Source organism: Eutrigla gurnardus (assembly GCF_963514095.1).
Source record: "Eutrigla gurnardus genome assembly, chromosome: 15".
In the NCBI taxonomy this organism is placed as follows: Eukaryota; Metazoa; Chordata; class Actinopteri; order Perciformes; family Triglidae; genus Eutrigla; species Eutrigla gurnardus.
The window spans coordinates 16,012,399-16,115,512 of record NC_139938.1 but is presented as its reverse complement, the minus strand read 5'-3'; the positions used below and the strand labels follow the sequence as shown (position 1 = coordinate 16,115,512).

General features: G+C 42.9%; 8 protein-coding genes and 1 long non-coding RNA gene across 16 annotated transcripts in view; 5 read left to right on the top strand and 4 right to left on the bottom strand.

Annotated features, from left to right (window-relative positions):
• LOC311026259 overlaps positions 1-60 on the bottom strand; it is a 1,897-nt gene extending 1,837 nt beyond the window's left edge. Inside the window, exon 1 of the long non-coding RNA XR_014598465.1 lies at positions 1-60. This exon is cut by the window's left edge and continues 141 nt beyond it. This is a non-coding gene — a long non-coding RNA (uncharacterized lncRNA).
• Positions 1-1,971, top strand: part of rabep1 (rabaptin, RAB GTPase binding effector protein 1) — a 14,266-nt gene extending 12,295 nt beyond the window's left edge. For all 3 annotated transcript variants that reach the window (XM_084029664.1, XM_084029663.1, XM_084029662.1), the window contains 4 exons: positions 70-125; positions 533-631; positions 770-886; positions 1,136-1,971. In XM_084029664.1, coding sequence (XP_083885790.1) covers positions 70-125; positions 533-631; positions 770-886; positions 1,136-1,237 — 374 coding nt within the window. In that variant the 3' untranslated portion in view covers positions 1,238-1,971. The remainder of the gene's footprint in view (positions 1-69; positions 126-532; positions 632-769; positions 887-1,135) is intronic.
• Positions 1,972-4,654: 2,683 nt separating this feature from the next.
• mpzl1l (myelin protein zero-like 1 like) lies at positions 4,655-17,642 on the top strand. Its single transcript, XM_084029288.1, has 6 exons — positions 4,655-4,786; positions 7,217-7,398; positions 9,522-9,732; positions 11,507-11,636; positions 13,613-13,718; positions 14,317-17,642. The coding sequence occupies exons 1-6, from the start codon at positions 4,714-4,716 to the stop codon at positions 14,410-14,412; spliced, it is 798 nt and encodes a 265-aa protein (XP_083885414.1). The 5' UTR covers positions 4,655-4,713; the 3' UTR covers positions 14,413-17,642.
• A 2,667-nt stretch (positions 17,643-20,309) lies between these two features.
• Positions 20,310-28,310, top strand: lrrc32 (leucine rich repeat containing 32). The gene is made up of 3 exons (XM_084029887.1): positions 20,310-20,518; positions 22,778-22,874; positions 24,330-28,310. The coding sequence occupies exons 1-3, from the start codon at positions 20,493-20,495 to the stop codon at positions 26,169-26,171; spliced, it is 1,965 nt and encodes a 654-aa protein (XP_083886013.1). The 5' UTR covers positions 20,310-20,492; the 3' UTR covers positions 26,172-28,310.
• Positions 28,311-37,601: 9,291 nt separating this feature from the next.
• emsy (EMSY transcriptional repressor, BRCA2 interacting) lies at positions 37,602-50,703 on the bottom strand. Of its 6 annotated transcripts, none has more exons than XM_084029448.1 (21): positions 50,470-50,703; positions 49,203-49,311; positions 49,023-49,122; positions 48,822-48,896; positions 48,446-48,621; positions 47,853-48,008; positions 47,211-47,470; positions 46,911-47,139; positions 46,113-46,328; positions 45,930-45,965; positions 45,676-45,825; positions 45,422-45,595; positions 45,193-45,329; positions 44,499-44,672; positions 42,608-42,800; positions 42,268-42,435; positions 41,519-41,674; positions 41,261-41,430; positions 39,902-40,459; positions 38,846-39,250; positions 37,602-38,598 (listed from the first exon to the last, which is right to left on the bottom strand). In XM_084029448.1, the coding sequence occupies exons 1-21, from the start codon at positions 50,470-50,472 to the stop codon at positions 38,416-38,418; spliced, it is 3,828 nt and encodes a 1,275-aa protein (XP_083885574.1). In that variant the 5' UTR covers positions 50,473-50,703; the 3' UTR covers positions 37,602-38,415. The 6 variants fall into 6 exon arrangements, with proteins under 6 accessions (XP_083885574.1, XP_083885576.1, XP_083885575.1 ...); XM_084029450.1 differs by having other exon boundaries at positions 37,602-38,586; XM_084029449.1 differs by having other exon boundaries at positions 38,846-39,247.
• A 650-nt stretch (positions 50,704-51,353) lies between these two features.
• arhgef12b (Rho guanine nucleotide exchange factor (GEF) 12b) lies at positions 51,354-76,003 on the top strand. The gene is made up of 36 exons (XM_084028790.1): positions 51,354-51,984; positions 60,044-60,135; positions 61,043-61,141; positions 61,322-61,371; positions 61,530-61,587; positions 62,836-63,053; positions 63,651-63,728; positions 64,239-64,346; positions 64,944-65,069; positions 65,391-65,489; positions 65,599-65,709; positions 65,961-66,059; positions 66,144-66,186; positions 66,273-66,378; positions 66,484-66,621; positions 66,729-66,761; positions 67,052-67,166; positions 67,278-67,386; positions 67,473-67,712; positions 68,268-68,418; positions 68,970-69,136; positions 69,224-69,370; positions 69,480-69,565; positions 69,956-70,081; positions 70,370-70,484; positions 70,590-70,690; positions 71,484-71,561; positions 71,638-71,713; positions 71,866-72,033; positions 72,323-72,410; positions 72,491-72,574; positions 72,655-72,749; positions 72,834-73,133; positions 73,234-73,443; positions 74,119-74,318; positions 74,561-76,003. Exons 1-36 carry the CDS (start codon positions 51,953-51,955, stop codon positions 74,645-74,647), a joined length of 4,233 nt encoding a protein of 1,410 aa, XP_083884916.1. The 5' UTR covers positions 51,354-51,952; the 3' UTR covers positions 74,648-76,003.
• tlcd5b (TLC domain containing 5b) lies at positions 74,556-78,125 on the bottom strand. Its single transcript, XM_084028791.1, has 2 exons — positions 77,838-78,125; positions 74,556-77,483 (listed from the first exon to the last, which is right to left on the bottom strand). The coding sequence occupies exons 1-2, from the start codon at positions 78,025-78,027 to the stop codon at positions 76,963-76,965; spliced, it is 711 nt and encodes a 236-aa protein (XP_083884917.1). The 5' UTR covers positions 78,028-78,125; the 3' UTR covers positions 74,556-76,962.
• Positions 78,126-79,815: 1,690 nt separating this feature from the next.
• Positions 79,816-85,682, top strand: rcc1l (RCC1 like). The gene is made up of 12 exons (XM_084028994.1): positions 79,816-79,993; positions 80,443-80,728; positions 80,886-81,015; positions 81,113-81,241; positions 81,656-81,722; positions 81,851-81,902; positions 81,995-82,079; positions 82,400-82,581; positions 82,684-82,771; positions 83,309-83,482; positions 83,972-84,057; positions 84,210-85,682. Exons 2-12 carry the CDS (start codon positions 80,444-80,446, stop codon positions 84,285-84,287), a joined length of 1,356 nt encoding a protein of 451 aa, XP_083885120.1. The 5' UTR covers positions 79,816-79,993; position 80,443; the 3' UTR covers positions 84,288-85,682.
• Positions 85,683-88,055: 2,373 nt separating this feature from the next.
• On the bottom strand, positions 88,056-101,743 carry castor2 (cytosolic arginine sensor for mTORC1 subunit 2). The gene is made up of 9 exons (XM_084029859.1): positions 101,418-101,743; positions 96,005-96,075; positions 94,277-94,470; positions 92,219-92,351; positions 91,374-91,497; positions 91,193-91,303; positions 90,344-90,426; positions 90,168-90,262; positions 88,056-89,588 (listed from the first exon to the last, which is right to left on the bottom strand). Exons 1-9 carry the CDS (start codon positions 101,528-101,530, stop codon positions 89,526-89,528), a joined length of 987 nt encoding a protein of 328 aa, XP_083885985.1. The 5' UTR covers positions 101,531-101,743; the 3' UTR covers positions 88,056-89,525.
• Positions 101,744-103,114: the final 1,371 nt, after the last annotated feature.

The window sequence follows — 103,114 nt, the reverse complement described above, 5'->3', positions numbered from 1 at the left end:
CAGAGAGACTCAGATCTTCTGAGCTGAGTCCTCCTGACTAATGATGATAACGATGTCTCCCTCCCACAGCTTCGTTCTCCAGTTTGAAGACGGAGCTGGAGCGAATAAAGGCGGAGAAGGAACAGGTATTTACTCTGTAGCCTTTTTCACACATGCGACCCTGAACTTATCTAGCTGTGGACCAGGACGCAAATGTGAAAGTACAGCTTTGTTTTAAAATGTAGGGATTTAAATAAAAAAAAAAAAGAATACTCAAACAAAGTACAGATATCTGAAAATAACAGTCACAAAGTATTTGTATCGCCTCTGAAATTCAGCCACAGTGTCATTTTGACACGACCACTGGGGGGCAGTAGAGTCGGAGAATTCAGAATCCTGCAACTAAAAGCCTTTTTGTAGGAAAAACCAAATGTTAATCTCTTCTGATCCTGCAGAGCGGTTCATCCCCTAACTGCAGAAACACTCCCACTTCAGGTGTGGACAGATATCTGCAGTACTTCTGTGCGTCACTGACTGACGGTCTGTTGTTTAGTTGCAGAGCCGTCTAGTAGAGAAAACCACGACACTGGAGGGCATCCAGGGTCTGAGGATCAGCCTGGAGCACAAGCTCAGAGAGCTCACCGCTGCAAAGGTCAGTTTCATTTACACCAAACGCCACTCGAAACGTGACTCATTTCATTTATGTTTCAGTCTAATATTTATCTCACTTCCTCTGTAGTGACGTTTGAACATTTGTAATTGTGTGTGTGTGTGTGTGTTTTCCCTGCAGAGTGCACTAGAGAGTCAGGCCTTTGATGAGAAAGACAAAGCTCAGCGGCTGCAGACGGAGCTGGATGTCAGTGAGCAGGTTCAGAAGGACTTTGTCAAGCTTTCTCAGACCCTTCAGGTAAGGATGCCGGATCATCTCTCCCAGCCCACGTTGTTAAAAGCTACAGAGACGGAATGGGATGCCATTGCTATTAATTGGAATTTGGGTTTTCATTGATAACGGGTCAGATACTTTATCATACAGAAATAATTAGACAGATATCTACAGATATATTTAGAGTAAAAGTAACGTACAAAAACGTGATTTTGTTTTGTTTTTTTTTGCATTTAAATGAATTAGCTGTTGAAATGTCCGATGTCTTTGCAGGTCCAGCTGGAGCGAATACGACAGGCGGACTCGTTGGACCGAATCAAAGGCATCCTGAACGACACCAACTTAACTGACATCAACCAGCTTCCAGACACATGATGCCACTGAACGAACACAGTTTCCTTCTTTCTCTCATCACTGGCCACAATAACGTTATTGATCCGACCCTCCCCCTCCTCCTCCCCCATAACCTCCATGGAAGAAGACTTTGGATGGGACGGATGTGGCACAAGGACCCTTTTTGTGTACATTTAAGAGTCTCAGAAACACACACACACACACACACAGATAGAATAATGAAGAAGAACACTACTTAAAACGTGTAAATAACTAAATGTGTGAGTGTGGACGGAGAGAGTCCATCTTCCTGTGGGTCTGTCTTGTTTCTACTGTAGATATGTCTGTATTAGCTCAACCAAAAAGGTTTTGTCGTCTTCTCGAAGCACTTTTCATCTGCAACTTCTCTTTCCAGGTAATTATAAAAAAAAAACAATTGGATGCATAACTTTTTAGCCACCTTGTTCTCAAAGCGGTTGATACTCGCTTCCCTGTTCCACTTGCTTGTTCTTTCCCACCTTTCTGGTTTTTTTCTGACGTTTTCCACCTTGTTCTGGTCATTTTACCCCTGTGAAAAAGACGACGAAGGAGACTCGTGGATAATACTTGCACATGACTAAACTGAGATCTATACATACACATACAAAAAAGAAACACAATTTGAGCAATACCCTCCATTTCTTAAACATCCTCTACTGTATCTTGCTTTGTTTTTTGTTCTTAATGTCTGACACTTTTTAAAGCTGCAGAAATACAATGAAGAAACATTCACGGCACGTTTCAAAGATTTTTTTTCCCGCTTGTTTGTTGATTGTTTAAAGGGATAGTTCGGGTGTTTTTGAAGAGTGTTTGTAATCTGCGGGAGTGGCAGCGTGGGTGCACTTAAATGACACCTAAAAACCCCTTATGTGACTCGGTTATGTGACTGTGTTATCGGTGCTCTTCAAAGCCACCAGACTCCATTCACAAAAGCACAAATTTTACCTGGCAGAACACAGGAGTTGCTGATCTACCACTGCTGAGTTGTTTGTGTTGTTGTGTGACTTTGGTGTTTTAGTTCTATCTCACCGAAGTCATGCAATAACACAAACTAACATAATGAAAAATGCAGCAGAAGATCCGCAGCACCTGTGTTCTGCCAGGTAAAAATTTGTGTTTTTGTGAATGAGGTCTGGTGGGTTTGACGAGAGCGTAGAACAGAACAGAACGGCTTCTGTTCCCTGTCAGAAAGGGCAAACTTGCAGTTGGGTCGCAGGATATTTTAAATAATTTAAAAACATTTCTTGCATATTCTTTTCTTTTAAAATTTACGTCTGCTTCACACCTTTTGAAGAGAAGCCTGTTGTAAAAAAAAACTGCTATCTTTTCTACTAAAGAAGTTTATTCAAATGCCTCAATATGCTTCAACACACACCGGGTTGTATGAGTCACCTGACCACGACTGAAGGCACCTCCGCACACCTGACCCAAACATCACAACTTGCGTGGCAGGATTTTTGTAAAGTTGCAAAAGAATTACAGCAGACACGGATTGAAAGTTTTCCTTTGAATCACACAAAAGGCGAAAATGAACAATTGCGCTTTTTGATACTCTGGGACCAACTAATCCAGTCTGATTCAGGGGGTTCTAAAAACACAGGATTACACAGGTGGCGTTCATGGAGCAGAGTATTTTAAACCTTTTATCTGATTGGATAGTAAATATGAGAATATTAAAAGGATGTTGTTTGGGTCTAAGTTAGTGGCTTTGTGTCAGGATTTATTACATATTTGACCAACCGGCAATTCAAATTCAGGCTGATTTTAAGTAAATTGAAAAACACAAAACTACTGGCACCAATAACAGCAAAAACAAGAGTCACTTATTTCATTACTTTCTAACATCCAGACAGAAAATGATCCGACTTTCAGACCCCAGTTAATCTTCTCTGTGATTTTCCAGCAGTTGACTCTCCTTGAATGAATGAATTTAATAGGAAATATGAAACATGTATTCATGGACACATGGATTCTCTTTGCATTGCAATTAAAATGGTATATATGTGTATGGAGGTAAACGTGCATCCAGCAGCTTTGTGTGGCTTGGAGGACGCGTTGATCACGTTGTTTATGCTTTTTGACGTGTGCACGTGTTAAAGGTCCTTATGTTGCATATCCATACAGGAGATGTCCTGGTATTTATGATGTTCCTGCAGTGTGTTGTGAGGTCATGTGGGCAAAGCCAGTCTGAAGTTGCACTATACAGGAAAAATGATTTGGCTTGTGTGATTGTGGGCTGAGAACGAGAGACATTTTTTACACCGTGAGATGTTATTTTTCTCTGCAGGGCCTTATTGTGTTACAGCTCGGTGTGTTTTTAATTTAATTTTAATATGTGACATTTAACGTCCCTCTAATTTAATGTCTTGCTGTTAACGGTTAAGCGTTTTTACTCCCGGCCCATGTGGCATTAATATGAAGATTATCCTGTCATCATTATCATCATTCACCTAGTCATCATGTTTTAGACTTATTGAATCATTTTTGGGCTAACACTGTTGAATTATTGGGAGAAAAAAAAAATCCCAAACAGATAATATGTTAAAACTGAGAAGTATGTTTGGATTTACGTTCTGGTGGAAGTCTGAGATCTGAAAGCTCACACAGTGTACCACCTACTGCTTAGTTAAAAATAAAGCGTGTTCACAGCCTCAATATGAGCTATATTATAATGACCTTTGGGGAAAATCTGCTTTTGGGAATTTCCGTAACCCCATGTAATAAGTCACTACACAACCTTAAAATATTTGATTAATCTTTAACACAGAGTCGGTTCTTGCATCATAAACATTGACAATAAATTATATATTTTTTAAAAGTGGTTTTCAATCAAACACAATACTAAGAATTCAATTGCAAAAAGAGCAACATGTGGATTTGACCTTTATATATATTTATATATATACATAAAAATATATATATATATATATATATATATATATATAGTTTTTGCACTTTTCAGGCACAGTTTGAGCTTTCAGATGCAGCTTTTCACGTTCCATTTAAAGCATTGTTATCATATACTGTCTGTGTTTTACATTATAACATGTGTACAAGGGTTAGACTGATATTCTCGTTTGCTGACAAATTAAATGGCATCCAGTTTGAAATAAACACTCCAGATCCAGTTTCCCTTTATTCTTTTCCTCTTTTTTTTCTTCTTCAAATTAACAATAAAACAGCTACAGGTTACTGGAGTTGCAATCTCAAATAACTTTATTGAAGCATGGGCTCCAGCAGAGATGAGAACAACAAGAATAAGACCCTCTAAAGTCTTGAATACTTGGTGATTTTTAAAGGATTTTATGACTTAAAAAATGTGCAACGCAGGGCCGTTGTTGCACCTATAGACCAGTAGGGGCAGCAGTCGCACTCAGAACAGCGCAACTGCCGCTGATTTTCCCCACGAAGAAGAAAGGGCTCGTACGGTAGAGGGTGGGAAAAAAAGCAGAGGTACTACTCCTGTTTACAACAACATAATGGAGCCGAAATGGTCAAATATCATGTCCAAACGTGTTTTATTGACTGGATTTACGCTGTGTGTCTTATTAGGTGAGTACTGGAGCGCAGTTTGTTCACATTTCAATTTGGAAATGTTTGATTCTGAGGTCATAATTTAAGGTGGGGACATCAGGTTAGCTAGCTAGCGACGTTACCATCGCATCTCTGTGTACGGGCAGACACCTAACTCCCCCCCCCCCCCCCCTAACCTCGGTTTACAATCTCGCTAATTAACGTACCTTTTGTTCGCCGCTAGTTAGCTAGTGCCGTGATTTATCCTCCTCGCCGAAAAACGCTTAGCTTGGGGAGTGCTAGCTAGACCCATCCTTGCGCACGTTATGTCGACATAACGTTGCGGACGGTTTATATAAGTATATCTGAATTCACTAAAAACTGAATATAGTTTGGTACGGAGCGGTGGCTGCCGCCCTTCGGTGCGTTTGCTCCGCGGAAGGTGACGGTCGGACCACAGCGTTAAAGGGGAAAGCTAAGCTAAAGCACAGATTTAGCTGGAATACGTGTTGTTGGGTGTGTTTTGATGTATGCCGAATTGAAAAGCGGCTTCATTAAAACACACGCGGTTTAACAGTGTGCCCTATCGCGGAGGCGTACCCGGTGATAAACAAAGCCGCGATAAAATGCCAGATTTGTGGTTAACGCTGTGGTTTCCAGGGCGGCTCTCTACGCGAACTACGTGTCGCCGAGGCTCGTTTACGAAGCTGACGTTGGCCGGAAGCGATCGACACGTTCAGGTGCGATCTATAGCGCCATGTACGTATTTAGTTGGCCTCAGTCGATCCTAAACTTTAGCTTGACTAGTTTAGCGTCCAGGTTGACATCTCATGTCCTGCTGCCACTACACTGCTAATGGCTGGCTATCAAACCGCACCAAGCCCTCCTTGCGCAAACATGAATTGAATAATCTAAAAATCACGCCGAATAATCACTCAGATGCTGTAGATTTAGCAGGAATTAAGCTGGCAGCCCTAATTTAAGAAGGATGTGTGAAATTCGATGCACCACTTAATTCCCTTAGACAGCTGGACGGCAGCATCCTGGATATGGAGAATCTCAGACTAACAACATCTGACTGGAGGAAACGCTTCCTCCCTTTTTAATACTGTGGAGTTATCTGTTTTCGGAGTCTTAGACCAAATGTTGTTATCGTTGTACAAGCTAAGTGCAGGAGACAGAAACCATCCATGTTCCTGTTTTATTTACACCAAGGTTATTAGATCCTTCTTGAGAACAAGTGTGAAACCGTACGTCTTTGTTTGCCAAGGTTGTGACTTGGTTTTTCCAAAGATGTTTGCAGTACTCTGTGAAGGTACACATTCAGGCTGTCAAACATCCCCCATCCTTTCCTCTACAAGTTACTAATCAGTAAGCAGCTAACAATTATAAACCCAGTCCTGTAGGAGTTCTGTTGTGGTCACTTGACGACAATATACATGTTGATTTGAGCTTCTAAAAATGTCTTTTAATTTGCAAAAAAGGAATATAATACATAACCCATTTCTTGAAATAACAAAAACAACATGTACAATAAGAGAGTTTAGAAGGGACAAACGGAACAAACGCAGTATATTAAACATTAATAATTCAATAATTTGCGGGCAACTCCACTCTAACATATACCTGTAACCCTTGTTTTTACTGACTCAATAAATTCATGCTTTTTATTTGAGGGAATTAATTAAGTAATTTAAGGACAACTACTTTGTGTGTCCAGGCGACCAGATAACATTTCCGGGATGTGAATTATTAATATCCTCGATGCTGCAGGACACCGCAAGACTCAGAAAGCTGTCGTTTCACCTGAAAGTTTGAGCTTCCCCGTCTGCTTCTAAATTAATATTAGGTTCTTTGTTTTAAATTGGTGCTTATATTGGTAATTAACACTGACAACACATTCCTGGAAATCAACATATAGGCCGACCATGATGTGAAGAAACACTGGAAACGCAAGTAAAAAAAGACAAAACAAAACCCACCATCAATTTGAAAATGTCTCTGGGAAACTTTTCACAATAAACCTACAAAAATAATGAATTAGCAGATCAGTCTAATGGTAAAACGACGCATTGTCGTCCAGCGAAAGATAAACCAGGCGTCAGCTGCTTCTGCAATAAGACATCATCTGGCAGATCACGTGTAGATCACATCGTGACGCGAACGAACGCTGCGTTTCTACGCTTTACCTGGTAATTGTTGTAATATTCTGCCAGTGAGCGTTGCAAACCTTGTTTTGTCATCTGTGAAGCCTTCAAAGTCTTGCACCTGTTTGTCAAACTGGACTTCCTGGACTGGTTCATTGTCCTGCTGGTACCTGAAACAACATGACACATCCTCTCACATGCTGAGGCTGAGCTTGAGTCGTGTTGCCTTCCGTTATAACGCCGCCACATCGTGATGCATTCAAACGTCTAAGCAAATAAGGAACTTATTTTCATCTCCCTTTTTTTATTTTTTTATTAACAGTGACGAAACCTTCATCGGCGGTCGACATACACGCCGACGCCGAAGTGATGATGCAGAACGGCACCACGGGAAACCTTCGATGCACCTTCAAGTCCAATGAGGTGGTGAGCACCTCCACCTCGGTGACCTGGAGCTTTCAGTCCAACCAGCCCGACTCTCAGTTCTCCAAAGCACCATGGGTGGTGAGTCCTTCATGCCGACTCGAAACATGAAGTGATGCCTCTTGAGTCAAAAGCTGACTGTTATGGCATGTTTTATATTTTAAAACTGCAGTTTTCACTTCAACCTCAGTGCCAGGCATTTCTTTATACTGCATGTTTATTTTATTCATGTATTTTTATGGTTACTTCTGCTTCCACCTTGTGTCACTTGTGTCTCTATCTCGTTTGAGCATCATAATTAAATCCCACAGAGAAAGTCTCGTTCTTGTAACACAAATTTTCTGGTTTTACTGAGGAGAGCTGCAGGCTTTTATTTTTTTTAAATTGCAAAATGATTCATGAAGCCAGCGATTACCGCAGATGTCACGATCAAACAGTCAAGATTTATGATCGAGTGCTAAAACTGTGTTCGTCCACCTCAGTGAATGTAATGAATCACTCCTGTGATTGGGATTCTATTAGTGTTTGCTAATCCGAGACACTGCAGCACCTGTAAAAAATGACGGCGCGTGTACAATAACAGTCGATTTGAGTCAGAAACTGGGCTTAAATCACATTGGATGACATTTGTGTTGTACTCGGAGCAGAGGGTGAGCGGCATATCCGAGGTCTGCTGTAATTGATTTGCGGGGTGGGGGAGGATGGTGGATCATGTCTCCTTCTCACAGGTTACAGATCAGTCAGGCTGGGTGGGGTCTCCTACTCTCTGCTGTAATCGCATGCAAACATAATGACACAGTCAGAGGTTCCTTAGGTCGCAGAGGAGTCGTGCCAGAACACATTGGTGCAGTCAAAATGTATTTAAATGTGTAAATGCATCTTTTTTTCCCCCTCAGTCCAGACAAAAACACTTCTCTCCCACAACAACAGTGTATAAATCTGAAAACACATTCACTATTTATTTCAGATGCATTAAGAGCATGTGAGTGTCGGCACTTGTGCTTCATGTTAGAAAACGCTTCAGGATCTAGTTAATTCACCATCAAGCCAAACCACACGAGCAGACATTTTCAAATGTCCATCAAGGGTGTTTTTCCTTTCAATTAGAATGTTTGGATTATTTGTGATTTGTTCAGTTCGTGAGAGGAGCCACGTTGACGCTGTCGATGTCGCAACCAGAAGTCCTGATTTTGGTCAACTCCTCACCAGATGTTGGCTGCGATGCTTCAGATTTTTTGTTTGCCAACTGACAGGAGGAAAAAGATGATGACATTTTGAGGCGTTTCACTGCACAGAACGTTCTACATACCAGGCCTCAGTCAAGCTCAACAAATATGGATGTTTGATCGTGACACGGTCTTATTATTCTGCAACGTGATATCATATTTGTCCTCCGACTACAGGAAACAATTAATTATCACTTTCTAAAGCTTTGTGTACACAGCTGAAAGAAAAACAACATGGCTCCATATAAAAACCCTCCATGTGTGAGCCAGATTAGACACGCACCCCTAAAATGTTTTTTATTTTTTCATCTTTGAAGTGGTGACTGTGATAATGTATCACGGTTAATGAGGGAACAGGAAGACAATAGATGCTCTCCTCCTCTTAATAATTAACAACCGGCTGTGATGATTTCAGCGCTGCTCATAAACATCTGTATGTGGTTGTGTCTTGCAGCTGTAGTCCTTTTTAAAAAAGTGTTACTACATGCCACCATGTTTACCGACATTGCTTCATTTTTAAGATATTGTCAGATAGTTTGCTTGTTTTATGTTTTAGGCTGGGATGCAGCCGAGGGAACATCTGTTCCTTGTGCAGGAAGTAAAGAAGAGTGTGTGCTTGTTATTGAGGTTAAATGACACCGGTTAGCTCCACCCGGGTCACTTCGGTAACCTGGAAGCAGCCGGACATTAAAAACAAGTGAACCCAGAACCTGCTTCTCGCTTCGGACGCAGACGTGATTTGATACCAATGGATTTAATGGCTTTTATTAGAGTAATACAGTAATTTAAGATAAAATAAACAATGATGTCGCACACATTAAATTAATTTGTCATTATGAATTGCTGAGTCAAACTACAGGAATCAATCAGTTAATAATATCAATTGTTCTTCTTCCCTTTAGAGCTCCGTTTACAGAGCTGACATGAATTCTGAATCGTTGAACGTTAATGTATTTAATCTTCCCCCCTGTTCTCCAGATTTTCTACTTTGCCAGCGGTCGAGAATACCCGGGAATAGAAGAGTTCAGAAACCGAGTGCAGTTTACTGGAGACATAAATAAGAGGGACGTCTCGATACAGCTGAGTCCGGCTCTGTTCAGCGACAACGGGACCTTCCTGTGTGACGTGAGGAACCCGCCGGACGTGACGGGGACGCCGGCTCGGACGGAGCTCAGGGTCGTTCTGAAAGGTGACCGCTCGCACCTCTTCTAACTGAAATCAAATAAATGCCAGTTACAATTCACTGTAAAGAAGTTCTTTATGTGAAAAATCATCTTTGACTCAGTGCAGGAATACTGCAAGATTGCATAAACATACCTGCGTTATTGTTTGCTGTATGAGGAGGAGGGTGGCCTTGACCGGACACTTGTGTTCACCCACTCGCCGACTCTCTCTGCTGATTGGACGCTGTGTGAAAACGCTGTCGGCCTCGCTGTGCTGAATCTCTCATGTTTCCAAGCAATGAGAATCTTTGTAAATGTGTCTTTTTATCCGCAACAAGGGTGCCGTTTTTCACCGCCACCTGGAATTAAATAAACCTCAATTAAATAAACCTCAATTAAATAACGGTTAATGTAAATCCTGCTGCACCGAGTTTGAATCTAGTTTTAAGCCAAATATGATCAGCTTTAAAGCTCACCTTTAAACCCAGATCAACAGGCGTGTGAAAATAATCCCTGGATCTTCCTGGTTGGGAAATTTAGGATGACGTGATTACTGCACGCACGCACTGACTTCCCGTGCAATAGGATGGTGTTGGGTAATGGGAGGCCTCGCTTGTAGAACCGGTTGTCTGTGGGACATTATTTGTCTCATCAGCTCTTTGTGGCTGTTTCTTCTTGCACCACTCCTGTCTGCAATATTTCAAACGGGCCCAACACAAATCAAAGTGCTTGTTGTTTGTATAAATTATGACAGGACAGAATTGTATTCACCCGAGGGTGTTGTTGTTCAGCTTGTGTGCAGATCTATAATCTCACTGTGAAGATGCATTCAGTGCAGACCTCCGTTCGGTGTGTGCAACGTCTGCTGGATCGAGTGAATACGACCCTGTCGGCTACATTATTTTGAGGAATACTGGTGACAGTTGAATAACCGTGTTGGTGGTGGTTATATAGATATACTCCTTTATACTGGTCATCTTTAGGAGTACAGACACCTGTGTCATAGCCGTGCGTTAAAATAATCCACACCCTCCCAGAGATCACGGTGCAGCTCGGATTCATCATGAATTAATCTGCAGCTCTCGCAGTAAATGTCTGGTTAAACATGGAAATCCTGGCTGTGAGATCTGGTCTAACCGACCAATGCTGTTCCATCAGGTGCATTCTGGTTGTTTCCAGCTGCGTGAAGCCCACATGTATATTTGTTGGCTTGTTATCTCTCAGCTCGGCAGCGTTGCCACACCCTCAAGGTGGGAGATCTCTATCCGCTTCGGATCCAGGAATGTCGAGCCCAAATACAAAACGTCTCTGTGTGTTTATTGAAATCTGTATTTGTTTCTAAGCTCTTAAGAAGAGTTGAACTAGTCTTTTTCCTGAACACGTGGATGTTTCGTTGGGGCTGAGAGGCTCCGTATCGGTGGCACTCCCGGCTCTGAAGCTGACCATGTTTTCTGTTCGGTGACACAAGTGTGTCGACACGACGAGTCATGTAGAGACAAGCTGAGAAACCACCTGAAAGTGCTGAGGTGGGGCTTTCAAGCAGGATTCCATTCATATAGACACACAGACCACGGAAACACACACTTTAAAACTTTACAGTGATCATTTACAATAGTGGGGTGTTTACTTTCAAGGAAATGTAGTTTTAAGTCGTCCTTAAGTGTGTAAGTCCATAGTGTTATGACAGTAAAGGTGGCCACGGCATTGGCTGCTCACGTTACCACCGTCTTGGTTGCTCTATAAATATATAAATATATATATATATTATATAAACTTTGTCTCGTTGTGGCGTTTGTCCAGAATCTCTTCCTCAGAGCAACACCCCCATCATCGTGGGAGCAGTCTGCGGCGCTTTGCTGCTGCTCGTCCTCATCGCCGTGGCGGCCTGCGTGGTCATGAGGGTGCTTCACAGCCGCCATGAATATGAAGGGTGAGTGATGTCACAGCAGCGCCACCGATGCAGCAACGCCACACAATATATATAATATATTCACCACTTTACTTTTACCCCCTTTTTAAGCATTTATTAGCAGCATATACATTTAAAATGAACGGTTTGTACCACGTTATAATGGAGCTGGAAGCAGATAAACATGTTTATTAATGTACAACAATCATAGACTCATATATGAGATCATATATGAAAATATAGTAAAGTGAAGAAGAAGTCCACCAGGGCATAAAACAGGGACTATAACAGTAAGATACATTTAGTAAAAATAATTATACCACAATAGAAAAAATAATAAGTAATATTGCACAAGATATTGAGACGTGAAGTGTTTTATATGCATTCATATGTAAATGTATGGAAAGGTGTATATATAAATCAGGGCAAGGGACTTTAAAAATATTTGTTCCACTGTTAATTCTGCGTTCGTTTTTCGTACCTTTTAAAAACAAACATCTTGAAGTGAATCATATATTCTCAGTGTTGTTGTTGTTGTTGTTGACATGTCAGGTGAGTTCCTCAGACGTGTCTTGAGTCCGTTTGTTTCCAGTAACAATCCTTTAACTCGCTGCATGGGGGCAGGTTCACCTTTCAACCGCTTTGCCATGGACTTCTTCTTCCTTTCGGTGGTCGGTCGTTGTCACTAATTATTAACGTGTTTGTTAAAGCTGATAGACATTCCCTCGTGTGCTCCAGTAGTTGGACTACGTCTGCCTTGCATGCAGCTACGCTCTGAAATCCACACATAAACACACATATGATGAAATCAGCATGAACTCTTCTTCTAAAACGAGGGACCGGATCCTGATTTGCTGTTTGAGCCAGCGATTCTTTAAGGGTTTCTTTTTCCCCACTGGTGCCAGTCTCTCTCCCTCCATGACTTTCTGGTAACATCATTAATCAGCTGATGTCGGCATGTTGTCTCGTCATTGATCGTTCGTCCACTAACGCACCAAACTAACCGCTGTCTTCTTCATGTCTGTCGATTCATCACCACACCTTTTCCCCTAAATGTCACCATAAATGTTTCACGTTGACGTTTATTTTGAAATGATTGCAACTTATTCTGAAGTTCATGTCGCAGAAGTTGACTGCTTGTCTTACTGAACACATTATGAACCATTATCTGGACTAGAGGTGCACTGAAAACTTGTTTTATTAATAATAAATAAGTCCACGAACGCGTGGAAGAAGTATTCAGATACTTGACTTCAGTGAAAGTACTCCACTACAAGTACAAGCCCTGCGTTCAAGGTTACCTAAATCTCATCTCATATTAATAAGAAAAAATGATCGATAATGAGTAACGATCCTGTTTTGAAAATATCGAAAGTACAGATACTTGTTTTAAAATGTAGGGAGAAAAGTTGTCAGAAAAATCAACACTCAAGTGAAGTAGAGATACCTGAAAATTCTACTTGAGTACCATAACAAAGTATGTGTACTTTTACTTAATTACACATCTTTACATCAGGTTAATTGTAATAATTATTATTATATTTGCAAAGAACCTTTTCAAAGAGCTTAAAGGGCTTTTAGTGAACGCAGACATCAGGAAAGAGGCAACACCAATCATGAAAATAGTTAAGTATATAACCATCAATAAGGTAGAAAACAATCCAATCATTATACCAGTCCAGAACATAAATCAAACGAGTTAAAATAAAAACATCTAGTGTTCAGTGAAGAAGTAATAAACTGTAGTTTTCAGGCCTATTTAACCGGTGAAACAGGATGTGATCAATACATTTAACTGTGTTTCACCCCAGGAAAGCGTTTACATTGTGCATCATGATGGATCGTATCCAGTCTGGTGTTGCGTGTGCTCATCTCTCATCTGCTTGGTTTTTGTCTCGTGTCCGTTCTATTTCTTTATTTCTTTGTTGTTTGTCTCCATTCGACTGTGCACCAACGATCGCTCCACACCACGGCAAACGTAAAAACCCTAAAAATAGATGCACGTCCTTGGAAAGCGTGAGCTCTCAGGCTCCGAAACCACGAAAGAAGGTGGAGTCCAGCCAGGAGGGCTCCAGGGGGACCAGTCCCTCGGGTCCACTACAGGTAGGAGCTGGGGGACGGACACAGCCACTGCTGGCCATTTCACTTGGACATTATGGGTCTTTATTTCCCGTCTGCTGATTCTTCAGATCATAAGATCATTCATGTGACGACAACATTTAAGGATCAGCTGTGAGGAATACAGTAACGCACCTCTAGAAATAAAGCAAAAAGCAAGTAAATGCCTTAAAAGGAAGTTCGTTTCCACATTATTTAATACCAGTAAACGAACAAAAAAGGATGCCAAAATAACATCATGACACCAATTTGTAGAGTGTGAATTCATGTCTTCTCAGGCCTTTCAGCCTGATGACACGTGAACTACTGTTAAAACACTTGTTTTCTGTATGGAGTCTGGCTGGATGGGTGCTAGGCTAGGCTAACATTGTAGCTGCTCCATCAACACTCAGAATAACGTCATCTAGGCATACGACCGTGTCCATTCAGCTCTCTATTGATCAGGTCTTACTTGATTGAGTTTCTAGATGTTTCACCAAGTGTATGAGTTTAAAACTGATCCTCATCGACGCTCCTCTGTGTGATTTATCTGGATCTAGTTGTCTTTTCCCTGATGTTCTGCCCTTTCTCCCTCCCGTCTCAGGGCCCGGTGATATACGCCCAGCTGGATCACTCAGGCAGCAAAAACTCATTCCACAAGATGGAGCCAGTCGTCTACGCCGACATCCGTAAAAACTGAAGAGGACCAAAAGAAAACCTAGAATAAAAACACAGTAATGTAACAGACCTCTCTATCAGCTGCTCTCGGGAAGGGTGGGAATATTTCGACAGGGACAGAAATTGGTGCAGTTTCTTTTTTCTTTCTTTCTTTTCATCTTCTGTCCTCTGAAAGCACGATCAAGCTTTGTGAAGACGAAAACAAAATACACTCTTAACGGACACATGACTCCATCAGCCTTGAAATCGCTCTCGGTAAAGAAACAAGCGAATGCCTTCATATCATTCCACGTGTTGAGATGTTTTTATTTGAATCTTTGTGCCTCCGGAAGGTCTGCAGACTGTTGCACCAGCTGAACATAAAAAGTCTTAACTCAACCGTCACGGCTTCAACCACATCCATATCCCGACAAAGTTGAAGTATTGTTGCAGAAATGTTACTTTACTTAGGAGCGAAGGAAAAGTCTGACTGCATGAGAAGAACGCTCTAATCCGCCTCATTATTCATCAGTTTATTGACTAAGCTGGTAAAAAGGGTGACACGTCATAATCATGAATATAAAGGGATCCTTCACATACAATTTAAATATCACGTTATAAATGTCATTAATCAGTTAATCAGGACTAAAGCTGGGCAAACACTTTATTTTAATTTATCGATCTTTTCGCATTTTGATCTGCTTTTCTGTTCTGGAAAAAAAGCATTTTTTATTAAAAAAAAAGTGATTTAAAAAAGAAAAAGGGAAAGGCAGTGTAACTTGGTGCAGTTATATTAAAATGTAAAAAAGATGCTTCTGTCATTTGACAGCGGACCGCTGAGCTGCCCAATCAAACGTTTCTGGCTAGAAAATCGTCTGACAGCCAGATTTAAAAGAAAAAGAAAAAAGGATTCCAGCTTTTCGTTCCTTCTCTGTTCCACATCCATAGTTTTAATATAGCGGCAAACAATCAACCTGGGCTCTGCCGTCACTGTTATCTGCTAGCCGCTGGCTCAGCCGGCGCCATGCAGAGCCGATCCAACAGTCTGCCCCACCCAGCCCGTTGCATTGTGGGTACCGTAGGCACGACGAGGCAGAAGAAAGCACCCTGTAGTGCTCTCCATCGGCACAGTGTCCGCCCAGCTTCAGATTTAAAGTTACGTCTAAACTCTGTTTCCGAACTAATCGTTTCTACGAAGTTCCTCTTAAACGACATTCCAGCCGAGCGACGTTTGGATTTCCACAAAGCTGGTGCAACAGACGTCTGCAGCCACCGTTGGGCCGTTCCATTGGGTTTTATAGGGAGGGGGGGGGGGGGGGGGGGGTCATGTAGTATTAGATTGTGCTTCGGTAACTTTGCATGCGGTTCTAACGACATCGACACTAAACTCGGCACTCTTCGGACGGAAGGAGCCGCTGACGTTGTATTACTGTGAATGCTTCCAGTTTCCTGTAGAGTCCTGGCATGTTGTTGTGGTTCCTTCAAAACACTCCTCACCTCAGTGGTACATCAAGCTTCGGTTTTCTTTAAAAGTGCATGAACAAACAGGAAGTGCAATCCAAGTTAAGATATTTTCTTCCTTCCGAAAAAAAAAATTACAAAAAGAAATCTGGACTTTTTTTGAGTGGTTTTTAAGTATGCATGTTAAAGTAAAAATGTTCAACTGAGCTGAAAATTTCTCTTATCTATGAAAACCAGGAGCTCTCATAATGGACAAAACAATGATAAATACACTGTTTGCATGCAATTTACTAACATAACAATCATTATTATGAAAATATCCATCCTTTTTGTCATTTATGTATTGTGTAAAGCTCATTTTTTATTGGAACTTATGGGCCAAATATCTAATATGAACACTAATATTAGGGACCTTCTTTTCAGATGCTTTTAAGCTTTAAAATGCATTCCAAATTTGTGTGTTTTGTTATTTTATTTAGTTTGCAGCATTTAAAAAAAGCCAAATTTCTGTCATGATTGTGTTCGTTAACAGTGTGGTTACCATGACAACGATGTCTGTGCTGCAACCCGTCTAGATGCCTTCAGCTTCAGCTTGTGATTCCAAATGCAGTAAATGTCCACGTCGACCAGTATTTGTATATATTCCTTGCTCGTGTAAGATGATAGTGCTGTTTACTGTAACTCGTTCGGTGTGTGTGGCTGCCGATGTCTCTCCGGAGAAGGAAGTAGTTGTGCTGTAACGGTCTAGAGAGTCGGTTGGCATGCTTCGTGTTTCCTTTCTGCCCGCCAACACTCAACGTGTGCAGCGCCTGCAGGAAGGGTTGCGTCCTTTCAGCTCGTTTATATCCAATCCAAAAGATCCTTCACGTCATAATCATTAGTGTCTTTGCTCGTCTGTGACCGTCGACTGAATATCCAGGAAGACGTCAACACGTTTTTGACATTTAGAACCAAAAACGGGTCAATCGACCATGAAAATTTAAGTTAGCTGCAGCAATAATCGGTCAGTAATTCAGCTGTTTATTTGAGATACAAGTTTTCACGATCATCGGACCAAACATCGTGACCTCACGTGACTACGTTATTTTGAATTAAACCTGAAGAAAATCTTAAATGGCTCTTTTTTTTGGCTGCGACACCAAACCATGCAGGCGCTGTCGTCTTCCAGGTGTTTTTGTGTTTTTTACCTGTTAATGTTTTCTGTTTTGTTTTTCACCAAATCATTAAAACCAACCAACCTGTCCGATGCCGACAAACTTCTCCTGCCGGTCGCTCTGCTCCTGATCGTGACTCGTCGCGGTGTTCAGTGCTGTTGTAGAAATTGTGATGTAAACTATAAATTATGAAAGATTTCCGATCTGTGTCCGAGTTCGTAACAAACCCTCTGGGCGTGTTCGGCGTCGTGAGGTTCGCTCGGCTCGCCACGAGTCTTAAAGCGCTCTTTCTCGTTTTCGATGGTAAATAGTTGTTGTGTTATTGAGAATTGTTTGCTATGTTATGTTGTGAAAATCTGCACTATGTCTTGCAAATCAAAGACAACAAATTCCCTGTGATTTTTGTTTGTTCTGTTTTCTTCCTCGTTCACCTCCGAGCGACCTTGGCCTCTCTCTGTTTAACGTCTTTAAAACTGGAATGTTGTACATTTAGTGCCTTTTACATTTCATCAGCTAACTTGAACACCTGCTCAAAGTAGATAATAAAAAAAAGATTCATTTATTTTCCTTTTATTGTATGTATTTTTTTATACACATAATATCGCTTCTGTATCCACTGTTCAAATTTTATATAAAACCTTATTCCTGGCCAATTCAATGTTTGTGTGTTTTGTTCTGATTGGTTACATTTTCACCAAACGAATTAAAAGGGGAATCAAAGAAAGCATCCATGAACGTTTCATTCCATTAAATGGTGACGCTTGGGTTTGAGTGAGAAAAATAATGTACGATAATGGGATGTATTTATACTTTCTCGTACCACGTTGACAAACTGAAGACAGAAAGTTAAACGTGTGAGATATTTTTCTGAATGTGGGTGATTATATAACAGCTTAGTCGTAAGGAAACCTTATGATGAAGGAGACCGTGGTCTCTTTTTACCAGGTCACACACATTTAGGCTATTTTATAAGCATATAAATTATTTATTTGTTTGGTACAGATCCACAAAAAAAACTACAATAATTATTCATATATATTTCAATAATGTACAAATGATCATTCATTTTAATGTCTCCAAAAATATCTCAGATATTTTTTTTCTCAAAATCACTCAGACCTACTTTGCTTTGTCACTATTTGACTTCTTTTTTAATCATTTTATATTATATACTTGTAACTTTTGACGTTTTAAGCTCATTTTGTTGATAAAACCTGAGTGGTTTTTTTGCATTGTCACTGTATTTACTTGATTAAAACATCTAAAAAATGTCATCCATGAAAATATTTATACATCAACCTGCAAGAGAAGAATATGAAAAATGTTTTTAATCACCTCTCCACTGTCATTGCTGCACCATCACACCTCAGTTTTGAAGATGAACTAAATTCATTATAATTGAGTTATGTCAAGTCGAGATCCTGCTTTCATTTTATTCTTCCACTCAGGGTCGCTGCTGTACTTTGTGAGTGTGACCAGCAGGGGGCAGGATTGGTCTGAGTGAGCCAGCCATCCCTTTTCTCCCTGCAGCCATCTCTGTCATCTTGTTACTGATTGATGAGCTGTAGACTCTTCCCACTGATTTCACTGTGTCCCTGCAGGAAAATAAAAAAAAACCTCCGGATGGCCGTCGGTGACGCTGAGCTGCCGGGAGAGACAAACAAAACAAATACAGCCTGGGAATCCCGGGGAATAACCCCCCTCCCCCCTGAGGAAGGTGTGCATCATATGATTACTGTTTGTAATATGAGTGTGTGTGTGTGTGTGTGTGTGTGTGTGTGTGTGTGTGTGTGTGTGTGTGTGTGTGTGTGTGTGTGAGAGAGAGAGAGCGAGAGATAAAACATAATATAGGATGACAGGATGGTGAATGTGAAACTGATCCTGACACGACATGGCAGAACAAGAGAGCAGGTAAGACTCTGTTTTATTCCTGTTTTTTATGTGCATGAGCAAGTAAGCATACTTGATTCTTGAAAGTAACTAAGTACATGCGCTCTTTAAGTAGTATACTACTTAAAGGGCCAGTTCACCCCAAAATCAGAAGCACATATTGAACATCGGTCTGCGTTTATGGACCTGCTTCCTGTCTGGACTTCTACTGTGGTGCCCAAAGCTCCAAGAAATACATTTGAAACAACATATATGAGTCACTACGATGGCAAATTAGGGCCATTGTAGGTATAAAAACAGAGGGGGGGGGGGGGGCAGTATTCCAAGAAATAACTCTGAATTTTCAAGATTAAATGTACGAGAAAAAACCTTGTATATTCTCTGGGATTCTAAAGTCATAAACTCCAACCTCCTACGACCTCATCCAGATCACTACGTTGTTTTCTCCTGAATTCACCACGATGTTTCTTCAAAGTCCAGATGCTGATGATGATGATGGTGATTCAGAGCTAAAATCTCCAGATTTAGTAATGCAAAGTATAATTTGATTAGGTCATCGCCTGCAGGCGTCATTGCACGGCAATTCATGACTGTAATCTCTGAGAAGTTTTTTCTCACAAATGTACCAGTTAAAGAGTTTTTTTTTCTCTTGTCAATGAACAACTTAAATCTCAAGTTTTTCTCTGAATATTATCAGTAAAGTGTGAAACTCTCTGTCTTCGGCGTGAAATGATCCGTCAACGGGATTTCTTTAATAACTTATTAAACAGATTTTACTTTCAGAGCAGAGTCCTCTCTGCCAAAATAGAAGGGGATTTATTTGCTTGGAATACTCAAATTCATGCAGAGCAGGCCAACGTGCAGCACCTTGCTCAAGAGCACTTAGGCAGCCATCCCCACACTAGGAGCGTTGACTCTCCCAGCAGTCTTTAAAGTCGGCTCGTTGTAATCACAGTGTTTGTTTACAGTTTGGTCGATCAGAGAGAGAGATATCACATGACAAACAGACCTGATGAGGATGTGATCTTTCAACACACCCACACGTGTTGATGGCCCGATTCCTATAAAACCATCAATAACTGCTGCTGATATGTTCCTCTCTGTCTCTCTCTCTCTCTCTCTCTCTCTCTCTCTCTCTCTCTCTCTCTCTCTCTCTCTCCCTCTCCACATTCTTTCTTGTCAAACATTTATCCATAAAAAGGTTGCTTCAGTGAAACATAATAAACACATGGAGTGCTTTTAAAATACCCCAAATTCCAAATGGGGATTGGTGTGTGAGAACATTCAGACTGTTCAAACTGGAATAGGATTAATAAAGGGTATATTTGGGAGGGGAGGGGAGGGGGGGGGGGGGGGGTTGTGTCTCCTTGAAGTGAAGCATAAAACCCAACTTCCCAACCCCCTTATAAGGCATTTCCCTGGGAACAGTGGGAGGGGGAGAGGGCCGAGCGATGCAGGATATTCTCACAGGATGTGATGGCTGGACAGCAGCCGGAGCTGCGATGTGGAGCGTCAGCTGAGAGCAGCTTCTTCGGCCTGCGGTGTTTGCCTGGTGACCGTCGATCTCGAGTGGGTGGGTGGGCGTGCTGAGGATGTGAAATCAACACAAGATACCGAGATGACTAGTTATCAGCTGAAAGTGAGGTAAATGTTCAGCTCTCTGGAAGGAAAAAGCCTTCAGGCATGTTGTTGTTTGTGTTGCTGTAGTTGCCGTAGTTGTGTTGTTGCTGTATGGTTTGGTTGCTGGCAGGACTTAACCGTGGGAGCAGATGTGTGCATGAAGAAGAAGTACTCAGATCATTTTAATACAAGTAACAATACAACAATGTAAAAATGCTATTAAATCCTGCATTTAACTCCAAATTAAAAATGAAGTAACTAGTTTACAGAAAAGGTTTTACACTTAAACCATATGAGGCAAAGTACATATTTCAATATTTTACATAGTTTTATTATTACTTTTAAATACTTTTCAATTTGAACTAGGCAGGAAAACTGTTAGTTTCCTGTTTCCACCTGTTGATGTGGAAACAGGATCGTGGTACGTCCAAAGTAGAATACTCCATATAATATTACTATCCATGTGATATTGGTGATAAGAGGTGACTTTCAAACTGCATTGTGAATTACATTTTGAGGTAAACTATTATTTAGTTACGGATGATGTTCTCTCTTGACGTATAAGAAATGACTTTCAAATTAGTCAACGGAAGTCTGCAAGAGGAAGAGGGAAGGGTGGTGGACTTTCACCCAGGAGACTGTGCGTGTGTCCTGTGGGAAACCAGCAACACGCTGCCTACACATGGAAACTGACTTTTATTGTGTTCTTGTTTTATTCGGTTTCCATTTCAAAGTCATTTTAAGCCAAACCAAGTAATTGTGTTGCCTTAACCCAACTTTTTTAGTTTTGTAGCATTTTTGTTTTTACATTAAATTGAATTTCAAACCATAAATTGGGGAGAAAATATATTTCCCTCGAAATGTCCCATCCACTGAGTATCTGTGATATTGGTGACCTTATTTTGTCATGGATTATGTTCGCACTTATCAGAAATTGGTTTCAATCTGTCAGTCTGTATGTGTGTGTGTGTGTAGTGGAGAAGATGGTCAAAAAGCACATGACTTTCACCCAGGAGACTGCTGTCTGTGTCCTGTGTAAACCAAGTACTTTCTTGTGTTTGTTTCAATTAGTTGTGTCGTTTTGTTTTGTTTTAATTTACAATGTTGACCACTTTTTCAAGCTGTTTTAAATCAAGGAGAAAATCCATTTCCCTTGAAACGTCCAACCTGCCGAGCATTCAGCCATATTGGTGATAAGAGGTGCCCGCGAAGACCTCAGGATATTAAGAGTCACAGTCTGTCCACCTCGCCGCCGTCTGGCGAGAGTTACAGCTTCTTTCCTCGGGCCAAGAGTCTCCAAAACTCATCTCCACATGTGTTAGGGTTTGGATCTTTTCATGCGTTGTTCTTCTTTGCTGCATCTCATTACACAACGCTGCTGCTGTGACAGCGAGTGAACCGTGAGTTGAAAGTGCAGTTTAGTGGAGACCGTAAACAACATGATTCACTTTAGCTGTCAAATAAATGTAGTGGCGGTAAAAAACACGATTTAAAAGTGTTGATCTTTCTGGCTGATTAACGACCACAATGCTTTTTTTACTTTTAGTAAGTTTCAACAAATGACCAACAAATCCAAAGGGTTTTCAGTCGCAGCAACTCAGTGGTCACGTGGAGGTCTGACATGGACGTGTTGGGAAGATTTCAACTGAACATTTATCATTTTTAACACTGAAATTAACAACATATTAATAATAGATTAAGAGTAAGGGAGGTTTAGAGCAACGATCTAAATCTCAAACCCCGACGTTGATTTGAGTGCTATCTGCAGATAATATGGTAGATGGTGCGTGTTTTGGGTACTTACCATCACTGTGATAATAATTACTCCCACATTCTTTACCCTGCTAGCTCACGCTTTTTCGTTTCGTTTGGGGCAAATTGATCAGGAAATATTTTTTGCAAGTTTCCACGAGAAATAACGAGGCCCAGAACGTATCTCGTATACGGTGACTCACCGAAGGCCTGTCAACAACAAAAAACTCAAACAATAACCTCCAGTGCAGAATTGCCTTTAAGTCACGGAAACACTTCAGCGTGTTGTCTTAGTCATCCGTTCTCAGTTCTGCAGCTGAAACACGGCGCCGTACGGCGTAAAAAGAGAAATGTCACTATACAAGTGACAAAAAGCCCCTTTTGTGTCTCATAAATAGCCCTGTCATTGTCATCATGTCAGAGTGGAGGTAGGCTACCTCCCTCTTCCTTCCCTTTTCGAGTCGTATCACCTCCAGCATGCTTCCTGCATTCATGTGTTTCTGACTCTGTGTTCTGGACTTTGTGCTGCAGCGCCATGGCCACCGCCTTCCCGCTGTTCTTCCCGCTGCTGGTCAGCAGCGTGGCGGCATCCACACATCCTCCCCGCCACCTCCCTGCATGCAAAGTTGTAAGTGAAACACACACACCACACACACATGTGTCTTCTAGTCGAGGTTCACCCTTTTGACTGTTAAATTCTCAATTTTTTGACGTCTTTCATCACATTTTCAGTCAAATAAATACTGAGTATGTGTTCATGTGTTTTTAGTTTATGTCTGACAGGAGATGAGGCACCTCATCCATCAGGCGCTTGAGGTATTTTCAGATTATCTACAAGCAGGCGGCTTATTTGGAAGCTTCTGACCGGAGCAGATCTGGTTTATTAGTTTAAGCCGCGCTGCCGTCAGACCTTCAGGACAGAAACATGATTTGTCTTCCCTGGAAGGGAAACTGTGTTTTCGTGTGCCGCGCTGCAGAGGTCACCCGTCAGTGACATCTTTTCCACTGAACTGTGTTTTTAGCTCTTTGCTTCTCATGCAAACTGCCAGAAAATCTAGTTCTAACTATGTGACAAACTGGAAATGTGCCACTTCCTGCAGGCTGGAGAATTTTCTTTTACAATGAAAGACCAGCAAATACGTAGAAGAGCTTCAATGAAGTTGAGTTGAATCACATTCAGTGTCCGTCATGTCTGTGCTGTTGCTGATTAGTAAAGCTTAATAATAATAATGATAAGAAATAATGAGAATAATAAGAAAGAATAATAAGACTCCCATAAAACTATGGGAAGATTTAGGATTATAGGATTTTATCGCTGATCTGGATAAAAAAGATCTCACACTAAGTTGATGCATTTCATTGAGAAAAGAAGTTAAAGAGGAGTAAAAAAATATAGCCTGATTTTAAATCCAGAACTAACAGAGCAGAACTTTTTTTAATTTGATTTATAGTATGTATAGTATGTTTTTTCTGCTGTTTTATGAATATTTATATTTTAATATGTCATCATTGACAGAGGAGAGAGCTTTTATCTGACGATGCGTTCTGTAAAATCTGCCAGATTTGTTCCTCTATCAAACAGACACGAGATGTTTTTGTTTACGGCTGGAAAGCAGTGAGGATCCCACAAACATGCCAAGAAGCTCCATGTACTCGCCCGGAGAGAAAGCACAGAGCGAGACAGTTTTATGAGCTGTTTTTGGACTGGAGGGGTCTCTGGCCATATGGCTTCAATTATGAACTACACTTAATAACTTGAATCTATGAAGGGGAAGACATGAAGACTGTTGGGTTGGCAATAAAGGCGCGAGGTGTGTGTTGTCTTTAAAAATCTGTCTATTTAAGCTGTTTCGCTGGTTGAAAAAGTAAATGGCAGTGGATTTATTTAAAGAGAAAAAGCCTTTTTTTTCTTTTCATTAGATCATAAATCTCAGAGGACTTTGTTGCTGCCAAGAACAAGCTGCAGATACATTGCCTCATAAATCGACCCTCCACGTATACGTAGCCTGGGTTGTGTCATGGTCAGGCGATCTGGCAGCGTGCCGACGTAATCAGACGTGTGTTTTGTCTTTTCTGTTCGCAGATCCAGATGGATGCGTTTTGCAGCGACCTCAGCCTCAGGAGTGCCCCAGTCAACCTGCCTCATGGCGTCCAAACGCTGGACCTCTCTCACAACCAGCTGCAGAATCTCAGCCGGGAAACTCTGGCGTACCACACCGGCTTCCACCGTCTGAATCTCCGCTCAAACAAGATCCACTTCATCCAGCCGGGGCTCTTCAAAGACATGACTGACCTCAAGGTCTTGGATCTGTCCAGAAATCATCTGAATGTTTTCGCTCGCTCCAAAACCAACATCGGGCCTCTCACTGCCGTGGAGTCACTCGACCTTTCGAGCAACGGGCTGTACACCGGGATGTCGGACTACTTCCTGGCTGATTCTCCGTTGTTGGAGAACCTCTCCATGAACGGCAACAGCATCACCAAAATAGCTCAAAACACCTTCAGTGGATCCTCGTCGTTGAGGAAAATCAGCCTCCACAACAACGTCATCCTGGAGATCGAAGACGGCGCTTTCGACTCCTTGGGTCACCTGGCTGAACTCGATCTGTCCAAGAACTCAATCACGTGCATCACCGACTTCAATCTGTGTAATTTGAAAGTGCTCAATCTCTGCAAGAACAGCATGGAGCTTTTCCAAAGCATGAGATCAGAAGATTTCTATAAACTTCTCCACCTTGATCTGAGTGAAAACAAAATGCTTTACTTTCCTCTTCTCCCGGGAAACAACGTGCTTGAATACCTGGACCTTTCACGAAACCGACTCCAGAGTGTCAACGTCACAGGAAGTCCTGACGAAAACACCAGGGTTTTTTTTAATCACCTGAGATACCTGGACATGAGTTACAACCAACTCAAAAGCATGCCAGAGTCCTTTTTTTACTGTATGGGGTCACTGGAGATCCTGAATGTGAGCAATAACTGTATAAACTCGTTTTCCATCACTACCGAAGGCCTTCTGCAGACTGTGAAGATTATTAATCTCAGCTATAATTCGCTGCAGACTCTGGTATTTGGGGAAAACACTCTGCGATCGCTGGAGAAGCTCTTCTTGAATGGGAACGACCTCACTACACTGGGCCATCAAATATTTCAAAGGCTTCCCAGCATCAGACACTTGCAGCTGCAGCAGAATAATCTGAAAATCTGCTCCTCGAACCAAAGCCACCCGGATCCTCCAGACTGTGTCTCCTTTTCTTCCATACCGAACTTGCAGTTCCTGGACTTGTCCGAAAACGACCTGGAGACTCTGCCTGCCAACGCGTTTGCAAACACCCCTCTTACGTTGCTGGACTTGTCCCTGAACCTGGGGTTAGACATGGACAAAGACTCCCTCTGTGGTCTGGAGCACACCCTGGTCCACCTCCTCCTGAGGGAAAACAACATTTCCAGTCTAAACACAGACTTGTCGTCGCTGACGGGTCTCAAGCACATAGACCTGTCCACCAACCAGCTGACCACCCTACCTATGTGGAGCAAAGACTCTTCCATAGAGTCGCTAAACCTGCAGAACAACAACCTGGTCACCCTGGACTACAGAACCATGCTGGCCTTGGAGCACTCACTAAAAACCCTCTACATGGGCTCCAACCCTCTGAGCTGCTGCAGCAACCTGGAATTCCTCCACATGGTCCAGCACTCGGCCGTGGTCGTCCCCGACATCGAGACTGTGACCTGCGTCCACGAGGAGTACTCGGAGCCGGTCAACATCGAGAAGGTGACCCAGGAAATGTGTCACAGAACGGCCGTCCAGAGCTACATCATCCCTGTCGTCGTGGTGATGATAGTCGCGGCGGTCGTGTTAGGGCTGGTGGGTAAATGTTGCCACTTGAGGAAACAAAAGCACGATCGAGGCTTTAACGCTTAACACGAAGCCATGAAGGAGCTTCATATTTGGGACTTGGTTGGCAGTTTTAACTAGAGACAGTAGAAAGACATGAATGTAGCGTCTGCGATGTCACTCAAAGTCTCTTTAAGGGACCATTTATACTTTTGATTTGGGGTTACCGCGACCATCTCGGCCAACGAGAGTGAATAAATCTAAATTTGTTCAAAGGGGAATGAAGCCTCTATGAAGCTGAAATGGGACACCCAAGAAGCAACCACAATGGCTGCCTGATAGGCTGAGACACCTGTCAATCAAGAAAACATGTCTCCTTAATGAAAACAATTACCTTAATGAAGAAATTACTCCCAAAACCTGGAGATGACTCAGCATTTTTGCACTTCTGGTTCCCTTCTGAAGCTTTTGCGTGGTCGCTAACAAGCGGCCGAAGAAAGCTACAACACGTCATCACACAGAACGTGGTGTAGTTCCAGCTAATTTCCTACAAAAGGCGACAATCCATTTGTTTTTGTCAAGGGAACCAGGGCGATGCTAACTCCTGGGTTGGCCTACAAAAATATGTCATCCCTGCAGCGCTCTATGGAAAAAAAACATTTTTATAGTTTGGACTTTTCTAGAATTTAACCGTTTCTTTGCAGTCAGCATCTAGTGGTCATTTCAGGAACTGCAATTTTACAGTTTTAAGGCTAAAGCAGGAGTGTTTCCTGTTTGTTTAACAAGCCACATGCTAACCAGCAATATGTTTATTGAATGTATGAGGATTAAATCCACACTAAAACCCTTCAACACTGTTGACCCTGCCAGAAAACCTAAAGCTAATAGTTTGAATTTTTGGAAAAATATGCTTATTCGCTTTCTTGCAATCAGACCGAGCTTGTTAGCTTAGCTTAGCATGAATACTGGAAACGGGGGAAAAAACTAACTCCTCTAAAGATGACTAATAAACATGTCATATCTTCCTTATTTTTAACTTGTACACAGATTAAAAATATGAGATGTGATGTGTTGATTAGAGAGTTTTTGAGGTGCTGGTAGCAGAGCTAAAGCTAGCTGTTTTCAGGATTTAACTTAAGCTCAGCTAACTGCCAGCTAGCTGTAGCTTCATATTTTCACAGTGGGATCATTGAACTTTTGCAAGAAACCAAATATGAGCATATTTTCTAGCTTAATATTGAACTATTTAAGTGTTGAATGAAGGGATCTTTAAAATGAGTGAGCGAGAAAAACGAATCAGACAAGCAGAGTGTCGACACAAATCAGATGTCTTCACTTAGTAAGAGAGTCAGAGAGGAATTTTCCTTCAAGCTAAAAATGTAGGGCAACACAAACACTACAAAATGTCAGGAAAACAAAATGCTCTCCTCGTGGATGAAGATGTACGATTAAATGAAGTATAAAGAAAAGTCAAAAATAGTTTTTTATGAAGCCGTCCAAGCTGTCGCTTTTACCCAGATTGCACTTTAAATGTTCCTCTTGTGTGTCTTGTTCTGTCAACACTAAGAATAATTTTGTTGTTATAAAAACTAAGCTGGACATTTTTAAAGAGTGTGTTCTCTCTATTGATCCCAGGCCTGCAGTGGAATACACACAATATCTATGAATTTGATGTGAGAAGTTGAAAGCTGGGCTAAGCACTGACATTCATGACTGTGATACTCCGATGTAGAAGTATATACATACTGTATATTTTTAGGTAAATGTATATGAAATCCATCACTGTATTGTAGTGGGCTACACTGGGTCCACAGTTTCATACAATTTTAATGTGCTTGATCACATCAAGCTGTTTCTTTGCTCATGATGTCATTTTGTAATGTAATGTAAGAAATATTTTGTGCAAAATGAAGGCCATTTTCTACACTTGCTGTGTGGGATGTTATTTGTGTCAACCTCTAGTCGTAGTATTCACAACAGCCCTTTTCTTTTCTCCTCATTATTCAGCCAGTATCTAATACGATACCTGAAAGAGAATAATCGTATTTTACTAACTACACTGTAAGTGCCAGTCTGCAAAGGATTTAACAGGGTTCATGAGAAAAAAGCACTTAATGATAGAAAATTAAACTGCATGTCATTTTAAATATTTCTCTTCATTATTGACTTATTCAACTTTTGTCTGCCAGTTAACATTCATATTCTATAAATTATTTATATTCTGTATTCTTTGATGTTTAAAAAAAATATATATTTTTTTTTTTATTTTTTTGAAAAAACAAAATGGCCTTTCCAATTTGAAAAACAATTAAATTTGAATGGAAGCTGTTCCAGATCTCCGCCTCCTCATTGAATTATCAGTCAATTAATTGTTTGTCTAATGACAGATAATTAATCAGCAGCTATTTAAAAAATATATTGTTTACGCTATTTTTCATAGAACAAAAATCTCAGTAATAAAAGGTGCATATTTGCAGGCCTAGCCAATGAAGTAAGGGTATTTTTAAACGACTGTAAATATGATTTGTGTTCTAAGCGCGTCACTCGTATTTTCTGACCAATTAAAAGCCTGGCGTACCCGTGTGGGTGGGGCTGACCTTTGACCGTTGCGCCTTATGAAGTTTGTGTGCGCAGTGCAGTTAGCAAGGAGGCTCGTTAAACTGACTAAATCACAGCGTCCAAGTTATATAATGATCGAGTACCGAGTTATAAACACGTTAAGGTACATATACACAGTAATATATTTAAAGAAACCGCGTTCAGAAGAGCAAGAAGTACCGGAAACAACGAGCTAGCTTAAATGAAGCTAACACTCGGAGGAACTGCCGGTTTGACTTCGCCCGTGAGCCCGCAACTTCCCGGGGCAAGCTCGGCTTCACGGCCGCCGGCACGTCGGTGTCAGACCGGTTCTTCTCCGTGGATGTACGTGACCCAAAACGCGGTTTTATTAGAATATGAGTTAGTCGGTGACTTCGCGACTAAGGAGAGACGTTTTCTACAACAGCGGGATTTAAACCAGCACCCCGCCGAACAACGCGGCTTCACAGGCGGATTCATTGATGACGTCGCACCCGCAAGACACCGGCGGCGAGACACCGGCGGACCGGCGGCGAGACACCGACGGACCGACGGTAAGACAAAACGCTTATGTTCGTTTTAAATGCCGTACTGTAGGTGGTACCACTTTTAGTAGATTTGGAGTAGTGGGATAAGCGTAATAATAATAAACAAAATATTAGTATTTTCAGAGTTGGAGACCATTCCATAGTATTATTTAGTAAATCTCACATTTTGAGCCAGAATGTACAGTACTGTGTTTGAGCTTCAGTTCCACGTCGTTCTGGCTGTATTTCACGTAACCCATCAAACGATGTCTGTATTGCAATGCTGGGCGTGTTAGTGGACGAATGACGGAAACTACGGTAGTTTCACTTTGTAAACATTTGGTCAAAAGTTGGCACCCAGGTTTATGAGTGGTGATGTTTCACTTTCATAACGTGCTATCCACCAGGTTAATTATATCTATTCCAGGTAATTATGTGAATGTAGCTTCTCCTTGTCGCTGTCATGTGACCACTCACAATGCAAACTGGTAAATACAGCTAAAAATAGTTAGACAGACGTTGGGAAATAAGACTTTTGACAAAAGGAAGAAAATTCACAATTTCATGAATTGAACCTTTAAATTAAACCTTATTTATAACACTACCTATCTGCTACACAACTAAAAACAGTCAAATAAAATAGGTCTAAACCAACAACAACAAAGAAAATGATGAATAAAATAGATAAGTGGATCCTTTTTCATTGTTCATCGCCTCTTCTACGTCAGCTCCCGCCTTCCCCCTGTGTTTACATTTGGATTAAGGCTTTGAGATTGAGAAAGTGCTGTTCAGCATGAGAAGCTGGACTGTCTAATGAAAGCCTTTGCCCTCTGACTCAGATCCTCCTTTCCCATCTCCCCCAGGAGGCCAAACACGCATGCTGAAGCTAATTCACAGTCAAGGGTGGTACAGGAAGTTGTCCGGGACCGTCTGCTGCTTTACGTCAAAGGCTTTACGTCAAAAAACTCGGATCGTAGCACTGTTACTCTTGAAGTACTACTTTACTCAGATGAGGACCTAGCACTTGTTCTATTTTTAGCTCTTACTGCATCGGCAATGATACGTCGTGGTTTCTTTGTTTCCTTCTTTTGACAAATGTACTTATTGTAAGTCGCTTTGGACAAAAGCGTCTGCTAAATGACCTAAATGTAAATGACCTAAATGTAAAGGCCTTTATCACTTTCAAACAGACATGAGAATTTCACCAATGCTTAGTTTGAAATAATAATAATAAATTCCAGTGACAATGAAGCAATGCGTTGGTTTGCACTTAACTGTCTAGCATTGCGCTAACATCAACATGCCGCTGGGTGTTTGTGTTTGATTTCCATACTGCCTTGAGTCAAACCGTGAAGTGTTTAAAAGAAACAGACGTGTTTAAACTTGAACTTTGAAGAAGCTCCTCCATGTTGTGGAGCATGTATTTGCTTTAGAAAATAGGGTTTTGTCTGTCTGTATATCTTTTGAGGATGTATTATAGGCTGGCGCATAGTGAAAAATGTATTTTTTAAGCATGAAAAATCTTTTCCAGTAATCGCAGCGCTGATTCATTCAAAGACGCGACACCAGCTCCTGTTTTAGTGGATCGACTATAATCTTTCCGGCTGGATATATAATTGAATATTTGCTTGTTTAACTCTCGGTCTGCATACGGCGACGGGAAACACCAGAAGTAATCTACAAATGTTTTTATCTAGTATCTGGGACTGTCTAGACTGTGTTTGTGTGGGTGAGAGTCGGCCTGTTTGTTCAGTCACAGACCGAATTAACGAGTGCAGCCCTTCGGCTTCCAAGTTACATAACCCATGTGAAGTGGACTTCAGTCAAACCATTTTTGTTGGAGGCCTTCCATGACAAAGCTGTATTCGAACATTTACATCTTGATCCTCATACTGACCTTAATGTATTTTAGTGAGATTTGTCTTGGTCTTCTCAAACAGAGGAATGGCAGAAGTTAACAATTGTGGAATGTTTCAGTATAGTTGTCCAACTGAGGTTCAACCTTCAGATTCTTCGTATATTTACAATCAAGCTATATTTTTGTCATCCTGACTGTCCATACTGTAGCTCTAGTGTGTTGCTCTATTGTCTTGTCCTGGGATAGGAATCCCTCCTCAAATGCTCTTCCTGAGGTTTCTTCTTCTTTCGTTTTTGGGGGGAGTTTTCCCTTATCTGGAAAAACGGTCCAAAGACTGAAAATCCCCTTGAGTCAAATTTGTGCTGTGTAAATAAAGTTGACCTGACTATTAGATTATGGCATCTTGTGAGAAGACTTGAAGGCTGATGGATGTCCAAAATGGAAAAGTGTGCATCCCCTTGGGAGCATGACTGTGCTCTGCAAAGTTCAGTACAATCTACCAGAGAAGTTAGAGCACATTTTTCCAGACACAAATCTATTTATGGTCGTCCTCTCAAGAAAACGGCAGCATCGAGCATTTCATGAAATGCTTAAAAAGTGACATGTGGATGTGTATGTTGCACCACTCGGAGTAAAAACTCCACTTCATCGTCAGTGTGTTATCTCCGTGTGTTATCTCTGCGTGCACGCCGCTGTCGGCTATTTCTGATAGTGAGAATGTGATTTTTACAATTCAATTCATATTCGATTCCCAAAGTTCATTCCAACAGCCTTATTGCATACTACAGTATATTAGATTCTGAACTTTTTTGGCAGTAGGGCTATCTGGTATCAGATACCATTCATTACATTTATATATGTTTTTGTTACATTTTGTATTTCTTAAGTCAAGCCTGGTATTGCCTTCCATATATAATAATGAGCCCAGTCTGTTCCACACGGTATGGCCGGTGTATCGGCCAACACACATGCCCAGGTATCAATACCAGTATCGGCCTTGGGACTGAGAAAATCAGACCGGTGCCTCTCCAATAAATTACTAAATTGGTTCCAGGGAGATCTTCTGCTAGATCAAAGTAGACGACTACACTCTAATGTAGAAAGACATTTAAATAGACAGGAGGGAGAGGTTCTTTGGCCTCCGAAGGGAAACTGTGTTCCTCCCAGTTCAAAGCTAGGAAGTCTACATGTATGCACGTCCTTCATGACCCAAAGACAAAAGAACTCTTACCAACCAGTGCCCCGCAGCTGAAAGGCATCATTTCCTCCTCCTTGTTTATGTGATGAGCAGAGATACAATCAGAGGAGGCCTACGGGAAATATTTCTGTTTCCTTAATTGGAAGCAGACCCCAGTCACTTTTCCCTCTCTGACCGGGCGTTGAGTCAGTAATGAATACTATTAACCTGTGTTTATCATACTTTAGTCATGCTGAGATAAAAAACAAAAAAACACCCACTGTTTTACAAGAGGAGGCTTGAGCAAATAGGAGCACTTTGGAAATAAAGTGAGAAGAAGACAAAATAAGTGCATTTTGTCTGAACATCTGCTAAAAACAAAGAAAAAATGAATATTTTCTCAATTGACAACATATGTACATCACTGTTGACAGGTGAAACTATTTTCATTTCTTTCGTTTTAAACACAACTGAATGGCCAGGTGTTGTCTTTTTAAAGCTTTGAAAACCCCATTCAGTCATAGAAGAGATGGCGATCAATGTTTGATATAGGCTACTAATACACAGGTATACAGAGGTATTTCAGGTATTTGGTCATAAACAGGCAGGGTATGCTTTAGGGTGTGGCTTCCTTGGGATTGACAGGTTAGACTACATCCTCTGGGGACCATGAATATCTGGACAAAATGTCATTGTAATCCATCCAATATTGCAGAGATATTTCAATCTGGACCAAAATGGGGGATTAACTTTGACTTTCATCCCTAGATGCTAGCATGGTTAAAAGAAGAGAATATTCAAGAAGTAAGGCAGAAAATACATGTTTTTTTTGTGTGTGTTTGTAATTGAAATCCCTTTAAGATTTGTCAGCATTTCGGTTGTTGAAGTGCAGAGCGGACTTGTTATCCACTTGCCTTGAGGGTAATCAAAGCCTCATGTGAAACAATAAATGTGCATGTGCATGGACAATAAAACAGGAAATATGGCATGATATTGTGTTTACCTCAGTTTACAGCCATATGCCCCAAGATCTAGTCCTGCCCGTAAAAAACAGCCCGACTCTAAACTGAATCAACCTGGACTCTCAAACACTATGTTCTTGGAAAAACCTCAAAGCAGGTCGAATAAATGCCTTTTTGCAGCAGCAGCAGATGTACGATGTTTAATACCATTGTGCTGAGTGTCCTGTTTGCGTTTTGTCTGCTGCCCTCCTCAATGTTTCAACAGTCACTTAAAGAACAACAGCTGTTTAGTTTCACTCGAGATGCAACAACAACTGAAAGTTTAATGTAAAATATACACACACTTCAAATTCACCTCTGACCTTTCCCGTGGTCCCTGGTGATAAATCGGGATAGCGGATGAATAATAGGACGCGGTGCTCAGTTTGCCAGTCAGTGAGGCTGGAGATCACGGAGCTAGGCACGGCCCAACGCACGCAAAGGTCAGCATGCACATCCATCTCCGAGTTACTCCCAAAGACTGGTCCTTGACTTGAAACAGATGGAAAGAGGACTGAATCATCATTCCTCACACATTTGCATGAGCATCGTCTGGTACGACTTATGAATGCTGAGCCCACTGTCTCGTTGCCAGAGGTGGTACTCTGAAGTTTGCTGAAAATGATCAACATCAATTTGATGGGTTCTCTTGAACTTTTGTGAGGACATTCACGTTCCCCAGACGAGGACTCTTAGTGACTTTAGTGATTGGTACCCCGACTTTTCCCTGAGGTCGACATTATGTGGTTTTGAATGTAATAGCTCAACAACTATTGGATGGATTGCCCTTAAATTTAAACATTTGAACAAACATTAAGTAGTTCTCTCAGGAAATCCCTTCTTTATATTTTAGTGCGATCTCCAGTTCAAAACTTAAACTCTAAAACGTGATTAAATAATTTTTGGATTTTGGTTTTTCAGGTAGACATTTCTTACTTGCTTCCATCTTTACACTGAATTTCATATAGAGAACCTTTAAAGATCTATTAAAAGGACACCAAAATTACACAAAAATCATAATCTGATAACCGATAGGGCACTAATAGTATGTGCCGTTCTTGTAAAGTTTAGTTTTGTACCGAACTGAACACAACAGCTTGAACCAGGACAGAATCTGTGCTGAACATCTGTGATGCGTTCACTTACTGTTGTACATACTGAAGTGCATTTTGGCAACTATGAAGTCAGTGACTATGAACGCAGGTTTACATGATAACTCACTCAAGACTGGACTCAAGTTGCTGAGGTCCAACAATGAAGCTCTTTCCAACTGATACACTCAGACATTTCTTCAAAGCTTAAGGTTGTAGTCTAAACCACAATGTGTCACAGAACTCTCAGGTTTCTTACAAACACATGGGAATACAATAAAAAACCTTTGTGGCTTTCGAAAAACCCAGTGAAACATTATACATATGTGTTAGCAAGTATACGTAACTTCCTGTGGAGAAGCATTTCCTGGTTATTTTAAAACAGTCATTGTTTTGTTGAGTACAAGCTACTCTTTGGACAACAACACCCTAGACAAGAGGAACCAGTGTCTGAAATGAGCTTTCAAGGTAGGACTGAAGGCCTGACATAAGAGCAAACAAAGGAGAAATCAAGTAAAGTCGAGCTGGAGGCATGCTGCTCTGGCCTCCATGATCAATGACAGACACGTTGGGAGGAAACCCCTACCTCAAATTATAATCTTTCCCACAAGGCTCAACTGACTTTTAATTGTTAACAATACAAACGGACCACAAAACAGACTGTTTTTCTATGCACAGGCTTAGTCATTTATTAAATGACTTCTCTCTCTGTAAAAAGCAGCTGGACTTACATGGATGTTTCAAGACTTATCCATCAGATGAAATGAGTAGCTTGTGTCCACATGGTGCTGCTTTCCTGGCAGAAAAGTGCCTGCAGGGTGCTGGGGAGCACTTCATCCCTGCAGTTCAGTAAAAAAAACAACTTTCTTGACTATATCATCACTCTAACCATGATAGTAGATGTAGTATTGCCCCATTGCTTTTATTATGTATGTAGGCTACTATCTCTTTGTTATAACAGCCATAATGTTGTCCGAGACAACATCAAGTGATTAAAAAAAAACTCACCAGCAACGTCCGTCCGGTCGATCTGCTCCGACCAAAGGGCTTTTCTTCTGTTTTGACAAAACACGTTTCCATTTTCTATACTGAAAAGTTCCCAGTTTTATTTAGCGGGAAGCGTTTGGAGCGATTGAACCAAAATGATGAAGCGTTCAGAAAAAAGACCCTGGGTTTTTGTCTAGGTGGCCTCATACGCTGCACACCGAGGAGATCATTTATAAAGTGAGTACGTACAACGACTACAACATTATACTGCAAACTCTACATGTAAAGCACCCAGTAATAACGGGGACTAGGATGGACGATGCATGTTTGATAAAAGTCTAACAAATGCATTAATGTTTTGTGCGTTTTTTCTGTGTGTTTATCAGACACAAATGACAATTCTTCCTCAGCATTGAGCAGCTGAATGGCAAAGCATGCAGTCATGTTGGGTGCCTTCTTGCTTCTTTCTAGGATGCCTTGTTTGTCCCTTGCATTTTGGAAATGCCTGAGCAGTTCCTCTCGTAGTTCACGTGCCGTCATATAGTGGGCGAGGTTGTCGGATTGTAGATTTGGACAGTAATTAAAATTGTTGGATTCTGACATCTGGGGTTTGTTTTCGATGCTGTTTGATGATTTCGACATCAACAAACACAACGCCTTTAGTGTTAGATGCCAACACCACATGATCTCCACATAAATAGAGATATGGCTGTTAACTTGCTATTGACTAAGTGCTGCCAAAAGGTGAAATGTGGACCTGTGTTGGGTGGCACTATACAAACATATTACATTAATAGAATTCAATAATTCATTGCAATGTAATGGGAGTAATTGAGGTATTTTTTCACCGTAAAAACAAAGTTTGACTCTAGTTTTCTTCTCGAGAAAACAGGGGTGATATACGGTTCATTATAGTTGTTTCTTAGTCAGGTGAGTCAGCAGAGCAGGGTAAACTGTGTTATCCGGTGGGACTTTGGCAACTTTATCCAAGCAGGAGTGCAAGGGTGCAGGGTGGAGGGACGGTAACTCAGCATGCTCCTAAACGAAGCCACATGTCTTCAGGTTGGGGCCAACCAATCAGACTCTGCAGGCTGGATATGAGCCCCCAGAAGCCCCTTGGATCACTTTCAACATGAGCAGGAAAAGCTCCAGTGTGGAGCTGGACACTGCCAGGGAGTGTGCATTAAGGCTTTAACAAGTGTGCAGAGCCAATAGAAAGAAACTTAAATACCACCGCACAGCGTCCAATAAACATTCAACTTGGCTCTGATGGCCATTGTAATGAAATAAATGTGACTTTATATTCACCAGTAGGAGTCACAATAAATTCCAGAAACACTTTTTGGCTGTCTGATGCAATTTCAGACTAAGTGTAAGTTGATAATGTAATGGTTGTACATGACCCAAATTGGTTCGTAACACTTAATAAAAACCAGTTTAAAAAAAAATGGGAATGTGTTGTAGTTGAAGAATTTGGCAGCAGTGTAACCTGTAAAGTGGGAAAAATCACAGGTTCGGTCCCAACAACAGCAAAGACTCCTGTCAGACCGACACTTGGCGTACATTAAGAATCCGTCACATAACCTATACATCTGCACTTTGATTAATGCTCTGAAATATGAATGTAGCACCTTTTATGTCAAACACAACCATCTCACCCGTTAAAAACAAGAACCAAAGTGGAGGCAACACCAGAGCGCTCTGACACAACCTTCTCCACGAGAGGAAGCTCCTAGAGTTTCAGTGTCAAAGTGCTTCTTTGTGTTATAGGAAGTCCCTCTTAAAAGGAATTTCTCCACGCATAAATGTGCTCGGCATATAGTTACTTGGATGTTTGACCTCCTCTGTGGAGAATGATGTATGTGCAGTTTGACACCTTGTGGATCCAGAAGGTATGGGACCTCTATCAGGTGGACCACGACCCTCCTGTCCAACTCCTTTACACCTCCTATATATGCTCATCTCCCAGGGTGGCCTGAATATTGTCTACTGTATATCTGCTATTATTTGAACATAATGTGTACTTGTATATACTGTATGGTGGGTGATGGGAAAAAACAAATACTTGCCTATTCATAAATTCTGAATGTGGAGGAGTCAATGTCATTTTAAGATATTTTAACTACGTACTTTAACTTTTTTGTGGGGAAAAATATCAGACACAATTTATTATTCAAAGCAGAGTATTTTTTAGAAACGCTTGTATCACACTGAATAACGTGAACGCAGCGTTTCACTGTTTATCCCTAGTTGTGTTTGTCCGCATCCAATAGTTTGCAACCAATAAAACTGTATGAACTGAAATGTTCGACTCAGCAGATTTATTGTGCAGATTAAATGATTTCAACTAGTCATCTAGTTTGAAAAGGTATGAAAGAAATGCATAGTTCAAACACACTATGCAGAAGCCAATGCATACTCACAGCAACTTTTTGAACTCCAGAATATATCTTACAAAAAAAAGGTACATTGCTTTATGCTTTTTTTTCCTTTTTACATTACATTATGTTACAATGAACAGTCACACATGTTATCCTTCCTCCAGGACTGTTCTGGTTTATGTTCCTTCCACGGAGCAATTTCATTCCTCTCCAGCTTCGCTCTCTCTTCTGGAAACATAAATCCCCTTAGCATTTTAGGAGATTTTACTGTTAAAAAGCTGCACCTAGGTCAAGGATTTATTGTTCATCTGGTGGTAAAAACGTCAGATGTCCATCAACAGGAGAGTGCGTTGAACAAAAATTGGGGAACATATATTTGAAATACTCAATCGCGTAAATGAAGGGCCGCAGTGGTTTTATCCGGCTGTGTGTTACTGAAACATTTCCATGCCAGAACTTCTAAATAATCAATTTCATGGCTGTGTAACTGTCCTGGAAAGTTTGTTTGGAGAGGCTGCTTTCCAACTGGGGCTGCACTAAAACTAATCCTTTCACCTCGCTCCCACATTTTAGATACAGCGCTCCTCACTGGCGATGAAAAACAAAAAACACATGCGCCATTAACAAAACAACTTATTAACAAAATTATATTTTACACAAAATCAGAGAGAATCTTTTGCTCTTGCGCTATAATAATAATAAAAAACAGTCAAAAAACAGCCAGAAAGAGTTTCACGGTTGGTCGGGGGGGCTGACGGCTGTGGCTTCATCGTTGCTGCTGTCCACCTCCTGCTCCATGGGGCTGTCGTCCTCCAACTGCTGGCTGGTGTAGTTGGTGATCTCCAGGAAGCCGCTGGGCTCCACCACCACGTTGGATTGGCTGGAGTCTGGCAGGATGGAGTACTGAGGAATCACCTGCATGCGTTAGTCACATTTGGGTTTCAGTCAATTTACAATAAGATAATAGACCCATCCTGTCCCATTCAAATACATTTAAAAAAGAACACATTTTATTAAAAATAACCAAATTTGCCCTCTATATTATCGTTTTTTAAACTGTCTTGATAAAGGTGGTTTATATGTGACAGGTGTACTGACAAACCTCTCCGTAGCTGGAGCTTTGTGATTTATTACATACATTATTGTGTAATAAGTATCTCACCTCAATAACCTCCAGGTCTTCCTTGCTCCTCTGTGCCGTGAGACCCGGCATGCAGCTGAACTGCTGGGGCTTTGTGTGGGAATGATGCATGGAGGTCCCAGAGCTGCTTATGAACTGGCCTGAGTCCAGTGTGCCTGACACGGCCTGGACCTCCAGGGCTTTCCCTAGAGGGCCGCAGTCGCTGGAGGAATCCACCACCATGGGCTCTGTACTGGGATCGATCTCCGCCTCCATCATGGAGATCTTCAGGATGTCTGACACCGAGGACTTGTCCCCCGAGGGCCTGGGGCTGGGCTCGGGGATTAGTTTGGCGGTGGCCTCGCCACTGCTGAAGACCTGCGTCGAATGATGGGAGCTGCCGAAGGTGATCTTGGTCACAGTGGCGCTCTGTGTGATGATTGGCTGCTGTAGTGAAGATATTTGAATGGGGGGGGAAATGAGTTATTGTTAACAGGAGGAAATACATTGGCTATATTTTTACTTCAGTTATTTGACAACTTTCGTTTCTCATAACCCAAGAACAATTTTGAAACTTAACACTCTGTGGTATTAAAACTTACTATAGGGTCATTCCGTGCCAACAAAAATGCCAACAAATGAAATGCGAAATTCCAATGTGTCAAAAAGGGGTGTGGCACTTGAAATTCAAATGGACGCCACGGGCAAACCATTTAAGATATTGACCTGAAACTTCGGATTCCTTTGTTTGGTAACATAAGGCATATTTTCACCGCTTTTCAGCAAAATCTGAGAGGTGTCATGTACACGATACCCCAATTTTGGCTGTTTTCACATGGAATGACCCTATAGTAAAATATCCGAGTATTTCTGCCAGCACTGATATATTTCATACTGTGTGTCATGAAGCAGACTGGAGAGGCGTAACTGACAGAAGTTGCTCCAAGAATTTCTTCCTCAGGACATTTTATTTTCAAATTTAATGAGTTGCATGAAAGTCTTGACTAAAAACGCCTTTGTGCTAAAAACCAAACCAACAATTGCCCCAAGTGGTTAATTTCTCACTCCTGGCAGTGTTGGGCGTGTACAACCACTCACCTGGCCGGAGGACGTCTTTTCAGTGCTGACAGGGTGGTGCGCCTGCAGCGGGGGAGGGTGGGACATGGGTGTGTGCAGGGGTCTGTGGTGGGATGTGGGTGCTTGCTGGAGCTTCGGGAGCTGCGGCGTCAACAAGGGCTTGGTTGGCGTGCCCGGGGTAACGACCTTTGCCCCGGCTTGCACTGGTGCTGTCAGTGGTCTGTCTTTGGCGCTCTGGGTTAAGACCTGGGGTTTGGCCTGACTCTGCTCTCGTAGTTTTGGCAGCTTCTTGGTCAGAGTAAGAGTGGAGGGTAAGGCAGTGGAGGAAGAAGAAGGCTGGCTGATTTGAGGTTTGCTGTGCAGTTGTGGCGGCAGCTGGGTGGTGCTGTGCCGGCTCTGCTCGGCCTCTGCTTGGCTGGAGGCGGGCGGCTGAGCGGCTGCAGGGTGGATGCTTTGCTTCGTGGGATCCGTAGCTGGTTGGCTGGAGCGGTAAAACAAGCCTGTCTGGGGGTCCAAGGTGTCACCTTCCAGCTCGCCCACCTCCAACACAGTCTCTGCTTTGCCATGGCTGTCAGAGGGCTGGAACACAGTCGGAAATAAGACTACTGAGAGATGTTATCAAGAGGGGGATGGCATTTCATCCATCCTCATGGAGTTGTAACATACCATGACTATGCATGGTATGAAGATGAAACAAGCAGTTGAACTAGTCAGTGTTGAGGGCCATTTCTGGATTCTTAAGGGCCAGTATGACTAAATGATAAACAGACTTCATGTAATAATATGGTTATTTAAGAACTTTGGAGTGAAACCTTATTAGAATAGTTAATATGACTAGAAATTAAGCCTTAATTGTGTATTATAGATGCTTCATTTTGCGGTTGAATATCTTTATACATCTTTTAATTTGCAATATCACAAGATCAATAACACTTTGCAGCAGGTTTCTGTTCAGTCATGCCAATGAATTAGACGGGCTAGTTTTTTTTAAAGGGTAATTTTCACCTAAACTCTTCTCATTCAGTGACTATTCCACAAATTTCTTTGTGACCAGTTTACGTTGAAACTACAGTACGTTCTACTGAAGAAATCCTATGAAAACTGTTTACATTGTTCTCTCGATTACACAGAGTGAATTGTTTAAGGTCATGAGTGCCACAAATAAAATTCCAATCACCTCTTTTGTGGCAAGTTGGAAGCAGAAGTCTAAAAACCTGGGAACCGAAATCCCAGAACTTGTTAAATACCACTAATGATTAATTTAAACTAATTTTCCCATACCTACACTCTCCTGTATTTGACCACTTATTTACCAACACCCCTTCCTAAAACCACTTAAAATCCACTTTAGTTTCAGGAGTCTCAGACCAGCGTGCTCACCATGTGACTGACGTGTGAGGCTGCGGCGGCTGCAGAGGAGGCGGTGGCAGCCGGTTTGGTTACCACGGTAATCTGGCTGCTGATTTTGTAAGGCTTCCCCAGCTGCTGGTTGGAGGACATGACCACATTATCACCCTCCGAGGGAACTCCCACTCTACCGCTGATTTTACCTGGCAGGGGAATCACAGTGGTGCTGTCAGAGGGGCATTATGGCAAAATAAGACACACAGTACTTCAGACTGCAGAGGCGAGGCGTACCTGCTGTGACATACTCAGTGCTGGGTTCAGCCTCTGAGGTGGAAGGCCGGGGGGACTCCGGGCAGGGCTTCTTCTCCTGGGCCAGCTGGATGGGAACGGCCATCTGGCTCAGATCGATGGTGTGCTGTCTGGGTTTGGACTCTGCTTTCTCCTTCACTGCCAGGAGGGGTTTAGAGTAGGCAATAAGTGAGAGACAACAACGGCATCATGACAGCAGAGCATTTGTTGTACTGATGGAACGAGTGTTGTAGCGATGGAATCAGTATGAACTTAATTTACGTTAATACGGAAGAAATGTTAACTTTGCGTTAACAGCTAATTAAAACAGGAGCAGATGCTGAAATGGGGAGGCCTGTCACCAGAATGTGATCAAATATACTCGATACTCAATATTCAACTGGTTGTCTTTGCAGTTGAGGTAAATAAAGGCGGCCACATGAGGTGGATCTGGAATTTAATGTGGGCTTTTTGGTTTCTCTCCATTATTAGCACAACCCAAAAAGCACCAGCATTTGTTTGATTGGAGACTTTCCATAAAACTTCTGCATTGCTAAAACTGTAAAGGGGGTGATTTTAATTGTTTGGCTGCTGTATTTGATGCAGGTGTTGAACCCCCAAGAGCATAACTATAGCTGTTAGTTCTTACAGCTTACTGCTCTTACAGTGGTTTAGGGATTTCCAATGAATCTAAAATGATCAGTTCAAGTGTCAGACCGTCTTTCAGAGGGATATGCTCTGTAAAAGCTCACCTGTTGTCTGCTGCAGCTCCAGTAGGGCTTTGATAGTCGAAGTGGCCGACTGGGATTCCCCACCAGACACCTCCTGGTAGATAATAGTGGGGCCGGATTCCACAGACACTTCCTGCTCCGTCCAATCATGCTCTCTGGAGGACACCACGTGCACTACAGGCTGAGGCTCTGCGGATGGATGGAAACAATGTGGGGAAATTATCATTTTTAAGGCGACAAGCATTGCATTTACGATTATTTTCACATTTGCAAAAACACATGCAGAAGAGCTACGCAGGAGCAGCTGATTCATGTGACCATATTGTCTTCTGCCTCTATGCTGTGGAAAAAGGAAGTATACCTTGAGCAGCGCTGTGGTAGGATTCCACGGCTATGCTGCCGGAGTCGTCCTTGGCGGACCCGTCGTGGCCCGAGGCCTGACTCTGCATGATTTCTGCTGAGCGGGTCACCTGCTGCAGCGCCTCAGTGACCAGCTGCCTGGTCTGTTCGCTCACCACCGCCGTCTGGAAGACTGGCTTTGGCTTGATGAGAACCTGGAAAGAAACCAAAGGAACAAAGTGTTCCCACCCCAGTGGATAAAATACACTGGAATTGTTTGGTTATCATAGTCCCACCACTTGGAGTGGCAGACGTATGTTTCAGTCATTACTTTTAGGCATTTATTTAACTTTTCCGCTCTCTTGCTGACTAGTTTCCACACAGTCTTAATGGCAGCAGGTGTTACTGACTGGTTGGTGGGAGGGGATTCTTGAGCATCGGGTTGTCGTAGCTTATCATTTCTTGGGTATTGTTTGCATGATGACCTTAATAAAGTTTTCCGATTTAGTGAACGTCAATAACCCAATCTACTAATTTCCATCTACTTTGTTGTGCGCTGAGTAAGCAGGTCATAAATGTTAACGAGTTTAAAGTTTTGGTACCGTTATCGTCACTGGAAAGTGTTTTATAACTAATACGTTTTATACTACAGTAACTAACTTGTGGTTTCACTGAAATTGCTCAGCAGCTCGTCACTGTAGGTGTTGAATACACTGTATGTGCATACTGTACTGCATAGTGGGCTGACTGACCTCAATTTCCCCTTTGATGACTCAAAACCGAAAGTGAATTCAGGCTATATTTAGATTAAAGTGATGACTTTGATATTGAATCAACTGCACAATGCACACAAAGAAGAATCAGCAGTATATGTTATACTATTTACCTTAAACCCTCACTGCATCAACCGTACGAAGGAACTAAAAAAGCCAAAATAACCTGGAAATTAACATGACGGGATTTACCCAGTCACAATCTGACACCTGTGTGTTAAATTCCCCCAAAAGAGTTTTGTTGGGGTAGTCGGACATCCCTTTAGTTCTCACTTCTCAGTGGGTGCTTCTTTTTAAGTCACTGTACATTTCACAATATACTTTCAAATCCTACATGAGGCATTTTTGGTACTTGGCAGAAATATTCATTTCTTGAGAACTATTCCTGTTTTAAGTTTTTAAACGGGGAGAGAAAAAATCTGCAGGAACCGAAAATAATTTCTACCGTGGTTGCTGGTTTCATTGTACAGCCGGGTATACAGAAGCTTCTGGTGGGGGGGCAGATAGATGACATAATTTTACCAATCTGCACTTTTTTGGAGGAGCATTAATAAATGCGTTCAGCCTCTCACCAGTGATGTCTTCAGCCAAAAAGCTCTGATAAACCCACTTTACGGACCACACGGCCGTTAAGAAACACATTTTGTACTTTGTGAAAATGTAACAGGCTACAGCTTTAGTTCAAAACTGATTTCTTTCCCTGAACAAGGGAAGTAAATGGAGGAAGAGGAAAGGTCAGTGTCAAAGCCCCGGTATTTATTGAACTGGGGATTTTTGTCTTCTGTTGAACTGATGCAGGCAATGTTTGCTTTAATGACTAGCTGTGACTTCTCCAGAAAATAATGACAAAGATGAGAGAAGTAGTCTCCTTCTTAGGAAATAAGTTGACTTATTTTAGTGCAATTCTGAGTTAAACATGCTCAGCTGACGTCAAAACTCAATGTTGGTCAGCATGTCATATGATATCCACTTAATGTTCGTCATATGATCCACTCCCTGGCCTGTGGTTAACCAGGACCTGATGATGAATTTCAAGCCTCAAAGCCACTATGAGTGTAACCTCAGTGGTTGATGGAATACTTCCGAGTTGTACATTATTTGGAAAGATTGTGAATAGTTGATTCGCTGGTGGCGCCTCACCTGTGTCTTGCCCTGCTGGCCGTAGACAATCTTGGTTGGGATGATCTTGGTGGCGGTGGACTGGGATCCAGCACCCATGCCTTTGGGCTGGGTGACGATCATCTTGGTAATGGGTCTGGAGGCGGTGATGATCGCTGGTTTGGTCCCCTGTACGGCCTGCAGGCCTTTCTCACCCTGAAGCACACAGTTTATTACAACAAATCTGACTACAAACAGCAGAAAAGCTTAAATCTCTAACTTCTTACAGTAGATAGTTTGTTAAATCGATTTCAGTGAGTAATATTTTAAAAAGTATCTGATTCCAGCTTCAGAAATGTAAATATGTTATAGACCAGACAACTAGATATCTAACTTTACACCAGAAAGCAAATAGTAATATTTCCAAAAATGTTGAATTATTCCTTTAAAAACAGAAATGATAACCTTGAATTCAGGAAATTTAAAGGACCTTTAGGATGTGAAGTTTTTTTTTACTTTGTCGACACCTAGTGGTTGTATCAAATGGGCTGAAATCAACACAAACACAAAAATGTCTACCAACAATTTGAAACCTTACTTGATTAAGTTATGCCTATTTCCACTATGAATCTAGTGATTATTTCTCAGAATTCATTGATTTGGATAATTGTTTGGTCTCATCCTAGAGCCTGTGTTGGTGGTATCAATAAATCCAATCCGATAAATTCAAACTGACCCCAGCATTCAAAAGTGTGGTGACCACATTCTTGCCAGGAAGTCCTTGAATGGTCGCTCCTTTTCCTGTGGTTTTCTGAACCACAATGACGTTTGGCTTGGAGGTCATGGGGATTGTGGTGATCTTTGTCGTTGTGCCTGTAGAAGAGGGATACCATTATTTTGTTTTTGATCAAAACTGCACAGATTCTTATTAACACAGCAATATTAGTCCCTGCTCATTGACTCACCAGAGACGATGCTACTACTGATGATCTTCCCGCCCAGAGTGGCCAGAGACTTGGGTACCACTGTAATGATGCTGCCGCTGGTGGTCTTGACATAGGTGGCCCCACCACCGGCGGCTGATATTCTGGCACCGAGGCTGGGGCTAACCGTCGGCCTAGTATAGGTGGCCTGGGTAGCTGCATATAAAAATAGAGCATCACTATTTAAAAATAGGCTCAGTACCTTGTTGAGTACAGGTGAGTTATGCATCACTCACCTGTGGACTGAGTGACCAGTTTGGTGGTCATGATGGCTCCGTTGCTACTGACAACCATGATGGGGGATGAGCTGCTACTGGACAAACCAACCGATGAGGGCTTTGGCAGGATTTTGCTGGGCTGAACGTGCTGAGTGATTATCTTGACACCTGTAAACAAACCATACATTCACTTGGTACAAAGAAAGAAACACTCTTATATGCTGCATGATGATCACATTATAAGTTATTTTTCTTTTAAAAGAGGGTGGTACGTTGAGGGTCCCTGGTGGTCTTAATGTTCCAGAAAACTGAAATAAAAAAAATATAGAAATATAAAAATAAAAAATGATTTGGCCAAAAAAACATCCTTCAATGTATTACATGTTTGTTTCTGTTCTATAGAGGAAAGAGATTAAGAGAGAGACCAAAAAGAGAGAAAAAACAAAGCAGCTTACCGGACTCTTGTTTGATCTGAATGGTGGGCTTGGAGCCCGGTGATGCGGTGGTCTGGGTCTGGCTGACGCTACAAATTCCCATTGACGAGCCCTGCTGCAGCTGTTTGGGGGACTGCTGTTTGGGGAACTGGGCCAGGATCTGAGCCGGTGACCCCACCATGGTCTTGGGTGAAGGAAGTCTGGCCGAAGCCACCTTCACTCCACCTGAACTGGCACCTACAACAGTGAACTCAATGCTCATTCCGGATTTGTGCTACTGTGGCAGGGCACCTATACAGTCTCTCATAAACACCAGGTCACTTATTTGTCCATCAGTCTGCAGCTCTCTGCAAGCTCAGAAAACCATCTTCAGTGGAAGCTACAAGTATAAATGAGGCATAATTGTTGGCAACAGAAATTTAGAGGTCAAAGTGGCACAAAAAGAGCAAATCTGATAAAAGTATATTTACATTAATCAGCTGTAAAAAGTAAAACATTTTTGATCATAAAGCAAATATAATGTGATATACCAAGTACAATTAGTCACATAAAATGCCCAAAATATGATGGTTCTAGCCTCCGAAATATGAGAATGGGCTGCTTTTTATTATCTTACATTGTTGTAAACAGATTATTTTGGATTGTTGGTGAGTGAAAAAAACTGTGCTTTACAAAGATAAATTTGGGCTCTGGGAAATTGTGATGACATCCCTTCCCACCAACAATCAGGCTATCCTGTAATTTACTCATTCTGAATGGACGATTAAAAGTTCCACACATGGTTCACATCACTTATGGCGGTGCACGGGAAGGACCTACTTGTTGTCGACATGACCACTGAAGGAGTAGAGGAGACCACTGTGGTCACTGCGACGGTGGTGGAGGAAGGGCTGGCGGTGGCCGGGAACACCACTGTCTGTTTCTGGGAAGGAGCAGTCAGGATGGAGGTGGACACCAGCTTGGACAGAGCGGCGTTGTTGTGAGCATGAGACTTGGACAGGATGTTGGGCACAAAATTGGAGCTGGGAGATGTTGTCACGATGATCACCTGAATGAAAAAAGGTGTTTAAAAAAACTCCAGCATTGTGTATGGAGATGTTTCAAACCAGCATCACTCACCTTCTGTGTGGTGGTGTTGGTGGTCTGGATGGTGGGCTTCGTGAAAGTGATCTTGACGGGGGAGAGGTGCGGCGGCAGCGAATTGGCGATGCTCTGCATGATGTTGCTCATCTTGGGGCTGCCACTCACCGGCAGCGTGATGTTCTTGGATACCGGCGGGGACACCTTGGTGACCTCCTTAAGCATCACCGGCGACGAGCTAGACGAGTTTGTCCGCCTTCGCTTGCGAGGCTTCTCGTCCTCGTCCGAACAGCTCACACCTGCGGGTGAAATGGAGGAAGGAAAGTCAGGATATTGTAGGCATGATTGTACTTCCGTTTTGGGTTAAGTGATTACTCTGGATATTAAATTTAAAACATAACGAACAAACAATACAAACGATAAAACATAAAGAAAATGTTTAAATCACAGCCAGTATGGCGTCTGGATTGTGGAGAGAATTTGTGAATAATTTGTCAAACCCGAGTCGCTGCAAAAATGATGAGTTTCCACGAAGGGAAGGCATATGGTTTGTTCTGCTTCTCCTTGGCACAAAAATGATGTAAACAAGCCATGTAGTGCCCCCTTCAGGCTGATAAGTACATTTGCTACAAATGCCTGAGCAGAGCAAGTTCAAACTGATTCAATGGCATTGGCACCTACTTTTTACATAGACAGTGCTCCCGCTGGGCAGCACCACCACGTTGGATGATGGACTGGGCGGTCGTGGTGATTTCACAGCAGCTCCTATGGTGCCGATGGTAGCTGTAGCGCTGGTGGAGGTGCCGGTGGTGCTCGTGTAGGAGTAACATACAACCACTGCAGGGAGGAAATTATTTGTGATAATATAATATGTATAAACGGCCCTTTATATGTTGCATTCATAGGGTATCAGGCAGACGGCAAAACGGGTATCATTGTAGTGGATGACAGAAGGACAGTTCAATTAGTTGAATAACACCAACTATATTAACCTTTTATGACAAATTAAAACCGTTACTTAGCTCCCTCACAGAAGAACAACATTGTTAAGTTTGCAGTAATATGTAAAGAGAGAGCTGCATTTTATAGCTACATGCATTACTAAATTAATTACATGCAATAGTAAACACAAAACAAATATTTAATGATTCATTCCATCACCATAGCGGCATACCGTCATGCATGTTTGTTTGACCAATGCCATGCAGAAGGCGTTGTCCATCTGATTCCATGTGAATGCAGCTTAACTTGAATACAAAGTGACTCTGGCCCACCTTCTTTGTTTCCCGTTTCAGCTGGCAACAGAAGGGAGGCATTCTGATTGGCCGTGGCACTCGCCACGGCATTAGCAGTCACAGTAAAGGCCGTCTGAGGGACCAGCCTCGGCATCAAGGGAACAAGCCGGCGTCCTTCAATGGACCATTCAGATGAGCTGTTAGGACCTGACATACTGGGAAAAATGGCATGCGACGGTCAGTAATTAGACATTCGTTTTTAAAACAACAAATCCCTGTTTACACTGGTGAGCACATGGAAAACAACCTCACATCAATAAATATACCTTGCCTGCTTAGTTTTAAGGAAAGGTAGTGACACACATTTACAGTAAAAAGATCTGCATGTTTCCATCATAAATGGTTCCACACTTACTGATATGCAATGGTGGTGAGGCGTTCATCGTTGACGGCCCTGCGGACTTCTGCGCGGTGGCGCTCTGTTGAGATACTGGGAGGATGGGGGGGGCAATGATGCAACACATTTTAAATAAAACCACGTTGAAGTTTGTGTGCAAAAGTTGGAAACGGTGTTTCTCTCAGTCATTAAGCTTTAGAACATGGAGGAAACAATTACCCAAGGATTTTAGTGAGTTCTCCCAGCAAGTCCTTCTTGTCCTTTGTCAGGTCTCCTTGGGCTCGCAGGGCACTGATCACCCCGGCATAAGCCTCCAGCTCTGGGAGACAGACATCAGTGTGAGTTCAGCCAGGTAACTGATGGTCCTCCCATATTTATTTTGTACTCCCATGACCTTACCAAGTTTACGCAGAATTCTTTTGCACTCATCCCTGCCCAGGTCTAGAATGGTGGGCCATACCACGGGCATGGCACCAGCCAACACCGGTTTCTCCAGCTGAATCATGGGCTGAGTGGAGCGTAAACAATATAAGATTAGACAACATTCCAGGTATTGTTTGTTTTAAAGAGCTTAAACAAAGTCATAATTACGAGTGGGGGAACTCTGAGATCATTTTGATGCCTGAGTTCCCACGTTGGGGTGACCAGAAGCTTTCAACATGGAAGTTGAGAAGAGGACAGATTCAGTAATGAATTGTACATAATTCATTATTTTTTAACAGTGCGACAAGTATGATTTGTTGCGTGTGTATATCACTTTAAATCTGAGATCTATCTACACTCAACTTGATACAGAACAACGCTGTTTACTGTTAATATAACAAAACATAACAAATTAATTATTAGTAGAACATGACATTCTCGTTCAAGTGGGAGGTAGGATTTTCCGAGTAGCACGTGAAGGCAGCATTAACATGGACTTTGATGACAATAAGAAACAGAATGTCACCAGACATATACGACGCCAAACTCCACATAAAAATACAGCAATTTGATTCCAGCTTGTTTACTTATGGAGCGTTTGTTACATAATATAATTGTGCAGGCTCAGGCTCCCGTATACTGAAATAAAGTCTTAATTGTATCTGTTCCCACTGACCAGCACCGCCCACCACTGGGCATCTCGGTAACTACCAAACACTATGGGCGTTCAAGGCCCACACAAAACGGGAGACTTTGTTTTCATCACCCGTGGATTTTTATATGCGATCCCGAACAAACTTGAGCGTTTGTCCCGACATTTCAGGACACACGGGAAACACTTATAGTCGGGATATATTTCTGGTTCAAATTCTGTCAACACAACGGTAAACGGGGCCGTACTGGGTCTACGCTTTCAACAAAATGCCCCACGCAAAAAAACAACAACGTGCAATAACGTTAAAATAAACTCGCAAAGTTATAGAGAGCAAGGCGTAAGACCTTGACGGGGCAAACCTGCAACAAATATTATGTTTCAGTGTAATGCCGATGGAAAACCTTTGCAATGGACGTTAGCTTAGCTAGTTAGCTTTGTGTGATTGTTATGTTGCGATTGTATTGTCTGTGTTGTTGGTTTGTTTTGTTAAGTCCTCTGGGCTGCATGTGTGCATTACATATGCTGTACACTGATTGTTATAATAATAATCATTATTATTATGAGCTATGAGCCAAATCAATGTCTTACCATCCGTTAGCAGGACAGCTTCGTTAGGCCTCGGTTATGCCGAGATCCAAACAAACATGGCTCCTCGTAAGCTTTTTAGTAAAACCACCACATCGTGTAGTTTTTCTCCAATAAACTGCGGATCGAAAGCGAAAGCTGAACCGCTGAAATGTCCCAATCGAGCCGAATACGTCCCAGTGTTTACGTTGTCTGTTGCTAGCTAGCTGCCGCTGGTCTCTGGATTAGAGCGATGGGTTTCTTCTTCGTGTGATAAATGAGGACACGGGATGCACTTCGCCTCGGCCGGCGTAGTGCTGCCACCTACAGGTAGATGGACTACTTGATTAATGCCAAATCAAACCTGAGAATCGCAACATAAGAAAAAAAACGTTATAGAAACATGAATAAATGAAACCATATTTAGGAACTGAACTCGGATCATCAAAATAGCAGTTTATCACACCGTGTAGAATACTCTCTATAAGTAAAAGTGACACAAGTACACAAGTGATTAGCATGGAATGTTCAAATATATTATATTATTGGATTATAATAGCTGATGTATTAATGTGTACATAGTATCCACGTTGAGTAGCTTAATCTGTAAAAATGCACCATCATTTATTAGATTTAAACTTTGTATTAATAAAAAATAATCTTCCCTCTGAAATGTGTCCGAGTATAAAGTAAATGGAAAAATGGAAGAATTTAAGTTAAGTGACAAGTAGCTAATTATTTGCTGTTCGATCACTGCTGTTGAATGGTGATTACGTTGCTTTTAAATCTGACAGTTTAGTGACGTACGAGGTGCTCTTGAACGCAACGGGATGGAAGGTGGGTTTTTCTCCTCTTTTTTGACTCTTTTGGGGAGGAAGGCGGGGGGGCAAAGCATTTCCTTTTTCCATTTTGCATCATCACTGTCTGTGGATCTAAAAGGCCAGACAGACGTGGAGCTTTTAGTCGGATTAACGCGAACAGGGCTGGAGGAGGATGCTACAGCAAAACTTCGGGCGTTCATTTTGGATTTAGCAGCCAGAAGTTTGACGTGATTGTGTTCCCGTGGTGATCGGGGGGGATCGGCTTCGGTGTCAGCGTGGAAGTATTTCCTGAGGGGAAAGAGAGATCCTCAACTTGGACATGGAAGCGAAGTGAGGAAGTTGGGGGGAAACCATTCAACGCGAGTTGTGAGGAGGAGTTGCGACGGTTTTCCCAGATGTCTCCACCGATGCAGTCAGCGGCTGTCTAATCAAACACCTCCACACCCCGAAAGTCTATTTTATGTCTCACTACTCCGTGGAATACTACAACTGCATGCCTCGTTCTAAACTCGGATTCCCCCCAGCCAGCATTAGAATAACGGGATTTAAAATGAAATGACTCGTCGACGGTTCTGGATGTGGACGATCACTGAGGAGACCAGATAAAAGGAGCCGTTTGAAACGCATAGGAGTCGGGCGTTATCGTGACAATGTTATTTGGCTGAAGTCTTCGGAAAACTCCCCCAATGAGCCTCACACAGTCAACGCTCACTGACAGGTAGGCTACATGCTTTTATCCATCCACCTCTCCGATGCTTTATTATAGCCTACTATGCTATGCTTGTTTTGAGTAGTTTTATGAATGGAAACACAACTAACTGCACTCCGCCGAACTCCATTTTGAAAACACCTAATTTAAGCGTTTCTTAATTGTTGCATGTATGAGCATGCATAATAGGCAGACCGTAATATAAGACTTTTAAAATATATATATATATTTTAGTATTTTTGGAAAATTCTGCAATCAAATGACGTAAAAGTATTTACTATTTAAATGGCCCTCTTCACATTGCACCGTGTAAGGATAGGAGGGTCCCTGGGATTGATTGGGAATATCCTTTTAAAGTTGAGGTGCTTTATATATACTGGATACCCGCCGACCTGGATACAAGTCTTCAGCAATGCCGTGAGCTTTTAATTATGTTTTAACTTCAGTGTCTCGTCTGGTAAATAGTCTCAGCGTAGTTCGTGAAAGTGTTCCGTCTCTTCATTGAAAACAAAACGGAACACAACGGGCTCGACTTTCCTCTTTCCCAACCCTGGGATGACGAGCTCCCCTTCCCAGCCAACAGGGGGCGTTTTCCCCGCAGTGACTCTTGACTTTTTTCGCCTGAAATTTTATAAAATATTTAAAGGTTCTGCACATTTTTTTTCCTGTTTATAAGCTCCAAGACAAGTGCACAACCGGAAAGACAATTTCCTTGTTGACAGCCTGGACTGAAGTCGATCTGACAGCAGTGAAACAGACCCACAGAGGTTCACACTGGCATGATTGCTGCTTTCTCACGCAACAGTCGGAACATCCTACTTCCCAGAAGTACGAGAATGTTATGTTCAAGTGCTTTGTTGTTGGGGCTATTGGAAAAAAACTTATAGCAGACTATATTCCATGGGCATTCATGTGTCCCAGTCTGCAACTCGTATTTACCACAATTCTGATGTGAAGGAAACGTGTTATCTGTGATTGTAAACAGGGTTAATCCACGAGCCCGTCTTTGCAACAAACTGCAGGGTTGTGCACATAGAAACCCATGCGTGTCCATACAAATTGATTATGTGATCACATGACTGATTGATCACAGAAAAAAACACAGGCTGACGTAAGGGAGGAAAAGCAAGCATTTGTGTGCTATTTCCGTCTGGTTCTTGTCAGAGAAATGAGTCCCTGATAAAGTTTGTTGGGACCAACCTGAAACGTTTTCTTTGGAACGACCATATGAGGTGAAATGTTTTTAAAACGTTAATGGTTCACTAAGAGCTTCACGGATTCCACCCCACACAAGTCACTTGTGTATTTTTACACTCGGCAATCAGGAGTTTCCTCTGAGGAAATGCCAAAACAAAGGCACACATGACTGCCTCGGAAAGTCAAACAAAAGTCATTTGATTTCTTGACCTTCAGCCTGCAGAGAGGACTGAGGTGTTCTTCTGCTTCGCTGCTGCTTAACCAGCCTGGGCCTCTTTTTTCTGTCCTTTTTTGATTCTCTGTAATGTTTCCATCACAACTTCCTCATAAAGACCATGTACAGTTAAAACAGACGGTGAAGTGGAAAGCATGACACACGCCAATGAAGGGACTTTAAAGGGAAAAAATCGACCCTGAAATGGATTTCACAGATACTTCTGCAGCGTTGTACAGCTCAGGTTAGATTTGCGAGGTTCAGCAGCTAATGAAGTGTTACCTAGTTATTTTCTATGGGACAGGAGGTTTTCTGGTCTAGAAACACATTTATTTTTTGCAGTGTAGCTGGTTGAAAACATCACATTCAGTTTGTGACTCCTTTTCGTCTGTAATAATAAATGTAAAAAAACGTACCAAGTAAATGCAAAGAAACTCCAGCTGTCAAATACATGTAGTGGAGTAAAAAGTACACTATTTGCCTCTGAAATACAGAGGAGTAGAAGTGTAATGTAGTATAAAGGTGAAATACTCAAGTAAAAGTACCTCCATAGTGCACCTAAGTGTACAGTACTTCCTAGTTAGTGTCCAGCCCTGCAGAAGTCTGGGGTTCAGTTGCCTGGCAACATGTGTGCCAACTCCAGCAGTGGTTTGGTCACTTCTTGGACGTTGTTCAAGGGTTTCTCGGTGAGAAGAATTCAGTCTGAGCAGCCTGCTAGGCTTCTCCTAACATTGGTGATATTTTACTTGTCTGGAGGTGACGACCCCCAGCGTGCGACTGGTCCTCCTGGATGGACTAAACCAACCCTGGCTCTTATAGACTGCTGTGGAGGGCTTGTTAGGCCCACAGTACTTTCACCAGCAGAAGGAACTTGAAGCACGCCACCTTGCCCTGGAGGTTTTGGTGGAAGCAGTCCACTTTTAGGCGTTTAAAGGAAAACTACAGTTTATTACAACTCAGGTTTTATTTGAGCAGATGTGGCCATTGCTTTTGTACATTGTACTCCAAAATAATTGCTGAGATCTGGGAACATTGCTCAAAGAACATAAAATAAACAAGCAGTGAGGCAATCAAAATAAAAGCAGTGATTAAACCACTGTCTGTTCTCCATCATAGTTCATAGAGCCGCACTCTTGGCATCGTTTGTTAGCACCACATTTCGGGTGAGCTCGCCTTTCGGTTTCATCTTCAAATGAGGTGGTTTGGATCAGCTGGTCAGTTAGTTTACAACCTCTGATCACGATTCCCCCGTGGACGTGTGTTTTTTTATCGGTGTCCTGATTTCAGTGATTTTACTTTTAGAAACTTTTAGGCACAGACAACTGTGCCATTTTTTTCATTTTGCTGCATTAAAAATGATCATTTGCAGTTGGGAAGGGTAATATATTGCATTGTATGACATTGAAACATCATAAGGTCGTATTGTGACTTAAATTTGTGATGATATTGCATCGTGGTTCTCTTGTGATTCCCACCGCTAATGTCCCAGCCATCGCACATCTAAGGGCGTATTCGGACCTAGCTGACGAAGCAAACAACAGTTTGCAAGCGCGTGGCGCAACATGTGTATAGAGATTTCTCCTTGAATCAGAACAAAGCAAAAACAAAACTACAGGTCTGAATATTTGTTTGTTTTTTGTGGAAAAGAATGAAACGGAGTTCAGGCAGGTGGAAGCGTGATGCTTGAATCATTGTGTGTGCGATGGAGCTGAACGCCAGACGGCTGTGGACCAGCTCCGTGCTCTTTGTCACACAGTTACGCTGATCTGTGTGTTTTCACCCCCATCGCTACACCCCCCTATCGCTACACCCCCTCCACCGGACCACGGCCTTTGACGGGAAGTGGTGACATCACTGTTAAACAATGTCTGTCGGCCCAGCAGACCACCGGCCCTTCCTGACTGACGCTGCTGCTGGCGACACATCAGTGCAGGATGGCTGCAGCACCGACCAGACGGCTTATACACTACAACAATCCACACTTCAATGTGCTGATCTTTCACTTTCAGATGAATTAGTTGACAATAATACATTTTAATACAAAATATCCCATTTTTATTTGAACATTTTCTCACAGTACTCCGGTGCATTTGCGTGCTCCTCCCAGACAGTGTTTGACAGTAAATGGTAGACAGATGCATTCATACACCCAAAGCAAATGTGGGTAACGGGCCACAATCTGAGTCTTGTCATCTTCATCATTTCTTCCACAGCCTGTGAAAGTACAGCAGCTGGCAGGGCATAAAAAATATGCAACAATCGGCATCATTCATGAACAACTTTCCAGAGACGCAACTTACTGTTGGCCTCTCGCTCTTTCTCCCATCAAATTATAATCTGAGATGAGAGTTATTTATGTAACTGCCATTCTATGAATCCTAAATGAGCACCAGAGATGTTCCATAAAAGCTGGACTTCCACTGTCTCCGGTAAAAAGACTCCACAAGTCTTTTATTTGGATTCTTCTATGTCACGATTGTGCCTCTAAGAGGTGACGTGCCGTACATCGTGACTGATCATGGGATCGATTTGGTGGTCGTTGCTCTCTAGTGTCTTGCACTCATGTATTTTTGATACCAACACGTGTCATTAAATCTTAAAAAATTAACAGTAAGAGCAGGATTATGTATGAGAGGGAGACATCGTGTTAAAGCACAATTCATTGGTATTATTTTTTTTCAAGTTTATTCATAAAGCACATTACAGCAACAAGGTCATTTAAAGCACTTTACAGACAAGTGCTTATGAAACATATTATAAAAGGACATTTAAATGCATTCAAAACAGTCATTAAAGAGCCGAGAGAACACACAATAAAAACAGTAAGATACAAAATACAAGAGTAAAAAAGTCCGAGTTTTCTGGGAGTTTGTTGCAGATACGAGCCATAAAGCTGAACACTCTGGGGACGGACTGTTTTAGACTCGGTGTACTCATCACTGAAGACCAACAACGCTTCGTCATGACAGATGACCAAAGGGCAGGCAGGTCAATGACAACACAATTAATACCATATCAATTACTCATGAAGGATTCAGACTTCACACCGTGTTCAAAGGGTTTGTTGGAAAGATTTCCCTCGGGACGAACACACATCTGTACGCTGCTGTTCAACTTACAGTATTTAAATTACTTCAGCCACAACAAACCATTTGTTCTCAAATTACCAATGTAGTCACGATTTGGCATTGGATATTAAGGCTTTATTAATGCTGGAAATACGATCCGTATCAATCTGTCTGTGTGAGGATTTAAGGTTTCTTACATCGACTGTATTGCAAACGTAGTCCTGAATGCTTCGCTGCCTACATTATTAAGTTCCTCCATTAGATCATTCGTGGGAGTTCACAAGCTTAAATTAAATTTGGATGCTTGCGGTGACGCAGTGGTAGGAGCTAAGTAGTGTCAGATGCAAATGTTAATGGAGCGGACGCTGAAATATTCCCTCTGAAATGTTCAAATGATAAACCAGCTAAAGTTGAAAGGATCTGGTGAGTCTGAGCTTCGTTGTTGTCCAGAATCTATTAAAAGGAGTCAGATTTCATTGGGAAAGACAGAAAGTACTGCAAGTGTCTGATTGTGTGACTCACGAGAAAAAGAAAGTTAATTCAGTAAAAGGAAAAATGTTCAACAAATATATGTGTGGCTTAGACAGAAATGAACCATGCCATTTTTATTCCGTCTTCTCTGTTAGATTGATTTTGCGTGATTCTGGTTTGGGTATTTATCCGGTTTGTTTTATTTATTTGTGTAGCACCCAAACTTTAAAGGTCTCTTACGAAACCGCCGGAGCCTCACACTGCAGTTGCCATTATTTCTTAATTTTAATAGGCTCGCATTCATCTAAACAATCGATCACAATGAAGAATCGCCAGTATATGCTGAGCTTAAAACCGTACAGAAAATCTTTATGTTACTAATTATTATTTTTTTAGCACTTACTTGTGAAAGATGAGCTCATTCTATCGGATGGTAGTGTTTGTTTTCCTATAAATAACTGAGATAAAGTACAACGTGGAAATATGCGTTGTTCTGTGTGGATTTGAACGTTAATAGAGGAAACGCTGGTTGAGTGCTGTGGTTTTCAGAAAGCTGGATCATTAAGCAATTACTATTAAGGCATAAATCATGTACTTCACTATATCTCACCACATTCAAACAACAAGTAGTAAATGTGTATGTGGAGTTTTAGCTTCTTCTCTCGTGGGCTTTTGTCTCCGACCCTGCGAAGCTCCGTGCTGAGTGCTTTCCTTATCATCCCAGAGGAATCATCTGGTATTTTTGGCATGTAAGATTACTGCCTGTTTTTTTCCCTTCCTCCTTTGGTAACTTCACAGTGAGAAAGTAAAGAAAGTCTGATCAAACCAGCCAGCAGACGCATAATAAAATAAGTTACCAATGATTTGCTTTTATTGTGGTGCCAGTCAACATTTCACATGGAAGTGAACACTTTTCCTTTCGTATTCGTGGAGAACTTTTGACCTTTCGCGGTGCTTCAAACAATGTAATGACCTCTACAGAGGCAGGACATGTCCCACACTGTTGGACAGTCCTGGATTATAGGCTATAGCATGTGTGTCTTTTCTAAAGGGACAGCATCGTGTAACGCTAGCTTTACATGCTAATGATATCATGCTAACATTTATCCGATAGCATTCAAGACTGGCTTTGAAGTGAATCCACAGTTGTAAATTAAAAAAGAGACAGATTGTTTCATTATGGGGTCAAGTCCATTTCTACTGCTATCAGTTGTTGAACCATGAGCTTCAGGTGGAGTAATCACCTGACCTGAATCAGAGAGATGACGCCTCTGAAGTTTGAATAAGCCTTTTTTTAAATATCTGAAGCTGGTTTCCTCCCTCTCACCCACCAGTATGCACTTAGCTGCCGCCCACTGAGCAGGATGCAATCTGTCCCAGTCTCGCCATGTCTTATCACTTCTAATCTCCAACCACAGCAAGGAGGCTCCCTAAGTGGGCCCTCCAGTCCCAGAGACATGGCTGCCACCATAATACTCTTCCATTTGACATCATTTCACCCCATGGAGTCTGTAATTATGACAGTATTGTTGTGTCTAGGAGTGAAGTGGAATCAGTTTCTTCTGTTCAACCCGTTTTACACATAAGCTTGGTTTTCTGCCTGAATCTGATATCCCAGGATTTAAATTTAGTTTTAAATTTAGCACAGTGAGGTTAGTTTAGACAGGACTGGACACACTCTATACGTTTGGTCTTCTGTCTTCCCTCAAAGACACTTCTCCTTCCCGTCCCCCTCCTCCTTTTCTTTCCCAGCCTTCTCCCACATTCAGGAAACTGGAGCGGAGCCAAGAACCCTGGTCTCCGTTTCCGGGAATCTGTCCCACAAAGCCACAGTATAGTGAGTTGGCCCTGACGTGGGAGCCATTGTTAGAAGCCCGGGGCCCCCATTGTCCGAGGGAGGAACAGCAGCACAAACAAAACCCCCTCTTGTGGAACGAGTAGGAGGAGCTGTAGGGGGTGGGCAGGAGCAGGGGAACCTCTGCATTAATAAATATATATATTTATTTATTTCTCTTTGATAGTGTGGACATGACTGGAGGATACTACCCTGGTTGTCTATGGGAATCTCACTAGATTGTTCTGATAACGATGCCAGTATCAGAAATGCTGGATCGCACAGATTTATCAGCTTTTAACAGCAGCAGCAACGCATCCATCGCTAGCCCATCTTTAAATCCCACCTCATCCGTACACATGTGCTACACACCTGTGGTTAAACACTTACACACATTTTAACCCTGACGATGCAACATCATGAACAACAAATCTGCGTCAAATAGAGCTAGGTAGCGTTAGCTGTTAGCCGGCAGCACAGTCCCGTTTGGCTAACTAACCGGCCTAATGGCTCATTTTAACAGTGGTTGTGTTGAGTTAAATTGTGATGCAATCAAGCTCAGTAAAACGACCAATCATGTCAGGTTGTCATCCCACGCTGTTGAAACCAAAATGAAACATGCATCTCTCAGTAGTTTGTTTGACTGTCTTAATTATTACTTTAGAAAAAAAGTTTAATTCTTTTGATTTAAATTCCTTTGTCTGACAAATTGTGAGAAAGTGATTTGGTTGTTGATCTTTATATTAATTTGTTTTCGGGTTTTAATTAATTTATGTGTCTATTATAATTTGCAACTACTTCCATCTCAAGTTTTATCTTCACGCTATCAGTAGTGTTTGTGGTGCAGTATTGTGTTTCCACCCGGAATCAAATGTGCTTTGTGAATAAAGTTTCCTTTGCGTTTAACTTTATCGTGATATGTTCAAATGTAATCTTGTAAAATGTAGTTCAGCAGCTCTAAGCAGCAATACTGGGTTTTTACAAAGCTCAGGTATCAGAATCAGGAAGGAAAAACTGTTGCATGTCTAGACCTCACTGTATCTGAAACTCGACTGATGACATGTTTATCTATACTTGGAGGTTATGTGCTGTATATGTTCATATTGATCACAAGATTATTTATCTTCAACATACATTTCCTGATAATGTCCTAGATTACCATTCTTCAAACAGAAAGGACATTTTTTGGAAAGCTATATCAGTATCAGGTGTTGTATCTTTAGTAGTGTTCAAGGTATTCAGATATTATGACGTGTGTTCTCACCTTGCTGGGTGTCTCTCTAGGACCCCGAGCATTCTCAACAAGGACGCTGCAGAGAAGAAACCCAAGAATGAGAAATCCTCCGTCTCCCTCAAACACGAGTTTGACCCTACAGGTAAAGATGCTGCAGCATTTCTTCTTTCCCTCATTCTTTATTGACATGGCCACAACACATGCAGACAGCCTCTTCAACAAAGCTTGTTTAGAGATAGAGAAAATAAAAAAGGAGCAAGTAAAAGCTGAAGAAAAACAGTACAAATAGACCAAATGGTAATTGATTAATCAAGAAAATAATCAAAGTTAGTTCCGGTCCTAATGCACAGATATAAATGACATATTTTAGTCTCGTTCTTCTGTATTCTTGTATAAAATGTTTTCGCCGTACATTTGCTTTAAACTTTAAAAGAATGACTTGCTCCGTAGTTTTTGATCACAGGGGGGAGGGGGCTGGTGAACGGAGATTCAGGCAGGAACACGTTGTAAAGGTGGTTGCCTGGGCTGCTGGCTGGACATTAATCCTTCCTGCCCTTTTCTTCACCCGGGAGGCTCCTTCATGGAGCTCCAATTATCCACTCAGCTCTCTCTAGCTCTCTGAGGGGAAGCAGGGCCGAGGAAACCCAACTTCCTCGGTGGCTACAGGACAAACATCCATCTGGCTTGATGGGCTTTGCACTTTTATAAACGCAGCCGTAGGTTTCACTGGCTCACATTCGAATGGGTTTTTATCAGCTGTTCAGGTGGTCATGGGATTTCCCACAGTGTCACTACAGAACAAAGGAGTTTAATACATATAAATGGGTTAAAGGCGTCTTCCTGACCACTAGCAGCGCTACGGACACAAAGAAATACAAATAATGTATAAATAATAACACAACTTCGTCGACGACCATACTCCTCAGATGTAATATGATCACCAACATCATACCAGATCATCAACATCAGATCATCAGTTTGGTTTTTGCTCATCTCGCTCCTTGGTGTTCTGTGACGTAGTCGAGTGTGTGTTTGTGTGCGGACGGCAGGTCTCGTGCAGCGCTGTGTGATCATCCAGAGAGATGAAAACGGCTTCGGCCTGACTGTAAGTGGAGACAACCCTGTGTTTGTGCAGCTGGTGAAAGAAGGTAAAGCTCGCTCACACAAGCATCTCTTCAACTGATTTAAAGCTAATTCTAACCCTAAAATCAAGTGAAGCAGGAAACCCGTTTGAGAAGCGAGGACCTGCCTCACCACGATGCTTTAAAACTAGAATTATATATAAAGAAGCCACATCTCTGACTCTGCTTCCGTCTTCGGGTTTGCAGATGGAGCTGCGATGCGAGCTGGTGTCCAGACAGGCGACAGGATCATTAAGGTGAGACTCGTTTCTTTCTTCCTTCCAGGATCAGAAACCTGAACACCTCTGGGTCTGAAAGTCAGTTTAAAGATGCACCTGATCTCTTTTCACAGGATTGTCGACAATAAGAAAACCTTCAACTGTTAACAAATCCAGTGCTTTTTGTTTTCTTTCAGGTTAATGGGACCTTAGTCACACATTCAAACCACATTGAGGTTGTGAAGCTGATAAAATGTAAGTATTCACTTCTAATAACGTCTTCATTCAATTCAGTCACCAGCTTTCTAACCTCTAAAGATAGGGAGAGCAAACCCCAGTGTGTCCAGCTGTGTGTGAGACGGGGAATCAGCTGAGCAGAGTAAAGACAGAAAGGAGGTTTTCTCTGAACGTGGACAAGACAGGGTTGTTGGTGTTGGTGTCTCTTTAGGACCGACAATCCGAGACCTGGTGCTGAATGGATCTGTGGTGGGATCGGCACGAAGGTCCAGATAACCAACATTTGTCAGGGAGAGAACAGATGAAGAAGCACCCAGTGATTCATTTCTGAGGGATCTGTGAAGAAGCTGTAACAGTTTTATTTAATTACTGGGAAAACAAGGCAACCAAAAGCTTTTTCATTCGTTTTTATTTATTATAATAATTTGTATTATGATTATACAGGATAAGCGGTAGACAATGGATGGATGTATTATGATTATATTTCAACAGAGACGGTGCACATTCATAAACGTTACTGTGAATGCACCAAGAGTCTATTTTTCATCTGCCGTCCCTGTACAGATGCTGCAGACTTCCTCTAAAAACAGAACAAAAGAATGAAAAGTCATTGAGGGATTGTTTAAAATATGCAACACTAGGATTCAATACAAGACGTGCAAAATAACGTTTATTACAAATTACATTGAGCTGCGTTATTAGACACTACAACAACATACACAACATGCTAATAAGTTAGCCTGATACATCGAGAAACACTTCAATGAAGCCTGTTTGACTTTTAAAAGTCATCACTGAGTCCTGATTGGACGAGGCTTCTGTGACCGTCACCCTCGTGTTTCTGGAGAGGTGTTTTTAAACTCTGCAGCCGTTTATTTAGTTCCAGGAGCCATAAATCCACATTTGTGCTGACTGCGGTGTGCTCAGACAAAGATGGAAGTCTGACTCTCAGCTATTAAAACCGTCGTGTCTTGTGGAAATAAATCTATATTTCATGTGGAGAGGGAGGTTTGGGGGTTTTCCCGTCCACTTGTGTGCACAGCTGGCTTGGACAACACATAACTCATGACATAACATATCAGCGTTATTCTGCTGTTCCTGTTCTGTGGTCAGTGTTTCTCTTTCAGCTGAATTCTGCTGATTACATCTTCATGCTGGCTTGGATGCTTTTTTTTTTTTTTTTTTTTTTTTTTTTTTAATGTATCAGCATGTTTGTTGCTCTTCACTTTGGCTTGGTTTCCTCTCACCGTGACTTGTCCCTGGCAGCGGGTTCCTATGTAGCCCTGACGGTGCTGGGGAGGCCTCCAGGGCTTCCTCACATCCCCCTGGACGACGAGGACAAGGGGGGCACGAAGGAGGAAGGGGCAGAGGTCAGCCCACCATCGGCTCTCGCAGCACCCCACTCACCTGCACCGCCAGCCGGGGAGCAAGGCAGCCCACAGGAGCTCATCGCCTCCACCCTCACCTCCACTCTGCCTGATGGGGTAAGGAAGAAGAATGAGTGTGTGACATCTCAGTCTCGTCTTTTTGATAAAGGTTGCATTCAAGACCAAATTCGTATGAAGGTATGTGGTATAGATAAATACAATGAGATTAGACAATTTAAAATGTATACATCACTAGAAGAACTAACAATATGAGTTTCCATTGTCACCTTATTTGGTTTTCAAAAGGATTTTAAATCATCTTGGAAATATGGATGACCTTCCATTTTACGTTCACGATGATACCACTTCTAGTTGTAAAATGGGGAAATGTGTAGATTATTTTCCGAAGCGAGGGTCAAAAGGTCAGAGGGTGTCTTATGCAAATGTATGATTTTCTTTTTAAAAATCTACAGCTATGTGAATAGAAGGAAAAGATATTCCTTTCATTTGTACGAGGTCATATATACTCTATGTATTCATGAATCTCCATGTTCCCCTTTCTTCTTTATCACTTTCAGTATGACGAGCTTCACTTCTCTCTTCTCCTGTGAAAACCTCATGCTCCTTTCAAGCACATTCACATGTCACAGAAATAATAATAAGGGAACCATGCGGTTTTTCATCTCAACATGTCTTCATTGTTTCCTCTTTTAGGATGAGAACAAACACACACACAGCCAGAAGGCCGACGGTCTTCAAAAGATGCTAACCAAGGAGCAACAGGGCATACAGGTGTGTGTGACCGGGAAACATAGGCAAGGCACGGCGGCGAGGGAGGAGGAGTACAGCAGAAACCCTCGACCTGAACTACTGAAGGAGGCCAAGAAGCACATTTCACTGCTGCATTCATTTAAAGTGGATTGTATTGTAAACAGTGCAAACCTGCACATGATTACTTCTACATTCACATAATCAAAATAAAACAGCAACAACCATGAAATGTCTTTATGTGACGATTATCAGTAACACAGTAACAGTAGTGTGTGTCTGTGTGTGTCTGTCTGTCTGTCTGTGTGTGTGTCTGTGTGTCTGTGTGTGTGCGTCCGTGTGTGTGTGTGTGTGTGTGTGTGTGTGTGTGTGTGTGTGTGTGTGTGTGTGTGTGTGTGTGTGTGTGTGTGTGTGTGTGTGTGTGTGTGTGTGTGTGTGTGTGTGTGTGTGCGTCTGTGCGTCTGTGTGTGTGTGTGTGTGTGTGTGTGTGTGTGTGTGTGTGTGTGTGTGCGTCCGTGTGTGTGTGTGATCCAGGATGGAGCAGCAGGGTCCAGGAGGAGGGAGGAGGGGGAGGGTGGTCCTCCTCTGAGGGATCAGACCCCGTCCTCGCGGGGCGACGGGCCCTCCACCAACAATAACTCTGTGGGTATAAAAACAGAAGAACCACGTTACCCAGAAGCACTCTGTGCTTTTGTCAGGTGTGGTGTTTCCAGCTGCTCGAGGCAGTGTTGGTGTGATTTAAATGATTTGTCAATAATTGGTTGTTGAACAAAATAATAAACTGACTGTAGATTTGATTATGAAATATTAGTAGTTTGTCAATGAAAACCTTCACTGGTTCAGCTTGTCTCTGTTTTATAGATCGTTCAGACAAGTTGAAAATGTTGCCCTTGGCTCTGGGAACTCTCCACATGATTTTTGCTGATTTTAGTGTAAACCTTTCATACTCCATGAGTTATTTAACACCAGTGGATCAGATGCTGCCGCTAATAATAATATTTGATCAGAGTGCCCACGATGTAATGTTCCAACAGGAAGCCTTTCTAAAAATACGACTTTCACAGCCTCCTTTTTAATAACTTCCCCTTTTTAATCCCAGCTTCTATAAATAGGGATGAAACGGTCCTTTCCACCTCTGGGGATTCCCAGTATTTCAGCACCAGACTAAACAATCAATTTGGCTTAAGTGTTGTGTTGTCCTCTTTGTGTGTATAAATGTGTACGTCTGTGTGTGTGTAGGTGCACAGCAGCCCCCTTACAGAGGGACCCGGCCAAAGAGCGACGCCCTGTCAGAGCCCGGACGCCAGCCGGCGGGACGGCCTCGTCTTCTGTCCATGGCCCGACGCTGAGGACACGCCTGACACGGTAATGGAGTCAGACACACACACACACACACACATCAGACCCTAAAGGCCTTTGCACACGTGATTAACACAACGTGAGCTCATGAGGGTGTGCAAAACTGTTGAATCCTGTCAAAGGTGTCTTTGTACTTGATTTCTTAAATATGCGCCGATCCTCCATAGTTTATGATCCATGTAGAATGAAACCCATTCTCCCTCGTCAAAGACGCTTAAAGAAGGGTCAGCCATAATCCAATCACACTCGTCGTGCCTACCCATAAGGCTGAATATTTATCCAGGCTTTTGATTTGAAAGTGTGTGATCATGCTAATGTATCACTCAGGACTCCAGTGCTCAGTGCATTGTGGGTAGCCCCCCCTACCTCCTCAACCGCCAGATCATCGGAGCGGAAGATGACTACTTTGACTCTCAGCAGGAGCAGGTATCCAAAGAAATCCTTATTATCTTCTTTCACACTGCTGATTATTGCTGATGTGGGGTTTGAAGAGCAGTGTGAGGTATTGATCCTGCTCTCTCTCTCTGTGTGTCAGATCAATGAACTGTGCAGCTGTTTCCAGAGCATCGACTCGCTGAAGTCTCGGCCGGCTCACCTCGCCGTCTTCCTCCACCATGTTGTCTCCCAGTTTGACCCGGCGCCGTTGGTATGCATGCAAACACACACAATACAACTCACTCAGTGTAAGGGCGTTCATGAATGTGGTTTTAACAGTCTGGCGACAGGCGTTAAGCTTCCATCCACAGAAAGCCAATGGGATTTTCCTGTTGGATTTTGGAGAAAATGCACATTATTTCTGTTGAGGCAGTAAAGACGTAAAACAATCTTTGATCAAATATTCTAACTGAGACGAGGAACAGCCCGTTGACAGTATGTTCTGGCTCTTCCCCCTGCTAGCTCTGTTACCTCTACGCCGACATGCACAAGCAGCCCAGCTCCAAAGAAAGCCGCCGCATCTTCATGGAGTTCCACTCGCTCTTCGTGGATCGAACGGCTGTAAGTTCTTCTCTCTGTCTGTCTCTGTCTCTTTTCTAAGTTTCTGACTTATTGAGTATTTTCTGTATTTCCGTACTTTCCCAGAATCTTAAAGTACCGGTGCCAGAGGCAGTTGCAGCTGAATTAGGTAAGAGACGCACTAAATTACTTTCAGAAATGCATGCAACTATTTCGTTGAAGTCAAAGATCATATTTCATGGTGTCTCTGCACAGAGAAGCGGAGGCTGGAGTTGATCCCAGAGGAGCTCTGCAAACACTACACTCAGGTGTTACAGGAAGCTCTCCTACCAGACCTGCACAAGAACCTGGAGGACTTCAGGTACCAGGAAGTCTTCACATCCTTCTCTGCAGTAAAAGTACAGCATAGGTCAAAGTCCTGCACTGAATGTGTTGCCTCAATCAAAGTAAGTAAATCTGTGTGCAGACAGAAGCGCAGCATGGGTCTGACTCTGGCTGAAGACGAGCTGTGCAAGCTGGACTTACAGGGAGGGAAAGACCAGCAGGCGCTGGAGAGGGAATGCTCCTGTGCTGAACACATCCTCTCCAAGATAGAGGATATCCTGTGAGCACATACACAGACACACACACACACACACACATTCAAGTACATTCAGCCCATATTGTCCTTGTGTGATTGTGTGTGTGGTAATCCTGAGCTGCCTGTTGCAGGTTGACGTCACAGCCCACAGAAGAGGAGAAGTGGTGAGAGGAGGCAGCCTTTTATGCTTTTATTATTATTATGTCATCAGTCAGCTGAAGGAAAGACAATTTATCTGCAGCTTGAAATGGTTTCTGTTCCTGTTGAACCAATGATATATATATATATATCTATATATTCTATGAAACATTTTAATCAGATTAATCACAGGCTAGCTGTTAATCATGATTAATCACCATTTCCTCTTAAAATAGTTGTGGGAATGGAAAGATAAACCAGAGACTTTTAAATATTGCCACACAGTGAGTAACTTGTTTGTTCTTGACTGTTGTAGCCAAGCAACGCAGTATGTGATCCTCACCTATATGAAGCACCTCGGGGTGAAAGTGAAGGAGCCTCGAGGCCTCGAACACAAACGAGCGCGCATCAATTTCCTCCCCAAGATTAAGGTCCGTCTGCTCTCTCACCATCTATACACTATCATCTATAAGTATCACCATGCAAATACATCTGTTAGAAATGCACCAACGTTTTAAATGTGCGTCATTTTCAACGAGCAGAAGAGCATCAAGCCCGACAAGCCGGAAGGCGAGGAGAAAGTGAAAAAGCCTCGGTTTCCCAACATCCTCGGCCCACCTCGGCGTCTGAGCAGAGTCGACTCCACTTCAGGTGAAAACTACGGCTTCATCTGGTGTTCGTACATGGATTCAGTGTGTGTGAGTTGTAATGTTTGTTGCCTACGTGCTCGTGTGCAGTTGGTAAAGCCGTGGAGCTGAACAAGCAGCGGTCCCCGAAGCTGCTCTCTCCGCCGGCCTTCGGCATCCCTGAGCAGCCGGACCCCCCCGCCTCCAGCTCCGGGCGGATCCGTGGAAACCAGCTGGGCGAAGGATCGGACGCCGGCACGCCTTCCCTGCCTTCCACCAGCTGCATCTCGCCTGTACACAGCTCGCCCACCGGCCAGGCGTCAGACACCAGCGGACAGGACTCAGACTCCAGTAAGTAAACCCAATCCTCTTGGCCTCGTTTCGGGAATCTTGGAACACAGTTTCCTAAATGCTCCCAGTTAAAACGATGCAGAATAATCCTAAAGGGCACAAGCACTACACCAAATCAAAATAAAACCACTGGAACATTATTGGAAATACGTCTTAGGTTGTAAGACAGTTCAGTCTCTTCTCAGATTGTCTCATTTGGAAGAAAAACCCCAAAACATTGCATTATTGAAAGAAGCAACAAACTCGATGGATCTCAGGACTGCCAGGTTGGGAACCATTGCCCAAGGCAATACCACTATTAAGAGGGAGTATTACATTAGGGAGTATGAGGTCCGCTATTACTTATTCTAAAATACAGCTTATTTTCAGGAGCTAGAACACCATTGTTCTCTAAATATACTTGTTTTTTTTTCATAGCTGCTGCTGCTTTTCATTCTTTACTCTTCATTCTAGAAATCTGAGATTTGTTCCCCTTATCACCTGTTGGAATAATGAATTAATTCACGCAGTCGTAGTTAACAGGTCAAACGTTAACCTGTCCTCGTTGTGTCCCAGACATGTCCCCGTTGTGCATCCAGCCCAGGCTGGGCGAGGGTCTGCAGCCTGGCGAGCCCCAGGACGGGGCCTCCGGTCTGACCGGCACTCAGTTTGACTTCAGCCCCTCCAACCTGGAGCAGCTGCAGGAGGAGGACCCCGACACTTTCAGGCAAATAAAACACCTCCTTGTTCTTCATAACCTGATCTTTACACCTTCGTTTCCATCATTATTCTCATTATTCTATCCTTCATAGCGTCATTTACACAATAATTCATTACTATTGTTTTATCTGATGTATGGAGTAAAACAAAGAGATATTCAACGTTCCCTCTGTAAAAAAAAAAAAACAGAACTTTCTTTATCCATGTTTGGATTTATATTCTGGAAATTCATTGAATACAAAACCTGCCTCATTTGCATATTTAAACATACAATTTCAGAAAACGTGTAATACAAATGAATGATTGTCTGAATGTCAGTAACGTGTTAAACTGTGAACCCACGAAGGACACAAGAGGACAAGTTAAAGCTGCAGATTTCAGATTCAATCTGCATTTCATTGATTTCTTTGAGTCGATAATGATGAAATAGTTCTAGATTAAATAGTGGTTTAAACTCTACATTGATGTTAGTTATGATAAGAGAATGTAATCCACGTTTTCAGCTGTGTTTGTTGAGTCCGTCCCTCATCTGTGCGTCTTCTCTCCGGCCGTCAGCAGGATGGAGGGTCAGGGCCCGGCGAGTTCAGCCGACGTCCAGAGTGAGGACGACCAGGGGGGGGAGATGGAGTGTGAAGAAACCCCTCTGAACTGGCAGAGTCTGGTGAGTCGAGACGTCCTGGCCAGCCTGACGCCGCACGAGATCAAACGGCAGGAAGTCATCAACGGTGAGTCTGTGGCGATGTCACACATGTCACGGAGCGATCGATGACCCACAAAGACCTGAACATGCAGCCTGTGTCCGCCGCCCTCAGAGCTCTTCTACACTGAGCGTGCACACCTGAGGAAGCTGAAGGTGTTGGACGGGGTTTTCTACCAGAGGCTGAGCAGAGACTGTGTCCTTCCTCCAGAGGACCTCAAACACATCTTCATCAACCTGGAGGAGATCATCCAGCTGCACGGTAGCGCCGCTCACACACACTTCATAACCTGCTGCAGCCAATAAAAACATGAAGAAATGACTTGTTAGTGATGGAGTGTGATGTTTGCATTTCACAACTTCTTCTTCAGTTTCCGTCACGGAGCAAATGAGCGCCATCGGGAAGAGGAGCGAAACGTCGGTGATCGGTCAGATCGCAGACGACCTGCTGGCCTGGGTGAGTCATGTGATTTCACAATAAAAGCTTTGGCAACAGGTGAAGCGTCAGCACACCTGTTCAATCAAAGGCAGCTGCAAGAGGAGATCAAAAGTATATGTAAATATGGTTTAGTGTAAAATGTGTTTGTCATAGGAGGAACATTATGTTGAATGTATCAAGAGGTGAACATGGAGCAATTAAACAGTTGTCTTTTAATCTTGAAGTAATTTGTTTATTTGACAGGAACCATTAAGGAAGCCCAACAATTAAGATCTGGGAAATGTAGAGGATTAAGAGTAGAAAGTTATTTTTTATGATAATATAACATGTTTAAATGTTCCTTCGTCTAATCTACGGATGATGAATCCATGTAAAAACCCTGAGTGTAAATGTGTGTGTGGGTTCCAGTTCAGCGGGGAGGAAGAGGAGAAGATCAAGCGAGCGGTGGGAACGTTCTGCAGTAACCAGCCGTCTGCCCTGGAGCTCATCAAGAGCAAGAAGAAGAAGGACCAGCGCTTCACTTTATTCATGCAGGTCCTGTTTATTTTGATCATCACTAATTTAAAGTTTATATGTATGTTGATGTGAATATTTGTTACCAGCCAACAGTTATGTTTTTATATCCATGTGTTCTAAATAGAAAGATGTATTTTATCTTTTCATGCATCCCAAAAAAAAGACATAAATCACAGGTTATAAAAACACAATCAAACAAGGAGATTTCTTTGAGAACAGAGCGTTGTTTATAGGATCTATTAATTGCATGGCATGTATCGTTTCCAGCAGGTTTTGGACATTGACCCTCCTCATCTTTCCTTGCAGGAAGCCGAGAGTAACCGTCTGTGTCGCCGGCTGCAGCTGAAAGACATCATTCCTGTGGAGATGCAGCGAGTCACCAAGTACCCGCTGCTGCTGGACAACATCGCCAAGTACACAGGTGTGATGATGTCATGACGGTGGTTAGTCGGAGAAGTTTGATCAAACTTTAGGCCCCGGTATGTTGTCATTATGGTCACGACTGTGATACCATCGTTCCCCACAGGAGACAGTGACGAGCGGGAAAAGGTGAAGAAAGCTGCCGATTGTTGCAAAAAGATCCTGAACCACGTGAACCAGGCCGTCAAAGAGGCTGAAAACAAACAGGTAGAGTCATCGGTTCGGATTAACACAGCCTTAAAGTTTACGCTGAAGGTTTGGGGAGATTTTTAATGATTAAGGCGTCCTCCTGCAGCGCTCCTCCCTCCCACAAGCACAGAAGTCATCGTGGTCTGATGCCGTTATTCAGCCGCAGTTAAGCCAATAGTTATTGTGTTTCAGCATCCAGTTATCCAAAAACAGTAAATGCACAGTGAATCTACATATCACGCTATATGTTTAATCGTAGAATACACTGTTAACATACAAACTTAGGATATTAATCATACTATATACAGTAGATACAGGTGTGCAGATTTGCTGCCGTCGTTTGAAATGAAATGAGGTTGTGAGACGATAGAACAAAGCCGTGTGGAGGTCAAGAAGCAGAACAGAAACTACACACTGAGAGTTGAGCGTCTATTGCTCAGGCAGGAGTGGCTTCCCGTTTCTCACCGCAGAGAAGCTGAATCAGAGCTGAGTCGCTGTGATCGAGGCTCCAGCTGCCAACAAAACAGCAAGTTGAATTACCCAGAGGCTACGGATAGCAGAAGGCTAAACTAAATCAGGCTTAGGCACACCTGCATGAGTGTAAGGAACGCCCTCTCTCTGAAGGACCTGTGATTGGTCAAAGTCTCCCATCACCGGCTAGAAACAGAGCAGAGAGGAGGCAGAGGTTTTCTCTTTAATCCTTGAATTTTGCTGAAAGGAGAAAACAGTGTCTGACCCAGCTTTAAAACCTGCAGCTGAAAACGTTCTGTTGTTTGAAAAGCTTTTAAGGAGTTGCGTTGTTCCTCAACAGAGACTCGAGGAGTATCAGAGAAGGTTAGACCTCTCGTCTTTCAAACAGAGTGAAAACCCCATGATCCTGGAGCTGAGGGTAAGAAACCCCCGATTCTCTCAACACATGACCACATCATACGCTTTTCATTAAAAATGTATTCTTGTTCCTGCAGAATCTGGACTTTACCAAGAGGAAGATGGTACACGAGGGACCTCTGTCCTGGAAAGTCAATAAAGACAAGACGATTGGTACACATACACACATTTATGAGACTTACATTCAAATATTCAACTTTCCTGATTCAATCACCCACTTTCAGCTAGTTTGGGACAATATCTAAGTCCCATCCGTATATTTCCACACCGATGCACATGCGGTTTTTAATATATCTTCCTTCCAGAGCTGTACACCATCCTCCTGGAGGACATCCTGGTTTTACTGCAGAAACAAGACGAGCGTCTGGTCCTCAAGTTCCACGGCAAGAATCCGGCCAGTGCCGCCGACACCAAGCACATCTTCAGCCCCGTCATCAAGCTCAACACGGTGCTGGTTCGTCCAGTGGCCACCGGTAAGAACCTGCAGTGTGAGTGAGTGAGTGTGTGCAGCTCTGCGTCTGTCCACGGCCAAACTACAGAATGTTTTACGTACCCAGTTATTGACTGCATGCTGACTCCTCATCCGCTACACTTAACTGGCCCCTGACCAGTAGGGGGCACTAATGATGACACAGCTGAGCGTACAGCTGACTCCCAGCCAGCACTCTGCACAGAGACACAGTGAGAGGAAGCAGTTTGCTGCGTTTTGAGGGCTACAAATGAAGACTTTGTAGAAACGTCCATATGTTTTGTCCTCACCAGACAACAAGTCTTTCTTCGTGCTGTCCATGTCGGAGAACGGGGCTCAGATCTACGAGCTGACGGCTCAGACGGTGTCCGATCAGAGAGCGTAAGTCTCCGCCAACACAAACAGCGAGCTGGCTTGTTTTTCCCCGCTCTCATCCCACTGTGTCGCCTCCGTTCCTCCAGGTGGCAGTGTCTGATCACTCAATGTGCCGACGCCATGAAGGCCAAACCTCGCGGCAGAGAACGCACGCCTCCGGCTCAGTCCGAGTGAGTTCGCCGACCAGCCAGCTGCTCGCTGACACGTTTCTCGTTGTTTGGTTGTCGTTTCTAACGTGAGTGTGTTTCAGTGCTGAGCGGGACGCCATCGAGATCATCAAGCGTGAGATGCCCAAGGCGAGCAGAGATGCTAACGGCACGTCGAGTGGAAGCATCCGTTCTTCAGGTACGGCGACAGCGACTGAATGAAGTTTTCTACAACTCTGTGATTCCAGCTGTCAACCTTTAAAATCCAAATCTCAATCCCCAGACAAAGATGCCGCCTCCTCTCCAGACATTCAAGCTCAGCCGAGTAACAACCCGTTTGATGGCATGAATTCAGGAGACGAGGAAGAGGAGCCGGTCGTGGCAGATGGAAGGGAGGACAAGGTGGAGGTGGAGGAGGAGGAGGAGGATGAAGAGGTGGACGAAGCAGAACTCGAGGCCTTCCTGGACGGGCAGCTGGAGGACGGACTGCCCTTCCTGCAGGAAGAGTCGAGTCAGGTTGAAACCCAAGAGCACGACGCGTTTGCCGTGGCCTCCTCCAAAGGTGAAGATGCTCTCAGGACACGTAAGTTACGACACTAAAGGGTCAGTTCACCCAAATCAACAGAACTTCTAACCATGCAGACAGTGGCAGTGTAAGGATGATGACATCTTCTCTGTCCTAGTGGCCATGCTGAAGCAGGCTCTTTTCAACCACATGATCAGCAGAGAGGCCGAGGAGGAGAAAGAGGAGGCGCAGGAGAGCAGGAGGAGCCCTGGGGGTCAGCTGAGTGCCTCTTTGCCCGGGAGTCCAGAGGGGCCCGCAAGTTCACAGGAAGAAAACCCTCCGCTTCCATCGGGACTCCCGCCACTGTCTGAGACGGCTGAACGCAACGGTGAGGGATCCGAGAACCAGTTTGAACCAGTTAGAGCCAGTTAGAGTCCGTTAGAACCAGTTTGAACCAGTTAGAGCCAACTAGAGCCAGTTGGAACCAGTAAGAGCCCGTTAGAACCAGTTTGAACCAGTTAGAGCCAGTTAGAGCCAGTTAGAGCCAACTAGAGCCAGTTAGAACCAGTTAGAACCAGTTAGAGCCAGTTAGAACCAGTTCGAGCCAGTTAGAACCAGTTAGAACCCGTTAGAAGCAGTTTGAACCAGTTAGAACCAGTTAGAGCCAGTTAGAGTCCGTTAGAACCAGTTTGAACCAGTTAGAGCCAACTAGAGCCAGTTGGAACCAGTAAGAGCCCGTTAGAACCAGTTTGAACCAGTTAGAGCCAGTTAGAGCCAGTTAGAGCCAACTAGAGCCAGTTAGAACCAGTTAGAACCAGTTCGAGCCAGTTAGAACCAGTTAGAACCCGTTAGAAGCAGTTTGAACCAGTTAGAACCAGTTAGAGCCAGTTTGGTTAATATACCTTGCCACCACAGTTTGAAGCACTGCTGTTTTTACACGTCTCTGGATTAAACAACCAATATATGCTTTGAAAAACCAGGCTAGGTGTTTCCACCTGTTTCTAGTCTTTGTGCTAAGCTAACTGAAACCTGAGAGATTGTCTCTGCTCTGCTCCTCACCCAGGTGGTTTCGTGGTTCTGGACTTGGGCGGGGGCTCCGAGGAGAGCAGCACCGATGATGACGGGGGTGTCGGATGCGACGTGGGCATCGACATGAGGAAGCTGCTGTCCTCCTCCTCGCAGGCAGGGGGCGGCGGCCCCAACCTCAGCAGACAGCTAATGACCCACCTGCGCCTCCTACAGGCCGACCTGCAGCATCTAAAGGTACTGCACACGCAACCGCCTTTCTGAGCTGCTTTTACACACACACACACACACACACACACACACACACACAGGTAGTCAAAATGTTGTGTCCCTTTAAAAATGACCTACAGGATCCTGGGATTGTTTTTTTGAACTGACTGCAGCTGTCAGAGTGAAATGTGTGCTCTTATAACAGCGTTTTTACACGTCACCTCATTGATCCTGTTGCTTTGTTTTATTTCGTGGATCTGTTTCTCCAGGAGGTGGAGATGAAGTACAACGAGCTGCAACGATCGCACGACGACGCCGCTCCTCAGTCGCACGACAACAACGATGCGTCGCACTGATTTTCACCCACTCCACGCTCCAGCATCAGACTGTTAGAAGCCAATCAGTGATTCCTCCTGACGAGACTTTGACTGTGTAAAGCTGGCATCGCCCGACAACGGAGGCTTCAGGTGTCAACGCACGACGTCGTCATGATTTTTAGGAATTTTCACGATAAAGAGACTGTGGAATTACCCGAGGACAATTAATAATAACAATGGACTGCATAAATGATTTTAAACACTGGAGATATGAAATGTCACAGCGGAGATGAAGACACATGAGAATGAGGAAGGTTCAGGACTCACTGCTGTAAAAGTCAAGACAAAAGAGACGACCTCGACTGTTCACATTCAGTCCAGAGCGCCGCGTAATTCACCTGCTTCAAGGTTTAAAGAGGTAAAGACTTCTTCGCTGTGGAACTTCGGTCCCCTCACCTTTTTACATTTGGCACCTTTCTCAAAAAATTGTTAAGTTTTCCTTCAAGCATGAAAACGACAGCATCTTAAATGATTATGAGCTTGTAAAACCTCATTTCTTCCAGGTTGATAAACTGAACATTTATTTGGGGATCGGCCGGGATCGGCCGTTTGTTTCCCGCTCGTCATCTTGATTCGAACGTCTGCACATGACGTCATCGTCCCACATTTAAAATTTCCCACAGCACTTGAATGTAGCACAATATGGCAAACATAGATTCAGATCGCCGCCTGTTCAAAGTGATGCATAATATAATACAGGACGATGAACAACCTGCAGAAAGGGAGCAGATTCGATAAATGCTTCTCTAGATTGGTTTTATCAGATTGCTTTAATAAGTCCAAACGCAGAAGTCATCCAGATCCCTCAGCTGTCAGACCTGCAGCTAGAAGAAGAGTTTGTGAGATTTTCCTGGAGCACAATGCACCATATAATAGATATGCAAGCTTTTCACGCCGTGTGCACAAGCAAGTTTATTGAATTGAACTCTATCATAGAATTTATTTTCCGTTTGTAATTCACACTTATGTTGTTGTGTGTCATCAAACGCTAAAAAGTACTTCCTTGTTTTATTACCCTGCAATATTGTAAGGAGATTTTTCTCTGGGATTATTTCCACTTTTAGGTCCAAAGATTCACTCATGAAAACCTCCAGACTTCACTGTAACGTTGGACTCAAATATTCACCGGCCACCCGACTGCACACGTGAGATTCAGATGAAATATACTGAAAAGAATTCATCCACAAAGAAAAGTAAAAGATGGGCATGGACTGCTTTCCATGTAAAGGAATATAATGTACATTTATGAGTGTATATCAAAGGGTTTTGTGTGTTTCTGTTTTTTTACACCTGCAATCATGTAATGTTTAACACCAACTTAAAAAGAGGAAAGTATCCGTGAAGTCGATCTGTTTCATTCAAACTGCTTTTAACCGGTTTGTTTCACAAACGGCTCACTTTTCATTTCTGGTCTTGTTTGGCGTTTGATGATGACGGCAGTTTATTTATTTTAAATAATACATCTGTTGCTCTACGAGGGATCTGCAGCTTTCCAAAAGTCTTAAAGCAAGTTTAGGCTCCTCTGATGGGAACCTCATCGGCTCATAAATCAGCTGAAAGGAATTCAATAATGTATTCATTCTGCAATCGCTTATTCCTTCCACCCGTTTCTGCCAGTATATAAAACATGTCTACACTGCTGGAAGCATATCCTCCATCTCTGCTTCTTTGTCTGCCGCCTTCAATCCCTGAGATTATTCATTCCTCCTGAAGATGGAAATCTTCACGTATAAAGTTTTTAAAAAACAAAACAAAAGAGATGGTAGTTTTTAGCAAACGTCGGTGTATTTATTGGAGACTATTTTCACGGATTAAAGGGCCCGTGTGCAGCATTTCTGGGGCTCCATCAGCAGAAATGGAATATAATATTCACAACTATAATAAGAATCATTGTGTTTCCGTTGAGTTTAGCCCTTCATATCTACAAAGAGGGCGTGTCCTCTTAACAGAGTTTCTACAGTAGCCCAGAAGGGACAAACCAAACGCTGGCTCTAGAGAGAGGGAATCAGCTTCAAGCTGGCAGGCCGGGTCTCTTGCGAGAAGAGAGTTGCGCTTTGGGTAATGTAGTTCTGCTTTTATTCAGACCAACTCTTATTCTTCAATCTGTCCATCAGCACTTGCAGAGGATTTATTTTAGGGTTAAAGAGGAAGTATTCTGGTCCTTTTACTGAAGTAAAGTAAGTTATATGTGATGTTTCTGGATTAATATTACTGCTGCATACATCGATGTATTCATGCCACAGATGTAGCTTTTGTCCCTGCAAGAACCGTCAGTTTAACCATCTTTAATTGCTTCAGTTCAGCTTCTGCGTGTCTTTGAGCTGCTGGTTCTCTCGCCACTTTTTGTACTTTGCAAGACTTTTCTTGTAGCCAAACCTGGCAATGTCCACCATGAACACCCAGGCGAGTCCGTACATGGCCACGCCCCCGAGCTTCATTATGGTCGTGGTCCTGGGGGAGGTGAGCTCGCAGTAAAGCATTAGCGTGCCGACCCCGACGCGCACAATGGCGAATAGCGAGATGAAGAGCAGGTCCACGGCGTCGCCCAGCAGGCTGTCGTACAGGCCCAGCCGCCGCAGGAACCAGCGGCTCTGCAGCAGGGGGTTGGTGAGCTCGCTGCCGAAGATGACGGCGCAGGTCTCGCAGGCCGACACGCCCATGAGCAGCGCCAGCAGGATGCCCACGATGCTGGCGCCGTGGTGGGCCAGCATGACGGGACCCTCGGTGTGGTGGCGCACGCACCAGCCCATATCGAAGAAGAAGTAGCCGAGGCAGACGGCGAGGGCGAAGGTCTGGAGCTCGGTGTTCTCTGTGCCTGGGGGGTCGGACAGGGTCAGGGTCAGCTAGGGTCAAACATCCTCGTAATGAACATCGGTTAATATCTAATTAGACGCTCATAAGATGCTCACTAACATTATTAAGTGCAAATAAGACTAAATAAGTGTCAATAACAGCATCATAAACAGTTTTATAAGCACTTGTTAACAGTTTATGATTATTAAAAAAAACACATTTGTCCTGATCCTGTCATATTGATAGAATCCAGCTGCCCTGAAAGTGAAATAGCATAGCTAACTGTTAATAAATGCATAATAAAGGATTAATTAACACAATAGGGCATTGTTCTGACTAATTACATGTTGAACACGTTTCAGGCTTTTTAAGCCACCTGCGTGCGTGAAAGGCCAGGGTCCGACGATGAAGAGGACGTAGGCCGTCAGCAGCACGATGAGGACGCCGTGGGACAAGGTGACCAGCCGGCAGCTCCACTCGGGCCCCCGCCCAGGCAAGGTGTAGCAGAACCACAGGTAGAGGCAGGACCAGCCAATCAGGCTGCAGATCACCCACAGCGCTGGCATGGCGAGCCTGTGTGGGACGAGAGGTTCGCCATGTTTAAATGTCGTGTGTTTGACGTGAAGCTGTAAGAAGAGGTTCTAGAACCAGGTGACACTTCGAGGGCCAGTGTGTGGGATCTGGCGACATCTAGTGGTGGGGTTGCACATTGCCATTACATGTCTCATCTGCAGCTGGTCTTTGGTTTGTCCTTTCTGGGCTTCTGTAGGAGGCTCTTTTTGATAAGGTTTATGTAAATTGTTTGAAAGCAAGTTCATAAATCCTTCATTTTATACGAATCAATAACATTTCTTTTTTGCTTTTAATTTACTTATTGCAATATGGTATTTCCGCTTGAATAACATCTGAATACTTCTTCCACCACTGCTGCAGACCCCCACTGATGAACTGATAATGAATTACAAAAATGTACTTGTAAAAGTATAAAATATATTTTTGACATTGTTGGAAAATACTGCTTTAAAAAAAGGAACACTACATTATTTTTTAAATATGTCTGCTCACACTCATATTATGGTATGTTATTAACCTTTTGTTAAATATTTGTATTCTTATTTTAATTGATAGTTTTTTAATTTAGTTGACTAAATTGGGCAATTTTCTTCTGACCCTTACACTATTATAAAAGACTGAACTGTCACACCTTCATACTGTAGCTCACCTTCACGCCTCCTCCTCCTCTCAGTAATATTCAGGACGTAGAAAATGACTCGACGCAGCCTCGGCCTCCATCACTGTTTGACTTCCATGAAAAGACATACAGACGCCAAAAAGTCTCAGAGCTCGGCACATTTTCTTTAAACGCCAAGGTGACAGAAATGCCATGTGCAGCCTTGCGGGCTACTATAGACCTTTATCCCTCCCCAGATCTCAGACCTGATCCTCTTAAAGGATTACGGTCTCTACTTCTCTGCAGAGATACCTGCTTTGAGATGGCCGGCTGATAAGAGGCTGCAGCTGCTTCATGGCCAAGTTAAACATGTAACTCCTCTCCTGGTGCGTTTACAAAATATTAAAATTAAAATGTCATCAGTCAAGCTGACAGACTGACCAGCACTCCATCTTGTTTTTGACCAACTTCCTGCCAATCAGCTGACTTTACCAGGCGGCCCTCCAGTTCTGAAACGTGAAGCCGATGCTGAAGTTCCTTAAACTTGCATTCTCTCTGCTGGCCATCAGGGGGCGACTCCTCTGGCTGCAAAAGTAATGTCTGATTGCTAGGAAGTCTATGAGAACATGACTACGTCTCACTTGATTTATTATCTCAGTAAACATTGTAAACATGACTTTATGGTCTCAACCTCTACCACACTACCAATGCAAGCTTCTAAGATGACTTTAGCACACTTTCGCACATTTTTGAGGTTTTATTTTAAATGCTGTGAGCATCACAAACTACAAAACTACAAAACCTGAATGAAAAAATCCCCAGACTTATACAATGAGAGGTTATTGAGAAAATACTAGTTTCAGTAACGCTAAATTTAAACAAAAACAATAATATGGTTATATTCATATTATATATCACTCTTGTGTGTGACGACACATGGACGTGTGATTTCCTAATTTCCCTTTATTTACAGTAAAATAATCAATTGATCGATGGAGAAAATAATACAGATTATAATCCATGAAATGAATCATTAGTTAACAGTTAAAAATTAACTCCACGTCGTTCAGGGGACATTTTAAATCAACATTTTCCTAATTACACTCATATACTTGAGCTAACACCGGTACACTAGTTGGCGCCGTTCTGCTCTAATGTGAGAAGAACCGTAGAAGAAGAATAACTGTTTCCTCTTCCGGTGTTAGCCAGCTACATTAGCTAAGGGTAAACAAACGCTCGATAATGACATTGACATATTTAATTACCATTTCGGCTGGTTGTCATCACTTTCTGAATATCACAAGTTAACTCTTCAACCCGCGAAATACTTTCTACAAGTCTGGTTTTATCAGGAAGTCCAGGTAAGCTAACCCGCGCTCAGAACGCGACACTCCGTCCGTATTAACAACAATTCAAATGTCTCGTGAAAATTGTCAAACTTAAATTCTGATTAAACATTGTTTGATACCTTAAATTAATGTTTATGGGCCCGCATCCAATTCGGCATGAATTAAATCCACCAAACATCACTAATTTAGATACTTTCACCCTAAATTTCATAATATAAATAATACTATATACAAATAAAATATATAAATGTGGTGTTTTTACAATTTGTTTCAGACTGATAACACACAATAAGAACTATTATTACTAAGTTGTCATATTATTTTTGTTTGGAAAAATGAAGAGTGGAAGAAAATAACCTCCCTCCATAAAATAAAGTGTTTAAATTGGGCTTGTCTGTCACATTGATACCTGCTGTTCATTACAGTGTGAGTAACTTTAACGGTCTTCTCTCTTTCTACAGAATGGCTCTTCCGTCTGCACGACTGTGCCCTCGCCGCCTGAGCTCAGGGCTTCCAGTCTGTGGCTACACGACGCTCAGCAAAGCATCCAGACCCCAGGAGAAGACCAGCGGTGGTCCAGTGTTTCAGTACGTCGGCCAGCACAAAAAGCCCAACCACAAAGTGTTTGTGTGGGGCTTCAGCTTCACCGGAGCTCTGGGCGTCCCCAGCTTCGTGGTGCCGGACAGCGGCAGGAAGACGCCTCGCAAATACCAGCTCACGCCTTACCGACTGGAGACGGCGGAGCAGGTGAAATCTGCTTTTCTGGGCTTCATGATTACGGGTTTGGGTCTTAAATACGTCGGTAGTTTGATGCATATTAGAGTTTTGGCTGAGACCGTAAGGTGTGAAAATATACAGGGTTTTTTTAAGACTGAACTCACAAGCTGCTCTTCTTCTGTTGTAGATCTCTTCTGCTGCCTGTGGTTACGGCTTCACTCTCATCGCCTCGCAGACCAAAGACGTGATCAAGCTGTGGGCCATGGGTTTGAACAAGGACTCTCAGCTGGGCTTCCAACGCACACAACGCAGCCGCCGTGAGACCAAAACCACATGTTATTATTTTATGTCTATATATAGTAAGTCGTATCGTCCGTCTGACATGGCTGCCTCCTCGTCTCCCTGCACCCGTAGATCAGAGCTACGACTACGTGTTGGAACCCTCCCCGGTGGCCCTGCCTCTCGTCGAGCCTCTGCAGACCAAAGTGGTGCAGGTTGCTTGTGGCCGCGCTCACTCTCTGATCCTCACCGACCGGGAAGGAGGTAAGGCTTGACTTCCTGCCCTGCCGAGAGGTCAAACAGCCTGGAGGTCAAACAGTCATACACGTGTCCAACATCAGGCTGAACTTTGTTTTTTTAGAGCAGGTGTGCAAAACACAAATATTATGTATATTAGTTCTGCAGTGTTTTGCATCATATTGATGCACATATGCCAAGTATAAATCTTTTATTATCCGCATTATTCATGTTTTGTATTAAATTGTCAGATTTCTGACTGTAGTTTGGCCTGATAAATGTGATCCAGAGCTAAAATGACGGCAGCTTGCATGAGAGAACAGCCATTTTTTATTTAGGAAGGCTTGTACTAGTTTATTAAACAATCCGTCAATATTCCAGATGATAAAAATCTGCTTCACCTTGGTGCTTTGTTCTCTCGGGTTCCTCTTTCTCTGCTAGTTTTCAGTATGGGGAACAACGCGTACGGCCAGTGTGGAAGGAGGATCGTTGAAGATGAAGTGTACAGGTGTGTCTCTAAATAATGACCATAAAGACGGTGTACTCTACCGGTCACAAAGAATCGTTGCAAAGGGAGAGGTGGAAGGAAGTCGAGAGAGAGAGAGACGTGACTTTGCTTCTCTCGTGTTTCTGCAGCGGCAGCCACATCATTCACAAGACGGAAGGCTTCGACAGCAGGGTCACCCAGGTGAGTGCAGCCTTTTCTCCAGTCTCCCTTTAGTCTCCCCCCGTCTCCCCCGTCCTCCCGCCTGTTAAAACGTTAGTTTTTTTGGTTTCCAGGTGGCGTGTGGACAAGATCACAGCCTTTTCCTCACCGAGACGGGGAAAGTGTTTGCGTGTGGATGGGGTGCAGATGGACAGACGGGTCAGTTCACTCGTCTTCACCTCCACAGTGTTGTAAAACCACCGTGCAGCTCAATCTGGAATTATTATCACATTTATCCTTAGAAGTCCATCAGAGCCAAAGATTTACAGAAGAAATCAGTGATGTTTTTCTGCAGAAATGCTTTCATTTGTTTGCAATGCATATATTTAAAATATTTATAAATAAATAATAAAGTGCTGCTGCTGTACATCAGAGACATCACATCCGAACGAGTGCAGAAGATGAAGATGCGAACTCACTTCAGAGACATCTCTCTCACGTCGGAGAGGATTTTGAAACGTCTGTTTGTGGTCCTGCAGGTCTGGGGCACCACAGGGTCAGCTCCAGGCCGGTGGAGGTGGGCGGGGATCTGGCCGGCGTGGAGGTGCAGCAGGTCAGCACGTACGGAGACTGCAGCCTGGCGGTGTCGGCAGACGGCCAGCTGTACGGGTGGGGCAACTCGGAGTACCTGCAGCTGGCCTCGGTCACACCGTCCACACAGGTGAGCAGCAGCACGTTCCTGCAGCACCAAGCGGGAATGACACCGAGCACGTCGTAAACATGGATCCCGTTATTCAGCGTCACTGAGCTGTTTGTCTTCCAGATCAACTCTCCTCGACGTCTTCCTCTGAGCGGCTGTGGAAAGGTGCTTCAGGCGGCGTGTGGCGGCACGCAGGTGGCCATCCTCAATGGTCAGCTATTAAAGTTTTTTTAAGTTTTTCAGTGTTTAGCTCATGGGAGTTGGAGTGACTTCACACATTTCCCCTCTTGGTGGCATCAGAGATCAGTTTAAGATACAAGCTGGATGGTGTGGCTGAGAAGGTCCATCTCTGCAGTCTTTAATGGACTATTGAGTTATTTAATGATCTGTTATTCCAAAACGAGGGGCTTTTGTTGATAAAACGTCTCGCAGCTGGAAATCCGTCTCTAACTGGACAAAAGTTCAACAGGCTTTTATGCTTAGAAGGAAAATCTTTACACAAGACGATGGTGCCATAATGGATAAGTTGTACAAATGAAGTGAACTCAATGCAGACAGGGACAACCTGCTGGGAGCTATTCTCCCACAATGCACTGCCTAAAGGAAACAACAAACCTAAAGGGTGGAGGTGAAACATGAAACAAAGTCTGAGAAACCTTCATGATGAAATTTGACGTCCAACAGGTATAACAAGTATAAGATGTTTTTGTTTCACCATTTAAATCTGTCTGTCTGTGAATCTTTACAGAAAAGGGAGAGGTGTTTGTGTGGGGCTACGGCATTCTGGGAAAAGGCCCCAAACTCTCCGAATCCTCCACCCCGGAGATGATTCCCCCCGCGCTGTTTGGACGCTCGGAGTTCAGCCCCTCGGTGGCCGTCAGGAGCGTCCGGTGTGGACTCAACCACTTCGCCGCCGTGACCGGTATGTTCCTCGGCGTTTTCACCCGAGTCTCCTGATCCTGCTGCTTAGTGTTGGACGGACCTCGTTTGCATCGAGCTGAGGTTGAGTCGTTATGCAAATTCAGATACGGCAAATGGTCAGGCAACTTCCACCCTGCAACGCGTTGCCAGATCTGGCACTCTCCTCCTGGTTGGAGATCTAACAGATCTGTTAATACATCTACATAATACTACAGATTTGTCTTGAAGGGTGAATGATTGTATTAAAACACATCTTGTTGTCTTTCTCTTTTTAAATTGTGTGAAAACAAAGACAAGGAGTGAAACTCAGCTCTTGTTTCTGTATTTTTTTTGACATAGTGATACTGTTATTTGAGGGGTTTTATCTAGTATTGTGTTCTGCGTGTCTCAGAGATCGTCCATGCCTTGTTCCAACTGCAGCTGCTTTGTGTTGAGGCTCAGCGGGCGCTCGGCCTCACGCCGTGCTCATGTGTTTGATGCTTGGTTGCAGATCGAGGCGAGCTCTTCGTCTGGGGGAAGAATGTTCGAGGTTGTTTGGGCATCGGGAGGAGAGACGACCAGTACTTCCCGTGGAGAGTAAGACGACCCTGATTCAATATTATCGTGCAAACAAGAGTCGACCTAGTTCTGCTGTAGAGGCAGAAGCACACCCACCTGTGAGCTTGGAATAATAAAGGAGAATATATCTATGTATTTTCTTTTATTTAAATGTCTCATTTCTCCATTAGGTCACAGTTCCCGGTCAGGTGGTGGACGTAGCGTGCGGCGTGGACCACATGGTGGCGCTGGTGAAGTCCCTCCTGTGAGCTCCCGTCCTGCAGCAGCGAGTGGATGAAGGTTCGGCTGCCTGGTCGAGCCCCGCTGAGCCTCGCCGCTGGAGTCTCAGAAACCAGCTGGTCTCCACAGGCGACGCCCTCCGTGTCATCCGGCGGCCGCTGACGTCACGGCGAGCGCCGGGCGGTCGATTCTGACACGGCGAGCTTTGGCCTGCGTGAAGGTCATCTGGAGAAAAAGCAACAAAGGATAGTTTTGTTTCATTACGACCAGAGCTGAAAACGATGACATTGATTTGAAGCAGAACGCTGAATAATCCTCTAACGGGGGTTTCTGCTGTCGGACAAAACGAGACCTTCGAGATGAACTGTATTCTGACTTCCTGTCGACTCAACCAATCAGATGGAAGTTGTAGCTGCAACTCTGATTATGAGTTGGGTTTCATTTTCCAGCCTCGTTTTCATCAAGATTTGTAATTAACTGGATGAGCCTGAAGGTGACACTCAGCTTTTTGGAGGGTTCAGAGTGTAAAATGTGTGGAAGCAGCGATGTTCTGTGGATCAGCCGACTCCTCCGACGTCGTGGCTCGCTGCTGGCCGGCGGCATGTTGGGGAAACATTGTACAGTTTCAAAAAAACAAACAATGCACAAAAAATCTGGCGAGGGTCATCGCCAACACGTCGTGTGTTATGTGTCCAGACAGTTGGTAGTTTGATGCCACTAAATAAACAAATAACATAACTTAAATAAATGTATTTTATTTGCATCAGTTGAGAGCTGATAAATGTAGAAAAATTAAGTCAATTTAAGCTTAATTTTACACATTCATCAATTCTGAAATGATTTCCTAGAAAGTTTCCTGGAAGGGATTATGCAAAAAAAAAAAGAAGATTAATTTAAGTCCTTGTTGAGTTGGTCGACTTCCAATTACAGTTAATACAATTATCACAAAATGCTGCATTTTGGAAACAGTCTGCAGTCATTGTTTCCTCACATTTATGCAAATACCAACGAGGGTGGAAAGTACAGTTAATGAAAACATTTTATTTATTCCGTCTTTAACGCTGCAGTTCATTTAAACGAGGCACAAAAACAAACTTTCTCTCTTCGGCATCAAGTTTGTTTTAATTTGTCATCAAAAGAGAACTTTTCATCGCTTCATCCGAGGAAGCTTATCGTCACAGAAAATCAATCATTCATTTTAACAGTTATTAAAAGCATACAAATGTCTTTTCCATCTTCTTTGTTGTGTACTTTATGCACGGAGTGTATTTTGTGTTTAAAGATAAGAATTTGGCTCTTTGCAAATACGATTTCTGCACATCAGCACGTCCAACCACGGTATGTTGTTTATTATTTATTATTGCATGACGGGTTCATGCAGAAATGTCTGTCTGCAGAAAAGGAACTACAATAAATACATGAATGATGAATGAATATTAACTCAGCAGCTGAGGGATGGTTTCATTCTGGCGATGCAGCTGAAGTCGCCCTGATGCTGCTGATGCTGCTGATGCTGCTGATGCTGCACAGCCGTTCATCACCGGGACAAGGATGCAGATGTTTTCATGACTAAACTACCGAGTCAGCATAAAACAACCTGGGATCACACAGGGTGATGCAGTACAACCGCTTTATTTACAGCTTCTATCATCATGTGGAGGTCACATGCTCGACGTGTAAATGAGGAGATGCTCTGGACTCGAACTTGGCCTCCGAGAACAAAGGCTGATAAAATATTCCCGGGACGTTGCCTGGACCTGAGGTCTCGCTGAGGGGTTTAAACCTGCTGCTCGGTGTGACTCCTCCTTTTGGCGAGCTGTGATTGGTTGATCCGAGGTGAGACGGTGAAATCAATAAGCACCATTTAGACAAGTGGTGTGAGGAATACTATGTTACGTGATGAACGTTTCTGTGAAATGAACTGTAGGCTGTATAATGTTGCCCACTTGTGCCTCTTTAATTAAGATCAACAGCCAACGTTGGAATCTCGTCTGCTCAGGAACTCGTAGAAGAATCCTCTCTGCTCCAAGCAGTGTTCCACCTTCAGGGCTCAACGTGCTTTGAGTTTCTATTTTTAGGGTTTTTTCTTAGAATTTTGTCCCCAGCAGCAACCGTTTGCATCAGAAGCTTCATGATCTTCTGGTGTTTTACAGCCGTCATTCTGTCCTCGCTTGTTCCATCCAAACGGACCGGTTCTCTTCATGGAGGCCGGAACACACGAAGAGACCGTTGGTTTGAAGGAAAAACAAAAAGTGCAAACAAAGGGGACACGAACAGCGGCCTCCTGGACAAAAGTCCTGTGTTTGTTTGATCCGTCTGTCGTGAGAAGAGGTCGTTGTCTTTTATTAGCTCCATGTTTGGTCTCCACCACCTCCTGGGAGGGTTTCTGTGTTTGTAGCTGCTCCAGGATGTTCACCAGCTGCTCTATGAGGCTGCGTTTCCACGACAACGGTCTCGCTAAACACATAAACCTTTTCCTTTGAGCTTTTAAATCGGTTCCACGTTTGGACCATGTTGTTTGGAAAACGATCCGCATCTGCAAAAAGGAACTTAAAACGCTGTAGTGTGCATGCCAGGCCAGTAGGTGGCGGTGAAACGTTCTAACAGAGAGAGGCATGTTAATAATTCGTCTCCTGAATTTTACTCGGGTACAAGCAATAATGTGTATGAACATACAGGTTAGGGTGTTCTGCTCAGACATGATGTGTGACGGAGATTAAAGGAGAGATTAAATCATTTGTTTCCAACCTGCAGGTCAAAGTCAGGGAGGCGTCGAGTTGAATCTGGAACCATTCTGTAAGAAGAAAGATGTCACGATGGCGCTGCGTCGTCTCCTTCCTCCACCTCCCCCACCCCCTCTACCTCCTCCGTCTCCCCCACCTCCTCTATCTCCTCTACCTCCCCCGTCTCCTCCACCTCCTCCGTCTGTGTGCTGAAGGGAGCTGAAGCAGAGGCAACGAGGACCCGGCTGTGCTCTGCTCTGTTTGCTCCAGTGATCAGACGACTGATTGGCCTGCTGCCGACGGCCAATCACAGGGAAGGACAGGTGTGGAGCACCTAAACATGTTTCAACACATCAAGTTTGGATTTTATTCAGATGTTATTGACATCACCACTGTGATGTGTGGTGTTTACATCGGAACAAGGCCCGGGACGGATGAGCCGCTGGGGTGACCCCTAAAGGAAACAGCTGGAACTACAGGTGAACGACCCCACTAGCGCCTCCTAGAGGCTGTAGTTACACCTCACAATAAGACTGATCTTTTGATTGATGAGTGATTTTGTTCTGATGTCAGACAGTATGATTACAGTATGAACGATGAGCACATCGTTAGCATTAGCTTGTCGATGCTAGCCAGTGACGGTTCATGAATGTCTTCTTTAACAGTGAAGTGAAGGATTCATATCTAATGTGGCTTTAGAGGAAACAGTTGAGGGATCATCAAACCAGAGGAGAAGCACCGATTCTTGTGTTCAAAAATGCATGTTTTTCTTTTACATATAAGCGTTACTATAATCTGTTTTTAAAAATGTATCAATATATTTTAACAAATATTTCAAATGATACCTTAGTTGATGATAACATTTACATAAAAGAGTACAATTACTGTCGTCATGTTTTTCCATTTCTATGACTAAATCCAAAGTGAAAATCTGGTTTCCAGTTGATCTTGAGGCCGAGCAGCCGTGATGTCACCGGTTTATTGATTTAAAAGTAAATAACAGCGAGAGGACAATCCCCGCTGCTAAGCAAAGCAATAACAAAATGACACGTTGGTGAAAACTGAACACGCAAAAAAACCAACCTTTATTTTATTGTTTTTTGCCACACAAGAAGCTTGAAAATGAAAATCTTTTTTTCTTTCTTCCTCCTGTTTTAACACTGATCAATGCGGGGTTTCTAACGGAGTCTGATCAGATCAGCTGAAATAATAATTAAAAAAAGAAAGAAAACATGATAACCTTAAGACTAACAGAAACGTCTACAGTAAATCGCCCTCCCCTGTTTTCACATCAGTACAGCAGGCCTGTTTGGGGGGGGGGGGGGGGGGGGGCATCTACCTGCATTAAAGTGCAGACCGGGGCAGGAGGGGCAGCTTCCACACACAGGGTTCCTCCCCGTGTGAAACGTAGCTTATGTTCGGGTCTTATTCTCGTACATTGTCAAAGTGGCTCAGTCATTATTACGTTTCCCATCATGCACTTCACCTCCGGGGTCTCTTATTGCAGATTCACACTGTGAGCAACGCGATGCAGGCCGCGACCTGAACACGGCAGCTCCCGTAGTAGTATATATATATATATATATATATATACTCCATAGTACTACGTGGATTTAGTGTTTCTTCTCTTGCTTCCGGACTAAAATGTACGGAAGACTATTAGAGCCAGGATGAAGGCAAACGAGGAGGATGTTTTATTTAATTTTGCATTTTTAAAGATAAAGTCGAAATGTCAGTGCGTGTCAACATTTGGTATTTCAACTTTATTCCTCCTGCTTATCGTTTTGTTTATGCATGGGACGGTTACTAAGCTATTTAATTAAAGTTATTATCATACATATATCCACTTTCTCTGGATCAAGTAATGTTTTACTACTTAACTCTCAGGCGTGATTCTAAATCCAGCTTTAAATTTAAATTTGGTGCGACCCATCGACCAGGTTGCCCACAGCGTGAATTCATATTACTTAAAAAAAAACACACTAAAATAAAAAAAAAACTTGGATCCACTTCCTGTTCCACTGGATTGAAACCGATCCTTGCTGTGATTAATATTCATCAGCTACTCAAAAGCAAAACAGAACGCACGTCTGAAGAATTGTCTTCTAAATTGCACACAAGTATCGCATTCAAACATCTTGGCACTGAGAATGACCTGTGAAAATATGGAGAGCTTGAATATATATCTATCTATATCTATGTGTATCGTTAGTTTGAGAGTACATTCGTCATCTTCCATGAGGAGCCATGGATACAGTATGGTGCTCAGGGGTCGGGGGTCAGGGGTCAGACGAAGCAGCTTCGGAGAGGAAACGGATTCAGTCTGGGAAACTGGAGCGGCGATACCGGGCGGCGAGGCCTCGAGTGGCGGGAAAAGAAGGAGGGTTGGGGGTGGGGGGGCAAAGAAAATGGCTTCCACCCGCCACGCCCCCCTCCTCTCCGCCGACGCCGCGAGGCTTCCTTCCTTCAGAGCCCATCCACAGACTCAGAGCTCTTGGCACTTCTTGGACTCGAGAACGTTTGAAGGAAATTACCTTTCTTCCTTCACTGTGCCGTACTCTTGGTCCGCAGAGCGACGATCACGCTCTGGATGTTTTCCTCTGGAACCTGCAGAGATTTACCACGAGGGAATTCAGGAAACACCGAAACAATGTTCTTTAAAGCTCATGTATCCACATACAGCAGTGGTATACTCACTCAAGTACACATTTGAAGTACTTGTACTCGAGTATTCTACTTCACTACTTCACAGTATTGTACTTTATAACTTTAGTTAATATGCGGATAGAGATGCACATTATTAATACAAATCATAAATCAACTAATAATAGGGGAGGTGATAATTTATGAAGTTCTTAAAAATGTAACATTAAAGTGAGATTAATACAATATACTATACTAGTATAAGCATAATATATACAGTATATGTATACAGGCATGTATATATATATATATATAATTTATAAAATAGGCCATTCTGCATGTAAAAAAGTAAAACACCTGAATACTTCACTTTCAAAATATGACATTTGTTTATCATAATAGCGTGAATGATTAATCGACTAATCGTTACAGCAGACACACACACACACACACACACACACACACACACACACACACACACACACACACACACACACACACACACACACACACACACACACACACACACACACACACACTTACCAGGGCGTGGTCGAACTTGAAGGTACTGATGTAATAAGCTGGAATGTCGGCCGTTGCCAGCGGTTCTGATATTTGAGCCACGATGCCGCACTCATCTGCAAAAAATAAATAAAAAAGTGATCGTTTGCAGACTAGAATGTGCAAACATAAAAAAAAAATGAAAGGTAAAAACTCACCAAAGCCTAAAGGTTGCCCCCCGATGCGAACCATCTTCCAAAGCTCACCGGAGGCGCTGGTGAAGAGAACGTTGTTTGGAAACCTGGAAGAGAACAGAAATGAACGGAGGTCTTTACATTTGTTGGTGTTGAAGTCTCTTTTGATTTTGTCAAATCAAGTCTAAAATCAGCAAATGTTAATATTTCGTATCTTTTTTAAAAATGATTGTATCACAAAAATAATAAATCGGATGTTTTTCATAGATATGTTGGGACTTTTGCTTTGCTCTACTTCTTTGCTTTGCTCTGGTTAGCGAGTGTCCGACACCTGGCACCGTTAGCACAAGAAGCTAACTATTAACCAATCAGGTTCATCCCGCCACACTGAATAAGAGAGCCATTGTAAAGTCTGGTAGAATGGGTGACCCATTACATTAGGCCTTACATAAACATGGAGACAAGGCCGGCCGACATGCTGCAGGAGGGAAATGTACACTTTAAATAAGTGTTATTATTTCCATCTGGAAACACAGCGATAAGGGAAAGCTCTTTTCTGAATATGTGATCGGATGTGATGCTGATGGAGATCCGCGGCGTCTCGGGTTCCTTTATGGCCTTTCTGCTTATTTAGAGAGTAAACGGGGAGAAAGAGACCAAATGCGTCAGCCTGAACCCGCTGTGACTTCAGTACATCGTACATGCCCACCGCTCTGCTGTCGCTTAGCAACAAACTCACCGTCCCCCTCAAACAACAATCGGAACCTGCTTCTCCCTGCATAAACATCCCGGTCTGACAAAAACATCTTGACAGAAGAGTGTGGTTAATTACAGAGCCAGCGATATAAATACTTGTGTGTGTTTGTTATTAACCTTTGAGTGGTCTGCTCGTCCATCACCAGAGAGATGTAGCCCTCGATCAGGGAGAAGGAGAAGAAGCGGATGTGGCTGGAGTCCTCGCCGGATGCTCCGGCCTCCTTCGGCCTGGAGACAGAACGGAAGGCTCAGTGTGGTCCGCCCGGCGGCTCAGAAACCACGTATTCTCATTCCTTACCCTCCGGAGTAGAACATGACATCCATGAGCAGCGTGGCGACAGAGGGCAGCGTGTCCGGGTCCAGGCTGGTCACACAGAACATGTTGCTGGGACTGGATAAGGGATGGATGATGGGCCGGGGCACTGGAAGACCACAACGATGAACGGGTGAGTTCTCAGAGGCAGCAAATACAGCCAAGAGGCATCTTCCTAAAGCAGTCAATGTCCAATTCCAAATGTATTTATAAAGCAATGAAATAAATACAATATAAACAACATCTGACCAAATCAAAATAGAGCAAAAACCATAAAACCGACACAAAGTGTTTAAGACGATTATGTGGAAGTGAGAGAATAAAACGTTTGTTCAAAGACAAGAATCACATAAAATGTGTGAAATCTAATTACTTAATGTAACCAGCTAGTGAATGCTGATGCATAATTACAGATTACTGCGAGATACAAAGTAATCCGTTCAGCCCTTTTTCCAGCTGCAACATTAGTGACACTTACACATTAATGCATCACTAATTATAATGCCGTAATATGACAAACATGAGTCTGAAATGCTGCCTGATGAGCTCTTTTATTTGAGTGACGTGATGGATGTAGGAGGATTTGCACGCTGTGGCATCGAGCACTTCTCCCACGAGTGTTTCATATGTGAGTTTTATGGAACAGTAGAATGTGAAAGCATCCGAGTCCTAGGTAACCTCATAAACCTGATGCAGTGTATTGATGTTTGTGATCCAGTCTCCCAGCATTTACATGTGAAACAGATGATGACGGCCCCAGTGTTCATGTGAGCGTTTTCACTCTGATGTGTGATGAACAGGTTGGGTTGCAGCTCCAGCGTGGTTTTTACCGAGCTTGGGCTTGACGAAGCCGTTGGTGACTCCCAGATCGTGGACAGCGGCGGTCTCGCCGTTGACCACCCGGAGCAAAGTGAATTCGGAAGACAACGTGTGCATGACCATCGGCAGGTCTCGCTCCCGGACCTGAGGACGAAACAATTGAATGAGTCCGAGAAAAGCATCCAGGAGGTGAACCTTTTTCCTCATGAGTCATCCTCACATCGGAAATGTTCTAGTTCCAAGTCTTCTTCAATCCAGCATGATGTTCATTTAGTACATTATGGTCCATTTAGAGGTTCAGGTTCACAGAATGTTGCATTATGTATCTATTATCATCACCACTGGATAGAGGATTGTGTATGTCTACAGTGTCTGACATGAAAAAGCAATAACCTTGGATGTAGTCTACCTCAGTGCTTTGGATTTAGGAAGAATCCTCTCATACTGAAGCCTTTCTGGCCACAGGGAGGGTTTTTATTATTGCCTTGCTTCTCTGGAAAAACAAGGTCTGCTGAGCGGCTCTGGCATGTTTATGAAAATGAAAGAAAACCTGTGTCGATGTTCATAATCTGTTACGTAAAGAGGATCAGCGGCTCAGCCCCTGGAGCTGGAATTCCAGGTATCATACTCGGTGCTTGTTTCCTGACTCCACGCCGGCCTCTCCTACCCACAATCCTAATTATTGGTATTTCAGATCAAAAGAGGCAGAGAGAGAAACCTCCCGCCCCGTCGCCCTGTCGCCACATCCCGCCGCCGCTGTCCTCGCCTCACGCTGCGTCAGACTGCATTACCCAGTCTCTGAGCAGGCCAAAGACTGGCCAGCTTAACTGTGTGTGTGTGTGTGTGTGTGTGTGTTTTGTTCTCCACTGTTCCCATCTTTTGTGTTACATAAAGCGGTAAAGCCTGACCCGAGTGGTGTCTGGCTGCACAACAGCTTCTCAACTCCATCTCACCTTCGTATCAGAGACGACACGGAGGCAAACATAAATACAGAAATGTCAAGCTTTACCTCCGTCGGCTGCTTTTTATAAACATTTGACCAATGAAAGGTGTTAAGAAGAGCTTAAATCTCATGACACACAGCGGAGCTGAAGGTCAACAGTGACTTCATGTTTCCTACAGTTTCATTATGAACTGGAAAAACACTTTTATACTTCTGCTCAACGTGGCGGGTCAGGGACAGGGTCTCTGGTCCCATCGTAGACCGCATACGAGGAGGGGACGTAGTCACCATGACATCACCCATTGGTTGGACGTGAGTACAACCACCTATCGACCTGTCAATCAGCAGGTAAGCCCCGCCCCCTAAAGCATCCCTTGCTTTCTGGTCTGGTGGACTCTAAATGGACCATAATCTACTAAATGAACGTCATGCTGGATTGAAGAAGACTTGAAACTAGAGATTGAGACCATAAACTCATGTTTACAATGTTTACTGAGATAATACATCAAGAGAGAAGTAGGACCATTTTCTCATAGACTTCTACACAACCAGAGAGGAGTCGCCCCCTGGTGGTCAGCAGAGAGAATTAGGACCATTTTCTCATAGACTTCTATATGACCAGAGAGGAGTCGCCCCCTGGTGGCCAGCAGAGAGAAGTAGGACCATTTTCTCATAGACTTCTATACAACCAGAGAGGAGTCGCCCCCTAGTGGCCAGCAGAGAGAAGTAGGACCATTTTCTCATAGACTTCTATACAACCAGAGAGTAGTCGCCCCCTGGTGGCCAGCAGAGAGAAGTAGGACCATTTTCTCATAGACTTCTATACAACCAGAGAGGAGTCGCCCCCTGGTGGCCAGCAGAGAGAAGTAGGACCATTTTCTCATAGACTTCTATACAACCAGAGAGGAGTCGCCCCCTGGTGGCCAGCAGGGAGAATGACAGTTTAAGGACCTTAAGCTTTGCTTCACATTTCAGAACCGGAGGTTGCTGCCTGGGTGAAACAAACACAGGACTTTCATCCAGGAGACTGCTGTTCATGTCCCGTGAGTCTTTTTTGTCACCTCCACATTCACACTCACAGGAAAACGATGCATTCACGTGTGAAATCGGCGTCGTCCAAACTCACCAGAATGAAGTCGGTCTGATACGTCGACAGCATGAAAACGGAGATGTTGTGGTCGGCCAGCGGCGCTATGACCGACTTGGCGATTTTGGTGACTCCGATGGGTTGCGAGTTGGAGGCGTTGCCGCCGCCTGACACCACGTTGAGGGCCAACCAGGTGGCATCGGCGACGCTGATGTGCTCCGACTGGGGCAGCTCTGAGGACGGACACAGACGTCCCATCAAACAATGAGCCAGTGAGACCTGAAGACACTGACTTCGGGCTCAAAGAGGCCAGTTTACGTACTTCTACACTGACGGTCGTACCGCACAGCTGCATTTATAACGATTTGAGTGATTTAAACTGTTCATGCAACTCTTTAAAGCTCTCTGCTGGGAAAACACACAAATAATGATCCATTCTTTGAAGCAGCAGTTTGGATGAAATAGAAGAGAAACGGGGAAGTTTGGGTGAGTAATGAGCGTGACTGTTTTTATGTGTTACTTCCTGTTTTTCATCTTTTAATCACACGGTCTTTGTGTCACCTCATGCCGCGTTGTGTGTCGTCGTTTGTTTTATTGTTCGTTTCTTCACTGGTTTTCATGATGTCTAATCATTTTTATGCTTGTGAAGCACAGTTTTGTGTTTTTCCGACATTAAATAACTTTTATTTAAAACTTAACATACTTTAAAAAAAAAAAAACATTAAGTACTTTTGCTAATGCATCTCTATAATCAGGGTTTACTCTATTATTCTCAACCTCCACTCTTCTGTGGCAGACTGTTAAACCAGGTTTCTAGACCATAGCACCTGCCCCCGTTTGGGTTTATAGTTTGGATTCTTTGGATTTGGATATTTTGGTGTACTGCTGACCTAAAGTAGCAACGCTTGGTTTGTGATGACCATTAGCTTCTGGTGGCTAACGTACGTTAATCGTTCCTTTCCTTTGAACTCTTCTTGAGCGACTGTTCTCACAGGTGATGCTTTGAAGCCGTAGACTGTACATGAGGAGTGGACCCAGTGAACGGGAAAGGAAGTGACCATATTTGGACTGCGGAGGAGCGACGGGTGGATTTCACGAACGCAGAGCGGCACCTCATTATTAAAGGTCAACTTAACAGCTAAGTGTTAAAGTCATCTTAGTAGTGACCTGTCAATCACAAGGTAGCCCCGCCCCTAAAACACAGCCTGCTGCATGTTGACCATCATTTACTAAATGAGTGTTATGGGTGTTTTTCACTCTTGAAATTTCACAGACAAAATGATTTGTCAGTTAATCAAAAATATTCAGTTGATAAATCGTCAGTTGGTCAACAACCCTTAACATTATAATAGTAATAGTAGATTACAGGACAGCCAATAACCCAAGACATTAATAAAGTTGTTTAATAACATTATGATTTTTACTTGAGTTCTTAGGCCTAATCATATGTTGGACCTATTCTGTCTTAATAAAAGGTCAGAAAAATAAAAAGTTTCATCGTTTTATCCAACAGAAAACAGGCCCCTCCAGTCAGAGCCTGTCGTCTCCACGGTAACCAAGGAGGGTCACCCTGGAAAAAAGGTCACATGACATGAATTCACCCAGCCAACCGGCAGCTCGGCCTCACGTCCATAAGTGTGCTCAAACATTTGCAGCCGAAGCTTCGTGGCGAAATGAGGAGGTTACACAACGTGACACCCCCCCGCCCCCCCGCCGATCTATGGTTGCCACGGCAACGCTAAAATATCTACAAAGAGAGAGGCCCACCTTTAAAGCCTTCCTCGTCGACGATGATGGTGTAGTCCTCCGGCGTCTCTGTCAGACTGAAGAACTTGCATCTGAACAGGCAGACACACACACACACACACACACACACACACACACACACACACACACACACACACACACACACACACATACAGATGAATCATCAACACAAGACTGCAATGGTCATTTTGTACTGAATACAAGGCTCATAAACAAGCTTTAAGATTTAATTGTATTAATCCAGAAAGAAATGTATTAAAAATTACAACAGATAAATAAGTAACATTATAAACATAAAAACATTAGACCAATGAAAATCAAATAGCAGTAAGAGAAAATTCAATAATTAGACAGAAGGATAAGAATGATAATAAAATATGAAGATAATACAAACACCAGTGCCGAACAGAATAACTATTAAAAGATAAAGTTAGTAAAATAAACAACTTAGAATAGAAAGTAATATACTGGCTGTAATAGTGAAAAATATTTAAAAAGTTATACTGCACATGATACATATTTTTGTGTGTGTTTTGTTTATTATTATGTGATTTTTTTAAACATAATTAGTTAGTAGACATGTTGGTTTACAATTTGAATATATTGTTTAATGTCTTCTTTTATAATTATGTAAATCTAGCTACGTATTTGTAGAAATATTGGTTTTTGGGGGCGTTAATATTATTATTTAATATTTTCTTTTTTAATTAACAATTTGAATTTTAATGTCTAATGTTTATAACTACTTGGATGATGAAATAAATGGCAGGAGATGTGAGGAAATTACATAACAGATAAATCCACGAGGAAATGAGGTTAAAATTATTATTGGTTAAAAAAAACCCCACTTGTTTACAATGACAATAAGAAGTGTTTTCATGATGATGTTGTACTGAATACTTTACATGATCTCTGATCACCTGGTTCCTGATTTACATCAAACCACACGACTTCCCTGTTCCCGTGTTCACCTTCATGTCCCGTCTGTCATTAGAGAGTGTTGTTTCTGTCTTTAATGCACATGGAAGCACCAGCCTTCACATTAACACCACTGTGATAATCACATCTCTACTGGACCACGCAGCACACATTCTGCTGGAAGATGTGACAAACAACACAAGACACTCAACAATGCTTCTGTTTTCCTTCGATGAGAAGTGTTAATAATCCTCTTTATTCATAATGAGCTTCTTCACACTTCTGTGTCTTTGAGTCATTGTTGTGTCTCTTTCCTGTCGGCGTCGCTCTCTTTGTGTCTCTTTGGATCTTTTTGACATCATTTTTGTCTCTTTGTAGTCTTTATAGTTATTTCATTTTTTATGATCATTTGTACTCTTTATAGTTATTTTGTGTCTTTTTTTAGTCTCTTTAAGGTGTTTTTATGCTTCTATGTGGTTGATTTATGTCTTGCTCTGGTTGCTTTGTGCCTCTTTGTTGTAATTTTGTGTATTTTGTAGTGACTTTGTGCCTTTTTGAAGTCAGACTATGTGGTCATTTAGCTCATTTTCATCGTCGCCGTGAGTCTTTGTAGTTGTATTATGTCTCTTTGAGCTACAGTTTGTAGGTGAAGGCCGCGGCGGCCCCAGACACTTCAACATTCAGTGTATTAGCCGTCACTGGGGGAATCTCTGAACTCTTAATCACATTCAATGTGCATACAAGGGTACATAAGGATATATAAGGAACTTCACGGGAGTCTTCACATTGCATAGATCTAAGAGATGAATCACTCATATATGAAGAAGGATATGCTGTTTGCTCTTGATAATATATCCCTTATCAAAGAAGAACATACAGTATCTCCTCGTGTAAAGCTGCACTGACAGTTTTTTTTAGGAACAAAACACCGACTCTGAGGTTTTGTTTCCATTTTAAGTTCCTGGAATGTTTATTCCCAGGAACAACCTTCCAAGGAACCGCAGGGTTCCTGGAGGCCATGTTGTCTGAAGACCCTCAGAGACGAGGCACGTTTAGGTCCATACTGCAGCTGCCCTTACTCGACTGCTGCATGCATTCAATAGGGAACTTGACATTGCACCTTGACCTTTGACCCTCTATTAACAAATCCAGAATATCCAGAAAACCCTGGAGTGGATGCTGTAGACATCCTGGTACATCCTGGTATCCGAATGTTTGTCTGGCTTCTGAAAGTTTGGCAGTGTGAGTATTAGAATGCACGTGTTTGCATGCAGCTATAGATAACTATAAAAAGTGATCATTCACCATCATTCATCATGTGACATTGCAGTAAGATTCAGGCTGCTGGTGCAAATGGGATCACTGAGTCAACGCTGGCTTTTTAAAATCAACTTCCTTCATCCTGTTGTCTTAAATAAATGACATAAATTAATTGGTCAGGTGCAAAACAAGATGCGAGAGAAATATTCAATGGTTAAAAAATGAAAACGGCTTTGATTCAGTTGCTTTCAACGGCAACCTGCAGACGATAGAAAACTATAGTTGCCCAAATCAGTGTCATCCAAGGGACACTCCGGGTCTGCAGATAAACGACCGAACCTATTTAATCATTGATCACAGGCTGGCTGCAACCCAAACTCAAACAAGCTGCACCACTTAGGATTACACCCAAATCTCGTCTCCAACTAACTGAGGAAGATTTGACAAAGAGACTGTGAGACAGAAGTCATTCAATAAAAGATGAGCAAACTTTCCTTTTCCTTCTTGCTTCAGGGTAACAGAATACAATTACTCTCCTTATGTAAGTATTTTTGTGTTTGTGTTCTTCCATCTACCCAGCGTTACGAGGATAATAATAACTATAACTAAGATTTCATGTTAGAAAACACAACAGAGGATTATCTGATCAAATATGCATTTGAACGCTGGATAAAGCTGGGTTCATGTTTCGAGTTATAGGTTATTTTTATTCCTTTGTATCGTGCCATAAATCAGAAAGTACTGTCAACAGCTAGAAAATCAATCTGTGTATCCACATCCATGTATTTAGTAATAAAATGCTGCATAAATCAGACTATAAATTATATATGAACAACCTCCTCTAATAAAACCCTTCAGAGTAATGAAGGGGATGAAAGTGGAAACTTTCCTTATAACTTATAGATATCAGCATGAAACTTCCCAGCTCATTACTGAAATTGAGACAGTTCATGTTTTGTGTTTTTATTTATATATATATATATATATACTGTATATATATATATATATATATAATACATATAAGGTCGAGAGTCTTATCTTCTGTGTGGTGACGTACTGAGTGAAACCGGAAAGTATAATGGAAAAAGACGTTTATTTTTTGTGCATTTATTGTTAAATAAATGGGCGGGGCATGATCAGCTCGACCTGAAATCCCCAAATGAGGCGTTTCATGCTAATTTAAGGTGGATTTATTTATAAAAACGCGGTTTGTCCTTTTTATTAAACGCTGTTTTTAAATTGCACCGCCCCGCAGTCACGCGGAGTGACTGAAATCTGACGCACCCGCGTTGTTTTGGTTTGTTACGTCTACAGATGCATGCTGGATCCACGGACGTGTGACGACGTCTACGGTTTTACTCCGGACTAGCCTTTGAGTAATTTTAACTCGGCGTGTTTGGAAACGTTGCGCTGCGGAACCTGGACCGGGTCCGGGTCCTGGTCCGGTCATGTTGGGAGTTAACGAGCAGGGAAGGTGAACCTGGAGGAGTTCACGGTGCGCGGGTCACACAAAAAAACCGTCGAGACACGTGAGTACAACACAAACCCCGTCGAGATGAGCGCGTGCGTGCGCGCGTGCGCAACACGCGGCCTTTTTGATGTATGGATGTAAAGTTTCTACCAAGTGCTTGTTTAATCAGCTGCTGACTGCAGGAAGTAGTACATGATGTCGTGTGTGTCGCTAACGCACGCGCCACGCTGTCAGGTGTTTAATTGAGTTTCCGGGTTCCGGTAATTGACCGGCTGCATGAGTATCAGGTACTTTATTTAGGAAGGAGTGAAGGGGGGCACCTGAGGACCAGGACCGGGACTGCGCTGGCTAGACTGTTAAAACCTGCTGCAGTAAAATTACTGTTTTTTTTTAAAGGGGGTCTGGTGCTCTGGAACACTACTGCTTTTGTCCACAGGGGTCGCCAAAATCAACACGAACTTCGAGTTAATAAGTCTTTCATATTACATCATCATATACATTTTTCCTATGCCCCTCTATCTCCTTTTTAAAATGTAAAGTAGTAACATTTATGTATTCAACTGACCATTTTTACTGCGTTGTTGTACTTGTACTTGAGAAACAGTCTGGCCTGGACAGACTTTAGGCAGAAATCTGGAGCAGACTGAATCCTGGGCTCCATCTGCATTTGGTGTTGGTAGTAATATTAACAGCTGAGTAGTATTATATATACAGTATATATTGGTGGTAGATTGTGTGTGCATTTAAGGCTGGTGTTTGCAGTTGCAATCACATTCCAGATGTGTAGAAGGAGACACGGCGCTGTGTTACATCACCAAAGGTCAGTTTAAACGGTGCGATGGCGGCACATTGAGGGCTCTTCTTCATCGCTGTAGACGCCTTCTGATTACAAGGCCACATGGATATGAGATGAATCCAATCAAGTTTTGAAATGAAACAATTCATTGATTATACGGATAATTAATCTGCAACTATTTTGACCGTATCACAACCCAAACTTTCTCTGGTTCCGGCTCCTTCACTGTGGATCTAGCTGTTTGTCCTCAGCTTTAAATTCCATCTTAATCGCGGTATAATGTGGATTTATCATTGTTTAATGGCATTCTGTACAGAACAGACAATGAATCCATGACAGATGAATCCACAGTGAACATACGAACAGTAACCTGAAGAGACTCGGAGGCACAGAGGGAGTTTAGATGATCAGCTGACACTGGACCTGCTGTAAAACCTTAATGGACTGAATTTACTAAAATTAATAGACTCGGTGTCAGTGTAGACTTAATTTATTAACATTAATAGACTCGGGTGTCAGTGTAGACTTAATTTACTAACATTAATAGACTCGGGTGTCAGTGTAGACTTAATTTACTAACATTATTGGACTCGGCTGCTTCATTAAAGTTTCCCCTCAGTGAACAATTCATCCCTCTGCTTCAAGTTTTGCTTGTTTTATAATTTACCCCTTTTTTTCTTTTTAAAGAGAAGGGGAAACAGTCTGCGCGCACACATGCACACGCACGCGCGCGCACACACACCCCTGCCGGCGTCCACCCAGCCACAGATGGTCCACAGCGACCAACATGACACCACAGAACAGCGCCTCGAGCACGCGCACGGACGCAACAAATCAACACCGCTGCGTTTTTTTCCTCACGCACGAGCACAGGAGCCGGCATTCGTTCGCTGTGTGTGCGTGTGTGTGTCTATCTCTGTGTGTGTGTGTGTGTGTGTGTGTGTGTGTGTGTGTGCGCGTGCGCGTACCTGGTCTTGGAGGCCAGGAACGCCAGCTTGATGAGTCCGTGCGTGCAGCTCTGGATCCCGTCCTTCTCTATACTCGCCACTTTCAGGCTGTGCTCTAAAATGTGAAGCTCCATCTTTTACGTCTTCTCATTGGAGGAACGGCTAGAAGGTACTCCAGGAAAAACAGAAATACTTTCACACAGGATGCATGAATACATCAATAAATACATAAATACACGCCCGCGCGCGAGCGAGCTGAAGGCGTATTAGAGAGAGGAAGAAGGGGGAGAGGGGAGAGCGAGGCAGGGTGGAATAAAGAAAGCAAAGAGGGTGAAAACGGACCTGCCGTCAAAAGCTGCGACGGTCCGCGCGCACTTCCGGTTGGAGGTTTTCAAAATAAATGTCTCCAGCACGCGAAGTAGTTAAAGGAATATTTTGACTGTTTTATTTGCGTTCTGGGTGAAAGTTAGACACTCATAGTCGCTGAGGAATACATCTAATCTGCAACACGTATCAGTGCCCATGCTGGTTTTAACTGTAAACGCTGGATATGTAAAATGCATTTTATTTGCATTGAAAATCTGGAAAAAATCTAGAAGTAATAAATAAATCTTCATATTAGATTAGATTTGTTACTAATTATGTAATTAATAAAATTGCCATGTATTTACTTATTTATTATTCCATTACTGACTGCATTTCAGAGTAATTAGACTCAACATTCTCATTTTGCTCAATAATAATAAGGTTGATAATAGTAAATATTTTTTTCCACACAGTTTTTGTGCGGACGTAACAAGAAAAAGAATACCACGTGAAAATAAGTATATTTACCAAAAAGGTTCCTTATAATTTAATGGGGAAAATACTGTTCACTTTGTATGTAGTTGTTGATTTCTAGGAATGCTTTTTTAAAAAAAGAAAAAGATGTAATTCTGGTGCTTTTATTTGCTTGGACACGGCAGAAGTGGAAGTGCAGCTTCCCGTCACTTGTCGGCTGTTGAATGGCAGCACAGGACCGCTGGTCCCCATGTTTGCTCTCCGACTGGAATAGTTAGCAGCTGGTCGGACTGAAACAAACAACTTGCCATTCAAACAAGGGGGCGGGTCTGCAGTGGAGCGGGGCATCATGGGAAATGTTGTTCTCTGGCCTATCTGTCTGTACAGGTGGATAGGAAAGAAGAGAGATTTTAGTTAGTTAGAAAATTAGAATATATATACTGTGTGTGTGTGTGTGTATATGTATGTATATATATATACATATGTATATATGCAGACAGACAGATAGAACAGGGAAACTTGTTACCTGGACACATAATGTAGACTGTTCTCTGTGAGATCATATTTATTCAGGGAGTGCAGGTAGTGACAGCGTGGGCGCCGTGGTAACTCGGACGGGTAGCAGCAGGGGGCGGGGCTTCGTGAAGGACCGTCAGAGAATTTGATTGCAAATTAGACATGAGGGCTTTATGTCTAAATAGAGCAAAATCCTACTTCCTAATTACTTAACGAGTTAATCCAGCCATGTTCACACCTACGATCAAATCCAGATCCTTTTGACTGCTACGTCACACAGATGGACACGTAAATGGCTTTTCTACATATTGAGCATGTTCTTACGTTTCAAGTTCTTTATCATCATATGCAAAAACAATTAGAGAGACGCAGTCGTTGGCAATGGAAATCCTGGATCTCTGGCTCCCTCCAACAGCACTCAT

Excerpts from the sequence above, each read along its gene's own strand:
- rcc1l (XM_084028994.1), top strand. The coding sequence starts at position 80,444 with ATGGCTCTTCCGTCTGCACGACTGTGCCCTCGCCGCCTGAGCTCAGGG. Across the intron at positions 81,242-81,655 it reads CCTCACCGACCGGGAAGGAG|TTTTCAGTATGGGGAACAAC; the intron begins GTAAGGCTTGAC and ends TTTCTCTGCTAG. Across the intron at positions 83,483-83,971 it reads CCACTTCGCCGCCGTGACCG|ATCGAGGCGAGCTCTTCGTC; the intron begins GTATGTTCCTCG and ends GCTTGGTTGCAG.
- mpzl1l (XM_084029288.1), top strand. The coding sequence starts at position 4,714 with ATGGAGCCGAAATGGTCAAATATCATGTCCAAACGTGTTTTATTGACT. Across the intron at positions 4,787-7,216 it reads TACGCTGTGTGTCTTATTAG|TGACGAAACCTTCATCGGCG; the intron begins GTGAGTACTGGA and ends TTTTATTAACAG. Across the intron at positions 7,399-9,521 it reads TCTCCAAAGCACCATGGGTG|ATTTTCTACTTTGCCAGCGG; the intron begins GTGAGTCCTTCA and ends CCTGTTCTCCAG.
- arhgef12b (XM_084028790.1), top strand. The coding sequence starts at position 51,953 with ATGAGCCTCACACAGTCAACGCTCACTGACAG. Across the intron at positions 64,347-64,943 it reads CCTCCACCAACAATAACTCT|GTGCACAGCAGCCCCCTTAC; the intron begins GTGGGTATAAAA and ends GTGTGTGTGTAG. Across the intron at positions 66,622-66,728 it reads TCCAAGATAGAGGATATCCT|GTTGACGTCACAGCCCACAG; the intron begins GTGAGCACATAC and ends TGCCTGTTGCAG.
- tlcd5b (XM_084028791.1), bottom strand. The coding sequence starts at position 78,027 with ATGCCAGCGCTGTGGGTGATCTGCAGCCTGATTGGCTGGTCCTGCCTC. Across the intron at positions 77,484-77,837 it reads CTGGCCTTTCACGCACGCAG|GCACAGAGAACACCGAGCTC; the intron begins GTGGCTTAAAAA and ends CCGACCCCCCAG.
- lrrc32 (XM_084029887.1), top strand. The coding sequence starts at position 20,493 with ATGACTAGTTATCAGCTGAAAGTGAG. Across the intron at positions 20,519-22,777 it reads AGTTATCAGCTGAAAGTGAG|CGCCATGGCCACCGCCTTCC; the intron begins GTAAATGTTCAG and ends TTTGTGCTGCAG. Across the intron at positions 22,875-24,329 it reads ACCTCCCTGCATGCAAAGTT|ATCCAGATGGATGCGTTTTG; the intron begins GTAAGTGAAACA and ends TTCTGTTCGCAG.
- emsy (XM_084029448.1), bottom strand. Across the intron at positions 45,596-45,675 it reads ACTGGTCACTCAGTCCACAG|CTACCCAGGCCACCTATACT; the intron begins GTGAGTGATGCA and ends TTTTATATGCAG. Across the intron at positions 45,330-45,421 it reads CAGTAGTAGCATCGTCTCTG|GCACAACGACAAAGATCACC; the intron begins GTGAGTCAATGA and ends CCTCTTCTACAG.
- castor2 (XM_084029859.1), bottom strand. The coding sequence starts at position 101,530 with ATGGAGCTTCACATTTTAGAGCACAGCCTGAAAGTGGCGAGTATAGAG. Across the intron at positions 92,352-94,276 it reads ATCAGACCGACTTCATTCTG|GTCCGGGAGCGAGACCTGCC; the intron begins GTGAGTTTGGAC and ends TTTCGTCCTCAG. Across the intron at positions 91,498-92,218 it reads CTTCGTCAAGCCCAAGCTCG|TGCCCCGGCCCATCATCCAT; the intron begins GTAAAAACCACG and ends GTGGTCTTCCAG.